This window comes from Suillus discolor (genome assembly GCF_016758755.1).
Source record: "Suillus discolor strain FC423 chromosome Unknown F5147scaffold_53, whole genome shotgun sequence".
NCBI classification, from domain to species: Eukaryota; Fungi; Basidiomycota; class Agaricomycetes; order Boletales; family Suillaceae; genus Suillus; species Suillus discolor.
The window spans coordinates 85,683-209,331 of NW_024541300.1; the positions used below are offsets into that span (position 1 = coordinate 85,683).

The 123,649-nt window shown below is 48.0% G+C and overlaps 38 protein-coding genes across 38 annotated transcripts; 13 read left to right on the forward strand and 25 right to left on the reverse strand.

Moving 5' to 3' along the window:
* Window positions 1–787: 787 nt before the first annotated feature.
* Window positions 788–4,042, reverse strand: F5147DRAFT_616827 (ribosome biogenesis protein tsr1). The gene is made up of 10 exons (XM_041432548.1): window positions 3,908–4,042; window positions 3,792–3,852; window positions 3,436–3,715; window positions 2,866–3,385; window positions 2,349–2,812; window positions 2,037–2,286; window positions 1,814–1,981; window positions 1,550–1,760; window positions 1,355–1,492; window positions 788–1,294 (listed from the first exon to the last, which is right to left on the reverse strand). Exons 1-10 carry the CDS (start codon window positions 3,947–3,949, stop codon window positions 1,065–1,067), a joined length of 2,364 nt encoding a protein of 787 aa, XP_041289611.1. The 5' UTR covers window positions 3,950–4,042; the 3' UTR covers window positions 788–1,064.
* Window positions 4,043–4,330: 288 nt separating this feature from the next.
* F5147DRAFT_709952 (uncharacterized protein) lies at window positions 4,331–6,269 on the reverse strand. Its single transcript, XM_041438241.1, has 2 exons — window positions 6,189–6,269; window positions 4,331–6,124 (listed from the first exon to the last, which is right to left on the reverse strand). The coding sequence occupies exon 2, from the start codon at window positions 5,953–5,955 to the stop codon at window positions 4,516–4,518; it is 1,440 nt and encodes a 479-aa protein (XP_041289612.1). The 5' UTR covers window positions 5,956–6,124; window positions 6,189–6,269; the 3' UTR covers window positions 4,331–4,515.
* A 455-nt stretch (window positions 6,270–6,724) lies between these two features.
* On the forward strand, window positions 6,725–8,100 carry F5147DRAFT_709953 (uncharacterized protein). The gene is made up of 6 exons (XM_041438242.1): window positions 6,725–6,813; window positions 6,869–6,923; window positions 6,976–7,033; window positions 7,083–7,305; window positions 7,359–7,562; window positions 7,616–8,100. The coding sequence occupies exons 1-6, from the start codon at window positions 6,762–6,764 to the stop codon at window positions 7,963–7,965; spliced, it is 942 nt and encodes a 313-aa protein (XP_041289613.1). The 5' UTR covers window positions 6,725–6,761; the 3' UTR covers window positions 7,966–8,100.
* Window positions 8,101–8,434: 334 nt separating this feature from the next.
* Window positions 8,435–10,121, reverse strand: F5147DRAFT_709957 (4-hydroxybenzoate polyprenyl transferase). Its single transcript, XM_041438243.1, has 6 exons — window positions 9,674–10,121; window positions 9,464–9,616; window positions 9,293–9,410; window positions 9,136–9,221; window positions 8,948–9,081; window positions 8,435–8,891 (listed from the first exon to the last, which is right to left on the reverse strand). The coding sequence occupies exons 1-6, from the start codon at window positions 9,825–9,827 to the stop codon at window positions 8,583–8,585; spliced, it is 954 nt and encodes a 317-aa protein (XP_041289614.1). The 5' UTR covers window positions 9,828–10,121; the 3' UTR covers window positions 8,435–8,582.
* A 3,346-nt stretch (window positions 10,122–13,467) lies between these two features.
* Window positions 13,468–14,054, reverse strand: F5147DRAFT_709962 (uncharacterized protein). The gene is made up of 3 exons (XM_041438244.1): window positions 13,940–14,054; window positions 13,701–13,891; window positions 13,468–13,636 (listed from the first exon to the last, which is right to left on the reverse strand). Exons 1-2 carry the CDS (start codon window positions 13,991–13,993, stop codon window positions 13,721–13,723), a joined length of 225 nt encoding a protein of 74 aa, XP_041289615.1. The 5' UTR covers window positions 13,994–14,054; the 3' UTR covers window positions 13,468–13,636; window positions 13,701–13,720.
* Window positions 14,055–15,349: 1,295 nt separating this feature from the next.
* F5147DRAFT_812795 (uncharacterized protein) lies at window positions 15,350–17,820 on the forward strand (the record flags this gene model as incomplete). Its single annotated transcript, XM_041443480.1, has 10 exons — window positions 15,350–15,414; window positions 15,479–15,788; window positions 15,837–15,913; window positions 15,966–16,054; window positions 16,111–16,185; window positions 16,241–16,294; window positions 16,345–16,625; window positions 16,674–17,045; window positions 17,101–17,145; window positions 17,196–17,820. The coding sequence occupies 10 exons, from the start codon at window positions 15,350–15,352 to the stop codon at window positions 17,550–17,552; spliced, it is 1,725 nt and encodes a 574-aa protein (XP_041289616.1). The 3' UTR covers window positions 17,553–17,820.
* On the reverse strand, window positions 17,731–22,918 carry F5147DRAFT_582040 (ABC-2 type transporter-domain-containing protein; the record flags this gene model as incomplete). Its single annotated transcript, XM_041431628.1, has 20 exons — window positions 17,731–17,811; window positions 17,870–18,126; window positions 18,175–18,272; window positions 18,326–18,690; window positions 18,744–19,095; window positions 19,143–19,307; window positions 19,356–19,471; window positions 19,525–19,639; window positions 19,692–19,808; window positions 19,857–19,960; window positions 20,014–20,430; window positions 20,490–20,705; window positions 20,756–20,951; window positions 21,009–21,230; window positions 21,281–21,376; window positions 21,429–21,747; window positions 21,794–22,053; window positions 22,104–22,533; window positions 22,585–22,799; window positions 22,851–22,918. 20 exons carry the CDS (start codon window positions 22,916–22,918, stop codon window positions 17,731–17,733), a joined length of 4,209 nt encoding a protein of 1,402 aa, XP_041289617.1.
* Window positions 22,919–24,971: 2,053 nt separating this feature from the next.
* On the forward strand, window positions 24,972–28,852 carry F5147DRAFT_839151 (CAS/CSE protein). The gene is made up of 15 exons (XM_041444194.1): window positions 24,972–25,231; window positions 25,288–25,458; window positions 25,511–25,891; window positions 25,941–26,003; window positions 26,052–26,168; window positions 26,230–26,643; window positions 26,698–26,844; window positions 26,895–27,028; window positions 27,080–27,195; window positions 27,244–27,400; window positions 27,450–27,541; window positions 27,592–27,895; window positions 27,954–28,133; window positions 28,191–28,334; window positions 28,386–28,852. Exons 1-15 carry the CDS (start codon window positions 25,028–25,030, stop codon window positions 28,708–28,710), a joined length of 2,949 nt encoding a protein of 982 aa, XP_041289618.1. The 5' UTR covers window positions 24,972–25,027; the 3' UTR covers window positions 28,711–28,852.
* A 3,340-nt stretch (window positions 28,853–32,192) lies between these two features.
* On the reverse strand, window positions 32,193–34,676 carry F5147DRAFT_709982 (uncharacterized protein). Its single transcript, XM_041438245.1, has 22 exons — window positions 34,360–34,676; window positions 34,292–34,310; window positions 34,159–34,237; window positions 34,086–34,099; window positions 33,936–34,034; window positions 33,878–33,887; window positions 33,808–33,825; window positions 33,731–33,756; window positions 33,653–33,678; window positions 33,569–33,603; window positions 33,487–33,511; window positions 33,418–33,429; window positions 33,353–33,368; window positions 33,261–33,300; window positions 33,109–33,209; window positions 33,000–33,059; window positions 32,921–32,948; window positions 32,812–32,869; window positions 32,737–32,761; window positions 32,644–32,689; window positions 32,465–32,587; window positions 32,193–32,407 (listed from the first exon to the last, which is right to left on the reverse strand). Exons 1-21 carry the CDS (start codon window positions 34,397–34,399, stop codon window positions 32,543–32,545), a joined length of 822 nt encoding a protein of 273 aa, XP_041289619.1. The 5' UTR covers window positions 34,400–34,676; the 3' UTR covers window positions 32,193–32,407; window positions 32,465–32,542.
* Window positions 34,677–35,040: 364 nt separating this feature from the next.
* On the forward strand, window positions 35,041–35,334 carry F5147DRAFT_559445 (uncharacterized protein; the record flags this gene model as incomplete). The annotated part of the gene is made up of 1 exon (XM_041430563.1): window positions 35,041–35,334. A coding segment is annotated over one exon (294 nt), but the record flags the coding sequence as incomplete, so codon positions are not given.
* Window positions 35,335–36,636: 1,302 nt separating this feature from the next.
* F5147DRAFT_709990 (L-Aspartase-like protein) lies at window positions 36,637–38,325 on the reverse strand. The gene is made up of 2 exons (XM_041438246.1): window positions 37,924–38,325; window positions 36,637–37,879 (listed from the first exon to the last, which is right to left on the reverse strand). The coding sequence occupies exons 1-2, from the start codon at window positions 38,254–38,256 to the stop codon at window positions 36,848–36,850; spliced, it is 1,365 nt and encodes a 454-aa protein (XP_041289621.1). The 5' UTR covers window positions 38,257–38,325; the 3' UTR covers window positions 36,637–36,847.
* An 873-nt stretch (window positions 38,326–39,198) lies between these two features.
* On the forward strand, window positions 39,199–44,229 carry F5147DRAFT_747095 (ABC-2 type transporter-domain-containing protein; the record flags this gene model as incomplete). Its single annotated transcript, XM_041439907.1, has 19 exons — window positions 39,199–39,373; window positions 39,437–39,866; window positions 39,926–40,185; window positions 40,240–40,558; window positions 40,615–40,710; window positions 40,765–40,986; window positions 41,037–41,232; window positions 41,285–41,500; window positions 41,554–41,925; window positions 41,977–42,080; window positions 42,139–42,255; window positions 42,304–42,418; window positions 42,473–42,588; window positions 42,642–42,806; window positions 42,860–43,211; window positions 43,262–43,626; window positions 43,679–43,776; window positions 43,826–44,082; window positions 44,134–44,229. The coding sequence occupies 19 exons, from the start codon at window positions 39,199–39,201 to the stop codon at window positions 44,227–44,229; spliced, it is 4,071 nt and encodes a 1,356-aa protein (XP_041289622.1).
* On the reverse strand, window positions 44,105–45,704 carry F5147DRAFT_321068 (uncharacterized protein). Its single transcript, XM_041429214.1, has one exon. It carries the CDS (start codon window positions 45,425–45,427, stop codon window positions 44,438–44,440), a length of 990 nt encoding a protein of 329 aa, XP_041289623.1. The 5' UTR covers window positions 45,428–45,704; the 3' UTR covers window positions 44,105–44,437.
* A 13-nt stretch (window positions 45,705–45,717) lies between these two features.
* On the forward strand, window positions 45,718–47,599 carry F5147DRAFT_709998 (WD40-repeat-containing domain protein). Its single transcript, XM_041438247.1, has 2 exons — window positions 45,718–47,045; window positions 47,094–47,599. Exons 1-2 carry the CDS (start codon window positions 45,798–45,800, stop codon window positions 47,517–47,519), a joined length of 1,674 nt encoding a protein of 557 aa, XP_041289624.1. The 5' UTR covers window positions 45,718–45,797; the 3' UTR covers window positions 47,520–47,599.
* F5147DRAFT_710028 (ABC-2 type transporter-domain-containing protein) lies at window positions 47,600–53,053 on the reverse strand. The gene is made up of 20 exons (XM_041438248.1): window positions 52,824–53,053; window positions 52,555–52,769; window positions 52,069–52,498; window positions 51,759–52,018; window positions 51,388–51,706; window positions 51,236–51,331; window positions 50,966–51,187; window positions 50,715–50,910; window positions 50,449–50,664; window positions 50,000–50,395; window positions 49,846–49,949; window positions 49,680–49,796; window positions 49,515–49,629; window positions 49,350–49,465; window positions 49,133–49,297; window positions 48,730–49,081; window positions 48,315–48,679; window positions 48,168–48,265; window positions 47,863–48,119; window positions 47,600–47,807 (listed from the first exon to the last, which is right to left on the reverse strand). The coding sequence occupies exons 1-20, from the start codon at window positions 52,916–52,918 to the stop codon at window positions 47,727–47,729; spliced, it is 4,215 nt and encodes a 1,404-aa protein (XP_041289625.1). The 5' UTR covers window positions 52,919–53,053; the 3' UTR covers window positions 47,600–47,726.
* A 5,147-nt stretch (window positions 53,054–58,200) lies between these two features.
* On the reverse strand, window positions 58,201–61,135 carry F5147DRAFT_776890 (uncharacterized protein; the record flags this gene model as incomplete). The annotated part of the gene is made up of 4 exons (XM_041441911.1): window positions 58,201–58,462; window positions 58,531–60,090; window positions 60,322–60,594; window positions 60,645–61,135. The coding sequence occupies 4 exons, from the start codon at window positions 61,133–61,135 to the stop codon at window positions 58,201–58,203; spliced, it is 2,586 nt and encodes an 861-aa protein (XP_041289626.1).
* Window positions 61,136–63,486: 2,351 nt separating this feature from the next.
* Window positions 63,487–65,975, reverse strand: F5147DRAFT_710052 (uncharacterized protein). The gene is made up of 22 exons (XM_041438249.1): window positions 65,897–65,975; window positions 65,663–65,847; window positions 65,526–65,598; window positions 65,449–65,467; window positions 65,312–65,390; window positions 65,241–65,254; window positions 65,076–65,177; window positions 65,017–65,026; window positions 64,945–64,962; window positions 64,869–64,894; window positions 64,788–64,813; window positions 64,704–64,738; window positions 64,618–64,642; window positions 64,555–64,566; window positions 64,479–64,494; window positions 64,387–64,426; window positions 64,234–64,331; window positions 64,118–64,183; window positions 64,039–64,066; window positions 63,914–63,980; window positions 63,832–63,856; window positions 63,487–63,784 (listed from the first exon to the last, which is right to left on the reverse strand). The coding sequence occupies exons 3-22, from the start codon at window positions 65,572–65,574 to the stop codon at window positions 63,700–63,702; spliced, it is 840 nt and encodes a 279-aa protein (XP_041289627.1). The 5' UTR covers window positions 65,575–65,598; window positions 65,663–65,847; window positions 65,897–65,975; the 3' UTR covers window positions 63,487–63,699.
* A 385-nt stretch (window positions 65,976–66,360) lies between these two features.
* Window positions 66,361–70,085, reverse strand: F5147DRAFT_710072 (exocyst complex component Sec10-like protein). The gene is made up of 12 exons (XM_041438250.1): window positions 69,161–70,085; window positions 68,958–69,108; window positions 68,733–68,902; window positions 68,529–68,628; window positions 68,071–68,467; window positions 67,695–68,025; window positions 67,482–67,623; window positions 67,302–67,427; window positions 67,053–67,249; window positions 66,895–66,997; window positions 66,712–66,840; window positions 66,361–66,654 (listed from the first exon to the last, which is right to left on the reverse strand). The coding sequence occupies exons 1-12, from the start codon at window positions 70,024–70,026 to the stop codon at window positions 66,547–66,549; spliced, it is 2,820 nt and encodes a 939-aa protein (XP_041289628.1). The 5' UTR covers window positions 70,027–70,085; the 3' UTR covers window positions 66,361–66,546.
* A 68-nt stretch (window positions 70,086–70,153) lies between these two features.
* Window positions 70,154–71,598, forward strand: F5147DRAFT_710074 (uncharacterized protein). Its single transcript, XM_041438251.1, has 4 exons — window positions 70,154–70,273; window positions 70,338–70,397; window positions 70,453–70,929; window positions 70,981–71,598. Exons 1-4 carry the CDS (start codon window positions 70,190–70,192, stop codon window positions 71,428–71,430), a joined length of 1,071 nt encoding a protein of 356 aa, XP_041289629.1. The 5' UTR covers window positions 70,154–70,189; the 3' UTR covers window positions 71,431–71,598.
* Window positions 71,599–71,629: 31 nt separating this feature from the next.
* F5147DRAFT_616857 (uncharacterized protein) lies at window positions 71,630–73,305 on the reverse strand. The gene is made up of 5 exons (XM_041432549.1): window positions 72,820–73,305; window positions 72,582–72,754; window positions 72,441–72,532; window positions 72,055–72,389; window positions 71,630–72,004 (listed from the first exon to the last, which is right to left on the reverse strand). The coding sequence occupies exons 1-5, from the start codon at window positions 73,217–73,219 to the stop codon at window positions 71,901–71,903; spliced, it is 1,104 nt and encodes a 367-aa protein (XP_041289630.1). The 5' UTR covers window positions 73,220–73,305; the 3' UTR covers window positions 71,630–71,900.
* A 47-nt stretch (window positions 73,306–73,352) lies between these two features.
* F5147DRAFT_710079 (ribosomal protein S8) lies at window positions 73,353–74,454 on the reverse strand. Its single transcript, XM_041438252.1, has 6 exons — window positions 74,410–74,454; window positions 74,199–74,259; window positions 74,134–74,145; window positions 73,983–74,082; window positions 73,555–73,733; window positions 73,353–73,495 (listed from the first exon to the last, which is right to left on the reverse strand). The coding sequence occupies exons 2-6, from the start codon at window positions 74,217–74,219 to the stop codon at window positions 73,415–73,417; spliced, it is 393 nt and encodes a 130-aa protein (XP_041289631.1). The 5' UTR covers window positions 74,220–74,259; window positions 74,410–74,454; the 3' UTR covers window positions 73,353–73,414.
* An 89-nt stretch (window positions 74,455–74,543) lies between these two features.
* On the forward strand, window positions 74,544–75,618 carry F5147DRAFT_710081 (ribosomal protein S17e). Its single transcript, XM_041438253.1, has 5 exons — window positions 74,544–74,602; window positions 74,653–74,708; window positions 74,826–74,880; window positions 74,933–75,133; window positions 75,220–75,618. Exons 1-5 carry the CDS (start codon window positions 74,600–74,602, stop codon window positions 75,334–75,336), a joined length of 432 nt encoding a protein of 143 aa, XP_041289632.1. The 5' UTR covers window positions 74,544–74,599; the 3' UTR covers window positions 75,337–75,618.
* Window positions 75,619–75,852: 234 nt separating this feature from the next.
* Window positions 75,853–78,026, reverse strand: F5147DRAFT_710097 (uncharacterized protein; the record flags this gene model as incomplete). Its single annotated transcript, XM_041438254.1, has 20 exons — window positions 77,840–78,026; window positions 77,768–77,786; window positions 77,633–77,711; window positions 77,557–77,570; window positions 77,387–77,491; window positions 77,325–77,334; window positions 77,255–77,272; window positions 77,181–77,206; window positions 77,092–77,117; window positions 77,007–77,041; window positions 76,932–76,956; window positions 76,869–76,880; window positions 76,793–76,808; window positions 76,700–76,739; window positions 76,549–76,646; window positions 76,429–76,491; window positions 76,349–76,376; window positions 76,228–76,294; window positions 76,153–76,177; window positions 75,853–76,093 (listed from the first exon to the last, which is right to left on the reverse strand). Coding segments are annotated over exons 1-20 (835 nt in total), but the record flags the coding sequence as incomplete, so codon positions are not given.
* Window positions 78,027–78,796: 770 nt separating this feature from the next.
* F5147DRAFT_710101 (uncharacterized protein) lies at window positions 78,797–79,309 on the reverse strand. The gene is made up of 2 exons (XM_041438255.1): window positions 79,071–79,309; window positions 78,797–79,021 (listed from the first exon to the last, which is right to left on the reverse strand). Exons 1-2 carry the CDS (start codon window positions 79,266–79,268, stop codon window positions 78,980–78,982), a joined length of 240 nt encoding a protein of 79 aa, XP_041289634.1. The 5' UTR covers window positions 79,269–79,309; the 3' UTR covers window positions 78,797–78,979.
* An 886-nt stretch (window positions 79,310–80,195) lies between these two features.
* F5147DRAFT_710103 (major facilitator superfamily domain-containing protein) lies at window positions 80,196–82,923 on the reverse strand. Its single transcript, XM_041438256.1, has 12 exons — window positions 82,775–82,923; window positions 82,557–82,723; window positions 82,353–82,496; window positions 82,271–82,299; window positions 82,193–82,221; window positions 81,931–82,138; window positions 81,730–81,884; window positions 81,156–81,681; window positions 81,059–81,106; window positions 80,908–81,005; window positions 80,745–80,856; window positions 80,196–80,691 (listed from the first exon to the last, which is right to left on the reverse strand). The coding sequence occupies exons 2-12, from the start codon at window positions 82,612–82,614 to the stop codon at window positions 80,338–80,340; spliced, it is 1,761 nt and encodes a 586-aa protein (XP_041289635.1). The 5' UTR covers window positions 82,615–82,723; window positions 82,775–82,923; the 3' UTR covers window positions 80,196–80,337.
* A 164-nt stretch (window positions 82,924–83,087) lies between these two features.
* On the reverse strand, window positions 83,088–84,777 carry F5147DRAFT_640084 (eukaryotic translation initiation factor 2 subunit alpha). The gene is made up of 6 exons (XM_041433018.1): window positions 84,576–84,777; window positions 84,383–84,515; window positions 83,967–84,333; window positions 83,650–83,917; window positions 83,511–83,600; window positions 83,088–83,446 (listed from the first exon to the last, which is right to left on the reverse strand). Exons 1-6 carry the CDS (start codon window positions 84,666–84,668, stop codon window positions 83,336–83,338), a joined length of 1,062 nt encoding a protein of 353 aa, XP_041289636.1. The 5' UTR covers window positions 84,669–84,777; the 3' UTR covers window positions 83,088–83,335.
* Window positions 84,778–84,852: 75 nt separating this feature from the next.
* F5147DRAFT_710111 (uncharacterized protein) lies at window positions 84,853–85,736 on the forward strand. Its single transcript, XM_041438257.1, has 3 exons — window positions 84,853–85,040; window positions 85,097–85,209; window positions 85,263–85,736. Exons 2-3 carry the CDS (start codon window positions 85,146–85,148, stop codon window positions 85,421–85,423), a joined length of 225 nt encoding a protein of 74 aa, XP_041289637.1. The 5' UTR covers window positions 84,853–85,040; window positions 85,097–85,145; the 3' UTR covers window positions 85,424–85,736.
* A 2,648-nt stretch (window positions 85,737–88,384) lies between these two features.
* On the reverse strand, window positions 88,385–90,629 carry F5147DRAFT_710133 (uncharacterized protein). The gene is made up of 5 exons (XM_041438258.1): window positions 90,325–90,629; window positions 89,588–90,273; window positions 88,774–89,538; window positions 88,633–88,723; window positions 88,385–88,573 (listed from the first exon to the last, which is right to left on the reverse strand). Exons 1-5 carry the CDS (start codon window positions 90,566–90,568, stop codon window positions 88,563–88,565), a joined length of 1,797 nt encoding a protein of 598 aa, XP_041289638.1. The 5' UTR covers window positions 90,569–90,629; the 3' UTR covers window positions 88,385–88,562.
* A 78-nt stretch (window positions 90,630–90,707) lies between these two features.
* Window positions 90,708–93,596, forward strand: F5147DRAFT_321953 (major facilitator superfamily domain-containing protein). The gene is made up of 13 exons (XM_041429216.1): window positions 90,708–90,940; window positions 90,999–91,097; window positions 91,147–91,292; window positions 91,341–91,407; window positions 91,465–91,579; window positions 91,633–91,776; window positions 91,822–91,903; window positions 91,954–91,970; window positions 92,023–92,355; window positions 92,413–92,500; window positions 92,562–92,909; window positions 92,959–93,191; window positions 93,251–93,596. Exons 1-13 carry the CDS (start codon window positions 90,778–90,780, stop codon window positions 93,321–93,323), a joined length of 1,908 nt encoding a protein of 635 aa, XP_041289639.1. The 5' UTR covers window positions 90,708–90,777; the 3' UTR covers window positions 93,324–93,596.
* F5147DRAFT_839169 (uncharacterized protein) lies at window positions 93,422–95,087 on the reverse strand (the record flags this gene model as incomplete). The annotated part of the gene is made up of 7 exons (XM_041444195.1): window positions 94,875–95,087; window positions 94,780–94,821; window positions 94,427–94,727; window positions 94,200–94,373; window positions 93,832–94,143; window positions 93,647–93,782; window positions 93,422–93,596 (listed from the first exon to the last, which is right to left on the reverse strand). The coding sequence occupies exons 1-7, from the start codon at window positions 95,052–95,054 to the stop codon at window positions 93,422–93,424; spliced, it is 1,320 nt and encodes a 439-aa protein (XP_041289640.1). The 5' UTR covers window positions 95,055–95,087.
* Window positions 95,088–95,470: 383 nt separating this feature from the next.
* F5147DRAFT_710141 (uncharacterized protein) lies at window positions 95,471–96,506 on the reverse strand. Its single transcript, XM_041438259.1, has 4 exons — window positions 96,158–96,506; window positions 96,034–96,107; window positions 95,891–95,973; window positions 95,471–95,830 (listed from the first exon to the last, which is right to left on the reverse strand). Exons 2-4 carry the CDS (start codon window positions 96,100–96,102, stop codon window positions 95,755–95,757), a joined length of 228 nt encoding a protein of 75 aa, XP_041289641.1. The 5' UTR covers window positions 96,103–96,107; window positions 96,158–96,506; the 3' UTR covers window positions 95,471–95,754.
* A 327-nt stretch (window positions 96,507–96,833) lies between these two features.
* Window positions 96,834–98,167, reverse strand: F5147DRAFT_710143 (Polymerase/histidinol phosphatase-like protein). Its single transcript, XM_041438260.1, has 3 exons — window positions 97,991–98,167; window positions 97,378–97,941; window positions 96,834–97,325 (listed from the first exon to the last, which is right to left on the reverse strand). The coding sequence occupies exons 1-3, from the start codon at window positions 98,147–98,149 to the stop codon at window positions 97,074–97,076; spliced, it is 975 nt and encodes a 324-aa protein (XP_041289642.1). The 5' UTR covers window positions 98,150–98,167; the 3' UTR covers window positions 96,834–97,073.
* A 1,229-nt stretch (window positions 98,168–99,396) lies between these two features.
* Window positions 99,397–100,636, reverse strand: F5147DRAFT_616887 (uncharacterized protein). The gene is made up of 3 exons (XM_041432550.1): window positions 100,417–100,636; window positions 100,123–100,366; window positions 99,397–100,068 (listed from the first exon to the last, which is right to left on the reverse strand). The coding sequence occupies exons 1-3, from the start codon at window positions 100,565–100,567 to the stop codon at window positions 99,552–99,554; spliced, it is 912 nt and encodes a 303-aa protein (XP_041289643.1). The 5' UTR covers window positions 100,568–100,636; the 3' UTR covers window positions 99,397–99,551.
* An 86-nt stretch (window positions 100,637–100,722) lies between these two features.
* On the forward strand, window positions 100,723–102,484 carry F5147DRAFT_710154 (uncharacterized protein). Its single transcript, XM_041438261.1, has 2 exons — window positions 100,723–101,056; window positions 101,112–102,484. Exons 1-2 carry the CDS (start codon window positions 100,995–100,997, stop codon window positions 102,070–102,072), a joined length of 1,023 nt encoding a protein of 340 aa, XP_041289644.1. The 5' UTR covers window positions 100,723–100,994; the 3' UTR covers window positions 102,073–102,484.
* Window positions 102,485–102,867: 383 nt separating this feature from the next.
* Window positions 102,868–109,997, forward strand: F5147DRAFT_322076 (uncharacterized protein). Its single transcript, XM_041429217.1, has 27 exons — window positions 102,868–103,055; window positions 103,104–103,191; window positions 103,247–103,398; window positions 103,455–103,527; window positions 103,583–103,627; window positions 103,677–103,727; window positions 103,774–103,817; window positions 103,862–104,162; window positions 104,216–104,550; window positions 104,604–104,701; window positions 104,756–104,780; window positions 104,828–104,916; window positions 104,965–106,140; window positions 106,189–106,448; window positions 106,505–106,725; window positions 106,778–106,973; window positions 107,021–107,309; window positions 107,358–107,632; window positions 107,678–108,035; window positions 108,089–108,204; window positions 108,256–108,688; window positions 108,744–108,778; window positions 108,837–108,983; window positions 109,032–109,067; window positions 109,118–109,315; window positions 109,367–109,415; window positions 109,465–109,997. The coding sequence occupies exons 1-27, from the start codon at window positions 103,032–103,034 to the stop codon at window positions 109,589–109,591; spliced, it is 5,241 nt and encodes a 1,746-aa protein (XP_041289645.1). The 5' UTR covers window positions 102,868–103,031; the 3' UTR covers window positions 109,592–109,997.
* Window positions 109,792–112,128, reverse strand: F5147DRAFT_839174 (cytochrome P450; the record flags this gene model as incomplete). The annotated part of the gene is made up of 14 exons (XM_041444196.1): window positions 109,792–109,972; window positions 110,025–110,231; window positions 110,288–110,551; window positions 110,604–110,643; window positions 110,694–110,928; window positions 110,978–111,120; window positions 111,171–111,276; window positions 111,334–111,399; window positions 111,451–111,462; window positions 111,513–111,532; window positions 111,584–111,601; window positions 111,653–111,767; window positions 111,824–111,895; window positions 111,949–112,128. The coding sequence occupies 14 exons, from the start codon at window positions 112,126–112,128 to the stop codon at window positions 109,792–109,794; spliced, it is 1,659 nt and encodes a 552-aa protein (XP_041289646.1).
* Window positions 112,129–113,113: 985 nt separating this feature from the next.
* On the forward strand, window positions 113,114–115,498 carry F5147DRAFT_640115 (amidase signature domain-containing protein). Its single transcript, XM_041433019.1, has 10 exons — window positions 113,114–113,332; window positions 113,432–113,596; window positions 113,650–113,751; window positions 113,809–113,977; window positions 114,031–114,122; window positions 114,174–114,550; window positions 114,609–114,739; window positions 114,787–114,950; window positions 115,006–115,032; window positions 115,089–115,498. Exons 1-10 carry the CDS (start codon window positions 113,131–113,133, stop codon window positions 115,319–115,321), a joined length of 1,662 nt encoding a protein of 553 aa, XP_041289647.1. The 5' UTR covers window positions 113,114–113,130; the 3' UTR covers window positions 115,322–115,498.
* A 743-nt stretch (window positions 115,499–116,241) lies between these two features.
* On the reverse strand, window positions 116,242–116,956 carry F5147DRAFT_655494 (uncharacterized protein; the record flags this gene model as incomplete). The annotated part of the gene is made up of 3 exons (XM_041433980.1): window positions 116,242–116,270; window positions 116,421–116,702; window positions 116,764–116,956. The coding sequence occupies 3 exons, from the start codon at window positions 116,954–116,956 to the stop codon at window positions 116,242–116,244; spliced, it is 504 nt and encodes a 167-aa protein (XP_041289648.1).
* Between the last annotated feature and the right edge of the window lie 6,693 nt (window positions 116,957–123,649).

Genomic DNA, 123,649 nt, shown 5'->3' on the forward strand with positions numbered 1-123,649 from the left:
GTGGTTGCTACCCGATGTCCGAATATTGAACAAACACGATGTGGGCATGACTGTCTGCCTCTGTGGGATGGTGTTCTGGGCACTTCACTGACTTGCCTGGAATTCTGCGTTCCCGAAACAGGTACAGCAGACACCATGGTGTGCGGCATTCTTTGTAATGAATTCTGTCCCACTGATATTTCCCATCTTCTGTTCCATCAAAGCTTTCCGTCACAAATACAGTCACAAAACATTTCACAGTTCTCGTCCTAGCCTCAAACTCAGGCTGATTTCTTTTCCCTTTCTAGCTTCACACGCAGCGGCACGCCTCGTCGTACTAGGGTTGTTTATATCCTTGAGCTTGCGATCACCTCCTGCTGGCGTTTATGATGCTATTTGCTGGACCAATCTTGTTCCCTATGTGTAGCTTCTTCGCTTTGTTACTTCCTCTCAGACCCGCAAAAATTTTAGGGAGTTGGTCTTCTTTCATGTTTCTTCCGTCCTAAACAATTCGCTAATTTCATTTTGTGCGCAAGTACATCAGCAGGAACATCAGTAGGTGAGATTTTGCAATTGTGGGTTGACTACCTGTGTTGTTCTTGATCACGCGGATGGTGATTACACTTACCCTTCCGATGGGAGGTTTGCATTACTCCATGTATTGGCGACCATAAGCTTCCCAGCATCCTCACAGGTGGTGTGGCAGGCGGATTAAGGGGGAAATGGGGGACAAGGGATGGGTGTGTTTCACGACAGATCACGGCTAGTCATTATTCTCAGCAAGAGCAGATCTCTCATAATGCTTGATGCTACTATGCTTGCAAGTGCATTGGATAGCTACTCTGCCAGTCTGAGAGTAGAGTACATACTTGTGCCAAGTGAATATGATTACCAGTTTAACGCACCTGTCGTCTGAATTATCCATTCGATACAAGTCTGACGAAAAGTGCGCTGGGCAAGGTCCAGTTATCTCGCTGTACACTCGTTGAAATAACTCTCCAGCTGCTGCTACAAATTCCAAAGCATAGGTGCAATTTGACGTCGAAAACGGTCCTACCCATAAAATCAGAACCAAAAGTCGCCACTTACTCCTCCATCTCATCACCCTTCCCGCTGCTCGCACCAAGCGTCGCCCAATTCTCGCTCCACCGTGGGTACACGCGCTTATACAACGACATACACACCGTATCCATTTGATTGATAGGCCCATCGAAATGCGCCTTGAAATACCCATGCGTCCCGAGTGACTCCCTGATATGTCCCGTCCGCCCATGTTTTGTGAACAGCTGAATAGGCTTAAAATACTGGATGTCGTCTGTGCCAGAGTGAATGTGTGAGCACGGGGAAAAGAACAAAGAAGAGGAACAACACAAACCTGGGTTGAAGAACATGTACCGCACCGTAGCGGTTTTTTTGTGCACTTTGAACGGGTGGCCCGTGAGGATGATTCGCTTCGCGATGATACGTGTCGTATCAGGATTCATGAACGTGCCCATCGCCACGAGCTCCGGCGCTGTTCATTTCAGTTAGTCAATCACTTATTGTCTCTCCGCTGGGAGAACTGGCGCACTTTGTGGATTTTGCGTCTCACGTAGGAGCATGCACGGCTGCTTCCCGAACATAATTGGTGCGTAGACGCTCGCGACAGTCGTAGTGCCGTGCCATAAGAACCTCTCGAATTTGTGGACGTTGTTTGCGCCTTTTCCGCCGCCGCGAGTGTGGTGAGAGTACACGGGGTTGACGCGTAGCCTGCGGGGTCCGTAACACAGGATCAGGGGGTCCTTTGGGGAGTTCAGTTGTGACTAAGTAGGAAAAGGCCCAACAGACGACGGACCTTTGATCTAACAGAACCTTCACACTCTGTGTTCCGCTGTACGGTAAAGTGTAGGACTGTCTTCTTGTGCTCGTGTTTCAACAATCCGTATATCACAAACGGTGACTCGGAGGGCACGCTGGCTTCGGGCGAGACACCCTCAATAAAGATTGTTACACGCCTTCCAGGCTGCAGTAATGTTTTTAGCGATTATTTGGATAGTAATGAGCGGGGAATTTCCAACCTCAATCCCGTTATCCTCCAATTCGTGCCATATGTCCCTTTCGGTACGCTTGAAGTCCTCGAACTCGAATATCCGTGCATAATCGCTAGGCAGGTTCTCATACGGGTCCCACGGACTCGTGCGGAGCGATCGAAGCCCACGGAACCGCGCAAACCGTGTGCATGCAGGGATGTCTTGTGGGGTGTCAATTTCATCTGGAAATGCTTGGGCATCTTGTTCTTCTTGGGAGCGCTTGCGCCATGATGTAAGCCTTGGTTGGTTCAACAAATGTCACTCTTGCGAAAGTACAACTTGATAAAGAAGAGGACGTACTGCTTTTGTTCTTCTTCTATGTCAAGTTCTTGGAACGCGATCACACTTTTGCGCTCGCTTTCCATGTCCAGCGCATCGTCGAGTACCATCTCCTCGTCCTCATCTATTCGCCCTCCTCCCTCCTCCGCCCCGCCCTGGTCCTCATCCTGGTCCTCATCCTCGCTCTCATCCACGATCCACGAAGCTTGATACTCAGTCATACCCTTAGGAATGCGCCTGATACGCTTCGGCGTCGTGCCTTTCTTTGCATCTGGTACCTCACCCTCCCCAGTGCCTTGCAGTGCACCCGCCATCTCCTCTTCCGTCGGCCATGTTTGTTCGTTCGCCATATCGTCTGCAACGTTTGTGCTCACCATGGAGTCAGCGGAGGATGGGACGCGTTCAGCGAGGAGCACAGGCTCAGCTTCTACATCCATACCACCAGACTTGGCATGCTTCGTGCGAGGGAGTGGAGCAGACATAATCTACAGCCATTTTAAATCCACCAAACAGATTGATCCACCCGCCGATGACTCACCTTCGAAACTAGATAATCCCCATGGTTAGGGATATGCACGAGCCGATCGGGGCTAAGTCTTCCCCCACGAACGACACCCGTCACCTTCAACACTCCGCCCTCGCCTCGTTCCACACTCTCACCTACCACCCACGGCCGCCCTGCGCGCCACTTGACCTCGCCAGGACACCCCTCTGCGAGGGCTCGCAGGGTGTTGAGTGAGTCTGCTGGCGCACTGAGATCGAACACTCGGCGCTGGGTGGGGTCAAAGTATTGTATGAAGGAGAGGAGGCTTTTGAGTACTGCTGGTTTGGCCTTTGCATCGATGTATTCCGTGGTCGTAGGCGGGATGGCTGCGATGACTGTAGGGAGGCCTTGTGCTTGGAGCATGCGGAGGAGGGTGTCACCTGCGGGGGTAACTTCGATGGTCGGGGAGAGCAGGAGGAGCGTATAGTCTGCGGCGCGGGCTACATCTAGAGCAGCGAATGGGTGAGCGAAGGGTACGGGGAGGAATTGGAGGGACGTTTTGAATCGGGATGTTCTGTATGTGTGGTTCGATCAGTGTGAGATGAAAGAGTTGAACGGACGAACTTCATGGTCCATATGTTTTTTTTCTCGTTTATTCCGTGTATCTCTTCATCTACACATTTTCCGAGGGCTTGGATACATGTTTGGGTGTCGATGTCTTCGGAAAGGGGGATGATGGCGACGATGCGTGGGGCGCCATCGATGCCGTTGAAGATGCGGGTTGCAGCGACGAGGGAGGCGCGTTTAGTGGCCTGAACTTGCTTTTGGGTGTTGCGCCTGTTGAGGCGAGCCTGTGTGACAGTGCTTACTGCCGGTGATTTTGTGCTTTGGCGAGCAGTGCGCCCTGTCCGAGGGAAGAAAAAAAAAAGTGCAGAAAGACTGAGATCAAAATCAGTAAGTGAATGATTGGAGAACCGCACCTTTTGCGATATCTTTAAGAGCAGATTTAGTGGCATGATGAGATTTGAAGGGTTTGTTTTTCTGTAGTAAGATTAGATGAGATGTGATTTTGAAAGAATGAAAAGTTTAGATGAACCTGCTTGAGGGTTGATCTGTGATGGTGCGCTTCTACGACCATCGTGGAGGTGCGCACGTCTCTACGTGCAAAGCTCTTTTTCAGCGAAGAGGAGTCGGTGCCCGATTGTCTAGCTCCTGGTAAACGCGATACTAGTACTACGTGATATCGAGCCTCGAGTCCAAATTTTAGGATCTTGCTATATCCGGGAAGCACCGGGCCGTCCCACTGCAAGTAAACTAAGTACACGATGCAAAATCTTTTCATTCAGTATGACTCTCTTAGCTAGGCTCTTGCTCTGTGCGATAGATAGCCATACAAGTGCGAATGCACCCCCTAAGGTGCAGTTTCATGGAGGATCGGAAGAAAATGGATTGTAAGTGCGACGAGCATGGAGGTTGCAATTGCACAACATCAATATTGTATTCTCCTCTCAGATGCTCATCAGTCTAAAAAGCAATCAATTCAAAGTACTGTTAAAGTGATTAACATGCGTGTATCAAACCAATTGAAAACAACAGTAGGTTGACCGGCATATTCCACAATGATCCTGAAACAACTCAATCAACTATGGGCGATCAACGACACGTCGTATTTACCTCAAAACGACAGTGACTCGCACCGGATTCCTAATACATCCTCGGCGGTAGAGAGAAAGTAGTAGCAGGGTATACAAACGCGGGCTGCACAGGTACATACCCGTTTGGGAACTGTGGATAAACCATCCCCTGGTGCGAGTAAGCCTTTTGCATCTGTGGCGGCAATCCATACAATAGGGACGCGTTGCTCGGTCCAACACCCATCCCTTGCGGGAGGGAATTTTGTCGCTTGTTGTACCACGATGCTACAGGTTTTTGTCCTTCATACACGGGTGATTCTGGGTGGCGGCGGTGGCGGGAGGAACGGCCGGGGAAGTAGGCATCGACGATTTGCTCGTGCTCAACCCAGGGGAGCTGGTCGAGGTTATGTAGGAAGCGCTTGATGGGCGTAGGTCGGGGAGGAGCGAACTGCCGAGGCGAGGGAACAGTAACATAGTCAGTCACGGTGAAAGTTGTGTTGGGGTGGACAGGTTGAACAGTTAAAGAATGAGATTGTGAATGGGAACGGGAATGGGAACGTGAATGCGAATGCGAATTTGAATGTGAACGTGAATGTGAACGTGAATGTGGCTGGGCATGCGTATGAGCACGGGGAGAATGAGTATGCTCAACGGGAAAATGTGGGGGCGGATGTGTCTCGTGTGTTCCAGTTTGCTCACTTGAGCGCTCATCAACTGTTGAGAGGACTTGAGGGACAACATCCGCTCCAGGGGCATACACTGGCGATGACGCTGCTGGGGGAGGTGGTCTATGCACATATGGCTGCTGCTGATATGCATGATGCTGTGGCGATGGTTGCGGGTACGACGCGGGTTGAGGCATGTTCATCAACTCTGCAGTCTGCGCTATTCCAGTGGGTGTGAGTGGGCGCAAACGCAGGCTCGCTATATTTGGAAATTGCACATCATTCTCATGATGAGCACCAAGTGACGGCGGTGCAAAGTCATTCGATGGTGATGGTCTGTGCGGGGACTTGCGCAGTCCAGGGAACTTGCGGAGGCCTTTGACGAAGCCCCCGACCCAGCGCCGTGCACCTTTCAGCCCGTCTGTGGGGTGTTGAGGAGCGTTAGAGAAATCAAAGTCAATCTCCTCGTTGTCCTCCGGTACCTCTTCCTCGTCATACTCAGGGTCCTCCACGGTCATGTATTCTCCGATCATCGGGGAAGGCATTCTCATGCCAGACGATGGAGGACGTCCCATCATGGGGGAGGAATGTGCCATGGGGAGCGGTTGGTCTGGAAATACAGGTGTGGGGAAGTCTACGGGGTCGGATGGAGGCGGGTGCCATCGCGCATACGGGTCATTAGTTGGGGATGGAGGCTGTTGGCTGATCCAGGACACGTCTCGCACTCGCCTGGGACTGTATCTGTTTCTGTGTACGGAGCTAGAGGGGCGCTCCCCGGGATCAGCATAGTAGTGCGTGTCTGGATGACCGTGGTAGTCATGATGGTATGAGCTGGCCTCGGACATGTGCGTTGATCACGAGAAGTCAACGTTGTTACCGTCAAGGTGAGCACCTGGCAGCTGCGGAGGACACGATGTCGTGTTGTGGGACGTATGTACTATGTATAAGAATACGAGTGACTCTTGCTGGCTGGCGCAAGGAACCCAAACACAGCTCTATCTGCGCAGTCACGATCTGCGAAACAGGATTCAGAGGAATGGAATAGGATGAAACACCAAGTTAAACAACAAGGACGTACTATAAGTATATGATAGTCACTGCATCGATCGATAACTTAGTGGTATCGTTCACATCCTGAGCCTAGGCTCGAAGGTCATTTCAACTTTCCATAGTAGGTGAGTCTCCCACCACTTGGATGCCCATGGCCATTAGGTCGACTCCGACAAAAAATCTCAAGTAAGTATTTTTTGAAGTAACAACTATCTTTAAGTGATCCGATCACTCTGGAGGAGACTACGCAACGCTACTAGTAGTGACGACCGGGTTGATTTGGAGCTCAGAATCATTGCAGGGACAATTGTAATATTATGCATGGTGTGCGCACACGAGCATGGTCTCTCCTAGATCATGGTGCATAGGCAGCGAAGGAACACTGTTGACGCGTGACGGTCTAGTGGGCCGCAGCCCTTAGACTACGTACGACGTCCGTTAGTACAAATTTCAAGATAATTCCCTGGAATTTCAATTTTCCTTATATTACATAAATGTGCAGGTTTGTGCGACTTTCTGGTTGGATATTTTTAGTTGAACAGTTTGAAATTCAAATTAAGGTTGCTATTATACTGCACAGTGCAGGACCAGTCTTGACGCTATGTCCGCTATTGCCCAGAAAATTCTTGTCGTAGGTGGTAATGGGTTCGTCGGTGAGCTTCCTCGTCGATTTCGTCCGGTTGTTGGCCTAATCCAGTTCCACCATAGGTTCTGCGGTGTGCAAGGCTGCTCTTGCACGGGGTATGGGGGTCACCAGTATTAGGTATGTCTGGACTCGTTCCTTCTATCTGTCGATACCATGATTTTATATTCAGTTCATCTGGCACGCCTTACCACACCCCAAAAGGCCATACCCCAGACTGGGCGGAGAAGGTGCGTTAACACGTCCTTTTTATCTTGTACACCGCTTAAAGCCCACAAGGTAGAATGGCGAAAAGCTGATGCCATGAATCCCGACACATATGCTGATATTCTACCTGGCGTCAACGCAGTCGTGCACACCATAGGCACGCTGCTCGATAATACACGACGCAATACACTGTTTCACAACAAGGACTACGTGGGCTTGCTCAAGTCCATTACGGGGATCACCCCGGTCGAGGCACGTCATCTAGGAGGCTACGACAAACTTAATCGCGATACTGGTGAGCCTGAGTTACCCTTCACGTCGGCGGCGCATCGTCATATGTTGCACTAGCCATTCGTGTGTGCGAGGCGTTCACCGCCAGTAAACCCAGCCAAGGAATTACTGATGTCCGCCCGTTCGTCTACGTTTCTGCGGAGGACTTCCACAGGCCTGTTATATCGGTGCGATACATGGAGACCAAACTGGAGGCCGAGAGGAAAATCGACGAGATCATGAAAGATCATCCACAGTATCGAGCAGTGCACGTTCGGCCTTGTGAGGATGCATCCCCGAGCGGATACTTCTAGACGCTGACTTATTTTGTCTAGCCATGATATACGACCCCGAGACCAGGCCGATGACCATTCCAGCCAATCTCTTTACGTTCTCGGCGTGGATGCACGCAGCCATGCCGCCCTTTGTACCGATGCCAGCGTCAATCATACGCTGGCTTGGCACAAGTGTGTTCCCGAAAGCGACTGAACAGACACCTTCTGCGTTGGTATCTATTGCCACGCTGCTGAGCGTCCCACCAATTCAGGTCGACCACTTGGGGGAAGCTATCTGCGCTTCGCTGGATCCTGCTAAAAACGTGAGGGGACCTGTCGGCGTGCGCGCTATGAGGGAGCTGATTGGGTGGTCGAAAGGGGGGCCTAATATTACTTCGTCTGACTCTTAGAATGTTGTTCACTTTCCCATCTAAATATAGACTTACGCTGTCGAGAATGCTATCATATCGCTGGTTGAACTGGAGCAGGCTCGAATGACATGATACATCTTGAATTAGCACCATAGGTTATACATTGCATATGCCCATCAGCAGGAATTGCAAGATTGAGCGTGCCATTACCCATCGCCTCGAATGTTAATACTAAATTATCGTTGGCAGTTGGCGAGCTCAAGGTTTTTGACGCCGCTGTTCCCACTACTCGGGTAAGTCAAAGGCAAATTTGCAGCTGACAAGGTTTGCGAGATCTTCGCATTACGTCCTTAATATTTAATTTGACTAGTTATGCTGCATGTACGTACTTTGTTCTTCGGAGCTTTGTAAAGCGGGAGCATTTCAAATTTTGGGAAGGGTAACAAGGCACTACTTAGTTGAATTTTCCGCGTAGAATATCTGAGCTCGGGTGCCTCACAAGATGGTACGATTCTCATTTTTTTTATTTCATGCTTGGCCTCATGGAGAGACATGCCAATGATCATCACCAGAAATATATTTCGTGGTCGCATCATAATGTGTATGGCAAGTAAAAAAATCAGAAGAGAGAAGGAAAGAAGTCATCGCATCTAGAACTACTGAGTTTTGAGAAGAAGGTCGGCGAAAGCTCCAGCCCAAACCCAAAAGCCGAACCAAGCATTGCTGAGGAGGGTAGCATCGCAGCTCTCCTTGTTTTCAAAGTCTGTCCTGGCGAGGAGTCGGGCGAGGTGAAGTGCACCCATGGCAACACCACAGAAGAATGGCCAGCCATGTCCGTTGCAGTATCCGGCGTAGGACACCAGAGAACAAACAACGGCGGAGAACATGGCGAGAATAGGGCGGATTTGATCACCAAAAATGATCGTGGTCGAGCGCACACCATATTTGGCGTCTTCATCTCTGTCCTGAATTAATTTCACTGTATGAGCCGAAGAACCCGGAAGCAAAAGAAGATCCTTACTTGACGAGCGTAAGAAGTGTCGTACACAATGGTCCAGTTGGCAGCGCCGAGGTACAGAGGGATGTACACATGCCAGTCAACTGCACCAACAACCGAAGCCGCGCCCAGTAGTGCTCCCCAATTGAAACACAAGCCTATCAGGTGACTCATCAATCACCGCGGTGGTCCTGGAACTCAGTATAACATACCAAGCACTGCCTGCGGCCAATTGGTCACACGCTTCATGGCAGGATACAACACCACCAGGCCCAGGGACGAAAGTCCAAGTCGCAAGCTTGAAAAAAAAAATAGAAATGATAAATATGCAGACCAACATATTATTTTTTTTACAAAAACCCAACACACCTGTATTCATTCAACTGCATCAACAGCCAGATGCCAAGAGCCAGCTGTGGGATAAGAAAGGCGAATGCCCCGAACATCGAGACATCACCCGAAGCCAAGGGCCGCGTGCTTGTTCGCGCTGGTAGTTAAAGTGTTATTGGGAGCCACCACTTGACTGAATGTAACACTTACGAACGGCAGCGTCAACGTCTTTGTCCCACATGTCATTGATCACGCAGCCGGCAGAGTGGAACACTTGGGCGGCAGCAAGGAACAAACCAACATATGTCCACACCGTCGAGACGGGCGCGTTGTTTGCGTAGCAAGCCATGGTGACCGACCACGCTAATTATTATTGCTCAAGTCAACAACAAATAAACTAACGCCACAAAAACTGCTCACCACATGGATAGAACAGCAAGAGCGTCCCGGCAGGGTTGTGAACTCGTGCCAGATAGAGGTAAGGACGTATGTTGGATGGAAAAAGGTCCACCCAAGTCCTATCCGAAGACAAGTGTTGAGAGTGCTGCTTAACGGCTGTTGATTTGACCTCCATGGCAAATTTGGCGAATGGTTAGATGCAATAGAAGAGAGAAGGATGACGGGCTTTTATACCCTTCCATCTTGTTCGCTTCAAGACAAAAGTGAGAAAATTGAAATATGACATAGCTAGCCCATCGTTCCACACAGTTAATCAAAAAGGGGGTGTCCTTTCCGAACAGGACAGCCGAGGAAGGATAACAGCCCTATCATAGCCGAGTTTGAAAACCGTATAGTGCGGCTCGGCCCCAACAACGAGTCCCTGAACACATGTTAATTACTAATCAGTTCTAGTGGCAAGACCTCAACCACCGCTCAATAAGCATATTTCCTCGCCAAGTATTCTTCGAAGTTCACCGCCTGCAGCTGTTCTGCACTGTTCTGCCATATTCGCCGCTTAAATGTCCCATTGCCCCTCGCCGAGCTAACTGCTCCGAAGGCTCCCCCCCTCGCGCTTTCACTTCCTACAGCCTACAGACTCATCAGCACCGACAAACACCATAACCTCAGTGGGAGTCACCGCATCGACGTTTATGGTCGAGCGCATTCCTTGGGGCACTATTTGACCTCTTCAGCCTGGTGTCATCGTTTCCCTCGTGTTTCTCACCCTCATGCAGAACTTGGGTGTGCACTGTGTAGTGTAGCATCTTAACAGCGTTTGTCCTTTACATATGATGAAATTTTCATCATGAAAAAACTTAGGCTTTCGTGTCTTTGGTTTGCTGGGTGAGATGAGGATGCAACATAAATTTATGACTGCCGACATGACGGGAACATGTATAGCAGGGTGGTGTATCAGGTGGAGCAGCGAGCTAGGCAAAGAAGAAAAATCCAGGATGTAGTGGAATGACTGGAGAAAGAATATGAAGGTCACACCAATATCGATAACAAGGAGGATCGGTGGGGAGAGTTAGTGAGGGAGGGGATGTTGACTGGCGCGACAAGGATCTGGCACTAGACCTTGATGTGTTGTTGCAAAAATGAAATCAACCAGCAGCGACGGCACAGCTAGGCTGCAGTTCCTAGGAATGAGCAAGCGGGATTGGTGTCAAGGGTTACGAGCAGGACGCAGAGAGATGGCGGCATTCGTGGTATTTTTGTTGGCAGAACTTGGGAGTCGTGCCAATCGGTTTGGCAAAACTGGTTGTGCTTGATCTACGGCAGTTAACTCGCGCGAAGGGAGGTGGCAGAACCTGGCAGTATTCCAGACTCGCAGAGATGTAACCGGAAACTTGCTGTTACGCAGGTCGCACTTGACATTGCAAAGTGGACATAGTGGCGAAAAAACCCTCGCATGACCTGCAGGCCTATATCAGTCAGTAGCTCCATTTGCTAGCGGCCAATCGGACGGCCTTTCTTGGTGGAAAAACCTTTCAATCAATTTCGAAATTAACCCACTCAAGGTCTACGATGGCATCTGGGACATGTAGGCGAAGTAGAACGCACATTCTCTGATCTGGGCACGACACGATCCACGCAACGGTATGATCTCTTTACAATTATGAGGATGGACGAGATAAGATTGATGTCATCGATGTTAAGAATGTCGTACACACCTATTTTGCCAGTTCTGCCGAAGCTAAGTTGCGCACGGGGTCCAACCTTTACTAAAGACTTCAGTTCAAAGATAGAGCGAGCCGATCTATTTCGGAATATTAATGGTCACTATGCCATCTCTGAGAGTCTCGAATCTTGCCTGTCTGTCTACCCTTCCTCTGTTTGCTTATTTCCTACCTGCTTGTCAACCACAGCACCATGTCATTTCCAGTCTACAGTCTACAGCTGCAACTTGAATGCCCTCCTTCCAAATGACTAGAACTGTGACGGCAAGCTCAAGAATGACGAGATTGGCATCACGGCTGATACAGTGGCGGCAGGGTGGCTGTGATAGCAGATACACCAGGAACTTTCCGATCACAGATACGCCCAGACGATTTTGTGCGGAGTCTACAAATTTTGTACAGACTGGCCCAACATGAAGCAAGCTCAAGGTTCGGCATTGAGTGTCGTTCAGGCATCGTTTTACGATCCCTGTCCAGTATAGTTTAGGATGAGCTGTATTCACTATCAGTCTGAAGCTGTCATCATAGAACTTCGTATTTCTGTTCGGTATAGTCTCGGACGAGCAATTATATTTACCGATCAGAGTTTTGACCCGTCGAAAATCTACTGTCAGCATCTTTGTTTGGTATAGTCTCGGTTGTATGGTGGACGCAAGCACCCGCGACTTATTTGGAAGCCCGATCGATGTATTACGAGCATACGCCGTAAATTTGTGTCACTCCCAACACGTTTCCTTGCTTGCAGCTCGAAGTATGGGCCAACCTTACTGATGAAAGAGTAAGCAGCAACAGACATGCCTGATCTGCCTCCGGGCTATGATATTAGTATGTCCATTAATCTCATCGTTGTGTCTTTTGTGCAACTAGTGAATGCACCGTGTGTCAGTATTTTAGTCATATCTAATTCCAATTGATCATACCAGATGGCGAATTTCCAGGGTAAGTCTTCGCAGTTTCAGACAAAAATAGCATGATAGCTACATAAAAATTTTCAGCCTGATAGGCTCGATATTGCATGTGGATTTCTTGGAAGATGCGCTTGCTCTCCCGAACAGGTCTACACTATCCACACTTACAACTACACTATCTCTAGTGTCTTGACGGCAGGCTCCAACGTGTAGCTCATAGAAGCCATATCTCTAAACCGCATTAATGTCACGATCCGGCGCGATCCACATGCACCAAGAGGCTATTCAAGGCGAACTATGGCCGCTCAAATACAGTGCTCGCGAGCGAAAATTTTCGGTTTGTGCAGCAGGTGAACCGTGACATGGACCTGTAGTATTTCTACGGTACCGACCTCCATGTGTCGATGGAAGTTATGCTTTTGACTTGTGCAGTGAAGTCATCGTCCAACGTGATCCTGTTGTATTCTCTGACACGTTTCTGCGCTAGCAAAAATGAACCGAAAGGTTGTCCAAGGTGAGCCATCAACCGCAATGCTCGTGAGTGGGGCTCCAATGACTCCTCTGCTACAGGCGAATTGCCAGGTAATTTGTCAGAGTGGTCCATCTGCATCAGGCCTCAGGACTCGGTCCAATCTTATCATCTGCAAAGTCAACCTCCAAGAGATACCGATCCCACGGATGGACAAACAAGAACATTATTTATTGAATAGGATTCGACCGACCAGCAATATTATTCTCGATAATGAAAATCCATATTTGGATGAGGCAGTGAACAATGTTCTATCATATCAGCAAATCAAGAATCCGACCGAGTAGTGCTAGGCCCCCCTTTCGACCATCCAATTAGCTCCCTCATAGCGCGTACGCCCAAGGTCCCCTTACGTTTTGGCAGGTTCCAGCGAAGCGCGTATAGCTTCCTCCAAGTGATCGTCCCGAATTGGCGGCACGCTCAGCAGCTTGGCAATGCAGGTGTCTGCTCGGTCACCTTTGAGAACGCCCTCGTTCCGAGCCAGCCGACGATCGACGCTAGCATCGGTACGAAGTACAGCATGCATGCGTGCATCCACGCCGAGAACGTGAAGAGATTGGCCGGAATGGTCATCAGCCTCGCCTCAGGGGCGTATTTCATGCATCACGACAAGTCAGCGTCTGGAGGTATCGGCGCGACGATGCATCCTCACAAGGCCGAACACTTGATACTGTGGATGATCTTTCATGATCTCGTCGATTTTCCTCTCGGCCTCCAGTTTGGTCTCTGTGTCGCACCGATATAGCAGGCCTGTGGTCCTCCGCAGAAATGTAGACGAACGGGCGAACATCCGTAATTTCTTGGCTGGGTTTACTGGCAGTGAACGCTTCGCACATTCAGACGGCTAGTGCAACTTATGACGACGCGCCGTGAAGGTAACTCGGGCTCACCAGTATCGCGATTAAGTTTTTCATAGCTTCCTAGATGAGCCTACGAAATCCTTGTCGTGGAACTGTTTATTGCATTGTGTATTATCGAGGAGCGTGCCTATGGTGTGCACCATTGCATTGACGCCAGGTAGAATGTTACCATATGTGTCGGGATTCATGGTGTTAGCTTTCGCCATTCTACCTCGTGGGCTCTAATTAAGGCGTTATACGATATGAAAAAGGAGTTATTGCGAATGCACCTTCTCTACCCAGCCTGGTGTATGACTGTGACCTTTTGGGGTGCGATAAGGCATCCCAGATGAACTGAATATGTGATATGTGATATAGTATCCAGGAATTCGCTGCCGAGGCACGTGCTACACGCATGATCATTGATGAGTGTACGGTTTTGTTTGGTGAGCATCTCATTGTCATTGTTCAAGTGGCCGATGTTGCATGGCGTCATACAGGTGCTTGTGTCTTCTCGGCTACTGCTAAGTGTAACTGCCGTATCTGCAGACTTGCAGCAGCGCGGTAGCGCCTCTCTCGCACTGTGAGCTCATTTTGCATCCGTGCTACAGGTCTGTTGCCGAAATCTGTGACAATATCCTTTTCTGGGTGTGTCTTCGAGTTTAGGGATGGCAAGGTGACTTAGGTGAGTTTTTTTGTTTACTGGACCGTTTTTCGATGGATTGTAGCGCTCACTTAAGATATATCTCCGTGTGATGAGGGCCATTGTGCTTGATTTCAAATCGCCTTCGCTGTTTTTAGGTTTGGCCTCCGAAGGCTTCAGGGCTTTTGGGAGCTTTTGTATCCGGGTCTTTTGTTGCCGCAGCGGATGTGGTTCAGATGAAAGACCGCGATATTTGTGTTCTACTCAAATGTTTTTATTAAGGTCGGAGTCTGTAATACAAGAGGCGAAGCCCAGCTGGAGGCGTTCGCCCATGCTTCAGATGTTCATATTTCACACAATTCATCCATTGATGTCGGATCATCTTTTGGAACCAACCGTGTCTTTAAAATCACCAGCTGACTGTCACACTGACTTGTCTGCAAAGGCCTTTTACTGTCCCTACCAATGTGTATTAGCAGCTCTTCCCTCAATAAAGTCAAACTTTCGTGTGACTCCTCATAAACACTGATCGAGACATGACTGGAGAGTGGGCGGCCGTGTAGGGTGATAACGAGGTCCGGCAAGCACGAGGCTTATTGACGGTGGCGCTGTCGGACCAGGCTATAATAGAGGGAATCAAAGGTACGAAAGCAAATTTGGATGTTACCGCACCCGCAGTACTACAGCCAACACACTTTTTCTCAGCATCAACGAGGCAGAAGCATGTCAGAAGAGTGATTTCGCATAATTGCAGGTTCCTTGATCCATTAGGTAATATGAGGTGCGGATATGTAGAAATGTAGCGAACCTCATTGCTGGACCTCGACTATCACCTGAGCGTTCTTGCAAACCAGTCTAACTCGAGCTGTCAATGACCTGGTCGATGATTAATGAGCGCCGAGCGGCTAAATTTGACGGAGATCCGAACCAGTGTGCGACTCGGTACCAGCGCTAGTGTATGAGTATTTTATGCGCGCCAACATTTCGCCCACGGGTACATACACCCCCCTCTAGTCCAGTAGGCACAAACTAAGTAGACCTTTACTACCTGTTCCCTATGTCATACAGCAACGCATCAAGTACGGCAGTAGACAGGCGGACAAGTTCGATTCCAGTGCCAGTGTAAGAGTTTCCATCTTTCTCGCGTTTCAAATATTCAGGAGGATGTGTCCTTGATTTGGTTCAGATATCGTCATGCAGCACCCTCGGGACCATGGCCTTGGGTGGATTTCAACACCGACCTTTCATCCTCTGACTCGTCATTTGAAAAAGGCAAACATGAATGGCGTGGATACCCGCAAGAGCTTTTCGGCAACTGGACTGCAACTCCAGTGGCACGAAGTGAGATGTTAAAACGATGTCCGCGCAGCAACCCATGCATCATATATGGCATTGACGTAATGAACAACGGTCAATTCAAAACACTGGATCGCATTGAGATGTCGGAAGAGAATGAAGACGGACTTTGGTCAAAATTAAAGAAGGAGGAAAGTATTGTGCTTACCCCATCTCACCAAGCTTGTTAATGAGTGACAATTGATCAGGTTCGGGAAAACGTCTGTGTTCGAGCGTTGTTCGTGGACAACTTGTCCGAATCCGTTTTGAAGATGCTGGGGACGAGGTTCGTACTCCTGGGCCGGCTTCAACTTCGGCACTGAAATTTCCTTTTTTAGGTATAACATCGAGCCATTTTTCTTTTCATCCTCCACAAACTGGATACCCTCGCGATACCGGGAAGACGTTCGACATGGAGAGGGGGATCGTACGTTTGATGACTGCCTTTTGGTCCAATGGTTGTTAATATGTTGTTCCGGGTAGATATCACAGTTATCCTTCCTTTTATTCGGACCACGGGGAGGAAAAGCAAGTCACAATCTAATCCTAGCTTATCCGGTATGAGTTTGTCATTTGTTCGATAGTCGACCGTTTCTCATCACAAAATATACAGAACGGAATAGGAAAGATACCATAGATGTCATGCTACCCCTTCAGTTAGACGACGGTAATTCGCACTTACTTTTACCGCACAGTTTTGTCTGAGTCCTTTCATAGGCGAACATCATTTCCATGTCCTTCTCATCGATCTTCTGGCAATTCATATGATTCGAAGCAAGGATTCCGCTACAATCATATCGTATCATCCTGTGCTGCATGATCGCACTACTGCCGAGCTCTTGCATAAGGTCATGGAACGCGCAGGTGGAAGTGTTTACTGGAATAAAATATTCAAGGCATCTGAAGATCCAACCTTTTTCTTTCTGGCAATCTTGTGGTACGCGCTGTATGCGTGGGATGAGGCATTTGAAGTGCTGTATAACCGCATCAAGAATGTGGTATGTACACAATCTGTCCGAATTGTGGGGAATGCTCATCATGTCCAGGAGGTAATCTTGAACGGCCACGACTTCTCCGCCATGTTCAACCTCAACTATACCCTTCACAGCTTTCAGGCGCACCTCCTCCAGTATCAAACCCTCCTTCATGATTTCGAATTATCGGTCACATTTGTTATGGAGTCTCCAAACCCTGCAATGGAACATTCACAAAATAAGGGCACTACGGAAGAGTTGATGCAACGAGAATGCAAGAACCTCCTTTCCGAAATCGACAGGTTACACAAGAGATGTTCGATGTTCATCAATCGGTTAAAAAATGCCACAGATTTGGCATTCGCCACTGTAAACATCGAGGATAGTCGTCAAACGTTCAAGTTAACGAGGGCGACCCTTCGAGACTCTGCAGCGATGAAACAGGTGTGCTGGTAGTCACATGTTACATATGCACTGACAGAGCTCATGCCTTCTGCAGATATCATACCTGACCATGATCTTCTTGCCCGCCAGTTTTACTGCTGTACGTGTTTGGATGTATAATACGAATAGGAGCGCTCACTAATTGAACAGTCGGTCTTTGGGATGAACGTGCGCGAAATCAATCCCGGCTCCCTAGAGTCGATCACACGCTATGTTTGGGTGTCTTTCCTGCTGACTTTTGTCACAACGTGGGTTGTCATCGCTGTACAGCCATACAGTACAATCCACAAGTCTGAAGCCAGCTTGTGGCGGAGGGCTATTTGGCCTGCACTTTACATCCCCCAAAAAGTTATTGAGTACTTCAGGTCCTTCTTGGTCAAGGGCAAGAAGACGTCGCTGCAGGAAAACAATATCTCCTTGGGTTCATATCGCAAGAAAGGTGATTCTTCTGTTTTGAGGTTCGAGGACGCAATGTATGAAGAGGGTGCGATTGGTACTTCGGTATAGTGAGTGTCTGCGGATAGGATTACACTTTAGAAAGCGAGGGCCCAAGTTTCCCATTGCAATCCATTTTTCAATTACAACAAGGTAGAACATAGTGCACGGACTATATACATACGTACATACCGTTAATGTCATGGTATCATTCATATGCCCCAACATTTCATTCTACATGATTCTTGTATTATGACTTGCGCTTGAGCACAGGTAAAATATTACCCTTCCGAATGCGGAATACGTAGGTGAGAGTGAAAATTGCAGCGACCTTGGAAAATAGATTCTTTCGTGAACACCCAGAGTGAGTACCAAGGGACGCGACTCACATTAAACAAAGTGACACCAAGCATGATACCAACGTCACGCCAGCGGTGAGAATACTCGATATTGAATCCAGTATACATGTACTGGTCCGTCGTCTGGAACGGACAGTAGAGGCAGCTCGATGTCGCATTGGGGTTCGTTATATAGCCACCCGCGTAAGACATGAAAGGATCCATGTAATCAGCACACGTGAGTCCTGAGGGAGGAACAATTGGAACAAGTTCCGTCGACGCGCAAACAATCGCCTGTCCGCTGACCGCTAAGAACAAGTTGAGCTCAGTACCGAAGCCAAAACCTAATCACAAACCTTGACCGAAAAGGCCTTCAATGAGATAGGTGAAAGGCGAAACCCTATACATCCACCGCCACCAACCCAACGCACTGAATGGCTGCAGGACACCGTTACTAGACCATAAATCAGTAAGCAGCGATGTTATCAGCTAAGAAATTTGACTTACAATATGACAACAAATGCGAAGAGCGTGCTGAACAACAATGAAGCAATAAATGCAGTTGGAGCCATGGAAGCTATTGCGAGTGCGATCGTCGTGTAATAGAGCGGGAATATGACTCCATACATCAGGTAGGTGTATCCGGCCCGGTCGTTGTAGAATCCAACTGACCAGTACCAGCAAACAAAGAAGATCGACGAGCAGAAAATGTTCCAAGGTATCTCGACGAGGATTTGAGAGGTGACGAGAGCAGTCCATTTGTACATCCTGCTCTGGCGCTCCCGGACTTCGTAAATCGAGCGAATGTCGATGTAGACCGCCTGCATCTGTTGAGAAAGGGGGACACATAAAATCGTGGCCAAGAAAAAGGACTATGAGACCAATTAGCCAACAAAACCACTTCATCGAATGTCGGAAGTCATACAAAGAGTTTGTTTTGTGTACCCTGGAGGGAATTTTTCGTATTGTAGAATGTGAAACCAATCAACAGACCACCAGCGATGTTGAGAACGAGCTTTCCCATCAAGTAGGTTGGATTCCGCCAATATGCTTGGAAGTTGCGCTGTGTAAGAGCAATGGTCTGGTGCTTCCATGAAGTAGCAAACTGTGTGCGTAGTTCTGTCTGAACAACAGGACGAGATCGACCTTCAGTGTGAATGCGTCCAAGCTCATCTTCAAGGGCAGCAGCTTCCGGCGAAATTCGCCAGACATTATGCCAATCAACAGACGTGTTCGCGGTCGCTCCAGCACCAATGACATCAAGCATATATTCCGCACTGTCATAGCTCAATTTCATGAATGCCTGAACCAACAAAGGACTTACGGGTTGGCATCCTCATCACAGGGTGAAGCTCCATTACGCTCAAAATATTTCAACATCGTAGAAGACCTTTCCCCAATTTCACCAAAATAGACGGTTTGGCCGCCCTTGCGAAGGAGGAGAAGTCTGTCAAACAATTGGAAAAGCTCCCCGGAAGGTTGGTGAATGCTAATCAAGTTCAGATTGAGAACACTATCAGACGTATATAAGACTCACGTGCACAATATGGCTTGTCCACTATCGGCGAGCTCACGGAGGAATGTTATGATGGCCCATGCTGATTGAGAATCGAGACCAGATGTAGGTTCATCAAGGAAAAGAAGAAGTTTGGGCTGTTGGCATGCTAAGTTTGAAGAGGATGCTAAACCTTCAAAGACGTAAATACCTTCGCGGCCAGTTCAACAGCTATTGTCGTGCGCTTTTTATGTTCAACGCCCAACGTGCCCACAACTGCGTCCGCATAGGCTTCGAGGCCACACATTTGGATGCACTTGTCAACGCTGAATAATATCAGTCAGAACTGTCAATGGTACGATGTAAAAGAGGACACACTGGGCTCGAATCTCCTCCATAGGGACGAATTCCGATTGTCTAAGATGAGCTGAGGAAAGAATAGCTTCCCTAACAGTGGCTTGGGGCAGATGGGTATCCATCTGTTGACAATATCCCCTGAACTAGTTTTGAGTGTTGCCCACCGACTGTTTGACTTTTACTTACGTTTGTGCTTGGAAATCTGCAGGGAGCGGTTGTCCGTTGATAAAACGATCGCCTAAGACAACACCAACATCGACGCGCTGGGCAAGGACATTGAGCAGAGTAGTCTATCACGGTCTTGTCAGTCTACAGTGAGGTTGTGCAGTAAGATGACGCCAACCTTCCCCGCACCCGATTCACCCATGAGGGCGGTGAGCTTTCCAGGTGCGACATAACCAGAGACATCGTCTAACAACTTCCTCTCTGGTCCCCCTGAAATTGGTACGACGTACTGCACATGGTGCCACGTAAAGATATCTGGCGGCGCATGTTTCTTCTTTCCATCAGATACTCTTCTTTGCTTTTTCGCGTCTTCGTCGGGTGCTGATGGTCCCGCCTTTTCCTCATCTTCATCAGGTCCCGACGGTCCCGCTTTTCCCGCATCTCTTCGTACATTGGCGGGTCCAACAGATTTTGCGCTACTTGACTGTTTGAAGAGAGTGACAGCAGAATCAAATGCAGATCCGGTGTTGAATTCGGTTGCGAAGAGCAACATCAGAAGGAAGCCGACACCGAATGCACAGATAACACCGTAATTCTGATAGAAAATAATTTAAGCTGTCATGACTCACATCAGAAAATAAAATTGGGACCTACGCGCCAAAGATCGCTGTACTTGTAATCATAAGATAGGTAGGTGAAGGCGTTACCGTCGACAGTTGGCATTCCAGGCTGAGCTCCGACTGTGGTGCAAACCTGATTAGCTAGCGATACATTTTCATATCCAGGACCCTGAGGAACTAAGGTGGAGCATGTCCCGTTCAAGGTGTGGAATTCGTTCATCATCAATGATTCAAAACCGTACCCGAGAGGCTGAAAAGATATTTCAGCATGGCACTCGAGAAAAAAATATGACATCCTACATTCAAGTAAGTGATCCAGCGCAGGGCGGCCGGGATGCTGAGCCGAGGAATAGTATAACCAGTGTACAGCGAGAAGACTAAAACACCAATGCCAGCTACTGATGTAGCACTAGACTCTTCTTTGAAAGCAGCAGCGACCAGCCTGAAAAATCCTTTCATCGCAGTCGTCATCGTGAATACTATCAAGAAGAATATGCTGTCAGAAAAGTATATCAGATCTGTACCGTAGACTTGTAGACAGGAAATCACTGACAAGAACTGTGCTGCTGTCCTCTGAAGGTCAACCAAGAAGTACAGAAGTACAGAGAAAATGCCCTGGATGATGAACGTAATTGGTATGTCGACGACCGTGTGAGCCAGACTTTCGATGAAAGGATAATACATCGCTGCTTTGTGGTGACGGAGAACTATGGGGCGTTGAGCATAGAGAGCGGGTATCTCTGCCATAGCGGACAAGGCGCCAAAAAACAATGCACTGTAGACTGATTAGAAACATCGGGGACAGAAGAATGCAGAAGGACAAACAAAAATAAGATGCCCCCACGAGAGAAGTAACCAGAAGTTGCGTCAGGGAGGTGATAGAAGACGGTGCCCATCACGATGGCTTGGAATATTTGTGCACTTAGGGGCCATCAATATGTTATGTCGACATGAGTATATAATTGGTACGCACACAAGTTGCACCACTTGGGATGCGACATCGCCCTTTATTATCTGAACCCGGCGGACCATTACTGCCCTGACTTGCATCGGGATTGATATCGTATAAGAGTTACTCTTGGGCGCATGAGGCGCATGCTCCATCACCGCACTAACTCTGTATGCCTCCCTGCGTTCGGGTTTGCCCACGTGGTGTTCGCGATAATGATCAATCGATTGACGGTTTGCTTGCCCTAGCGGAGATGTGAGGAAGTAGGCTGCCATCTCCTCAGCCGTTCTGGGTATTGGTCCTTCGACACCAGTACGGAAGTTTCTCGCATTTGGATCCGTGACTGAGAAATCTTAGATTATGACAAGGACCATTGTGCCAATACGTACCGGAAACAAGAAAATCAGACGTCGTTTGCCGGTGATATGGCTCATATCCCATATCTACAAAATATTGGCGCGCCTCTTTTGCAGGCCCAAAATAGACCATCCGACCTTCGGATATTACGCATACCTTGTCAAACAAGTTATATAACTGTTCACCGGCTTGGTAAAGAGAGACGACTGTCGTAATCCGACCGATATCGGTACCAATGCGGAGTGCCTGGATGAACTCCAACGCTGTCGACGAATCCAGACCACGGGTGGAGCTACAAGTCATGAGCGCTCATCGTAGACAATGAATCGATATGTAACGAACTTGTCCCAGGCGCTGATCAAGCTTCTGCATGACAGAGCCTCTGCGATAGAAACACGCTTCTTCTCTCCACCTGATACGCCTCGTATAGCGGCATTCCCAACAACGGTATTACGTGCGTGGTGCAGTCCGAAGATTCTGATTAGAATGTCGACGACATCGCGATTGAACTCCTCGCGGGTCTGATCGGTGAAGCGCGTATGGGGCGTGCGGGTTTTGATTGCGAAGGATAATGTCTGCTCAACTGTGAGGGTCGGAAAATGAACATCATCTTCAGGACAGTAGATGACATCGCCCCGATATTGCTTGGCTATTTCCTCAGGGGTGAAGGAGTCATAACACACTTCACCTTCGACAGCGTGATACTCTGAGGTCTGATTGGAGAGTACCTTCAGGAACGTGCTACAGCCTGAACCAGGACGGCCCAGAACAACTGGTGGAAGTCAGCACATGAATGATCAAATAAAACATAACCTGAACTTACGTAACATCTCTCCTGGCATTACCACACCTTCAAAGCCTGACAAAATGTCACGGATTGGGGGTTTGTGCATTGTTGCAATATTTTGAAGCGCAATAAAGGGATTTAACATCGTGCCCATTGTGGGCTGCAGTGATGCACGTGCTCCAAGACCAACTACGCGTAAATCATTGAACAAGACGCCTAACTCACGGGCCTTGATGGACTCTTCACCCCGTCTGCGATACGTTACAACCAGTGGTGGGATGGCAGGGTATCAAATCACATACCGTCGAACGAGGTCCTTCAAAGTCTGCTCAAAATCAAAAGCATCGTGGGCACTACTGCCGCTTTCCATGGCAATAGATATCGTGGATTTACGATTGTCGACCGTTTTAGGTTTGGGCAAAGGTGGAATAGGAAATTTGTCTTGCGGACGATGGTGGGACCGAGTAGACCGTGTTGTCATTGTCCGCTCCAACTCGTGCATGCTGGCTGGATCGAAGAAGGTAAAGGGTAGGTGAGGTTGAAGTTCATGCTTCAAGGCAAGCACCGGCAGACTGATCGTGAGCTGCACCCATTCCCTGCGTTTGACCAGGGAAATCCATGGTGGGTGGATTAAGAACCGTTGAGATTACTCGATGAGTAAACCTTCGCCCTCTATATAGTAGAAGGGCCGGGGTTGATGAGAGCTTCTGCTCTCAGAAGATCAAATTTGTTGGTTCCTATGATAAACAATCAGCGGGAGGTACGTACTCCGCAGGAGACCGACGACATGTTATGGCATGGTGTTCGAACTTTATTTTAGTTGATCACAAGAAAGACTTACAACGTAGCAAGTTGTGATTCAATAGGGTTTTGGCACGTGAGATTTCGGCCACTGTGACCATGCCCGAGTGCGCAGAACGAATCAAAGAATTTGATTTATAGTTTGACGTTGCTAAGATAAGCTGATCCAAACAATTGGGCTTAAACTGCTCCTCGCGATCAGAAGAGTACCTCATGTCAATCCCCTTTGGGCCAATCAGGAAACGACAATGTCCTATATTCACAATACGAATGTTCGGGGAGAACGTCCTTCTACGTATTGCCCGAGGGTTGCCCGTCCCGTGGTGACGCAGCACTGACGCCAGCCCATTGCAATTGAGGAATTCGCTTGCGCAGTCGCCCATTATATCTTCAGCGAAGAAGATTTTAAACAAGATGTCGTTAGCACCAAGATGAATGAATTTGAAACGTAACTCCGTTGTTCATAGGGACGAGCACTCCTGTCTGACATTGAGATGCACACTCAGTGCGTAAGTTCGAATCGCAACCCTGATGCACTAATTCCGGTTGAGGGAACAGTGATGAATCAAACATCAGGAAACTGCAAGAACAGCCTCTTCCTGAGGCTATGATCGGAGTCGGCGAGGCCTCAGCCGATGTATCGATGATGATTCAGCTTGAACAAGCTGACGAACACCATAAGTCATGTTGGCCAGGTCATCCATATGCCAGGCCTGAGGCCTACCACGCTTTGAGAAGGAACTGAGAAGGCCGAGGCTTTTTTTTTTGTTTGTCTAAATCATCACGTGATTTAGGGTGAGCCTGTGAGCGTACGCCGTAGATGGCCAAATATAAAATTCAATATCGTAAGGCGCTCGGCCGCATCAAACCCCAACTACTTACTGCACGGCCAATTGAAAAAGCACAAAATCTTATGTTTTGCACAGCAACCATACGTACACAATGCCGATACTATAATTTCGGTGTATACGCTGTACATGTTCTCAGTATACGAGCACTAGCTTCGTCACGTGCAGCCCACGACTATGTCACGAATCTGTGTGACACGTGACCATGCCTCCATCGGAGTCGGATTCGGAGATGGTGCTTCGCGATTGCACCATTAATTTGTTTCATCTGGAAAAGAACGATGCCTATGCAAGCCTATATGTAGCCTGTGCTTGGCCTGTGCAGGCTGGTTATCCCTGACCCAGATATGTATACAGGCTCCGTCTATTGTAGGTTCCTGATAGGCGTAGCGGACATTTTTTCATGTAGGATTTGGCTTTTGATAGCCTATAAGTAGGGTAGGCTTGGGTGAGGTATTGTATCCAGCCCTCCAGAGTCCAATATATGCAGCCCACATCCAATATACTCAAAGCTTTTCATTTGCATTGCCAATATTATACGTATATGGTACCTAAGATCACAGACAACCTCCTAAAAATGCCAATTGTCTGAATTCAACTAAATATTTATCATTAAATGTCATGAGCAGCTGGGGGGGTTCCTGATAATTAGTTGGTCTCCTCATCGGTACTAGAATTGCTAGGACACACGAGCTATAAATTTAGGGGTTTGCCTAAAGGGGGTTAAGACAAAGGTAAACCAAACAAAGAGCACGCGTCCAGTGAACGATAATCCCCATACTAAACTTCGCGACAAGTCAATTGGCGAGATTGTTCAGGGCAAAGCAGAGATGTCCAATATAGCCTCTCTCCTTCAAGCTTCTCTCCAGCCTGCTTCCAGGAAACAAGCAGAACAGCAACTGCATGCACTTGCATCACAGCAGGGATTCCTGGCACACCTCCTTACGCTGATCCTCGACAGATCCTACGATCACTCAACGCGCCTAGCAGGCGGAATTTATCTCAAAAATATTTCTAAACTACGATGGGAGGAGGTGCGTAATAATCTTTCTTTGATCATGTTCATTCATCTCATCTGTGGTTCAAACAGGACGATGCACCCCTCCCGGAAGCAGACAAAGCAGCACTCCGATCCCAGCTCGTCCCAGCCATGATTGCACTGTCGGATCCTACAGATAAAGCTATTCGTACTCAAATCGCTGAGTCTGTCGCTCTGATCGCCGAACTTGACTTTCCAGCAAAATGGACTGATCTCATTGACGTGCGTTATCCATGTTCAACCACAGGCTCGCTATCTGACGCTTCCACAACAGCAACTCATCTTATCACTTTCAAAAACGGACTACAGTATTAATGTCGGGGTCCTACAGACTGCTCACTCGATCTTCAACCAATGGCGAGCCCAAGTTCGCTCGGACGAGCTATTCACGGAGATCAACTTCGTGTTATCTCGTTTTATGCAACCCTTCCTTGATCTTTCCAATCAAACTGCAACCATCCTACTTTCTTCCCCTGCCCCATCTAACATCGCTATCGTAACACAAGCCCAGATCATTCTCGTTGATATATTCTACGACTTTACGTGTCAAGATCTACCCCCGGGTATTGAAGATGCTCACGACTCCTTTTTTGCTCCACAAACTGGTCTCTTTCAGCGTTTCATGTCATGGGACCCAGCAGAACTTCGATCCGATGTGAGCAATGTCTTTGTCGTCCATTGCCAGTTACTGACGCTTCATTTAGCCTGATGAAACACAGCCATCACTGCCTGCTCAGTTGAAGACCAAGATTTTCGAGATTGGCGAGGTTTGCAGCAGGTCGGAAATGGTGAACAAATGCTAACATATGTAACAGCTTTACATCAAGCTTTTCCCAGACCAACTATCACGCTCGCCTGCTGTCGAGGGATTTGTACAGAGCGTATGGGAGCTCATCGGGTCAAACAAGCTCCCTGGTGTCGCGGATGACTCTGTACGCTTCCAAGTTTGTTTTGTTTTGCTCTCTAACGACCTCATTGGCATCGGCCTCCTAGCTTGTTTCTCAATCTTTGCGTTTCATATCCACCGCAATTCGGTCGGGTTACTATAAGTCGCTTTTCTCTTCGCGCGATACCATTGCCTCTCTCGTACAAGGCGTCATTATCCCCAATATTGGACTACGCGACCATGAGATGGAGCAATTTGAAGATGAGCCGCTCGAGTTCATTCGGCTCGATTTGGCTTTCGGAGGCAGTGCATCAGAAGTGGCAACTCGGCGTCAGGCAGCTGCAGACGTGCTGCAAGCCCTAGTTAGCTCGGGTTACCAAACCGAAGCTACGGAAATTGTGGGGACGTGGATCACTTCAGGATTGCAACAGTACAATTCGAACCCTGCGCAGAACTGGAAGGCGAAGGACAGTGCCATATACTTGCTCACTGCTGTGGCAACAGAGGCGTCGACAACACAGGTGAGTGAGCGTCAGTTTTTGTCGATGAGCACTGCGATCTTACGGCAATAAAAGCATGGTGTCACGTCCACGAATGCATTGGTGGATGTCGTGAAGTTCTTTTCTGAGCATGTGTATCAGGATCTCCAGGCACCGGCTGGCAGTATCCATGAAATCCTCTATGTTGATGCGATTCGATTCCTTCTGACTTTCAGGAACCAGGTATTTGCATTTAATACGAGCTAACGCTTCAGCGCTCATACTTCTACCAGCTGACAAGAGATCAACTTCTGTCGGTGCTCCCTCTGTTGGTCCGGCACTTAAATGCAGACCACTATGTCACGTACACATATGCTGCGATCACGATCGACCGTATACTGTCCATCAAAAAGGGGACACAATTGTTGTGCGTTTGGATTCGTGTGACGGAAACCTTGCGCTCATGCTCTGACCACAGATTCTCTCAAGCCGATATCAACGATTTTGCTGCTGACTTACTCAATGCACTCTTGAACAAGATAGAAGCTGCCGGTCCTCCTGAAAAGGTTGCTGAAAATGACCATTTGATGAAATGTAAGTCAATCACATACTGTGCTGGCGGGTGTTGACTCTCGTATGCAGGCGCCATGCGCATAATCGTCACCGCGCGTCAAACTCTTACCCCTGTCTATCAACAAGTGCTCCAGCGATTGGTCACTATCCTTGGTGTCATTGCAAAGAACCCGAGCAATCCCAATTTCGACCAGTACATATTTGAAAGTATATCGGCGCTGTTGAGGTATGTTTTCGCTTCATACTAGGAACCCTGGCCGACACTCTGTTTACAGGTTTGTTGTGGGCGGTACACCTTCCACTCTGCCTACGTTCGAGCAGACGCTCTTTGGCCCTTTCACGTTTATTCTTCAACAGGACATAGACCGTAAGGAGCTAAAACCTGACTTATCCCTCATTTCTGACTTCACCACCTAGAGTATATCCCTTACGTTTTCCAAATTCTCGCTCAGATGCTAGAAGCTCACAGCTCTGGCGTGCCATCCGAATATCGCTCCCTCCTCCCCTTCCTCCTGACACCCACATGCTGGCAACAAAAGGGCAGTATCCCTGGTCTCGTGAAGCTCCTCAAAGCATTCCTTGCCCGTGACGCTGCTGAGATGGTTAAGACAGGACAGATCACAGCCGTGCTGGCCGTCATCCAGCAACGCCTGATACCCTCCAAAATCAACGATGGTTGGGGCTTTGAACTCCTGCAGGGTGTAGTGCAGCATGTGCCTCCGTGAGTTTTCTGTGTTCTTATTATGGTGAAACGGGAATTTACAGTATTGGCTGGTCAGAGCGCAGCTAAAACAGTACTTCAAGGCAGTCGTCATGACGTTGCTCACAAGGATGCAGACGAGCAAAACGGACAAATATGTATATCTTTTTTCCCACTTCCTTCTCTTCACAATGGCCGTTAATGTTGACGGGCTTGGGCCGGACTACGTCATATCCGCTATCGAAGAGATTCAGACGCAGTAAGGCACATGTTACTCTTCAAGTCTGTCACATCGCTCATCTATTTCATTTTGCAGGCTTTGGTCGCAAGTTCTTGTCAACTTCATCATCCCGCAGGTGCCAAAGATGCCACACAAAGACAGGAAAGTCGCAGCTGTCGGCCTCATCCGCATGCTCACGCAGAGCAGGATCATGCTTACGCCTCCAAGCACGCAGAGCTGGTGAATCGCACCCCTTTCCCTTTTTACTACTAACTCACGTCCCTTTCACAGGCACCCGGCATTTATCTCCGTCATCAAGCTCTTCAGCGAGCCACAGTATCTCGCCAAGTCTAAAGACGAAGAACAAAGTACTGGCATAACGGAGATTGACTTCGAGGAGCAGACTGCGGGGTATCAGGCTGCATATTCCCGACTCGCGGCGGCAGACGGCGCACCTGTGGACCCCGTGGCATATGTGCGCAATCCTCAAGACTTCTTAGGGCAGGCACTGGTGAAAGCGGACCCACGCGTGAGGGGGTTGCTGGCTACAGGTGATGAAAAGGTAGTGCAACCATTTGTGCAGGCGCTTGTGGCGTCTGGGTATGCGATCCAGTAAATTATATAGCTGGGAGTGGCTGCTGCGTCTTTGCGGCATCATTTGTGTGACAGGAAGGACGACACTACACTTATGCTGATGGATATGCGTGTGTAATGTATGTGGATAGCTAGCCAATGCGATACCGATTTGACTTGTGCAATTGCGACGAGGTAAAATGCGCGCACACAATTGAACCACGTCCATAATGCATCTTTTGCAGTGACCGCTCCGGCTCATCATGCATTGCCACGACTGCCACCAATCGCGACTCACCTATGAAATTACTGTACATGGTTGAACGTTGTAAGTCGGCATTTTGGAACAATCGTGCATGTCAAAACACGTCCAAGGAAAGGATGGTTTAAATATTTATGTTGCGTTACCAACAACACGAACTTCATTTATAATACACAAGGCACCGGTCGACAAGATTCAGAGGAGCAAATACATATGTATATATTGGCAACCCTGAAAAGATATCATATAGATCAGACAGATCCCAGTCCCCATTTGTCGCAACAGCTACCCGAGTAATGTCGTCGAACTTTCCATACTTGAGCCCAGGACGGCAAGCAAGTTTACACGAAAAGTCCAGGCACTTTATGTAAGGAAGAAAGAAGGACATCGGACATCTGAGGTGCACGCTAGTACATGTCCATCCTTCGGTCCTTTGAAAGTTCGGTCCGACATGGTCCATAGAGCCAATAAATCCTTTTGAGTATAAGAGCATCATTAGACTACTACGATGCTACAGGTTCCTTGAGCCCAAGCCCTGGCAACCTCGGAAGATCCACGAAGACGATGAAAACATTAACTCTGCGTCACCATCCTGGTAGAACTTCCGAGGCTGCCAGGGACTTGCAAGTCTGAGGAGGTCCGTGCTCGTTGAGTCCAATAGTTTGAACAGACTGCAAGAGGTGAAAATAAGCAAGAGATAGAAGGTAACGACGACGGAGAGCAAATACCAACGTTTTATATACCATGGCCCATGCGCACAATCAGTTGAGGTGGATATGTAAGACCGTTTCAAGAGCTTGATGTAATAGATCCTAGGGCAGATCAGGTCGTCAGGGAAACAAGGTTCCGAGGGACTTTAGGGTGGTATTGGCAGGTGACAACTTCTTTGTGCTCAGAGAAGTTGCTGAATTGAGCGTATGACCGAGTATCAGGGTTGTCAAAGAAAAGCGTCGGATGATACATTAGAATGCCATGGAGATCGACAAGCCTGTAGTGTAGAGGAATGTGGGGTAAAGGGGCCCTGTTCGATCCGAATAAAGTATTTGAATCAGGAGTCAGTACGACTTGAGGGAACCGAGTAGCATAATCGCGCGCATTCGTGACAAATATTCCACTGTGAACCAACCTTCTGACTGTTTTGGAAGAGTGGATGTCAAACTTGGACCATGCGTGGGCTCTGTCCCTCAAGGATTTGTAGACGCGTGGAAGTAGGAGTGAGGTTCGAGCTGTCCGTCACAGTGTGTGGGACAGGGAGCAACTGTTGGCCACCCGGGACTTCAACGATGTACTGAAACTCAGAAGAGGACATGTATGTCTGGGGAAGAGCCTGACATACCTGCAAGAGCACCCTTAGTATAAGAATCCATCTGGGGCAAAAATGACATCCATAAGGTTGTAGATTGTCGCACACTGATGTACAACGAATAATATCTGGAGGCCTGTATTGCGTGTTCAGCTTGCATGCTAGGTAGGAGGGACAATACTTGTACCTGTTCGTGAAAATCGAAAGCTTCGGGAATGCTGGCGTAATGTTCTTTAGTACTGATTCGGATCGGATACTCAGCGCTTAGCTGAGACGTCACGATCATCGTCTGCGGGACGGTCATGTGAACGTCACACACGACGTCAGAGGTAGGCGCAGGTGGAGCAGAATGGTACTCGACGAGTACGGACTCCTGCATGAGGTTAGAGATGAAAAGTGATTGCAGTGGGCATTGTTAGCTGGAGGAGGTCCAATCGTATGCTTACACTGGTCACTGTCTCATTCTCACGTCTTCCAGCCGAGCTCCTCCCATCCTTCAATGGTACTTCCAATATTATTAATCGATAATCCTTTGTTGACATACTCATCCGAGGTTTTGCATATCTTGACAACCAAGTCCGCCTCTCGGATCGAAGAACCATCACAATGTCCCAGCATTCACCTCCACCGTAATGCGTCGCTTTCTTCATGGACGGCGAGCACACCCCTAGCGGAGGTTGTGATAATAAGATTTTACAGAGAGCATGACCTAAGCAGTGTAAGCACGTTAAATCCAAAGCATGTTTGGAGTCATCATCTTTGGCACTCATAACCGAGTTCGAGCATACTTCATGCAAATCCTCGCCATCATCAACACGACAGCCCGCAATGCACTGGCATGCATCGCTGCCCACTCACGCAATATATCGACACCGCTTCCAGCGACTATCAATCCTATCGCAATCGCTCATTCGTTTCTTTTTCAGGATGTGACGAGGTGTGAAATACTGAAACATCACGAGTCCCTTGGTACGAAAGGCTGGCTTCATCATGATATAGTGCGTCAGCACGCCCAGGCCTCTTGGACTGTCCACGTCTCCAAAGTCTAGGATGCAAGGACAGCATCTGACGTTGTATTCACATTCACGAACAAAGGTTTAGAAACTTTCCTTCTCTTCTTTTTGATTGATGTTTGTCTTGCGTACTTATCGCTTCATTCTGTATATCAGGCTATCGCCCTCTCCCATGGAGATCAAAGTAGAGAGGCGATGTTACTCGTTATAGAGCTATCTTCCGCTTGTCCGAACCATGATATATGATATCTTTGCATGTTGTGTCTTGGAAGTGAGCGCTTAAGAGGCTTAAGCATCGGCGCTGACATTTACAACCTCACACATCAAGCATGATATGAGCATGTTCAGCTCGAAATCGATGCCTTGGACCGCATACGTCATGACAAAGTCACTGCTGCTGTCCGCTCCAACGCCTTCCCATCGGGGCCGGACCTTCGCTCTTGGTGATATGTCGGTAATAACGATGCTTGACATGCATACCCGGTACTTTGTCCAGATCTTTGGATGGAACCTCAGGCTTTCAAGTCCTCGTTGCTGACTGCACGCCAGCAACGGTACCAGGCTCTCCTGTTGGCAGATACACTGGACGAAGCCCTCGAATCACACCTGACTACATCATTTCTCGTCTTTCCATGACTCGCATCAAGCTTGGCGTATGCAGTGTAAGCGGCATGTTAAGCGATAAATCGTACAACTCAACTGCAGGTTACTGTGTGCTACTTTCCGATCTTCGACCAAAACTCACAAATCACTTTTGTCAAGGTTCGCTGACAGTGAAAGTACATACATATATACAGTCACCCTCGTCTTCACATCGATTGCTAACGGGTGTGATAGCGAACAACTGCTTGTCCAGGAGACAGAGTAGCCAAGTGGACTAGCGCATCCTAGCACGATCTCGGCGATCGCGCTCTGGAATCTCTGATGGCGAGAACTCGCACTCAGTCATCCGAACTTGTTTTTATTTTTGCGGCTTCCGCCATGACCTCACGAGTCGCTGTACAGGACTATACAGTATACATATGTACTTGTTTTAAGTCGACGTCATCTGCATATGCCAGCAGTATTGAATTTTTTGGCAGTTCAACTGGCGGTGAAATGATGCGTCTGGTCTATCTATCTTGTGCTGGGGTGAAATAATGTACAGTGCAATGTTTATGTCCTACAAAAGGTTTCAACTTAGAATTGTATGTGGGGTAGTCCTCGTAGTACAACTCACAGCTAGTTTCAAAATCTACCTCAGTGGGTATCACACAATGCGGCGCGGGAAGTATGCTAGAGGGACCTGAAGTTTGCATCATGCCAGTTCTGAAGCAATGGTGTAGATGCTGGGACAAGCGTACTGCGATGGCGTCGTGTCAGGTACAGTCAGCACCAGGGAACATCGGGATCACCTACGTCGTCATTATCAACCAGCTCCCGTAGCTCAAGACGAGAGTTAAGACTTGTAGGGGTGAGGCTTTGGTTATCGAGGCGGGGAAATGGACTTACACACTGAGAAAACTATTTAGATAACCTGCAACACGGGTGAATAAGTTTACGATAAAATACAAGCGGGGGACGTACAGTGACTCATGAGGATGTATGGTACAAGAAAGGCACCATTGTGGGGGCAGACGAGAAACTGAAAGAGAGAGTTTGTGAGTGGGATCGCTTCTCCCGTTGAGATGCATACCAGTATGAGAAAGAGTGTGACATCTACACTGAAATGACGAATCAGTCATGAAACAGCGTTGTACGAGAGACACGATTACGTAGTGATCAAGCCCACATTGACAACAAGCACGGTCAATCTAGTGATGAGACCACCGAGTCTTGACAAAAATGAGACGACAAGACTGAAAAACGATGGATGGGACGGACCTTCCTATCCCGGTCCGGGACTTGTGAAAGAAGTACACTTGTGTAGCGGCAATTAGGAAGTCACATGCCATCGAAGATAAGTAAAAACTAGAAGCCGGCAGCTGAGGGTCGCATAAGGTTGTAGAAGCTGATAGATTTGAAGGTGAGCTTACGTTGCTGACGTGAGTGCTATCCCACAGGGGATCACGGACACTTCGAGATATGTGAACGTTAATTAATCCAGTGTTGGACCAAGTGAACTCACGTTTTGACAACCATTGCTGCAATCGATTTGAGTAAGATGTAACATAGAGTGGAATTTAAGCGTACCTCCGCCAGATCCTGTGTGTAAGTTATGTGAATCAGCCATATCGCGCTCAGAGTAGATGATTATTTTACCTAGCGCGGCCAATGCCAAAAGGACCTGCGGCGCCGGCACTATGAGTAAACTGGGATACGAATGCAGACTTCTCCGACTTACTATGAAAAATGTGACTAGAATGTTTCCAAAGCTAACTAGAGGATTTTGAGTGTAGATTCTCGAGATTGTGGGCTTAAACCTCACGTCGCCATATACGGTGAGCATATGTCCTAAAAGGCGGAATGAGTGCTTATCGCCACGAAGTAAAAATAACAGACGTACAATTGCACCAGAAAAGCTATTATTGACTATGACAGAGTAAGGATGCTTCTGATTGAAAGGGACGTTGAACGACTTACAGTAATGCCCATTGATGCCTGTGAATGAGTTGTTACGACACTATGATATGATGAAACGAGAGAAGCCCACCTCAAACGTTCTAGTAAAAAATGAGTATAAGCGGAACGACAAGTGTGAAATGACATACTTTGATACATGTGATGACATTGTAATGTCACCCTGCCAAACTATGGTATAGTGATATATTGATGCGGCGACAAGGGCGAGCTGTGCTGTATCTAACGTCCTAGGGAACGATTTCAGAGTGCAGATCGAGTTTCAGAGTGAAGTGACGAACCACAGAAAGGCTACCTGAAAAAGACGCTTGAGATTTGCAATTGGGGATGGGGTACGTGATATGCTGTGCTTACCAAGGCCTTCATACACCATCTGTCTTTTGGAAAAGTTCGGAAATACCGCCAGGTCTGGGCGAGAGTAAAACCATAGAACCTAATAAAAAGATGATGATGAACGATGTGGGGATATCAACTGGAATAAGCTCACATGCTAGAGATGATGACACCTGGTAGCGATCAGTAGGGTGTCATGGAGGGATTGAATGTGATACTAACCAATGAAATGTGAAGCTAGGACGGCGAGAGTATCGTTCATGGTGGGGGATGTAAGGAGCGTGAAGGGATGGAGGATGAGGGTATAAAATACAAGATGAGGATCAATTGAGATGGATATACATGCCGTGGTCTACGGACGACATGAACGACTAGAGAAGCTAAATTACATAGAAGGGGTACTCCGACCTCCGCCAAAAACAGTACTCTCGAGAATTATCAGGCCCATCATGTATGAAGCCTAATTCAGTTTAGATTTAATATTAATTGTTTTATGATACTCGCTCAGTCCATTCACATATAACGTTGCTCGCTCCATCATACAAGTCGCGCAAAGTTTAACCCGAGGAGATCAATGCAGGATCAGCTTAATTACTAGGCGGAACTTCATTCCGGCTATAGCCGGAGTCTGCGACAGGCGTCTGATCAGACTTACTCGCTTCGCTTCGTACCTCGAACCCCTTTGTCCTCGGTACTCAAAATTTCACACTCAAGTTACACAACGATGTTTGGCTACGCGCCATCGAATAACACCCGAATGACTCTCTCCCTTTACCGTCATAGATTCTAAACGCTTGCACTGCAATTGCGTAGTGTCTCCCGCCAATTCATGTGGAATCATGGATGGCCATTGGCGGGTGAGTAGGTCCCTGACCTCTCAAGGGAATAGGTGATATATGACACTTGACTGACCACTGCCAGACTTACATTCAAGATATCTGGCATGGTCACATCCCCCCTGGTTCCCGCATGATTGTAACACTCCCTGACGATGTCGCCTCAACAGGCAACCCGTGGGACGCATATGCTCTTGTCATATCACCTACGATGCACGCACCAGATGATGACAGTTGGCACCAGGATCTTGTTTACAATATCATGTGGTTGCTTTTAGTGCAACTCGAGCGGTGGAATAAAGCCTCTGATGCGGAGAACCGTCTTAAGATTCAGATGGTTTTGATGACAGGGCTTGGAACAGCATTGAAGTGGCAAATGCGCACAGCAGATGGATGGCACGTGCGGTAAAACATCTTCGTCTGCCCTTGGCTGACCGCGTGTGTTGGAATGACGTAGAACAGCGCGCAAGGGGCGTCCGAGCCACGACAGACTGCCAGAAACGCAAGTTTTTTTTTTTGACAACGCTAGGGCGCTAGGATCGTGTGTACCGCTCACATTATTAGTAGCAGCTCCAATCTTGGTCTTTGCAGGAGCTTCTTCCCTCGCCCTGAATTAAATAGATTACCCTTTGGTGCGACTTCTCATGCATGCCTGGTATGATTCACCTGTCTGATTGATTGTTCCTTCGCTGCATCGCACATCCGGCAAGTGCTTCACTTTTTGATGCGATTGGGCATCTTTCATACAGGATATACATAGTACAGATATATTTCTAGGAACATTCAGCCAGTTTTCTTATCCGCTCTCGCGCCTGCTGGCTTCTGCGTTTGGGCTGTTCCAGACTATGTCGAACTTGTAGCTAATAAAGTGGGAGACAACAATTCATTCTGGACACTTGCACTTCTGCATGGGCGATGAATCCAGTGCAATTTGACCAAAGTCGAAAAGACGCATCGAAGTAGGCACAGTCTGGCCCAAGTCTGGCCTTTAAGTTTGTCGAAAGAAGAACACGATAAATATCAGATAACGTCCCACAGGATACCATTTTCCTTATTTCGACTAAACTTTTCTTTCGTCAATCGGAAAACGGCGCTGCCATAATGTCCTATGCCACGTTTGCCTAGACTCCGCCACTTGACTTGTCCGTGGTTATATAAGCCAGGCTGGTCCCGAGCCTAACTGTAGCGGCGTACCTCGAAAAACTGAACTCACGGTGATCCTAACGTAGCAGCTATATGTCGTCACATGCGCTTATGGTCGGTTTGTTCCACTGTAGAATGAATGCAATCAGATATACCCTTTACGGCGTAGTACAGCATCACAGGTCGAGTACCTCCAGGAAATTATTCAAAGGTGGCTCAGCATGTAACATGATGCATCAAAATAGGTTAGGTTAGCAACAAGATCAGCACTATGTACTACTCAAGCCCATGGTACTGATATCTCCTTTCGTCTGATTGATGTAGGTGTCAAATTAAGAAAAAACTGGCCAAAGTTGCACCAGTGTATGATGTTATCAGATATGGAATCCGCCGTGTGTGTCAACCGTCAGACGATCTCATGAGACTCTGGCAGGTACAAACAAATCTGGGCTGGTGCGGCAAGTGAGACAGGAAGGACTAATGCACATAGTCCGGGTGACAATGCAAGGTGTGCAGCTCTGATGCTTTCGGGGGAAATTACTATCGTGTGTTCAGCACGGACTGGCATCGCCCCGGGCATGTAGGACATCATGGAACCTTGCTGTAACAATAGTCCGTGTACGACCTACTAGTGTGATAATCGGCGAACGTGGAAAGCGATAAGCGACAGCTAATAAACCCCCTTGCGGTCCTACACAGAAATCAACTGATAGCGGGCAAAGTCCTATTTACTAACCGGGATAAGTATCTGCCAAAACACGATCAACCATTTCCACGGACAATCCCGTGTAACTAGCTGGATCACAGAGCCCCTCGAGCTCCTCTTTCGATAGCCCGCTCTCCCGAACTTTATCATCCGCACAAAGCAGTGTCAACAAGGGGAGATCCTCCTGGACGCTCCGCCTACACAGCTCGTAAACCAAATCGTGCGCAAATTGTCGTCCCAATTTTGGAGCGAGGCCCATCATGACAGCCTCACTTACCACGCCACCTCTTGTGATTTCCAGATTTCTCTTCATAGCGTCTGAATGCACTTCCAACCCTGTAATAAGCTCGGACGTATGCAATAACACAGCGTGCGTGAGAGTGCATATCTGCGGGAGAACAATCCACTCTATCTCCCAAGGCCCCGTCGCGCGCTCATGATCCTCAACCATAGCATCATACAGCGCTGCAGAGAGCTGACGGACAGTCGCACCCATGGCAGTGATATACACGCTGGAGATAGGATTACGCTTCTGTGGCATCGTCGAAGACGAACCGCGATGTGGATAGAATGGCTCCGAGACCTCTCCGACTTCCGTTTGCATCATGAGCTTGATGTCCGTGGCGAATTTGGAACAGGTCCCCGTGAGAAGCGCGAAAAAGCCGCCAACCTCCGCGATACGATCACGTTCTGTATGCCATGCAATCTCTGGGACCGACAAACTCAATTTCTGGGCAAGAGCTGCTTGGCATTCGAGACCCCGGCCATCTTTAATAGTGGCGAGTGTCCCTGCAGCGCCACCGAACTCGAGCACAAGCAGACGGGATTTTATTTCGGCAAGACGTTGTTTGTGGCGTTCAAAGGTGGCGAGGAGGCGGGCCATTTTGAAGCCAAAGGTCATGGGTACGGCTTGTTGAAGATTGCTGCGAGCTACCATGAGGGTTGTTTTGTGAGTTTGGCAGAGACGACGAAGATCCGAGGTAATGGCGTTTAACGTCGCTGAGACTAGATCGAGAGTGTCCCGAAGTTGTAGAATTGTTGCGGTGTCGGTGACATCCTGAGACAATAAATACTTGAAACCCAGTATGACATATGATGTACCTGGGTGGTAGCACCCCAGTGAACCCATTCGCCTAAACCAGGTTGGAGACTGTTTACTTTCTGGACTATTTGTTTGACTACCCCAAGGACGGGATAGCCTATTTTTTCTGTTTGTATTCTTAGTTCATCAAAGTCGATGTTGGTGACATGGCAAAAGGCGAGGATGGCATCGGCAGCCTGGCGAGGAATGATCCCGATATCTGCCTGAACAGATGCCAAGGATGCTTCGAAGAGGAGATAATAGGAAGTACGTTGCGTATCTGACCAGACGGAGGAGATGGCTGGAGTAGAGAATATGTTTCTAAAGATGACAGAGTCAGTTACGGACGACATGGCTACTCATCGATGCTTGAATATTTATGCTTGTTATTAATGAGGAAGAGGTTCGCCATTGTTTTGATATTGTCGCTTCCTAATTAAGAAGTGGAAGGTTAAAGAAGGCCCATCTGTACGACATTTTGAGTAGCGCCTACGCCCGTCGGGTTTGTGGTTCACCACTTAGTTCTTGTCGCTCCACATGCCGAGTACGCTCGTCACCGCAGTCTTCGGGCATGACTCGGGGTGCCCACGGTGACGAACGCAAGGCTCGGGCATGATCCCGGGCATGCATTTGGCGCAGTGCTCTGAAGTGCTTGCCTATTCGGATACCGCTAATTTCAAAGTCCGCGAGGTTCTTGTGTTTCATGCTGTACATATGTATTGTGATCTCCGGATCCATGGAAGGTATCGAATTTCGGTCGAATAAGTATGCCCTGACCGAGTAATGTTTTCCTTTGCCGGTAGACTATTTAGTCTCCCAGTTCTCTCTTTGTTGACTTAAACATTTCCCCTTCCCTTCCTTTACGTTCCTCATCATGAGTCTTCCAGACTCTCAGCTGGAAACTAATGTTCCTCAGGATGAGCCACACCAAGATGAGGCCTACGAAGGCGTTCACTCATCTCCCTCTCGCGTTCCAGTCAATTTTTTTGACCCAGTTGGCGTTAGCGAACTTAAACGCACAATGACATCACGTTCTACACGTTCTCAAGTTAATCATCGGGAAAGCTCTCGTCGCGGAAGTTCACCCAAGCCTCCTATGCCTTCCTCAGCAAAGGGCGTCGACACTCCAAGTTCATCCTCTGTGACTTCCGCATACGATGATGATGCTTTCGATTTTGAAGTCACGCTCAAAGACCTCGTCAGACGGTGAGTTCCGCAATAAAAAAATTAGTTGCCTTTGTTGATATATTACTAGTCGTGGCGAAGAGTCCATTAAGGGCCGTGAGCTTGGCGTTATGTTCAAGGATCTCCGTGTTATCGGTGTCGGTGCACGTGCCTCTTTGCAGCCTACCATCGGTTCTATGTTTAATCCTGCCGCCATCTTGAGAAACATTTCGGCGATGCGCAACCCGCCTGTCAGGGATATTCTCTCAGGATTCGAGGGTGTCGTTGCACCTGGTGAAATGCTTCGTTAGTCGTTTTAATAAACTAACGTAAAGTTGAATTTTCGCGCTAATCACGTGTTCGCGACAGTGGTTCTCGGACGACCCGGTTCCGGTTGCAGCACGTTCCTTAAGACTATTGCAAATCAGCGTGCCGAATACCATGCTATACAGGGCGAAGTATGCTATGACTCCTTCACCCCCGAAGATATCGCAAGACAGTATCGTGGAGATGTGATCTACTGTCCTGAGGATGATGTCCACTTTCCGACTTTGACTGTGGAGCAAACCTTGTCTTTCGCCATCAAAACGCGTACTCCACATGCTCGGTTCACAGACCAAACCCGTGAACAGTTTAATCGTGATGTAGTTGACATCCTCGTGCGCATCTTCGGTCTTCGTCATGCCCGACACACTGTTGTCGGTGATGCTGCCATTCGTGGTGTTTCAGGAGGCGAAAAGAAACGTGTCTCCATTGCGGAAGCACTGTCTTGCCGTGCCCTCATTGGCGCGTGGGATAAGTGAGTTTATGTGTGTTTGTTGTCCATTGGCCGTGGTGCTAATAGTAATATCATTTTAGCTCTACTCGTGGTCTCGACGCGTCCACTGCACTTGAGTTTGTTCAGGCCCTACGTATCGGCACGGATATAGGTCGTCTTACCACTATTGTGTCTATTTACCAAGCAGGAGAGCAGCTTTATGACCTCTTCGACAAAGTATGCGTCATTGCAGAGGGCAAGATGGCGTACTTTGGCTCAGCTAAGGAGGCGCGTCAGTACTTCATTGATATGGGATATGAGCCGCAAGACAGGCAGACCACTGCTGACTTCCTTGTGTCTGGTATGTTCCCTATTGGTTTAGAATGGATTTAGTTGCTTATACAGTGGTTTCCAGTGACCAATCCAAGCGGGCGAAAGATTCGTGACGGTTTCGAGGGCAAAGTTCCCAGAACGTCGGAGGAGATGGCTGCTATGTTCCTAGCTTCTTCTCTTGGTCAGACAAACCGCGACTCCATTGAGAATTACCGCTCCCACAATGTCGGGAAGCCCGAGCGCATAGATGCATACAGGCAGAGTGCCATAATGGAGCACGCCGACACGGCTCCCAAGGCACACTCGTATACGATCTCTATTCCTATGCAGGTTAGAGCCGTCATGATGCGCCGCGTGCAAATTATCAAGGGAGATTGGGGCACTGTAGTCGTCAATCTTGCGTATGTGTGCTGCCAATTTTAGTCCATCAATCGCCTGACCATTAAATTTACTCTAGTGTGCAAATCTTCCAGTCCATCATCATGGGTACTGTGTTCTTGAAGCTCCCTGATGCAACCTCTGGCTTCTTTTCTCGGGGTGGTGTCTTGTTCTTGTGCGTATCTTGCTTGCGAAGTTGCTCAAGTGCATGTGTTTAACCTGTCCTCAGTGCTCTCTTCTTCGGTGCTCTATCGTCCATGGCAGAAATCCCGGCTCTCTTCGCTCAGCGTCCAATTGTGCTCCGGCACCATAAGGCAGCGATGTACTACCCGTTCATTGAAAGTTTCGCACATACAATGGTCGATATCCCGTTCACATTCGTTATTCAAGCTGTGTTCGTGGTTATTCTATATCTCCTGGTCGACCTTCAGAGAACAGCATCTCAATTTTTGTGAGTCTTGCCTTTTGATGCAACTGTTGAGTCTCGCTCAATGCATGCAGCATCTTCTTCCTCTTCGTGTTTGCTATGACTACCACTATGAAGGCATTCTTTAGAATGGTTGCTGCGTGCTTTAAGACTGAATCTGCGGCCACGTCTCTTGCTGGTGTCGTGGTGGTAGTAGTGGCGCTCTTTACTGGTTATACGATTCCCAAACCCGACATTCCAGCTGCTCTCCGCTGGATTATGTATATCAACGTACGTTTCTGGATCGCGATCTTTGGTATGCATACTCACCGCTAGTGTACAGCCCGTGCGCTATGGTTTCGAGGCTCTGCTGACGAACGAGTTCCACACTCTGAACGGCACCTGCTCAATGCTTGTTCCCTCAGGCCCAGCTTATCCAAATGTTTCGTTGGCTAACCAAGTGTGCTCTACGGTCGGTGCCCAGCCGGGTCAAAATTATGTCGACGGGAATCTCTTCACGGAATTGTCTTATGATTACTACTACAGCAACCTTTGGAGGGTAAATCTATCAATGTTTCTGTGGCATAGGGATTCACTAATTCGGCTCTTCAGGACTTTGGTGTCGTCTGTGTTTTCTTCGTTGGCTTCCTCGTTATTCTGTTGACTGCGACCGAGTTCAACACCGCTTCTGCATTTGACACCGCTGTGACGCTTTTCAAGCAGGGTACCCGCGCTGCTGAGGCTGTTGATGAGTCTAAGGACGAGGAGAAAGGTGCTCATCCTGAGCCTGCTGGATCTTCGAGCACGGATGCCAGCCCTGCAGAACTCGATAGACCCTCGGCAATGGACATCTTCACTTGGAGGCATTTGCAATACACGGTTCCTATCTCCGGAGGAACACAACGTCGGCTCTTGGACGATATTTCTGGCTTTGTCGCTCCCGGAAAACTGACAGCCCTCATGGGTGAATCGGGAGCTGGAAAGGTGAGGTATTTGGATGTCCCAGTGTAATCACCGTCTAATATATATTTCTAGACTACACTTCTCAACGTCTTGGCACAGCGTGTTGATGTCGGTGTCGTGACTGGTGATCGTTTGGTCAGTGGTCAACCACTCCCTGCGGACTTCCAGGCACAAACGTACGTATACTGTTGAGAATTCGGGTGATCTTGAGTATTAAAGCAAATTATTTGCTAGCGGCTACTGCCAGCAAATGGACACTCACCTTCCACAATCCACCGTTCGAGAGGCTCTGCTGTTTTCAGCCCACCTTCGCCAGCCCCAGACAGTTCCTATGGCCGAGTTGGCAGAATAGTGAGTTGTTATTGTCTCCTTTGCCACTGGTTCATAATATTATCGCAGTGTCGACAAGTGTCTCGTCATGTGCGGCCTCGAGGATTATGCTGATGCCGTTGTCGGGTCTTTGGGCGTCGAGCACCGCAAACGTACGACTATTGGCGTTGAGCTCGCTGCTAAGGTTTGTCGTTGTCACGTTGCCGTCGAGCGATGTGCTGATAGCGTGGTGATATAGCCTAAACTTCTCTTATTCTTGGACGAGCCTACTTCTGGTCTTGACTCTCAGTCCGCCTGGGCCATCATGAAGTTCCTTCGCGAGCTTGCCAACAACGGCCAAGCCATCCTCTGCACGTAAGTCTCGTGTAGCGAGTGCTATAGCATATTGTCTCACAATCTTGATCTAGCATTCATCAACCTTCTGGAGAGCTGTTCCAAGTCTTTGACCGTCTCTTGCTTCTCAAGAAGGGAGGTCAGACTGTGTACTTCGGTGACATCGGCGAAGGGTCTTCTACCATGCTTGATTACTTTGAGCGCAACGGTGCCTCTCGATGCCATCCTGATGCTAACCCGTATGTGCTTCCTGGTTGTATCTTACCCTTCTCAACTTGACAACTTATTCTAGGGCCGAGTACATGCTTGATGTCATTGGCGCAGGTGCAACAGCGTCGACCTCGGTCGACTGGCACTCCATCTGGAAGAATTCACCTGAGGCTGCTACACTCCAAGAGGAGATTGAGAACATCCACAATGAAAGCCGCGCTCGCCCCGTCGTTCAAGCAGCGCGGCCTACCGAGTTTGCGACGTCGTGGTATCACCAGCTCGTAGCCCTGACCCAGCGTAACTTCCAGGCATACTGGCGGGATCCAACCTACATTATAGCCAAGTTCGCGCTTTGCATTGCTGGAGGGTTACTTATTGGCTTCACGTTCTATAAGACCAGCGATTCGCTCCAGGGTACCCAGAACAAGCTCTTTGTATGTGGCGTTTTGTATTACACGACGAAAATCCCTAACCTATTTGATAGGCGATCTTTTTAGCCTCAGTACTCTGTGTTCCCCTCTCGCAACAGCTTCAGGCAATGTTCATCAACATTCGGACTGTCTATGAAATTAGAGAACGCCCAAGCAGGATGTACAACTGGACCGCTCTCATTGTCAGCCAAATTCTGGTCGAGCTCCCATGGAACATTATGTGCTCGTCGGTCTTCTTTGTTTGCTGGTACTGGACTGTTGGGTTCCCCAACGATCGTGCGGGATACACATACCTCATGTATGGTGTCGTATTCCCCATGTACTACACAACTGTCGCACAGGCGGTCGCTTCCATGGCTCCAACCGCTGTGATCGCGTCACTTCTGTTCAGTGCGCTGTTTTCGTTTGTTGTCATCTTGTGAGTCAATGCAGATGCACTTGATATGACCTTGTCTCTTACTGTTTTATAGCAACGGTGTCTTACAACCATTCCGTGCTCTCGGTTGGTGGCAGTGGATGTACCGTGTCTCCCCTTTCACTTACTTCATCGAGGGTCTGCTTGGTCAAGGTGCGTCTTTCGAACGAAGTTGGTACATGATTCTTAACATTTCCTTTAGCTATTGGTGGCAATGATATTAACTGCGCTCAGCATGAGTTCGTCCCTGTCATCCCTCCCAGTGGATCCACTTGCTCCGAATACTTGAATCCATTCATGGAATATGCTGGCGGTTACCTCGCCGACCCCAGCGCCACGTCCACGTGTTTATTCTGCCCTTATCGCACGACCGACGACTATATGTTCGCCGCATTTAACATCGAGGCTTCTCACCACTGGCGCGACTTGGGCATCATGCTTGGTATTACCGTTTTCAACGTAAGTTCTCGCTGTTGTGTACTTTTATTGAGCTAATTGTGTGCATTGCAGGTTTGTGCAATTTTCACGCTCACGTACATCTGCCGCATCCGCAAGGGTAACCCCCTAGCCGGTCTGCAGCAGAAGCTTGCTAGTCTCCGGAAGTAATGCATGGTATTGATCTGAACCCTAATGACTTCATACACCCTCACTTGCATATGAATCCCTATTACATTCCTTTCTCATTCAAATATTCCATAATTTGTGTAATTTGATACCACACGCCTGCTGCACTCAGTGATCCTTTGCGTACTATCGTTTTCTGCCATTCTGACCACAGTAGAAGTAACCTCTGAAATACAATGGATTGACAGGACTACCACGTCGAATCGAGTCTGGACAACCTGCTGCCCCTAGAAGGAAGCAAAGAGCTCGGGACATTGGCGCTCGCCTGCGATACACGATATGACCTTGCAATGTCCCAATCTGATTCTGTAGACTTGGCAGGTTTCACAGTAGCCATGGAGTCATCGTGAGTGATGATGGGCGCGCTCCTGGTACGAGAATGATCTGAATGGCCGGGGACATTGAGAAGGTAGGGTGCGGAGGAAGCAGTGTCTTGGGTGGTGACGCTGTCGTGATCACGGTGCCTGAACGCAGTGTACGCGATTAGGTTGCTGAACCGGGTGCGCATGGTGGGCTTGGATGATGGTTCGTTGGGGTCATACAGACGCACGTCCTTGCGGGTCGGCTGGCCGGGAAACGAGAATGTCTTCAAGCTCTGGTGCTCCGTTTCTGTATCTGGCACAGGCACTTCAGAAGGGAACGGCCTCTCCCTGTGTCCCCAAGACTCCTGCGACAGCCGTAACTTGCGCTTTGCCTTCCGAAGGTACTCGAGAGTGTACTTGCCGATGGTGACGCAGACCACGAGAGCGAGGACAGAACTGACAACAATGGCGAGGACGAGGACATTGCGCTGAGAGGGATTTGATTGTGGCGCAGATTTAATATCAGGTGTGCTTTCGGAGACGTGGAGGCTGGGAGTCGGCGAGGCTGTCGCATGGGTAGTGGGGGAAAGGAATAAAGCAGTGGAAGCCGTAGGGGTGGTGTGCTGCTCGTATGGTGTGGGCATGGTTGCAGGAGCATCATTCCCCTTGAACTGGGCAGCGCCAATGATCATTGCCATTGCAGCTGAGGCGGGGCGGAGACCGTCAGGGCCGTGCGCTAGGGGTGGATCTGTGGGATTAACCCCGGTGAATGGGACGGTCTCTACCTGCTGTGCGTCATCTCTGGGTGAATCGATAGGACTACCGTGGGCTATGCTGATAAGAAGAAAAGATATGAAGATGGTTCTGAGGGACATCATCCGGGCGGGTAATGAACGTGGAATCGTCGTGGAAACGACGCAGAAAAAAATGATCGTGGTTGCAGGAACAAAGGAGGTAGTCTTATTCGCACATAGACTGTTTTCATACTAGTACTGTCCAGTGCAAGCTGGCTGACACCAACTTGGAGGATTTGCAAAGTGGCTGACAGACTCCGGAACGCGTCGAAAAACAAAGCACGTGGACAGAGATCAAACCGAAAAACAAAGCACGTGATATACACGTGCCTACACGTTCAAAATGCCACAAACCATGCTTATTGCTCAAAATCACACAATTGTTGTTTTCTTTTGCTTGCGCCTTCCATTTGCTCTCAGGTCGTTCTGATTGTAGTCCTCGCTGTGTGTCACGATGACCTCGATACCAAAAACACCATCGCGCTATAGATCACGTTCAGATGCAAAGACACCGCTCACCCCGTCTATCATCTCTGCCTTCAATAGTATCTCCATCTCCCCACACAAACGATCTCATCCTGCTGACCTCTCAAATCCGTTTATTACCAAATCGCGACAAGCTTCTCCCGTAAAACGCGCAACTGGAGGTGGCGTTATCGTCTCAGATTCATTTCACCGCCAAGCGGGTGGAGGAGTCATCAGAAAAGGCGGCATCGAGACCCGTTTGGATGTCGTTTCACGCGACTACTTGCCCCCTACATCACAGCCTAGACCAGAGCTCAAGCGCTCAAGGTCAACTCCTGCTACTCGGGAGCGCACGCAATCCACCGGTGACAATCGTGATCGTTTCATTACTACTCGTGAAACCGACGATGTTGCTGCCACGCTCGAACTCATGAGTCTCAACCCAAAAACCGTATCACCAGGACATACAGCTCGTCTTGCAGCTGCCACAGGTGTCCCTCTCAATCGCCGCGTGCTGGCTTACCACGAGGCGCCCCCAGCTTCATCTTCAGACTCTACGCTTTCCCAGCAGCGTGAACTAGCTCGTCCGCTCTACGGACGCCCAGGTGAACTCCCTTCTTCAACTAGCTCTACAACCAACAAGTCCCGCCGCATTCCCACTCAGCCCGAGCGCGTCCTCGATGCTCCAGGCATGGTTGATGACTTTTACCTCAATCTGGTGTCATGGTCTATCCAGAACGTTGTTGCTGTCGCCCTTGCTGAGAGCACGTATGTTTGGCGGGCCGATACAGGGATCGTCTCTCACCTTAGTGAAGCGCCTGAGGGCACATATGTCTCCTCTGTTGATTTTTCGAATGATGGTGCTTACCTTGGTATTGGTCTTGGTACTGGCGAAGTCGAGTTGTGGGATGTAGAAGCCGGACAGAAGCTCCGGACGATGGGTGGACATCAGGGTCAAATTGCTGTGCTATCTTGGAACGCCCATATACTCAGCTCTGGATGTGGGGACGGAAGTATATGGCACCATGATGTCCGTGTCCCTCGGCACAAGGTCATGGAGCTCCTTGGACACACAGGAGAAGTCTGTGGACTGAAGTGGAGAGCAGACGGCGAACTTCTAGCGAGTGGAGGTAACGACAATGTTGTCAATATTTGGGATGGACGCGTGGGCAATGTTACGGAGGGCGCGCGCGGGCAGGCCAAGTGGACGAAGCGGAACCATACCGCAGCTGTAAAGGTGGGCTGTAGTCTCAATTATATGTGGTATATCTAACACACTATGAAGGCAATTGCTTGGTGCCCCTGGCAATCTTCCCTCTTAGCCAGCGGCGGGGGCACAAACGACGCAACTGTTCACGTCTGGAACAGTGGTACCGGTGCCCGTCTACACTCCCTCAAAACGCCATCCCAAGTCACCTCCATCATCTGGTCACCGCATAAAAAAGAGATTCTCACGACACATGGGTACCCTACAAACGCAATTATGGTGCACGCGTACCCGTCGCTCGAGCGTATTGCGGAGATACGGGACGCACACGACTCACGGGTGCTGTATACAGCGGTAGGGCCTGCAGGCGATGTCGTGTGCACTGGTGCCGGGGATGAGAATCTGAAGTTTTGGAGGATATGGGAGGGGGTGGGCGCAAAGAAAAAGAAAGAAGGGAAAGAGAGGTCGAGTTCGACAAGGTCAGGGATTTTGTCGATACGGTGATCTGCAAGTTGTGCTGCGCATTCTCTTATGGAAGATTAACTATATACCCACCGAAGCTGTTACATGGACGTTACTCATGTGAATGAGTGATGAATATTTCACAAACTGCTAATTAAATTTATGCTGAAGCGACTCTAGCTAGTATAGAACATTAGACTGATTACAATTGTGAATGCCACAACCCTCGACATAGCAATGATATAGTTTCTATCTTCGACCCTTGAAAAGACTAAATATGTTGCCCCTCCGGATGCGGAATATATATGTGAAAGCAAATATGGCAAATACCTAAAAGTTAAAGCTCGTGAGCGCGCATGCAGGGCAGTCAAGTAAAGGAACGCACATTAAACACGACGATGCCCAGGACAATGCCCGTGTTTCGCCAGTGATGAGAATACAAGATGTTGAAATTGCTGAACATGAACTCATCGGTGGTGCGGTAAGGGCAGTATAGGCATTCAGTTGTAGCATTGGGGTTCGTGATGTAGCCCCCAGCAAGAGAAATGAAGGGATCCATATACGTCGCGCAACTGGATCCACTGGGTGGATTGACTGTCACTAATTCAGTTGACGCGCAATTGATCAGTTGTCCACCAATAGCTGAAAAACGCCTTAGTGAAGGTCATACGGAAGAGAACGTGCACTAACCTTGACCCAAGATGCCTTCGACGACATATGTGAATGGGGATACCCTGTACATCCATTGCCACCAACCCAACGCACGGAAAGGCTGCAAAACACCGTTACTTCAGAGGCATTAGCGATTGGACCCGTCAAAGAGCGAATTGAACACACAAGATGACGACGAATGAAAATACTGTGCTGAACAATAGCGATGCGATCACTGCGCTGGGTGCCATGGCTCCGACCGCCTCTGCGATAGTAGTGTAATAGAGGGGAAACACGACTCCATACATCAAGTATGTGTAGCCTGCTCGATCGGTGGCGAAACCAACCGTCCAGTACCAACAGAGGAAGAATAGCGATGAGCATAAGATGTTCCAGGGAATCTCGACCAGGATCTGCGACGTAACCAGAGCAGTCCAGCTGTACATTCTACTCGGTCGCTCGCGGATTTCATAGATGGAGCGAATGTTGATATAGACGGATTGTAGTTGCTGAGATATGGGAACAGAGAGAACAGTTGCTAGGAAAATTGACTTCACTGAAATTAGCACGTGACTTAACAGCGAGCATGGAAGAAACGCACAAAAAGCTTGTTCTGTGTTCCTTGCAAGCTATCCTTGGACTTGTAGAAGGTAAACCCTATGAGCAAACCACCCGCGATGTTGAGAATGATCTTCGCGATGAGGTACGTCGGGTTACGCCAGTACGCAAGGAAGTTGCGCTTCGTAAGGCTAACCGCTTGATGAATCCATGAGGTGGCAAATTCAGAGCGACGCTCCGTCTCAACCGATGGCCGTGCGCGACCTTCAGCGTGTATCCGTTCAATCTGCGCTTGAAGTTCAACAGCTTCGGGAGATCGCTTCCAAATGTCATGCCAGTCGACAGAGGTACTCGCGGTTGCGCCGGCCCCAATGGTATCCAGCATGTACTCAGCACTTGAATACCAACTTGAGTGACATTTCAAAGACGTAGACGAAATGACTTACGGATTAGCATTGGCGTCACAGTGAGTGGCCCCGTTACGCTCAAAGTAATCCAGCATAACCGATGATTTATCGCCGATATCACCGAAGTAAACAGTCTGACCACCCTTGCGCAGAAGTAATAGCCTGTCAAACACCTGGAGGAGTTCAGCAGACGGCTGGTGGATTCTGGTTACAACAATTAAGCGTCGCGATAAAATCCCAAATCTAGCACACTCACGTGCAAAGAATGGCCTGTCCATTGTTTGCCAGTTCACGAAGGAACGTCATGATTGCCCAGGCGGACTGGGAATCGAGGCCGGATGTTGGCTCGTCAAGGAATAAAAGCAGTTTGGGCTTTGAAGCTGTCAGCACGGCATCGAAAATGTGGCACTATAGTATGCACCTTTGCTGCGAGCTCAACCCCTATGGTAGTACGCTTGCGGTGCTCAACACCCAGTGATCCAACGACAGCATCAGCATAATTTTCAAGGCCGCACATAGTCAGGCACTTGTCCACGCTATCCACAACTTTCAGTTGTACGCGTACGGTGAATAAATGTGAACATACTATGATTCAAGTTCCGCAGATGGGACAGACTCAGGTTGTCGTAGGCGAGCGGAAAACAGAAGAGCCTCGCGGACAGTCGTTTGCGGCAAGTGAGTGTCCATTTGCTGACAATAGCCACTGCAAGGATTATCAACGAAAGATCTTGACCAGTAGCAAGTTGACTCACGTCTGAGCCTGGAAGTCTGCGGGAACGGGCTGCCCGTTGACGAACCGATTTCCCGTGACGACTCCGACATCGACCCGTTGAGCCAAAACGTTGAGCAACGTCGTCTGTGATAAAAAGTTGAATGAAGAATTCTGAAAATAGATGTGCGACGAACCTTTCCAGCGCCAGATTCACCCATGAGAGCCGTTAATTTTCCAGGTGCAACGTACCCAGAGACATCATCGAGCAAACGCCGTTCTCCGCCGGATACCGATACGACGTATTGGATGTGTTGCCAGGTAAATACATCAAGGGTTTCTGGCTTTTCGAGTGAACTATAGGGTGCAGGTGCGCCGGCGGTCTGCGCGGCACCACCATCCAAAGATGGTGGCCGGGTAGATAACTTGTCAAATTTCTCTTCGTCTTCCGTAGTAGCAGTAACTTCTATTGCACGCGTTCCTTGTTTGAAGAGAGTCACCGCGGTATCAAACGCGGAGTTCGTGTTGTACTCCGCGGCGATGAGCAGGAGCACGAAGAAGCCAATCCCAAAGGTAACGATGATACCATAATTCTGCAGAGTATGAGATCTCAGAAAGGACGATCGTGGTTATATAATCAACTTACTCTCCACAGATCGCTATACGAGTAGCCGTACGACATGTTCACAAACCTATTGCCGTCTACGGTGATCAAGCCAGGCAGTGATCCGACAGTCGTGCAAACTTGGTTCGCTAAAGAAACATTCTCGTAGCCTGGACCTTGGGGAACAAGTGTGCTGCAAGTAGCGTTCAGTGTGTGGAACTCGTTTGTCAGGACGGCCTCGAAGCCGTAACGAAGAGGCTTTACCAAGTGGTTAAACTCAAATGATACAGAGAGGGAAAACATCTCACATTGATATATGTTATCCATCTGAGGGCGCCTGGCATACTTGGACGAGGAATGGTGTAGCCAGTGTACAGGGAAACAAGTAGTACGGAGATACCAGCCATGGACGTTGCACCGGACTCATCCTTGAAACTGGCCGCGAGCATCCTGAAGAATGCCTTCATCGTAATAGTCATGCTGAAGACTACTAAGAAAAATATACTGCAGACCGATATGAGAATGGTGCTTCAGATAGAGACACGCGACATGCACTCACAAGAACTGAGATGGTGTTTTTTGCAGGCCGACCATGAAGTAAAGAATGACGCAGAAAACAGCTTGAATAATGAACGTGATGGGGATGTCTACCACTGTATGAGCAAAAGCCTCGATGAAGGGGTAGTACATCGCTGCTTTATGATGGCGTAATATGATGGGGCGCTGGGCGAACAGAGAGGGAATTTCTGCCATTGCAGATAATGCGCCAAAGAAGAGAGCGCTACATGGTGTCAGATCGTCCCTTGGTACGGCTGAACAACAGACTCACAAAAACAAAACACCTCCCCTGGAGAAAAAGCCCGAGGTTGCATCAGGCAATTTCAAAAAGACAGACCCGATGATGATGGCTTGGAAGATTTGGGCACTGAATGATAAAGTAGTGTCAAAACGGCATATGATAGATATCGTATCTAAATGCACCATAGCTGTACCACCTGCGCGGACAAGTCGCCCTTAATAATTTGCATACGACGAATCATCACAGCCCTAACTTGCATAGGGATAGATATAGTATATGAACTGTTCTTGGGTGCATGGTCGGAATGCTCCATAACTGCACTCTGCCGATATGCAGCTTTGCGGTCGGACTTTCCAACATGAAGTGCCCTATATTCGTCAGTTGCCTGACGATTAAGATGGCCAAGCTGAGACGCGCGGAAATGGGCGGCCATCTCCTCGGCCGTTCTGGGTACTGTGCCTATGAACCCTGACCTAATCTTCCGGCCAATTGGGTCGGTGACTGATGATTGATGATCAGGCACGCGAGCAAGAGACTTGGCAATGGAACGTACCACCAACGAGGAAATCTGCCGTAGTCTGCCTGTTAAGGGGCTCATAGCCCATATCGATGAAATATTGACGGGCGGCTCTAGCCGGCCCAAAATAGACCATTCGACCTTCAGCGATGACACATACTTTGTCGAAGAGCTCATACAATTGCTCCCCGGCTTGGTAAATGGACACGATAGTTGTTAGACGTGCGATGTCGGTACCTAGACGCAAAGCTTGAACAAACTCAAGTGCAGTAGAAGCATCTAGGCCACGAGTGGAGCTAAAAGTGCCGAGTCAACGCCAGAACAGCCTACCACGACAAAAGCTTACTTGTCCCATGCGCCGATCATGCTTCTGCAAGATAGTGCTTCCGCGATGGAAACACGCTTCTTCTCTCCACCCGAAACACCGCGAATCGCGGCATCACCAACGATAGTTTTTCGAGCGTGCCGAAGGCCGAAAATTCTGAGGAGAACGTCCAAGAATTCAGCGTTAAATTGTTTCCTTGACTGATCGGTGAAGCGGGTGTGAGGCGTGCGAGTTTTGATGGCAAAAGATAACGTTTCCTCGACCGTCAAGGTAGGGAAGTGAACATCGTCCTCTGGGCAATAAGTGACGTCTCCGCGGTAATGGTTATGGATGTCTTGAGGGGTAAATGAATCATAGGAAACATCCCCTTCGACAGCATGGTACTCCCCACGCTGGTTGGCAAGGGTCTTGAGGAAGGTGCTGCACCCTGACCCAGGTTTTCCGAGAACGACTAAAAGAATAAGGTTTCATGAGGTATATGCGGTGAGATGAGTTGGAGATGCTCACGTAGCATTTCGCCAGGTGCAACGACGCCTTCAAAGCCTGATAATATATCTCGCACAGGTGGATGACGAGCTTCACTAATTGTGCGCAAGAGGGAGGCAGGGCTGAATAAGGACCCAATGGTCGGTTGCAATGATGCTCTTGCACCAATGCCTACCACACGGAGGTCATTGAACACAACACCAAGCTCGCGCCATTTTATTTCTTCCTCATCGCGTCTACAATGAATTGTCAGTCATAGCTGGGTGTTGATGAGATGGTTCTGAACATACCGCTTTATGATATCCTTGAGATGTTTTTCCAAGTTGAAATCTTCATCCTCGACTATGGTTGCAACAGAATTGCGAGCATGATCCGAATTAGGCATCCTGAATGAAGGGATGGGAGTGGGTACATAGCAGTAAGCTGTGAACGGATGGATTTTATATGTGGTGCTACTACAAGGCAAATGACGCAAATACGCGAGCTATAACAAGCCGGACTAACACGTTAGCATGACTGACTGGGACTGACTAGGCACCCCTATGATTTCCCGAATGCCGGAAATCAAAAAACGTTAACCTGTGCCGCCACCACAAGATAGCCTTATTCGGCTTAGCAATAACCTTCACACGTAGTTTTGATGAGTCATGACCAAACAAGAATTTGTGCTGCTACTATAAAAGTCCTCCCTTCAAGTCGCCCGAGGCTGTCCCATTGCATGAGATGCCGTGAACTAACGTATGCGCTTTCCCGAGCCCGATCGTTATATTCGACTAGTATCGAGTTGATGAGTCACTAAATATACCCTAAATTGTAAGTCAGCGCTCCAGACGCGAGTTCATGATGCAAGCTGCTATTGACAGTCTGCAAGAGTTTGTGGTCGACATTTCGGAAAGCAAACAAGTTGGTGCAGCAGCCGGCGGAAATGGCGGACTGGTGGGGGCACCCCTCACAGCAGAGAGTCCGTGGCTCCAGAGGTGCAAAAAAGGACAGGGGTCCCCGAGCCCGAGACACATGTATTGTTCCACATCAAAAAAAGTTGGTGTTCCGAGTGCCTGGTGTTCTCATATATTCGCACCATAATCTTAGGATAAGCTATTGTACCTGGCTGTGAAATGTCGATGAACTCGTAGCCGTCGCTGCTTTGGGATGTTTCAGACTCTCGTTCCATGCGGCGGTGGTCGACCTCAATCATCGCCAGTTGCCTAGAGATTCGGTCCTCGGTTTCCTTTCGTGACGGAGCACATATGAATTGCGTATATTTTGGTACCTAGAGATGAAGCAACAATTTTTCCATGTTGGATTTACAGGGGCCAAGCCTCCGACGTGATTAATTGATTCATGAACCACAATGTATTCTGGTCCATCGAGAATCATTGAATCTGGCGTGATCCCCCCATTACGCACGCATAGATGTCCCTTCTTGGGCTGTGGTACGATAATGTTACTCTTCGGGAGCTCTTGCCCATATCGTGGAATAACTCAACTAAAGATTGACAGATGATAGCACAGCGTATTAGCAGCGGGAAACACGGAGAAAGAGCACTCACGTGTGTAGAATGACCTTATTATAGTCGGTCAACTCACGAATTAGAACTGGATGATAGATTGCCGCTAGTCAAGACTAGAAGTGAGCTCACTTGAAGAGAGAAAGACTTGAACCTGGCAGCAAGCTCCACTGCGATGGCGGGCGGTGTGTTTGCTCGGAGACCCCGCCCGCACATCTGAAGAAGGTTACGTGGGTGCAGATCATGGGTGGAGACTGTATCCACTATAATTCCTCCTCAATGAGAAGAGCCTCCACGGCCCGTCGCCTGGGGGGAGGTGAGAAATTGTTCCAGCTACCACGTTGTCGTCGGTTCGTTTGCTGAAAACAAGAAAGATGGAACGGCATTGGCGACCACCAGATGACACAACGCAGTGAGAATACAGCCCATCACATACATCGCTTGACTAAAGATTTCACACTGCGAGTGCTGCCACATAAAGAGGTCTGTGAGTATAGCATTCAAGCTATCGAAAGTCGAGTATGCAAGCTGCTTCAGAGCGGCAGTACAGGAGCTTTAGATATCAGCGCAGACCGAACCGAAGTTCTAAAGGTGGGCATCATGAGTTCGTAGATACACAAAATAATAGTATAACTGCCACCTACCCTCTGTTGCGAACATGACGGTACCAAATGCAGAACGTCAACATTGATACCACATCAACGAGAAGTTGCCCAACCTAATTTTCTCGCGAAACATTCGCAGCCAGAAATAACCCTGGGGGATAAAAGTGGAGTAAACTCGCTGTCAAGTACCGAGTAGGGAACTCGTTTACACCAGCGCATCAGATGCCCACTGCAAAGACCATGGCAGCGGTATTAAGAGGAGTAAGTTACCTTATAAGGGACGCCACACGTTCTGTCCCATGATCCACCGCAAACTCTTCGGAGCCGCGGGAAGGTGAGCTGATACCGCTATAGAGTGAGTGTCATCAAGATAACGAAGACGCCAGAAACAGCCACGGCGTGGCGTTAGAACGAGGAACTTCAAGGTATGCACGACGAACGCAAGCTAAGGCAGTATTTTGTAAGGCGACCAATGAGGAAAGCAAGGGAACTCCAAATCGAACAATTGAATTGGGATATCGATTTTGTGCGACTCAGCGGCTCTCAATAAAGGATCCAAAGTTGTTGGTGACGAAGCGTGATCGAACGTCGGAAGAACGGATTTGTGCTTCAGATGCGGCAATCCTTAGAGCGCTCATCCTGAGGTCTGCATGCATGAGATCTGGACCCGAACTATAGTAGGATCGAGATATGGAGATATACTTACAAGAATAGCACAGAAAATAGGCCGAAGCACGTTGGGAAAGATGTTGGCCATCGTTCGCGATTGGATGACCAATTGATGACTTGCGGGCGGCACTTGATGCCTGTTTTGCTGTGACCTCCTTGATGGTCGGCATTTTGAAATTCAACGCTTGCACGAGTATTGCTACCAGGGTATCGTTCCGATTTCGATGACCAAGGTCAGTCACTATGGAACCGCCAGCGACGAACACATCCGCGAATGGAAATTTCATATCCATGTCGGATTGTCCGAGTCCCATTAGTTTCCCTTACTAGTAGGAGACGAAGGAAGACACGTTCCTTCTTGATATACATGTTGTCCGCGAACCGGGCCAGATGAAATGACGCGGCATATGTTAAACATACCATTGAGTTGTGTTTTTGAAATAGCTTCGAACATGCAATACAATACAGCTTGATCTTCATTTATTTCTGGATAAGATGGTCCCTGCCTTCGGACTGGTAGGTATGATGTGTCATATCGTACAAGAACGGTTCAAAATAATCAGTCATATCGTGACGGAGCGATAAATGAAGACATACTCCAAAATTTCAACTACTACACGCAGCGTCATGATAGCTTTCACTCATGGCAACACGAAGTCACCACACATGATTCGATGTTTCTCAGCAGGACCCGACGCGCATCTACCAGGACGCAAGGAAATTTTCGGCCAATTCAGAGTCAGCCTTGTAATACACCGGAAGTTTTGCCGTATTCACGACACAGTTTATATACAGCACTAGCTGAGCAACTGGAGCGCATTTCTGTTCTCCGAGTCGCATTCAGTCAGTGACCGCATCTTGAATATACAAGGAACTGACCATAGTTCACTGCACACCTTCCATGTTTCCCGCTCACTTCACGATGACCTTTTGCTACTTCATAGCCTGAGCACCATTCTGACTGCCGCATGCCAATTTCCTACCGTATAGAACCTGTGTTATGCCGGCCTCACTGCCCCGTCCTAGAAGTCATTCCTCCTTACGTGTCGCATTCCGTACTCCGAGAAGCTGATATTCAATGTTCAAATCCTGCCTCTCACCGGGATCCAAGAGAGATGAATCTATTAATACACCCCTCCGCCACCCGTGTGGTACTGTCCATCGGAATCTTTGGCCTGCTTGCTAACCAGGTGGATTACCCGTGTGCCCGGAGAAAAACAATGACCGTGTCGAATGATAGCCGACATGTTCCGAGTTATCTGGAGGTGCATGCCGAGCACATTTGATCAGCACTCAAACAGAATGACGAGCCGAAGGGACATGCGGGCACCGATGATCGAGTAGCGTCAGCAAGGAAGAGTCAGAACGACTGAGGCCGACAAGGCATGGGCACTAGTCGCTTAGTAAGCCCGATTGAGCTCGGAGTCTCCCCAGGCCCCTGAATCATCCTCATGTCATAGTACACACCACATAGATTGTCTAAGGCGATCCCATGAATAACCTGTTAGTCACCGTCAAACCACTTTCAATCTAGCGATGTCGCCACTATCAATTGCCCATCGGTGGTGAAACTTCGTTTCAGGATACACCGACCATGTTTCAGCAAATCCGTGCCGCACGGGGCTCAAATTGAAAGGCCACTAGCTATTTCAATACCCATTACAGCTAAGCACTTTGGTAAGAGAACGCGCATCTCAGCAGCAAAAGTCTTGGGACTTGGATACACGCATTCGGCAGCGAATGGGAAGGCGTATATCCTCTGGGCGTGACGCGTGACGCGTGACCTGTCAGTAAGTTAGACCCCTGAGTCAATCGATCGACCAACAGAAATAATAAAAAACCTTCAGTATATGGGCACACATGTGTGTATAATTGTGAGTAGTCAAGACTGTCGTCTGTTTAACCGTTACGACAAAAGGCAGTGGTACTGAAGTACTGAAAGCTCAGACAGTATCATATGTAGCTTATGGAAACTCTAGCAACCTGGCAAGCTTACAATAGCATGCAAACCGCACGCAATCATTTGGATAGTGGTAGGTGGCAGCGGTAGGCTCGTTGGACGATCCAGCAACTGAGTCGTACTGAGATTTGAAGATTGGGGCAGCACGCGTCATTCGAAGGGAGATTCTTCTACTTTCACGGGTACTTGGGTAAGAGGCTGTGGTCTCCCTCACTGTTTCTCGTGAAAATCATCTGTCAAAGCAGCAAAAAAGTCTCTTGACAGATGACTTTCATGGGAAACAGTAAGGCACGCCTCAAGTTCGAGACCCAGTCTCGTACGTACACTTTTACTAACTCCCTCCAAGTCAAATCTCCGAAATGTACAATTCAAATTATTCCACAAAGTATACACAACGAAAAAAATCCTCCAAGTGATATGTATATGTATGTACAATATATGCAATACTTTCAGCCGCATCCTAAATATAAAACAAAGAACGAGAACGAGAATGTATCAGGATGAGTATAATATGTGACAGCGGCTGTAGAGCTACCTGTCTGTTGACAGATGTGATGGATGATTGATGGCGTGATCGGTAAGGAGTAGAGGTAAGTAGAGCGCGTGGTGGTGGCGGCGGCGGCGGTAGGGACTCGGATATGGATGTGATGGGAGAAGTAGGTGGGCTCGGGCATGCAGACGGCTTAGATGATGAGCTGCAAAAAGGCACAGTCCTGCAGCAGCATGAGATGAAAGTGCATTAAATCTAAATCCAAATTTTCAGATTCCAAATGCGTGCGTTCCAGGCCCATGATAAAGAGATACAGAGCGATTCTGTTCCATGGCATGATAAGAGAGAGGTAGAGTAGAGATAAGGCCTCGAAAAGGAAATATTTGAAAGCTCCAGGTCCCTTGACAAGTAACTGTCCGAAATATGAATCTTAATTTACGTTGATGCTCGGTGTGTAGATGGTTCGTCGAAGAGGATGTGGTCGGTTCGTTGAGAAGAGTGGTGTGGTAGGAGGGCGTGAACATGTGTAGGAGGAACATAGCACCGCGAGGCAGTAAAATCTTCCCCAGAGCCCCTGAGACATGTCTCAGGCACCAGAACCGTCCATCGGACTTGAATCAGTTTGTTACACACGGTCCACCACCACCAGGACCATGATGCTGATGGTTGCCCATCCACATCGCCTCCGATCACCCTCCTGAAACCAAGGTTAACACTCCGACCTCACAAAAGGAAAAGAAACACCTCTTACCTGTCACCACTCACAACGCAACACCAATCCCACTAGGCCTAACAGTACTCGGGACTCTCATCCTACTCCCCGCAGGACTCGAAGATGAGCGATACGCCATCCCCGTTCCTGTCCGTGACTTTGGCCTATCCCCATTCCCTATCCCCACTATACTCCCAACACTCCCCGAAGAACCAGGCATCACAAGCGTCCGCATCATAGGTGACAAAGGCAGAATCGGCGTGTGCGACTGCATCAAAGGAGACTGTGGCTGCGATTGCGTGCGCTTAAGCTGATCATGCACGTTACGATTATACGTCAGTACTCCCCCCGGCCGCAAGGGCTGTTCGCCTGGTTGGAGGAGCGTGAGGCTGCGCGGAAGGGGGCTTTGAGTGCTGCTTTCTCGTGGGTTTGAGATGCTTGGGATAGTGATGGTGCTGATATCTCTGGGGTTCGTGAAGGCGCTGTCCTTTGGGTTCGCGAAGCTGCTGTCTCGTGTGATTGCGTTTACGTGTGGCACATAGGATACACCCCCACTGTGGCCGCTCTGCCCTGTGAACAGAGACGGATTAGGCGTCGACAACGAGCTGTTGAATGCAGATGGATTGTGACTCATCGAGGGCCGGGGGGTACTTAATGACGGGCGAGGCACACCGCCCAAGGACGGTCGGCGCGGACCACCCAACGAGAGCCTCGGTACACCGCCCAAAGACGGTCGGGGCGTACCCAACGAAGGCCTCGGAACACCACCCAAAGACGATCGGGGTACACCGCCCAATGAAGGCCTCGGCACACCACCCAACGAAGGCTTTGGTGTTCCCGTCCCGGCCTCGCCACCATTAACATTAACCCTAAGCCCCCCACTCAACTCCAGAGACCCAACACTCGACGTGCTCGAATACGTCCTCAACCTCGAAAGTGAAGGCGGGTATTTCCTCGGGGTCAAAGGGAGCGGAGGGAGCGACTTGTCAATGTTGCTCAATGATGGGGTTGACGAGTGAGATATCGGGTGTATTGGATGACTCGAACCCAAGCCTAAAGAGAAGTTAGTACTCGTCTCCGGAAACGCTACGGGGCTCTGGGGCGTCGCAGGGAAGGGAAGGGACAGGGACGAAGTAGAAGCGGTGCTTGAACCATTACCAATCCCACCACCCGTACCCGTCCCGAGTCCACTGGAACTCGATTCTGAGCTGTTGCGAAACTCTGCGCGGGTGGGGGTTATCCCGTCTTCAAGTGAGGTTGGAACTCGGGCGTTGTCGTCTTTGGGTTTGTGAGGGCGGGATTTTGAGCGGAAGGTGAGAGGTTTTTTTTTACTTCTGCTTCTGTTGAGTGGGAGGCTTTTGGAGAATTGCTCGTCAGGCTCGTAATCTGTGGGCGGGAAGTCGCGTACTCGGACGACGCGGCCGAATTCGTCCACATCTTCTTCATTCTCTTCTTCGCGAAGGATAGAATGGGATATGCTGCGTGAGAGGGGGTGTGGCGAGCGGAGGGAGGAGTAAGATTGGGACGTGGATATGGAAGTGGCGGATGAGCGTCGGGAGAGGTTGAGGGCTGAAAGACGACGCGTGAGTGGGGAGGGGGCGTCCTCGTCTTCGCTGTTTGGAGAGTTAGTACTTGGATTTCAATATGGATAACTCGGGGCGTAGCCCGATGAGGTGAGCGGAAATTGTAAAGATGTCGCTTGATTTTTTAACGAGGCAGTGTGTCCGTGCAAAACGCCGTTCTTGGCAGGACGGAACCGACATAAAACAGAGAAGCGAAGATGGGATAGGATAAAAGCGCGACGGAAAGCAAGCCCGCCAATTTCAAAGGACGGAAATACTCACCTATCACTCCAACCCAAACCAGTTGTAAGGCCGATGCCTCCTCTCAACAACCTTCCATCCCGATGCCTGACGCGTCTACTCGGAGTGTCTCTTGAATCCTTTGGATGTTTGCTTCCAGTTGAATTATTCGTGATTAATGAGACGTCTGAGAAGGAGGACTGGAAGGAAGTTTGAGATTTTTGTGAGGCTATGGAGAGACGAGCTTGAGGTAGAGGTGATGATGGGAGGAGTTTTGAGTGGGGAGAGAGGAGGCCGTGTCTGAGCATGAGATGGCTGAAAAGAGAGTCATTACCAAGAGTGGGTACGTAAAGACAGAGACTGACGGCAAAGGGGTGTGGAGATCGATGCTAGAATCCGAGTCGTGAGGATCTTCTTGGTCTGGTTCGAACTCGTGAGGATTTGGTAGGTGTGATGATCTACGTTTACGAGGGCGTGAACGTGAGCGTGATGTTGCTTGTATGATAGCTGGAACGTCTGGACTTGTTGAGCGAGGTCTCTCTAGTTCTGACGGGGGGCCTTCTTCTGATATTGTGTTATGGGTTAGATCATAAGAAGGTTTCCGTTGGAATGAGCGTAAACTTGATAAACTTCCGTTTCTAGTTCTAGTTCGGTGGGAATGATCTGAACTAGAAGATGATAGTCGACGAAGGAAAAGGATTGCATCAGGAGATGGACCTGGGACTGGTGGTAGTGGTGCAGTTGGCGGTAGTGATGGTGGTGGATTAGGTGATGGTGGTATATGTGATGGTGGTATAGGAAATGCTTCAAGTAGTAATGGAACTGGAGTATGTTTACGATGATCAGTAGTCGCCATTACTGTCGTAGTAGTAGTAGTCGTGGCCGTTGTCGTCGCTGTCACCGTCGTCCTGGTCATCGTCGTTTTCAATATAGCTAAAAGACTAAGCGCTAAACGAAGTTCACAACTACTACTTTCTCACGATACAAATAAGGACTAGCCGTTCAATAAGCGAAGAATTCTATTGCATTCAAACCGTAAAGCTTGGGTTACGATAAATTTATTTTTGTACAGATCAACGTTTGTATCCACGCGTTCACCTCGTCCATCAATTACAATCGTCTTAGCAACTCGTTATTCTTTCCGAAAAACAACAACAACACATGTATCATAGGCCCAGGTCCACTCCAGACAATATTTGTCAGTTGTCCTGGTCACTTCAGGCCTGATGACATTTGTAGTTCGTGTGATTGACTCGTGTAGGGATGACATCATGCAAATCCATCAGGTTCTCACCAGACTTCTTATCATCCGGCGTTTCCGTTGACCGACAGTCGCTCTTCCACCACAATAATATTGCACTCTGGGCTCTTTTCATTATCAGAGGCGATAGACGTTTTCATTTCCGCAGAAATGAAATCATTCTGATCACAATGGAACCAACATATCCAATTTCAAGCGCTCCCTTGCGGTCCGATCACAGTTTGATCCTGTCTTCGCTGTGGGTAAACAACTTACCCTGTGCGCTCCAGCCTGCTCCAGCTTTACCACGCCACATAACGCCCTTGCCAAGCGAATCCGAGGCACACCGAGTACGATCTTCACCCTCATAGATAACTTATCACCGCTCTTTCATCCATCGGGGCCTTGGCCCTTGGAATTTAGTCGTATCTAGCGTCTTCCTCATTTGTGAGAGTCGTACCTCGTCTGGCCTTTTTTTTTTCGACGGCTATACACGAAGCCATCCGATATTCATATCGAAGTAACGCGCTGATTGATCGTGTGTGCGCTTCTGGGGAATCCCGCAGTACTTGCTGCATCGGCTTATCGCTAGAGTTCGGGAATTTAATAAATTACCATCGATGAAGTTCTTGAAAAAAAAAACAATTGAGCTGTGGGTATGATAACAATCGTAACGGCTGTTTGATGGCACCGTGCCATCGTTAACACCGTCCCCGCATTCACTCCCGATACCCTCGATCGCTTGCTGGGTATTGGCAATGCAACTCGGAACTTCGAGCTAGTGCGCGCTGGGCGGCGGCCTGAAATGCAAAGTTTCGCACCCCTTGCGATGCGTGCCCCGTGCCATCCACATCCCAGTCAATCAAGTAGAAGAACCAAGACGTTGGCTCCCGGGCTATTATCCGACACGTACTAAGACGTGCTTGGGTTGATTTGAACGCAAGGGATGAATGAATCGATGAAGAAGAGAAGCCGTTGACTCGCGGAGAACGCGCGGCGCTTGAATGTTTGATAGGCGCTCGGTCCTGCACGCAAGGAGGGCAGTCGTCTCGTTTCTTCTACACAGCACAGTGTGGCCCCGCATCAGCGATCAACAAGAACGAGCCTTCAACACGGTTGTGCATGCAGACATTGTCGCTCCTTGAATTCGTTGGCACACAGCTAATTCAAGTGACGACATACTTGGCGCCCACCATACCACACTCATTTTCTCCGTCTGTGACCACTTCAAGGTAGGCCGCTCAATTTGATCATACGTGTGTCTGTGAAATCTGTAACTTCCGCGCTCGATCCACAGTCATCAGTTCACATTCACCTCCTTCCGGCATCCGCGCGTTCGAATACGGGAAAAACCTGTTCCGAGCCCCGTCACGCATTCCTCGGCCAAAAGGCGTTAGCCAACGGAGATCAGTACCTCATCAGCACTTTCATGCTCAGGGAAATCAATTCAATTGTTCCGTCCCAATGGACCGGACGCATGGAACAAGATCGAGGGTCAGGGCTCGGTGCCGACGTCCCTGTTGCGTGGGGTTATACATGCAGCATCCATGCTGTACACTTTTCTGCCAAGGCTTGTCGGGGTGGTTCGAGGATTTCAGATCTGGATGTGTTTGTTGTCCGAATCTCAGGGTACCTTTGGAACTAAGTCAGATGTTAGGGTCGATGGTGGACTTGAATTTGATGGCACCTGAACCTTGTAGTAAGTAGTCCGCTTGGCATTCATGCATGTCGAACCTGTCTCCGAAACCTCGCGCGATTTCTCAAATATGTGACAAACAAGTAGTGCATGACACGACGATGCTGCCGTTGATGCAACATCTTGTGTTATCCGGTGCCGTGATTAATCTTCGACGAGTGGTTGAACTTGTGGAGCAGGTCAACAATTGTGGCCTGAACTCCGCTTGAAGACCTCGAGTCGGCAATTCCGACAATACCCGACAGATTCTCTACGTGGCTGCATCCTCGCGGTCCTGAGATCAAGTTTTGGCATTTATTTAGGAGAAATAGTTCGTGGATATTGGATAATGTAGTTCGTGGATATTAGAGAATGTAGTTCGTGGATTCTATATAATGCAGCGCCAATTGCGATTAACGATTGAAGGTAGGATAGATGGCACGGCCTCATATGACACATGCTCGCCCGCCAAAGAACATATGTTTGGCACCAACAGAATTAGAAATCAATGTATCGTAGGTATCGTAGGAAGCTCCAACGCGTTGCGAGCAGATCGTTCACGTTCGCGGACGGACTTCCTGGCATTGAGCCTGAGCAGCAGTTTAGCGGGCTTCGTACGGAAGACTAGTTGACTCACACGGCCAGCATCGAGTTAATATAGGCTATGAGCGAGAGGGTTAGTATTTCGCAGTGCATAGCGAACATATAGTATCACTGACAGTTTCCTATGACCGCTCCAGGCGCAGCGGTATAGAATCGGCCAACAAGATCCTCCTGGAATTGATACTGAAATAAATAGTTCCGACGGTTGTTTTCAATGATTTGCATGTATGAGAAAGCTTACAAGCACAGCCAGGGTAGTCGCCACAAGGCTGGGGACAACGCATGTGAAACGTTCATCAGGAATGCAATGTTACACATACAAGGAGAACAATCCCATTTGGATAAAAACCCGCAACAATTCATTGAGATAACTCCTCGACCTCGATCTTTACAGCTGCATGAGTGTCAGACCATAGCATAACAGAGAGATGCATACCGAATGTTGTCTGTTCGCGCTGGTCGCAAAAACCACCAAACTGTACCTGTAGTGACAGCATCACACAATGCACTGGCGAAGGACGCTAATTGCGACCACTAAATCCAAGTATGAGTTCCTTGCTCATCAAAACTATGTCAGGGCTGACTGGACCTTCGTATGAAATAGATCTTCAGGTCTTCGCGTATTGAATCTTTGAAAGTATGTGAGAGATTGTATGAGCTCGATGAAAAAGATAATCTTACATTAGACCACTTAGGACTGGAGATGAAGATGCAATATATCAGAATGTTGACAGAGGATATGGAGGATTGACGTAACTCATGCCACATACTGCAGCATTCAAAAATTAGAGGTTATGTGGCTAAGATCGAAAGAGCTGACCGAATGATGCAGTGGCGAGTGCACACTGAACATTTGTGTTGTAGCTCAGCTCTCTGCAACAAGGAATCATGAAAACGGCATCTCACAACAATGCCCATTATGAAGCGATTTTGTCCTGTGACTAAAGGAGCTCTTTGAGACTTCACTCTCGGAGATTCTGAAGTACTCACTGATCCACACCCTGTGTACATAAAAGCTTTCGACAGCTGATGACATCATCTTATGGAAAGCCAGCCACAGGAACCACGTACCACTGTACAGCAAAAATAATCCAATACTTATGATTTGTCAGTTAGTGTTGATGGCAACTGGATAAGGAAAACTTACTGCCATAAGTACAGCGAGCTTTGTAGGCAACATTCAATATGCAGTACACTACATCAATAAAAAGGAACTTGCCAGTACCTGCCTATCCTCTCGATGAGTCAATCTGTGGAGGAGAAAAACTACCGACTTACCACGGAAGTTGAGCGGTGCACTCGATGGACGTACGATGGCACGAAATAAGGATATACCAGTATATTCCTATCAACAAGTATTCGTGTATTGTTTCTAAACAACTACGAGACATCGTTGTTGGTATCAGCACATCATTATGGTCGAGCATGATGGAGAATGCTCACAAGGTCATCGTTATCTATATCAGAGGTATTAATTGACGATGCTTTTGTCGATGTACATAAGTTGGGCTCACAAATAATTTAAGTTTTCTTGAATCTTGCGGAAACCATCGCACGTAGAAGAGATACTGTCCAAAAGCTGTCCCGTAGAGCCTTTGAAATCCTACAGGTCAACACTCAGTAGCAAAGACTGAATGGTACAAGTCCATACACTGTAGCTATGATAAATCCTTTGAAACCTAGAGTCAGCTAGGTGAAATTGAAGACCAGCCGTATCAGAAGGCTCACCAATGAATCCGGGCCCCCACATCAGCTCCGTGGAATTGACTGCCATCATGCTTAATGAACTTGGAGAGACACACTGAGAGGCAAGCCGCAGGGAAGAAGTACTTAGCAGGCCTGGCTGCCGTCTGCAATAGGCTCACTAGTATGCCCTTATATGTTTTTATAATTCTTCACGGCATGGCTCAAGAGTGTTTTCATGACACTAGGCTGTACCGTAAGTGATAAGTGACCGACGCGGAATCCAAACCGAACAGCGCTAGTCCCACACTAGCAGTAGATATACTTATCTCTTTAGCTGCTCTATATATGTTTGGCTGCAGTGGCACTGGTACAACATTAAGACGAATCTCACTGAGCACTTTGATCACACGTACTCTGGCTGGAGGCGGATCGGGAGTACTATAATCCCAGAAAAATTCACCCGCTTAGACGTCCATTCGAACTTACCTAAACTGAAGCGCCGTCCTTGGAGATCAGTGGGTGCTTGTATATAAATGTTATGTCATGTTTACCGGTGGCAGTCGGTACGGTAACACAACAGCCGCCCGCATAGACACTACTATGCATAAAGCACTTCTGCCAAGTCAACTCTATCCATTCGTAGATGTATTCTCCATAAACTCAAATGAATGGATCGAAGAGGCTTCTGACAACAAATTGAATCTTCAAGTGTTGGTAGTAGGCGCAGTAATGTCGTCTGACATCTTTCCGGTAAAGAAAACTTGAACGACACTTGAATAATGCCTTGTGCCAGGGAGCCGATCAAGACCGATGATCCGAGTCACCGTCGCACCACCAGTTTGATAGGCGAGTGGAATCAAAAGCCTTCAAGGGGAGTAGAAGCTTCGAAGGACAACAAACGGGGGAAAACTATTATATCCTCGCATGAAATGACGTATACTGAGGATAGTCTAGTTGCCACCACTATCGTTTCCATCATTTTCTGATCGAGTAATGAGGCATCAGAACACACGGATAATACAGTTGGTACTACATAGCGTCATAATGCACTCCAGCCCCAAGTTCAGCAAACAATACAATCTTCTTTGAAGCTCAAATTATACATCGTCTTGTCTACCGTCTTCTCGATCTTTTTCCAATCAGCGCGTCGTTGAATAAATTCGTAAATATCCTAGCGAAAACATCGTTATTTGGGGTTGTTCCGGGATAGTGCTGGAAAATCGCAAACCTCAGGTCGATATGCCCCACCATATCTTGTCACATCTCTTACGATCTGTGCTAGATCCTTTGCGTCTTCCACGACAAAGACATGTCCCAACATCTTCAAATGTGAGAAATCCGCAGTGATATTAGGTACCTATTCACAAGGCATCAGGCGCCATGTGATTGAAATCAGCAGAGATAGACCAGCCTTGAGAGAAGCTATAAAGGAGTAATAAGCATTGAGGTCGGCAATGACTTGGAAACCGCCATTCAGAGATATGATCTGGCGCTTGATATGCTTCTGCAGTATACTGTACCGCCATATCAGCCTCCCACAACAAGGTGTCTCAACATTTACAGACTCACGCCAATAACCGGATTCCAACCTCTTGGTAGAATACTTCAAGCACCTCTTTGCTCGTGCTACCCTTGAGAAGCTTGCAATGCGTATCCAAGCATCGGATAGCTTCCGTACAGCCCTGAGTGGGACCCAACTCTAGTGGAGCATCTTCTGGGGGATAATATTCCCGTGGTTTTGTCAATGTCAGGATGATGTGTTCAACCTGACACACAAATGAATTTGCCAAGAAGGATTGGGAGAGCACAACTACACACCTGATTCATTAGCACTTGTGTTCCAGCATTGAGCCCTGCAGCAACACAGTCATCGAGTGTATTTTCAAACCGTTTCTTCTCTCTCACGACCACATTCAGAAAGTCCGTTTTGTCGATGTATGGAGCCTGACACAGGTAGCAGAGTCTGGAGAAACGTCCGTGATTTCAAAATACACATACCAGTTCCTTGTCAAAGAATACTTGTACCATGCTTTGAATCGTATCCCCTATATGGACGAGCTCAAAGAATTGCAGCAGCGGCGCTACACTGGCAGTTTCTTCGTGTTCTGCTGGTTTGTATGAATTCATCCGCTCCGTTGCTCTGTCAATGCGGAAGGTTACCTTACGACAAATACACAAGCGAGAGGCGGGCCCGCAAAATGTATCACTTACATTCCAAAACCTTTCTCTAGATGCCTGTTACACAATACCCCCAGCATCTCGCAAAATGCTTCTTCGATTGTCTCTCTTACCCTTATTCCATAATGGCCCGGGTATGACGCAAAGATCTCGAGGCGTTTGAGCGCATCACGGTCTGCATGAATCAACTGCAGAGCAACATCGAGAGATAACAGGAGATCAAGATTTCCTGTTGGCGCCAGCGTCGCTTTTATCGCAGATGTAGAGGAAGCCACATTTGTTTGAGAAGTGTCAAATGTAGATGGCGTAAAGGAGGTTGCAGCTGTGTTTGTACTATCAATTGAAACAGTATCTCGTGTGGATGCTGGAGCTGATGAGTTTCCTACTCTACATCACAATTAATACTTACATTGTGCCATTGAACTTTCATCAACACTGTCATTACCTCCCTCTTCATCAGCACCAATCTCAAAGATAGCGGCCTCTCCTTCGGCGTTCCGGAGGCCGAAGCTGGTATATTCTTTTGCGTTGTTCACCGATCCCGTGCCACCGACCCACCGCTGTGGATTAAGCATTGCAATGCCTTGGACCATACCTGTGCCGACGGCTCCAACAGCTCCCCCTACAGCTCCCCCTACAGCTACCACTCCGGCACCGACAGTACGTGGGACTATGGTCACAGGTAATAGGAGCACGTCAGTGAATGACGCTAGAACGGTACGCTTCATAAGAGCCGGGTTCTGCGCAGTAAGGAAGCGGGTTTGTTGTGCTTGCGTGGGTAAACCATGTGATGCAAGCGCTAATGTCTGCAAGTTGAAGGTGAGGCAAGGAACAAAAATCGTCACGAATAGGAAAGGAGGCGCGTACCGACCGGGCCCACTCTTTGCATATCACCTCGAATGCCTGTTTTAATGATTCTATTTCTTCGTCAAGGTATTCGTCCATGTTTGGCTCAAACATCATGAATCTATGGGTTCGTACAGTTAGCAATACTTCTAACGGTACTCCGAAAGAATGTAGCGACAATGAGGAATATAGAAGAGCGAGCGAGCCAGGAAATTTATCACTCACACAACATCTTCTGCCTTATCTTTATCTTTGTGGCTGAAATTACTAGACAAGGTAGTGAGAACGTCCACAATCCTCCATGATTCCCTGAAGCTGGCAGCCACTGCAGTGAGATAAAGAGCATTCGATATTTCTCTGGCACGTGTCAGCAGTGGAGCTATGTATTCACCAACCTACACGCACCCATAGTTATGAAATGGGGGAGAAATAGACATGACATGAACTTACAACTTCGTTGGCGACACGCTCTGCGAACCCAATGAGGACTCCAGCAGCTGGCGGAAAGACGAACACAGCCCTCGTGCCGTGTTCCTCCAGCGCACGTATGATGCTGGCCATAAATTCATCCATGGGTGTAAAGTCAAGAGTATTTTCCTCCCTGCGCACATCATTTAAATACTCGGAAGATACAGATCATGTAAGTCACTCACGTGAAATTAGCTAGCGGATTCCAACGACCTTGCTCATACAATATCTCTCGCTTCTCAGCCCATACCTTGCCCATTTCCCAATCCCCAATCCCAGGCCACACCTCCCAGCTGGCACGAGCAGCTTCTCTCATCATCACTTCGTCTCCGCGAGAATCGGCAGCATCAAAGGCGGTCAAAAGTGATACGTCAAATCGATCTATAGCAGCCTTCAGAGCGGCGAGAAGGATGTCCCAATTTCTTACGGGTTGAACGCGGGGAGAGAGAAAGAAGCCGAGTAGGCGAAGAGAACGGGCCTGGGACAACAGAGATACGCCTATAAGAGGTGTGAGCGCGGAAAGGACTGCATGGGGTGGCTGCTTCAGAGGAGCCAGGCATTTGTTTAGAATTGAATGAGCGCGTGTATACCGGGTGCGGAAAGTCTGCTTTCCTGGAGATGCGTCTGTGAACGCGAATGAAGTAAATGCAGCAGAGAGAGATGGAACTGATGGCATGCGCGGGGCAGACGTGAAATCTCCGAAATCATCATCTACAGATATCGTAGGAGGCGAACATGGGCTAGCCTTTGGCTTTTGCTTGGATTCAAGATCGTCTAACGTGTCATCCAGGGCGTGCCGAGTAATGGATAAATCATTCCATCTTCGTTCCCATACTTTCTCATCGCGGGATAGACCAGCAGTTGCTCTTGATGCTCGAGCATAGGCAGGGATGTCGGGGATAGGGAGATGGTTCAGGACAAGCAAGTGAATATCAGCAGGTAATTTGCCAATCCATCGAGAAATAGGTTGTGCTCTGCTTGCCCTCTTGTTTGTCGCAGACGCCGATGATGAATAAAGCCGCGTGGGTTCGAGTGCAGCAAACTTGTCCATCAAAGCCTGTTCATCGTCGTCCGCAGTGTACTTGGATGAACTAGGAAAGGATATCCCGGCGGCAATCCAAATGAGGAAACTTTACTATTAAGAGGGATCTTTGTGTCACGTTGAGTTCACTTTGTCAGTTTCTGCAACTTACCTGCAAGTCCTAGGCCTCACCATGGTGACTATAGCATCCCCCCAGTCGAACGAAGCAGAGCAAAAGAAACGAAAGCAGACTTTAGAGCGCGCAAAAGCAAATCACGTACGTTTTCTATGGGCGACATGCTCCTTGCATATATCACATCTCTAACATACGATACTCCCAGCTCTCGAAACAGTTACAGATGCGCCTGCAGTACGCAAAGCTAAAGGTTGAGCATGGATGGGTACGCTCTCCTACTAGCTGATGTGGTGATTGATGGCCCGACCGTTCATTACTAGCAACGCCAAAACTTGAACGAGGTTGAGAACCTGTATTTCCATCATTCGCAGGTACGCGGGCTGCGTCCTGTCGTACCTGCAAAAACTGTTCCTCCACCGTCTATTAATTCACTCCCTCCAACCGTAACCGTCCCAGAACCTCCCGAGCCCGTGGTGGTCGATGAGGTATCACAGCAGGTCATCAATAGCCAAACATCTCCCACAGATACTTCCCGAGAGCCCACGTCCCCACATAATTCCCCTCTTGAATTAATGTCAACTCCTGTGCAAAACTCATTTACCGAAACCACCTCAAAATCTGCATTACATACAATACAAACCCTCCCCGACAAAGCGCCCTCCCAGGAACCGTCTCAACCTGCTCCCACCCCTGTTCACCTCAGCACGCAATCAGCTACTGTCCCTCAGGAACAACCAAACTCAGAGACAGCAACCCCTCCGCACAGTTCCCTCGATTCTAGCGACCCAGCAACTATGGTAAGGTTCACGCAGATGCAAATGCAGCTCCAACCTCAACTTCAATTTCAGGCTTCATCACACAGCCAAACACCAACACAGATTCAAACTCACACACAATCCCAGCCATACAACCCTTACATGCCCCTCAATCGACAGTCTTCTCAACCCCAACCCAACCCCTTCATGCCCCAACCCCTTCCGCAATATTCTTTCACCCAATCATATCACGCAACCTCGCTCCAAAATCAGTCCAACCCACAAATATTTCATTCACAGCCCAGTACCAACTCGCAATCTCCGTTTGCGAATGGGAATGGGAGCAGCCCACTGACATACGACAGTTTCTGGTCTACACATGCCAGTGCAGGATCACTGTACCGCACCCACGGAGGTTTTACAGCGAGCGCCACGCCGACTGGCCACGTCGCGATGATCACCCCTGGCGGGCATGCGGCCGTGATGACAGCCGAGGGAGTGTATGTCGGTACTGCTGGGTATACGGGCCGTGTCAGCGGGTAGAGATCAGACTTTGCTATATTGCTTATTCTTTGGCGTTGCTTGGTTGGGCACGTTTCTAAGAACCATTCTGGATTGCTTCATGATGTTACGGTACATTCATACTTACCTCTTTGTTCTGCTCCTAATGACATCTGCATGTTGGTGGCTGATATTACTGTGCGTCCCTGGACAAAATCTAACTGCTCTAGCGCGTAGCCGCTGACACAACAAAATTGGCTTGAATTCGGTATACGTATGAATGACTATAGTAATCTACTTCTACTAACTAGCGCATTGAAAGTAGCACAGACAAACGCATGAAATTGGTTAATATATCATCCATCATCATCATCATCATAATCGTCTTGTCTCACACTCTCGTCATCACTATCGACATCAGGTAAAATATCCACCATTGAAAGATTGAACACATGAAATTGCAAATATCCGATGATTGACGCTGAAGGTGAAGGAGGAGTTGAAAAGGGGAATCATGAGAATATATCGCCTAGCCAGCCGAGGACTTTGAAGAGTCCCCATAGGCATCCACCAGCGATGATTGGTAGACTGAGGTTATCGTCCACGGAACCCAAATCTACATTCCAGAGTGAGCAACCAGAGCAAAGCGAACAATGAAGCACTCACCGAGTGCTTCGGCAATGCCCGAAACTAAACCCGCACACACAGTTACAACAGCAAGACCCGCCCACCCACTGAAGACCTTCCCACCTTCTGCGCTCCCACCGCTAAACGTACTCGATACACCAGCGTCCCAGGACCACGTCGAGTTGTCTCTCACCGGTCCAAGGTACGTCCAGAATCCGGCAGCGACAGCAGCACCTGTGAGTGAGGCTGCAATGAAGCCCGCCAGACTTTTACGAGGGGCAAGAGGGAGACCAAAGAGTCGTGCAGGGAGCGGGGGTGTGAGCGGGCCCCACAGACGACCGAAAGTGGAGGCGGCTGTATCAGCCCAAGACAGGCTGTTGGAGTACAATGAACAGGGAATAGCAGAACAGGGGAAATACACAAACATAAGAATTGAGACGATTGCGATGTCAAGAGGCAACGTAATTAACGCAGTGTTGGCGCCGAGAATATACCATATAACACCATTAGATGATTTCTAAGGATACGTGAGGTCAGAATCCATGCTTAGTGTTGGTCATGCTTGCCTTTTCGCTATCGCGCATGAAGATGCCAACACATTTCTCAAAGGCACGTTCGAAGAGGGGATACTTTAGGCGGAGAATGTCTATTGGAACAAGAACAGCAAGGGCAGTGCTCAAAGCAATAACGACCGTCTGTGGGTCGCCTTTGGAAGTGTATAGGTAAATTGTAAAAAAACCTACCAAAAACCGCTCGTCAGACCAAAGATACAGGAGCCTTTAGGGGAATCAAGAATTTACATACCAATGGATGAATGTAACGCCTTGCGAGGAATCTCCCAATCAATCTGTTTTTTCAGAGTGTTGCGTTTATCAGGTAAGCTGTTGGGGGACAGCTTGCGCTCGCGTGCTATTCGCGCGTCGACCTCCTCTATAAGTTCCTCTATCGTCGCTTCTCCGTTGTGTTTCAGCTGTTTGGAACCGTTTCTTGCAGATGCCTTGCGCTTATGTCCTCTCTTGGCAGGCATTCCATTTGCTGGCTGTGGCGAGAAGACGATGCTGCTTGACGTGGAAGGTGGAGAAAAATATATTTTTGGGGAAGAGGAGCGACGTGGGAGTGACGGTGTACGGGCGCGCGAGCTCGAACGACGGGGCTGGTCGTGCGCAAGACCTAACGAGAAGGCGTCGTTTGCAGGAAGCGTCATCTCGTTGACGAGAATGAAGGCGCGTAAATATGTAACAAGTATGCCGCGCCCACAACGGAAATGTACTCTGTTTGGCCACGTTGTGCTTCGCTCACGCTCAATACAGTACTTGAATCACACAAAAGGAGTCATCTGAGCTGAGTAAACATGCATAGCATGCATGGCATGGTTTTTAGGGCGACATAGCATACAACTCTAGTAAACATATCCCAGAAGCTTCCCACCAACGTTCTTGCGACGAGCCTCCTCGTGATCAAGAATTCCTGACGAAGTAGTCTGTCATCACGAACGAAGTCAGCCCACGTTCTATCAATCTCAGATTCGGAACAGCCCACCAATATAATTTTCCCGAAACCACGGGCAGGGAGGAGTAAGTTAACCCAGGACTCGATCTGGGTCACCTGAACATTGAAACGTGGTGAGATGACACCCGTCTTGTTGAGCCGGCCGTTGAGTTGGATCACAATTTTGCCAGAGCGGTGATCATCAATGATCTCGAATTCACCAATATAGCCTGCAAGAAATCAAGGTCAGTACCCATGCTCATGTGACTAATAATGAGAAAATAATGTAGACTCTACAGTGAACCCCGATCCGTGAGAGATGGAAGATCAACGTTGTTTGGTATTGAGAGACAAGTTAATATTTCGGAGGATTAAAACGAAGGCCGGGTAGGAAGTTAAACCCCGTCAATCGTAGTTATAACTCCGAGAATCGCACAAAGCAATGAATGATGAATTTCAGTAAAACAAGGCAGACTCACCATGACGCTGCATGACAGAGAGGAACTTCACAATGACCTTCGAGGAAGGTCTGATAAGAACCTGGCGCTTTCCCCGGCGCTCAGCATTGACAATGTTGTTCTAGTAACTCAATAAATCAACACGGCCGCCTCATAGACACAATTGACTTACAAGGCAGTCGTTCTAATACAAAATCACGGTCAGGTTGATCATACTAGAACAAATAAAACACTCACAAGAACGGAGACGCGGACCATTTTGAATTATCGAGGGTAGAGGCAGGATGGAAGGGTAACACTATCGAATGCGATGTGAGTACCTGCTCGTCTGAGTATCGTGCTACGGAAAGCGCGAGTCAAGACGAGCTGCGAGAAACCATGGCATGGGACCGGTCAAGCCAAGAATACAGCACAATCATGTCGCACGTAGACATAAGCGCAGGCTCACCTTGCTGCTGGCCTTGAGGATTTACCGGATAATATGGACTCGAACAAATTGGATTGCAAGCTGCATGTGTGGCTGTGCGACTGTATAGTACCTTTCAGCCACTGCGGAAATTACCGAGAGCTTCGCCTGCATGATCTTAGCCCTAAGGCATCGACATCGTCAACGTCCTCGACACTAAAAATTTAACAAAATGGTGCGTGTTTGTATCAGACAGATGGGTATTATTTCTGAGGCTGTGGTTAGGGTCGTGTTCGTACCAAAACCACCAAGAGGGCTGCCCGTGTGCTCATCGAAAAATAGTAAGTCTAATCTCTAAGAGTTGACCGGGTTTCGGGGATGGAGGACCAGAGGTCTCGAAAGAAAGACGATGAATGACTGCACAGGAACAGTGATTGATTCTAATGTATGACGTACAGCTACCCCCGCCTCACCCTCGACTTCCACACCAACAAGCGCATCATCGATGAAGTTGTCAGTACCCTTCCACCTAGCTTACTGGTGCTATCTCATCCCTTTCCTACAGGCTGTGGTTCCCTCCAAGCGGCTCCGGAACAAGGTCTCCGGCTTCACTACCCACCTGATGAAGCGTATTCAGCGCGGGCCCGTCCGTGGTATTTCGTTCAAGCTCCAGGAGGAGGAGCGCGAGCGAAAAGATAACTACGTACCTGAGGTATCTGCTCTTGACACGAGTGCAACAGGCTTGGAGATCGACAAGGACACCGCAGTAAGTCTCAATTCGGCTTCCCCTCAAGCTACCACTGTATTCTTTTTCTGGCAAGAATTCCATGCTGACATTTGATTTTTCCTTAGGAACTTCTCAAGGCACTCAACTTCGACTCCATTCCTGTGACCATCGTACAGACTGTTATCCAGCAACCAGAGCGTCCTCGGCGGGAGAAGCGCAACGTCCCTGGCGCTGGGCGGTAATTTGTATATTCTAGGTGCTTACACATAGGCTCATATCATGCCACACCATGTATATGCATGCGATCATAACTACTCTGATTCCTTTACTTTTCTCCTATCACAATTTTGCCCAGAAACCAGGCTATCGCGTTTCTCAGCTGAAGGCAAGTCCTGGGTGCCTTCAGGATCGTGTGCCACATCCACCTGAAATGAGTTTGCCTGAAAGCATTTTTCTATGAATAAATGTTTGCGTGGAGAAAATTGCGTTTATAAATCGAGTGCGGGATTCCATGTACTCCAGCTGCAGCTGTAATATGAATCCGCATCGAACCCTCATCCGGAAGCAATGCGTTTTCCTCCTCCCGAATCTAAATGAATGTGATATTTCTCTATCTATGCCCGACAGCTTCAGGTGCCAAGTGCCTTGATGGTCATCCCATCTCAGCTCAAGCTAGAAGAAGTAGTAAAAGAGATGGAATATGAGAACTATAGTAATAAAAGTAAACGGTCAGGAGGTAAATAAGAATAACAACCAACCGGCGGTGTCAACGAGGAATGATAGTGAGTGCGCGGATGTGTCGCTTGTCCTTTCGGCCCACGTAGGCGATGTGGCAGCTTACGACTGCAGGTGAAAGCTTGTAAGCAACTTGTAACAATAATTATATCTCTGCTACCACAAGGGAAAGATCAACCTATGGTCGGTATGGTAGGAAGTTCCATTGAACTGCAGCCAGCTTCAAGTCGTTGTTGTTCGCGTATTGACTTCCTAGCATTGAGCCTGAGCACAAATCCACCAATTTAGTGGGCTTCGTGTAAAGGAATATTTTATCCACTTACACTCCCATCATCGAGTTCAAATAGGCTAAGGCGATTGGTTTCAGTGCTTGCACGGTGAGCATGCAACATACTAACTTTTTGCTAGTAGTGATCCAGGCAACGCGGAATAGAACTGGCCAAGACCACCATCCTGAACCTGGTACTGAAACAGTGCTTGTCGTTATGTCCCGCATGTTGCATGAACGACAGGACTCACGAGCACAGCCATCGCGATTGCCATAATGCTGGAGAACCTCGTGACGGGAGTGTTCGGCATGTTTGTAACATTACACATACCAAGTAAGTAAACCCATGTGAACAAAAATTTGTGTTAGTTTATTGAGATAATCCGGTTTTGACCTTCAACCACAGATTTCAACATGACATAGACAACAAGGGTAGGGAAAAGACTCGTACCGCACATTGTCTGTTCGTGCAGGACGCAAAAACCACCAGACTGTCCCGGTAATGATAATATCACACAAGGCACCAGCAACTGCAGAAATCTGACACCACTGAATCAAAGTATGAGTGCCTTAAGGTTGCTCAAAACTATTTCATGACCAACCTTTTTACCGAATAGATCTACAGGGTTTCTCGATTCGAATCTTTGAAATTTATATGAGTAATTAATTATGCGAACTCCAGGACAAGAACTCACATCACACTGCCTGTTACTAGAGACGAAGACAGCAGCAAGTCAGGACATTGACATCAGGGATGAAAGACGGACACACTCGTGCCAAAAACTACAGTGCTGAAGAGTCAGCCGTTGAGTATCTGAGATCAAAAGAAATGACCTAATGCTGTAGCGGCGAATGCGCACTGAAGATTGGTGTTACGCTGAGAAATAAATTACGTAAATGCGGTCTCACAATTGTGCCTGTAATTAAGCGGTTATGTTCTGTGACTGAATAAAAGCGTTAAAACTCTTGGTCCTGCAGACCCTCGATGACTCACTTATCCACACCCTGTGTGCATAAAAGCTTTCGACAATCAAATCAATTTCTGTATAATGCTGCAGGAAATCAACCATGGCAAGCACATACCACTGGACTGCGAATATAATCCAACACTTTTGATGTTGTTGAAAATTAATAACAGTAATATATAGAAGACTCACTGCCATAAATACCCCTAGCTGCGGCAGCCATTTTTAATAGGTAGTATTACATCAATGTAAATGCACTTGCCACCATCTGCCTATCCTCTCTATGAGACGATTTGGGAGCCAATAAGAGATCTATCGACTTACCATGGGAGTTCAGTCGTGCACTCATGAGACGTGCTACGACGGCACGAAATAAGGATAGACCAATACATCCCTATCAAGGCATATTCGTGTATTGTTCCGAGACAACTGCGAGACATCATCGTCAGTTATCAGTGTACACTTGAGCATGGTCAGATGACAGAAGCACATACAAGACCATGAATACCTAGCGATCAAATACGTTATTAAGTCAAGGCTTTCATGGATGGGGAGAAGTCTCTCACTCACAAATAATTTGAGTCTTTTCGAATCTTGCGGAAATGATCTGAGGTAGAAGATATACTGCCCAAAAGCTGCCCCATAAAACCTTCATAATTCTGCATGTCAACTTTGGGTAGAGACCGTTGAATCCCAAATCCATACGCTGTAGCTACCATGAATCCTTGGTTTTAAAGTCAATTCGAGGTACATAGAATGGACTATCGGAAGACTCACCAATGGCCCCAGGGCCCCACATAACTTGAACGGAATTGACCATCGTGTCGAGATACTATGATCATTGCCAGTGGTGCATAATGACAGCAGTCTTCAACAACCAGGCACCGTATTGTGATTTTCAATTTTGTAAATTTCAACTCCGCATTTCAGCCGCGTCAACGACGTGTGTCGCTTTGGACAGTAGCTTCACCTATGACCGGTCTGCCTAACTTTGTGCGGTCCATGGCTCTACGCGTCTCGCATTTAAATCAATCTGATCCGTATCCCAGTTTAGTCTCCGACCTTAGCGCTTAGCTTTAAGCTTTAAGCTTTACTACTTGCAGCCTCATGGAAAATAGTCATCATGAGCCAGGGGTCAAGCTTTCAAGCCTAAGGTCTAGACTCTAGACCATTCGATACTGCCCCGCCACATCTTTACACACACATCGAATTGTACTAAGTCCAAGGTAGTCAAAAAGAAAGTTACCCTCAGAGTCTTATGCTGCGAAGTGTTGTTTTCGATTGGGAATACCTGCCTGAGATTACTGTGCTTTCGTGTGACGCTGCGGATAAAATAACACGAGACGATCATACGCAATGCGATCCAAATTTCAGGCTAAGTATTACTGCGGTTTGACTGCGGTACTACGTAGTGGGATATCGTGATTGTTATGACAACTCCGCAGGCTTACTTCGGGCCGGGTGCCGAACTAGCTGGACATTCCACCAAGTATCTTCGTCCTCCCTAACATAGTACCTAATAAGGGCCAGCCCACCTAGAGAGATATTTGCGACTGCTGTCCTTGGAGAAAGATGATGTGGAGCAAGAGTCGATGTGGAAAAGTACGCAGTGACCTTAAGTGCCGTCGGACAGGGGGTTGTGGGTGATGCTCCTGCAACAGCACTGGAAAAAGTCGATGCGTGGCACTATTATTACGCCTGTAAATGGAGTTGAACATGCTAGCTTTGACGACATCTGAAATAAAGCGCAGGAGCAACAACCAATATAAAGTATTTCTTGGAAGAAGATAGTATACATAACTGAGGAGCGTACGAGATGTGCTACTTAATGCTGACGTTACTCTGATGTGACACCGACGACCACAAATACCCATCCATTTAAATGGGCAGACTTCGTGTCAAGGTAATTGATCCATCTCAACAACAACATGGACACGGAATGATGCAACATATTCCGCCCTGGCACTCGAACTTTAGCTCATCTTTATTGCAACTTGAGACAACTTACGGGACAAGGAATGCAACCACCTCTCAAGCGCAACGGCGAGTGCGTTTGCTCATCTTTCTGTGGGGGTCTGTCCTGGGGGGAGGAATGTAACAACATGGACGATGAGGAAGGTTGAGAGGAGACAATTTCCTTTTCTACAGCACGAACTGCGGGTGGGTATGTAACAGAGTCTGTATGAGGTCCTGAGCTGGAATTCATTGGTTTTGGTAAGGTGAAGGTTGAGTAAAGCAAGACCTACTTAGCAATTCGATATTCATTCCACATAAACCAATGACGTTGTAAATCTTACGCAGTTGGTTACATAAGGAGTTTATTAGTCAGGGCCTGGCAAAAGCACCCTAATTGCAATCCTAATACCAAACGTAGGTTTCATAGCCAAGATGGCAGCGGACCTTATCATCAGACCGTCATCACCTCTCCTACTTGAAATCAAAGTAGTACGCAATGGCAACCGAAGATCGAATCATTTTCCGTCAGGGTGGGTATATGTTGTGCTGGATCCAATGACACTCTATTGACTGTATCCAGGGATCAGCAGCGGCTTTGCTGGACTCGAAGTCGCCAATTTTGAACACACATTTTCCAGATTGGTATCAAACACACAGAATCTTTCTGTTTCTTCTCAAACACGTCAACAATATGAACCACTGCTGTCCGCTGCCGCTGCACCCCTGATCATCTCTGACGGTGCTGAAGAGATCGACCGGGCTATCAACATACTTCAGAAGATCTGGAACCCGGTTAAGCAAGATCCTGCGGTAAAGCAAGGCGCCCCGCCACTCAACTACTATAAGACATCTTATGGCATATCGTTCATACACGGTGGAGAATTGGTGTGGTCAAACTACCTACCTGAAAGGGGGGCGCGTCCACCAATTTCCGAGGATACAGCGAGCGCTGAGGAGGAGAGTCAGTTTGGCGACGTGGTGAACATTCTTCAGAGCTTGGTGCAAAGGTCGCAGGCAGCTTGAATAGCGATTTCCATAAGTGACAGAAAGTCGTCAGCATGCAACCAGGAGGTAGATTAGATGAAAGGTCACTGTAAACATACAATGCCATAACCTGTATGATGAACATAGGATCGGAGGAATGAATCGGGCTGCATGCCAAGATCGCAAGAGGAATAATGTGAATTGTTTGACAACATCTACTAGGCCGATCATCTTCGCACAGTTATAAAAGTGTTTTAACGGTTCTGTTGCTGATTGGGCATGTCAAGATATTTGACACCCTCTAGTTCATCGAAAGGCATTCGCGTCTCGTTATATTATGGTAGCTTGATTTCCTCGTCATGATTGGTCCTCTGAGCACCAGGATCAGGTATCTTAGAAAGGAACAAGGACAGGATGACTGCCAAGGCAGTCCAAGGAATGAGGGAGATGAAGCTCCAGCGGACACCGTTCCTGAAAGCATCACGGATGATTTGCTGCACAACGGGCGGCAGACCTTCGAGCGACTGGATAGAGTCGAGGCCACCACTGTTGTAGAGCGCTTCAAGGGCACTGAGGTCAGAGCCTGAGATAGCACCACTTCGCATCTGCCCTACGATGTAGGGATTAACTTTAGCGTTCATGACAGTGAAACACTGTGCTAGACCGACGGTTCCACCGAGGGCACGGAACTACGAGATATCATTTGAGTATGTGCACCATACGGCATGTCGACATAACTCACGAAAAGCGACAGAGCGCTAGTTGCGGCGACATGGTCTGACATCAAAAAGCGAGCTTGGATGGAATTAGGGCCAGCTGTAAGACCAACTCCGAAACCTGTCAGGCACATGAAACTAAGTTCGGATGTAAGAAATCCGCTTCTGATCAGTACATAAACGTCGCACCCATTGATAAGCCCTTGCACATTCTTCTGCATACCCATCTGAATGAGACCCAAACCAATGGTCATGACAATTGATCCAGCAACGATTGAATATATCGGCTGGAAGGATCGTTAGATATGCGTATTTACAAGGAGAGACTGTAGTTGTCTACCTGTCTGAAGTGCTTGACCAACCAAATGGAAACCAATGAACCTCCTCCCTATTATAACAGTGAGACATCGGTGATTTGATGTAGTGCGGAAACATACTAGGCCAGGAGAAAAATAAAGGAGTTGTATACCGGCTTGATCAGGTGGCAATCCAGAGACGACGGTCATAAATATTGCGACGAAGTAGAACATCACAAAAATGACGATGCCGGTCGCGGAGCAACCATAATACAAGACACAGATGTCGTAGGACCGAAAGAGTCTGAGAGGCAGCATGGGCTGCGCATGATAAAGTGCCGAAATTGGTACGGTAAAAGCTCTGTGCTTCCGCTCCAAGACGACCTCCCAAAGAATGCAGGTCACAAAGACAATGACACCAATAACCAGGCAGACTATGACGCGAACACTCTTCCAGTCCTCATCGGGACCCCAATTCAGCGCAAGCAGAATGAGTATGCCTCCTATAACGAAGAGGAACGTTCCAATCCAGTCGATAAGGGCTAGCTTCATTATCCATGTCATAGATTTGGTGGAACCTAGACGTTCCTCAAATGATTTGGCACCTTCGACACGTTTGCGAAGCAAAAAGAAACACAAAACCATGGCAAGAACAACACACGGAATGCTATATTTCCGTTAACATCGTTCGTTAAGTGTACTGAGAGACCCATACTTGATTGCAAACACCCAGCGGAAGCTGGCCGTGACTAGGAAACCACCGATGACGGGGCCTATACAAAAACCGAGAGCATACAAGCAGAACGCAGCGGATTGCTGGATATTATTCGTATCCAGTGAGGATGAATCCAACATTATTATTCGCACAGCCTTACTAATAATCAGAATGTTGTTCTTCACAAGAAGTAATACATACTGTCAACAAACCTGCGGCTCCAATACCAGCTATTCCTCTGCCAACCAAAAGCATTGTCATGTTGACAGCTCCTGTACTGAAGGTACTACCGACAAGGAAGAATAGAAGAGACAATTGAAGTCCAAAGTGACGACCATAGATATCGGCAATGGATGCAAAGAAGGGCAAGAAAACTGTTGATGCTAACAAGTATGACGTGCCAATATAGCTAATAGCGGAAATCAGTAGAACTCCCATGTCGCAATTCAAAATGTATAAGTACCTTTGCAGGTTGAAGGCGTTGAATACAGACTGAAAGTAATGTCAAGAACTGTCAGATTGGAGGCAACATGACACTCACTGCAATCCGAGGTTGCGCAGTGGCGACAACTGGATGTTCCAATAAGGTGAGACGAGAGGCAGAAAAAACGAAAATGACTTGCCCGTATAGTCTAAAGTTTCAAGTATCACTGGGATGGCTAAAGCGCACATCAACCACCAATCAAAGTTCTTCCAGAAACCGCCCTCCTTGACCTTGGACTTAGAGGCTTGGACCGATGGCTGATCATTGGAAGATTGTAAAGTAGCTGCAGAAGAAACGAGTTGAAGGACCGAAATAATGCAAAACAAAAGATAGAAAGACAGACCTCGTTGCTCTGCGTTCTTGCCCTTCAAGCGACGGAAGATGGACTTTACAAATGACATACTTATAGTTGAGGCCTACGAACAAGGTCGCCCGATGATATGCAACCAGTCCCATACATAAACAGAAAGGAAAGATAGTTCCGGAGTTTTTTCATGATAGAACCCAACACTGCCTAACACATTCAGTGCCAGCAAGGCCATCGAAACGGTAAGTGTGTACCGGGGTAACTTGTTCTGAAAACGCGTGGATGATAATTGATTTGCATAGTTACCTCACGGTGTGCGAATTGTTCGCTTCCGACCGTCTACGAAGATTCAAGAAGCGGATCAAGAGACCTGGGAATATGATGCAAAGTTGTGCCCGGAGGGTTGTTGTATTCATTAACATCATTTTCATATGGCTGATTTGCGACAGGCTATACCGGTACGGGTTTCTGTGCATCTCATTCATGTGCATGAACGTTCGAGGAGTGCTGCAAGCGGCCTTGCACATTATTCATAGTTGTAAAATTTTATTCACTTGTAATAATACAACGCACTTTGATTTGCATCGGCTTATTACATAAGTTATTTACTTTTCGGCGCTTGTCACAGGGCACTTGTGAATCACGCATTTACTTGTGAGTGCTTGTGAAAAAAAATGACAAGTGAATAAGCAATAATAAGCGGCAACATTTTGAAGATTTTCGTGACAAGTGGCGAAAAAGGATGTTAAGGAATTTGAAGTACTTAAGTCGTGATCATCGAGAAATGTATACGAGGCGTTTAGGCTGAGAATGAACTAGGACCCCTCCTCGTCATCCTCATCACCAGAAACTTCTGCATTCTCTTGACCTGCTTTGGCCATGAGCTGTGCGAGATCCTGCTCTTCCGTCTCAGAAACAGCTTTTGGCTGAGAGAAGAATAGTAAACGGAGTCAGGATATGGATGAAGTGTAGTAGATAATTGCACTTTACCTTCATCTTTACAACTAGGTTTCCACCTTGACCCTCGATGGTGCCCAGAATCGACTCGATCGCGCGTTCCAACCGATCAACAGCAGCGTACTACAAATTCCCTCAGACAGCTTCGTAATCGAGAATGATAGAGGCAAACCTTATCTGTTGCGTTTGTACTGAGAACGTATAGTGGAGGGGCTACAAGCTTGGCTTTAATCGGCACCGTCTCGTTGCTTTGTGCTTCACCTGCCCGCAGAGCCTTTTTGATGGCATCGATACCGGCAGGGGTATAGCATGTGAGCTCGATATCAGCGCGCAGCTTGATAGGCTGGGGCGTCAACCGCCGTGCGATGGTGCCCATAAGGATGGAGATAGCTGCTGGTGAGACAGGGTTTGGAATGGAGGAAAATACAGTTTCTTGCTCGCTGGTCTCGTCAGTCACCGCAGTAAGTACAAAAGGACACCGGGACGTACGTCAATGCAAGCTTAAACGCATCGTATGTGTGACCATATTTATGACCAAGTGGCCACGCCACCTGTTCGTACAGTTTTTCCAATCTTTCTTCTTCGTTTGATCCGTCGTGCGGCACAGCGGCCTCTTCAGCAGCCATGGCAGCCGCAGCCTCCTCAGGATTGTCCTTCTTCGCCGCGCGCCTAGACTTCTTCGTCTCCTTCTCCACCGCCTCGTCCTCTGGGGAGATAGCAGCGTCTGCATCCATCGATGGCAGCTTCGAGGCGACATGCCGCATGATCGATGCAACGGCTTTTGACTTCATGTACCGTTCCTCGCACTTGATGATATCCTCGGGAGAGACACGACGTTTTGATAGATCTATGTAACCTGTGCGCAGGTATTATAGAAGATGATTAGGCTGGAAGATGGGGCATACCTTTTTCCCTATCCACACGAAGTACCACTACGACTTCATTACGGCCAACACGAATAAGCTTCTGTATGGATCGGATACGTCTTCGAGAAAGTTCTGAAAGGAGAATCATTCCCTCGATGTTGTCGTATTCGAGCTTGTTTTACATGGATAGATCAGCATGACAATTAATAGGGTACGAGTGAATGGTGCAAACCAGTTTGACATATGCACCCATTTCCGCAATCTGGCGGACTTGGACCATGACGAGCTCGTCGACTTCTGGATATCTCTGTTCATAATATCGCATGGCAAGTGTGGGCAGTGGAGGAAACTTTCGAGAAACGCAAGGAAGTATGCAACTGGGGATGCTCAGCCGATAAGTCTCAGATTATCCAAAAACGGCTGAAGTAATCTCGATGGAGCGTGATACCCAGTGAAAACCCAAATTTGTCAAAGCACTAGTGCACTGACTAAGCGTGCTCTGTGGCGGTCTCCGTCTTTGAAAGCTTGACTCCCGATACCGGGCCATTCTGTATTGCTACAGTCTCATTAGTTCTTCTCTCCCAGATATCGGCTTGGGAAATCTCCTGCTTAAGCTCTCAAGCTATAGCCTGGAAGTACTTCTGGGCAATCTACTCGCAAGTGTATGTCCAAGGCCCACCCACCCAATGCTTTCGAGGTCAGTATTCAGTGAAAACGTCCAAGGCTTGGGTCTCACCATAACATTGGTCTCAGATAACCTTTGCAACGACACGAAGTACATTACATCGTGGACTTCGGCAGGATGGAGCACGTCAACTCCAACCAAACACCACGACGAATTCCCTCCCTGAACCTGCTCAAACTCGGTGAGACAACTTCGAACATCCCTCTTCGGTGATTAAACGCGTGGCCATCACAGATGTCTCATGGACACGAACCCCAGCTTGGGTCGAGCTGACATATCCTAGCGTACACCACAATCATGCATCCTTTTCGTCTCTCGCATCACTCGGGTTTCTAGAAACTCGCTCGAAAAGCCTGGAATTATCATTAACGAATCGTCCTTCTCCTCAGCACTAGGTTTCCCTTCCTCCGGACGATCACCTATTATCCTTCGATTTCCTTTACTACATAAGCGCCCATCATACAGGCCAACTCCTCCCGTGAGTGAAAGTTTTGGGCATAGAGATCTAACTTTAGTATATATCGATCCACATACGGTACGGTGACTTCAGCCAGCAATGCGAGGAGTTCCCAGTGGATCAGTGCTTTGCCCCGTTGTCTGTCATTGCACGCAGGGTGTCTAAGGTGCAAGAAGAGCTTCGCACACGAAAAGGGATTGAGGCTACCATGACGAGCGACGAAAGGGACCAGGAGTGATGGTCAGATGTTAAGGCGTTGGGGTGGATGTGGGTAGATTATGCAGCGGAGCAGACGGGGGTGATCTATGGAAAATGGTGAGCCGATTAGATGTGATATTTTCATTCTGACGCTAAAAGTTGTGGCTGTTACCAGGCATCCGGTGCTCCTCGACGCTATCATTCAGTCGAATGGAACCTTCGTTGGCACTCGTGGTTCTACTACGTCCACACTAGCTAGCCGCAGAGTACGGTCGTGGCATGACGGAGCGACTCGGCTCATTAGATGGGGGTGGCCGGGCGCGGATGACCACTGATGCTGATCGGAATGCTAGGATCGAGACTGACAAATCATTGGCTACAATGTTCTTGTATTTCTTATTTATGATGTGCATAATGGTCGCTCTCGGGCTCGAATTCACAGGCAAAAGCAACAAAAGCTTAATCTTCTTCTCAGTGCACATCGGCATGCTTCGTTGAATTTATCGGCATCTCAGCCGTCGCAATAGCAAAGAGTGATGGCACCTGTTCTACTAGTACTATGCTAATAAACAGCAAACACTCTCGCTTGGAGGCATTAAGCCTTGCGCTATCACCAAGTTGAGTTCGAAGAACCATGTGAGTGTGGTGACCAAGCTCATGATAACCTTGCCGTATGGTCTCGAGAGGTAGTGGAATTTGCTCTAGGACTTCAGGTTCGTCCATGTCCAACAACTTGAATATTTGGTTGAAGTTGTACATGCGTGCGCACTGCCACTGCGCAGCGACTTATGTGTACGGTCATCCGTTTCCCAATGCAGCCAAATGTAAACAAGAGACTTCGAAATCAGAAAATCGACAACTAATTTTGTTCGATTTGTTATTTTGAAACAAGAGAAACTCGGAATCTTTCTCACTGGTTTTGTGAAAATCGATTTTCGTCAAGCTTCATAGTTAGATCGTTACATCACAATTCTCGTTTTGCATCGTTTCTTCCGATCTTTCGAAGCTTCGCTCACTGCATTGCATCATAGCACTCTCGCGCAACGTGTGACGGTGTGACATGATATCATCATTGTATCTGAGTCCTACAATTTATCTTCTTACTACTACAATCATGTTGTCTTCTCTCTTTTTCATCATCGCAATCTCAGTTTTTACAGGACCTCTCCGCCGATTTTTCGTCTCCCACTGAGGCCATAGCTAGGTGTAAGTGGTATTGTTATTATTCATAAACAGACTTGATTTTTAACACAAGTCGAAAGGGTGGGTATATGCGTTCTAAAAGTGCACATGGGTGCCCGCCAGTCCCATGTGAGCCATTAGAAGACTCTCTGTTCTCGTCTTTCGGCCTGCTTACCCCACACTGATGGTGTTCTGCCCGCATCCTGCTCTCAAAAACTGCGTGTTCTCGTCTTTTGGCCTGTTTACCCGACGTTGATGGTGCACTGGTTGCGTCCCGCTCTCAGCAAGTGTGTGATTTCGTCTTTTACTACGTTGCATACTCGACGCTGATGGTGCTATGGCCGTGTCCTGCTCGCAGTTTGTGTGTATTCTCGTCCTTTGACCTGCTTACCTTACGCTGATGGTGCTCTGGCCGCATCCCGCTCTCAACAAGTGCGTGCTCTCGTCCTTTGACCTGCTTACCCCACGCTGATGGTGCTCTGGCTGCGTCCTGCTCTCAGTATGTGCGTGTTCTCGTCTTTTGACCTGCTTACCCTACGCTGATCTTGTTTTCGTCTCTTTCATTAGATCATTCAAACGATTTCTTGCAGCATTCAAAAGATTACCCGCAACATAAGAATGATGTAAGTATCATATTTTGTGCTTAATAGGCTCAGAATATCTTGATAGGGTGGATATATGCGCACAAAGGGTGGGTATATGCGCAAGTGCCAGCACTCCCTCCGAAACTCGAATTCAGCAACTTCAGGAACGGCTCGCAGCATACGAATCGCAACGCATCAAGTTCGAAGACCACGATGACACACTGGTGATTCGGAACTCTCTCTGTTCTCGTCCTTTGACTTGCTTACCCCACGCTGATGGTGCTCTGGCTGCATCCCGCTCTCAGCAAGTGCGTGATCTCATATTTTACTACGTTGCATACTCGACGCTGATGGTGCTATGGCCGCGTCCTGCTCTCAGCTTGTGCGTGATCTCATTTTTTTGACCTGCTTACCTGACGCTGATTGTGCTGCAGTCGTGTCCCGTTCTCAGGAAGTGCGTGTCCTTGTCCTTTGACCTGCTTACCCGATGTTGATAGTGCTCTGACCATGTCATGCTCTCAGGTGGTGTGTGATCTCGTCTTCCGAGCTTCTTAGTGGACGCTGACGGCGCCACGGCCATCACTTTCTGACTCTCTGCTTAGTTGTTCCCCCATCTTTCGTGCTCCACCATCCATGTCACTCAGCACCGAGCTTCCACCATCTATTGTCGACGGATTCACGCGCGTGTTGTTTCCTATTTTCCACACAGTGACCCATAGGTATGCCCGTCGGGGGTAATACTCTAGGTCCAATGTGTTGATACCCGCAGTAAAACCCGTACCCGCACTGCCAGTGCGGGTACGGGTGCGGGTACGACTGCCCACACCCGCGGGTTTACTCATGCAGTTCCCTAAGCTACTGCTGCGCGCCCCGCACCTGCTTTTACGCTGCCGCGATACCTACTACTAGTAATATCACACTGTCGTAGCACGTCGTTTCTCGTCATATGAATCAATTCATTCTACTGTACTACATCATATAGTGGGATAAGATTTTATCTGAAGATTGAAGAAAAAACTTATGTCGTCAGAGGAGAGCGTGCCCCGGCATGCAATATATGTGATGCGCCCCGACGACATACGTTGTGTAGAGCTACTCTGCACTATTTTACAGTCAGGTAATAGCTTAATGATGAGAATAAGATAAGCCATCGCAATGAAAATAGTCGGCAAAGGACACTCACTGTATTTTGGACCTCCACCCCCCTCGGGAACAGTCCATGTGATATCCTGTGTGGGGACCTTAATATCACATAACTTGCAGTGGATACAGTTCTGCGACGATCGATGTCAGACGTAGTAGATGGTTCAAGAGTGAGATGCACCTGTGAGTTTATCACTAGTTTATGTCCATTCCACCCATCTACTGCGGTCTCATCTTCAACATATTCATAAACACCAGCAGGGCAAGCCCGTTGCAATAACCCAGCATACTCGCTCACGTTGCGCTGTACGTGCGACTTTCGAAGGGCCGTGTTCTCATTGTCGCCCTGGCGTACACGGAGATGCACAGGTTGGTCTTCTGCATGGTTCGTGCCGGTTAAAGTCAACGAAGTCAGCAAATCTGTCGACAACGGGGGCTGCGGAGGAGGGTAGTTGATAGGGTGGAATCGATACGCGGGTTGAGTATGCTGTGCATCCGTCAATCTTGCTCGATTGCGGAAAGTCCAAGGAGTGCGTCCCTTGAGGAGGAGAGAATCGACGCCAGAGTACATGATACCTCCCCAAATACCCAAGGGGGTGTGAAAACTTTCACGTAAGTTACGAACCTCGTTAAGGTCTGACCAAACCCAACTATTCTTCAGTGCAGTTTCATACGGTGACATATCTGCAGGTCCACTGCTAGACTCCTGAGATAGAGCAGCTGCAGCTGCTTCGGCAGCCAACATACCGCTCTTCATCGCATTGTGGGTGCCTTTAATTTTTGCGATGTTGACGAAACCAGCCGAGCAACCAACCAGGGCACCGCCGGGGAAGTAAAGCTGAGGCACAGATTGAAGGCCGCCTTCGTTGAGCGAACGTCCACCATATGCTATCCTTGTGGAGTTCCCAGACAGGAGCTCTGCGAAATATGGATGGTGTTTCATGCGCTTGAATGGGACATCAGAGGAACGTATGCAACAACTAAAAAGAACACACCTGAAATTCTTTATAAGGACTCAGATATGGGTTGGCATAGTCGAGTCCGATTACAAGGCCTAGGCTGACGAGCCCATCAGCCATGTGATAAACCCACCCACCGCCGTATGTCCTGAAGTCAAGGGGCCAGCCCATGGTATGAACAACTTCACCAGGTCGATATTGGGTTGGATCCACGCGCCAAACTTCTTTGAGGCCGATGCCATATGTTTGTGGATCGGAATTTCGGCGAAGATCAAATTTTTGAATGAGTTCCTTGGCGATGGAGCCGTGCGCGCCTTCCGCGATAAGGGTGACCTTTGCACGAAACTCCATTCCAGGCTCAAAGGACTCCTTCATGCACCCTAGTCTGTCCAGACCCACTTCATTCGTCCTGACACCAGCAACGCTCCCATCATCTGTGTAAACCACGCCGGCGCCGGCGAACCCAGGGTAAACCTCGACACCCATTTCTTCCGCGATGTTCCCGAGCCACGCAGTGAAACGAGAGAGCGAAACGATGTAATTTCCTTGGTTGGCCATTTGAGGGGGATGGGGTATAGGTATCGAGAGCGACTTTGTGAGGAACCGCATGTGAGAGGACGTTGCTGACTGCGTGAGTGGGTGATCATCGCGGAGGGCCCAATCTGGCAAGAGTTCGTCGAGGGCTCGAGGCTCGATGACAGCTCCGGAGAGTGTATGGGAGCCTGGGGCGAGTTGCATTTACACAGGAAAGATTCACTGTTTGGAGTACGCACCTACTTCAGCACCCTTTTCCAGTACAACGACCCTTAATTCTTTTCCTAATTTCTGTTCCAACTGCTTTAGTCGAATCGCAGTACTAAGACCAGCAGGGCCAGCTCCGACGATGCAAACGTCCACATCCTCCGAGACACGTTCAACAGTAGATGGGTCAAACAACTGCCTGCTGATACGGGAGGATGAATGGAGAAGGCGATTGAGATTAGGTATCCTTGAACGAAGGAGTGTGCGGGTCAGCATTCAGCACTATAGATTAACTCCTGCAAATTGATGTCCTGCGGTGACCACTAGTGATGGCAACAATTTGAAGTCTTCGATCTCGAAAAGGCAATCCCAGCTGGCAGTGCTCGGTGGCTATAAGTTGAAAACCATAGTTGGACTTCCAAGTACTATTTACAAGCTAATCGAAATCCTGCAGACAGTTTACTGGCTAGGCACACTCGGCAAGAATGACCGGGTTTTCTGCTTTATCCTTCGCTGAAGATTCCCTCAATGATGAATCCCGGTGGATAGGAAGAGCCAGGATTTTGGGACCCCCGTTGACACGTCTCCCTGCTCTTACCGTCGGGCTTTTGGGAGTGCAGGTCTTGTGGTCGGTTGAGATGTCATATGGTAAATGGTTAGCCTACACCTCACTAGATGGTTATTTAATGCTACTGCGCGCTGCAAGCTTCCCCCTACCTGTTGTCCCTCGGTCTGTCAAAACAACTAATGGCAGTCGTCTTCCTTGCTGGGCCCCTCTCTGGCCTCATTGTTCAGCCCTTGATAGGTACCTATCCTGTACTTCCTACTTTTCAGTCCACTCAACATGACTTCAGGCGTGCTAGCAGATAATTCAAAGTCACGCTTTGGTAGACGGCGACCTTTAATCGGTGTTAGTGCAGCATTGTGTTGTGTTGCGACCCTTCTGTTCGGATACGCCCGTCCACTTGCTGGTTTGTTTACAACGCCAGGATCGCCCTCAGTGCGTGCACTCTTCAACACAACTGACAGACCATACTGAATTTGTCAGCATGATTCACTTGCCATATGGCTTGCTGTCCTATCGATATATTGCATAGATTTTTCCATCAACGCAGGTTTGTCTTCACAAACCCCGAGTATTGCATGTGATGAAACTCAGAATCTATTCGCAGTGGGGGCTCTGGATCGCGCTCTTTTGGTTGACACCCTACCCCCATCAGATCAGCCCAGTGGTAATGCATGGGCCGCTCGAATGCTGGCCATTGGCAGTGTAGTTGGATTCTTTGTGTGAGCTTAGATTAGGCAGATTAATGGCTATGAACACTCATATCTTGTCATAGGGGAGAAATAGACCTTCCTCAATGGTTACCTTTCCTTGGCCGAGCTCAACTACAAGATCTAGTAGTCATCGCGTCTCTGTTACTCATGTTCACACATTTGTTGACCTCCGTTTGCGTCAAAGAGAGGATACTTGTTGCAACCGAGTGCGTCATCTCTATTTACTTAGTTTTTGTCTCACTCGGCCATAGCTCCCGCGCCAAGGGCCTAAAGAATGAAATATACAATCTATGGAATACTCTAACAAGATTACCCCGAGTGATAAGACAGATCGTATGCAGCATATATTTTTATTGGTCCATGTCTATTGACCTACTTTACAGTGTTATATCCAATTTTTGTGCGTTTGTCTCGAATAACGCTTCATTTATCTGACAGCCATGATCTGGTAGTTCATCGCTAGCATGGTTCCCTGTTTTATTCTATACCACTGTGTATATCGGCGAACTGCACAAACAGGTTTCCCCTCCCCCAGAAGACGATCTCTCAGCTGTCATATTAGACGAGGAGGCTACACGTCTTGGCGCGCGCGCACTATTCTACAGCGCGCTGGTGTCTCTCGCGGCAAACATCATTATGCCTTTCTTCGTCGTCCGTGCTAAAGAAGTCGCTGTATTGACTCCTCTTCAACCGAGGAAGCCGTGGTTGGAACGTGTTCAGGTTCACCTGGCTACACTATGGGCATTCTCTCTCTTCGTATTCTCATTATGCATGGCTGCCACATTGTAAGTCCCTACACGTCAAAGCAAGTGATGATTTTGATGACGATTTGACCTGTGAAGGGTTGTATCAAGCGTTGGCGGTGCTACTTTCATCATGTCAGTGACCGGATTTTGTTTCGCCATAGTACAGTGGGCCCCATTTACGCTGGTACGTCATCATTCAAACCCTGAATGTTGCCCTACTGTTCCCTGATTCCATACATTCTCAGCTCGCGGAGGCAATATTGTCCCATCCTGCAACCGATGAAGAAATGACTTCGATATATCTAGAGGACACGCGCTCAAATCTAAGATCTAGGACAGATGATGATGGGCAAGATGCTGATGAAACTCAGCATCTCGTCGGCTCCGACCTGGAAGACCCGACATACTCGAGATCTGGGTCACTGGAACAAGAAGAGGATGACGGCTATCCGAGGATCATGATAAACCACGAAGCACGAGTCAGCCAGACCGATATAAATGTCTCATCGGCTCAAATGTCTCATGATGCACCGCCTCCTCATAGGCTGAAAAAGAATCCCAACAGCTTGAGCTCACAGGCCGGTGCTATTCTCGTCAGTGCTTCAGATTCTTGTCCCTGTCAGATCTAATCAACGTCACCAGGGCATTCATAATATATTTATCGTAGTACCCCAATTTTTCGTCACTGGCCTGTCATCAATCATCTTCGCAATATTTGATCCTCAGAAATCCGTCTTACACAGTCATCATCCGGGCAATGCCATACCTGTCGACGGTACGATCACTACGTCAGGAGATGTGATGCGACAAATTTTAGATCGAGACGAAGATCCCTCTGTAAATACAGGTCCCAATTCAATTGCAATAATCTTTCGGTGGGTGCTCAATGGCGTCATACATGCTAGTGAAGCAGCTGATCACAAAACTAAATCAGGTTGGGAGGCGTGGCCGCGGCCGTAGCTTTCGTCTTGTGTTGGCGCCTAGCTAGGGAATTGAAACGTACATGAATTTTGATCACTTTCCTGGTCACCAGGGTACTTCCAATGTTGAACTACAGTTATACATACATGCTTTGATACCTTCCGGAAGAATGTTTGTTACAACCTCAAAAAACAGTTCCGTCACTTTCTATCTCGATGGGCGGTCCTCCGGTTAAAGGGCGGAGTCGCTTGGCAATTTCTCTCCCTCCTTTCCATGTTGCGCTTTCTAGTACTTGGGCAAGGGTCAGATCGTAGGAGTTCACACCAACTTGACGACGGATGCCGTCGGCGATGCGATCGCTGCCCAAGAATTTCAGTATAATCTTAAGACAGTTTCACTGATGACTCACAGTTCAATCACCGTCATTGCTCGCCATTCAACTACAGCACCATGTGATGGTGGAAGACATGGAACACCGCCAGTGTTTGCGAGCGCTTTAAGACCGGGTTTGAGAGTAAGAACACCAAAGTCGACCAGCAAACCTCCTAGATCAAACGTCAACAGCAGTGTCACACTAAGGTACATCATATGCACCGTTTCTATACTCTGGAAGACCAGTCATGTCCTCGATACCGTCAAATCTCCACTTGAGAATCTTCTCCATGGGCTCAATCAGGCTATATGTGATCCATCCCGTTAGTTTGTGGAACGGTACGAAGTTGTCTCCCTCGGCTTGCCCATCCGTGGCGAGCGCAGAACACGGCCACACATCTCCGAGTTGCACTCCGCCGATAGAATACCTTGCAGGCCAAATCGGAGCTAAGCCCTCGAGCAAAACTCCCCACAGTGATGAGATATGGACACGCAGGGACGAACCATCAAGCTTCGATTCGGATTCCAGGAAGTCTGTGAACATCAGAAGTGATCAACCACTTAATCAAACAGTGGACAACGATCAATACCAATGATATTTCCGGGTCTAGCGTCAGAACCGAAGAAGCGGGGATTAGACTCCAACGCGGTTTTGAGATTGACCAAGAGGGAAGTTCGGCCCGACAAACCAACCATCGGATTGGTATCACTGACTTGCATAGCAGAGGCGATTCTCGATTCATTAATCTGAGACAATCCCTGCGCTTTAGGTAAGAAAATCAGATGAGAACCTAGACACAGAGGATGTTCCCCTTACCATCGACGCGATGAGGCTGAGCTACAGGAGATCCCGAAAAAAGACCTTGGTCAAACATATGTACAGTTGCAACTGCAAGCCCTTCCGACCGACTGTAGCTTTCCCCGTCTGACTCGTTGTACACCCATTGGTTGCCAGCTCCAGCATCCAGTAGGACAGAAACAAGGAACAAATCAATCAACCTCTTGCATTTCTCTTTCTCGCTGACTGGCGACCCTTGTTCTTCATCCCATTTCGTCATCAAAGGCGCTATGCGTGATTTTCCTGCATCTAGATGCCTCCATCTTCCATGCGGTGGGATCTATGGATGTGATTCTAACACTGGCTGTCCGATTAGAAATATAAATCCTCACAGACGCAAAGTCAACACCGCCATCAGCTGCGGGAAAGTCTCTCTAAAATATGTGTCAGCCATGAGTAACGCCTGAGAGTCAACTCGAGGTGGAACCTTCATGATTTCGAGGCAGTAATTCACAACGGACGATTCACGATCTGGGCTATAATCAAAATACTCCAGCTTTCCCTGTTGCGCCATGGCATGTACATTTGAGCATCGTTCTCTAATGGCAGGAAGGGTGCGAAGATATGCTGCCTGAGATGGACCAGAAAATGCGGCTACTAGGTTCATGGTTTGGATTAACCTTCTAGTGATTAAAGTTCCTTATTGGAACCGGGCCATACACATACTTATGGAAAGTCCGAAGCTACACAACATATAACACCGCCTGGCAGCCACATCCTTTTGCTATGATCCGAAGCTACTAGTACTTCAGTACTTAAGCCCTTCGTGTACAATTTGATCAAGAATGAATGACTGGCTTCCTTCTATTGTCCTTCTATACGTATAAAGCCTTTCTAGGGGACTATAGGCGGGCCGCCTATGCACTCAGTGATCGATCCCAAATTTGCGCCTTAAGAGGTGACAATGTTCAATCAACAGCCGGCGAAGGCGTAACTCTGTCAGATTGCATGCCGATTCAGGTTCTCACGAAGCTGGTATTATACACTGCTCTACGACTCGGTATCCTCGTGGGTAGATAATTCGGGAAGTGAAAGAAGACATCTCAATTTGAGTATTGATGACCACACGGCTGGCTGGTCCTCAGTAACTGGAAGACTAAGTATAAGTAAGTACAAGTACGAGAAATGCCCTTGACCTAAGTGGATGGGCCTAATGCTTATAACTCAATCAACAATAATGGTAGTTGCGAATATCAATCCAAGATCGGACTGCGAGTACAAAGTGATTGGACAGCAAGCTGTGATCGGCATGCATGGCGGGGTCAAGGCCCATTTGGTAGCTGTGACAGCACAGCAGGTCCGATCTTTTATGCGTTCTGTCTAGCACAATGGGAACACATCGGATTTCCATTTCGGACGACAATAGTTTGGGCTCTACCCATGCTGGTGTGAGACAAAATTACAGTCAGTCATTAGTTCTCTACATATTGTGGTGCAACAAACCATTGAGTACATGTGCTAGAGCAAATTGGACAGCCTCGTGGATGTGCAGCGCTGTATCGACATTGAGAGGATTGACAATCCACCTTTCAGTTTTTGTCAGTGACTTCAAAGTGCAAATGCAGTATCACTGCATTGGGGCTAACCTTCGCGTCCCCGATGGGCTCTTCGTGGCCACAACCGTGTCTGGCGCACTGAACCTGACGGTGACACATGTTTACTGTAACATAAGTCAGTCGTGCGAGGAGAAAGCGCCTGAATCTCCCTCACATGAGATTTCTAGTGGAAGGGTGGGATCGTTAAGCTGAAGACACTCTGTTCACGACTCTTTAAATACTGCCACTGCATGTCCCCCATCATGCACATGCAATAAGAGACCACCAGAAAAAATTATTCTCCTGAGAGGCTAGAGTGACAACTGCGGGGTTAAGTGATGTCAAAGCCAATGCGGGGTAGGGATTGCGAAGTTGGGGCATTAAACTTTGACACGCCGAGCACCTTGCATGGAGAAGCACGTCAAAGGCAAGCACATGATGGGAAGACATATGAATCTTATCTTGAGCAGCATGGCTGACCCACATCTGAGATTGAACTGATGACACACGCAATGAGGATCGCGGGTTCAAGGGAAAAATCGAGATCTTGATTCAGAGTACTTGGGCGTTAAGTCAGTAGCAGTGAAAGGTAACCGGCATAAGTTTGAATGCTTCTGCGATGAGCTCTCCAGCTGTCAAATATGGCACCGTGGAAATGCTCGTGGTCGTGCGCCATCCTAAATCGTGTTAAGTGTTTGTCCATGATGCAAACTTTTTACGTATGCGAGCTCACCGCGCCTGATTTGCACCTGATTTGAAGGTACAAGCGAATTAATTGGCACCGGAGGACAAGACTGATCGCTTCCTCACAGCAAAACACCGCACTCCGTAATAGGATTCAAAAGCATTGTCCTCCCATTCAGGCATGTTCTGTCAAGCGACCTGCAGTCTGGAATGCGCGTTACGGATGATGATTTAATGCCAGACAGAAACGTAGCAGCACCCATAAAACAAAGCATAGTCAATCAGAAAATGACAAATCGCTGGCTTTGGCTGGAGTGCATCTTGGGGCAGAAGACATCAAAGATAATATCGAAGTACTTCAAGCCGCCGCAAAACGTACTTCCATCGCCAAAAACATCTCGTATTTATTAAGAGACGATTTTGCGCCTTTCACCTTCCCTATGTTTCCAGAAAGTATGGAGCCGCCAATCGCCTTCAATTCGCCTGGGAGATATGTACCTCCCATTGTGATTTGGCTTTGATGAACAGTCCAAATACCAAAGTTCAGTAATTCCTACATGAACCAGATAGTCCGCCACATCCAAATAATACTGTCCGACAGTCCGCGGTCCGTGACTGTCATCAGACAAAGCAAACCGACCAGTTTTCTCCTGAATAAGCTAGGCACAGTAAGGAGGTAACGATTGACACAGCATGACGTTTGTTACTGACCCCTACTACATCTTTCCCAGGGTATGGCGAAGTCCACCCCTCCTTCTTGAACGCGGCAGCATTGATTTCAAAAAGTGCGCCGTACCGCGTAGCTTCCTCGATGTTCCTGATTAGCTTGCCCCAGGCGATGGGGTACTGCTTGAGATCGAGGGAAGGGGTGTAGAGCCTGCACAAATCGAGATGGCCAATGATCTCTGGCTGAAACTGCCGTATCAATTGATGCTGTGCATCGAAGTATGCAGATAGAAAGCGTTCCATTTGATCGTTTCCGAGAATATAAACGCCCTCTTCATTCGAAAAGTTGGCCAAAGCCTTTTCATATGTGACACGATCAAAGTCGATGGGAATAGTGCTGACATGATGGACGGATCCAACGATATAATCGATGCGCCTCTCATTATCCTTCAGGAGCTTTTGAAGATGACTGAGGTCATCATCGGTAATGTACTCTGTCTCGAGTCCAACCAATAAGGTGATCTGGGAGGCGTAAACCTCCTTCAATCGATGAGCTTCGTTAAGAAAACTCAGGAACTGCTTCGACAGGCCATCAAGAGACAGTTCCCTCTAACAGATATATTTAGATGTAAAACCTGGTTCAAGGAGGAGAAACTACCTCCTCTGGATACAGATCCTCTGGCCTGTAGCGGGGTACATGTTCTGTCAAACCATACACCTCGAAACGTTGTTTGATGGCTTCCAATACGACTTCTTCTAAGGATCCGAAAGCATGCCTGCAGAACTGTCCGGAGTGAGAGTGATGACTGTGAGGCATAGCTATTTAATATTTAGCACAGAGATGCACTCTGAAAGCGAACTGCCAATCTGCGCATCAATCGTGTCTTACATAATACATGTTGAAAAGGTAATGCAGAACCCATCGCGGGAGGCGTCACGAATCACCACGACCCCGCGTGCGTATGACGTTGATTTGATAGTTCGCCTGCATGCTACCCCAGATGTTGGATGACGTGTTGAATCTGCATGTTTGACAGCGCAAAAATGGGGCATCTAATGAATAATATACGCAACGTAAGTGCCGCACTTCAAGGCACTTGCCTCCCGCGACGCTTGCTGTTTAAGTTAATGAGTACTTCTTCCATTGGGCCATCGAGGCGCAACAACACCGCAAGTGATGTATCTTCAGAAGCTTTCCCATTCATGCTAACTACTTGATAGGCAGTTTTCTCCGTCATGTAACTGAAACACTTGTAATTGCAACACGGGCTTCTCATGGTAAGTACTGCGTTTACCTGAGTAACCCTTACCCACCTCAGATCCGGATAAGAGCCTTCGTCCGAGTCATGTTATCATCCATCAGTCGGACACGACGGAGATGGAGTCTTTGGAAATTCCGTAGCCTAACCGCATGTAGCGCCACCACGCCATTGCCAGTGCTTCCCATGACATATCCCTGAAGTGCATGTAATGCACTCCGACTCAACCGAGAATCATCGTGGAATTTCGAACTCAGTAATGAACGAAGTTCATGAATAAGAGAACTTGAATGTACAAGCAGAGCTCTAAGTAAGTCTTGGCAAACTATAAACAGACTGAACGTATGAGGATATCTGGGACCCATAAGTACTTACCCACTGTGCACTCACATGGTTTCCATCATGATGCATGATGGGCCTATGTTGAGAGAAACACGATTACCGACATTACTACCACATCAGTTGGCCCGCGGCAGCATTGCAGGCAATGAAATTAATTATGTAAGTTATATCTGGTGTGGATGTAAGTACATACTACTTTGAAAATCGCGTATCGTACATGTTTCGCCTTCCCAAACCTACATAACACGGGGTGCTTTCAAGTCCGCCACATCTGAGAACGCACTGCTGTACGGTGTTCATTAATATTTGAGATAAACACGTGGTACTGTTACCTTTGAATGTCGTGCTAGAATTCAACGGGGTTTCGCGGGACCGCGACTCGTAGTTGACTAGCGGCCACTGCATTTGGGAGCTCCTTATGCAATCGAATTTCGAGTAGAAGGGCAATCTCTGTGTACGGAACCGTTCATCTTCAATATTGTTACAAATTCACTAGGCACCGACAACTTCTCTGCTACCTAGTCGACTTGGGGAACACACACCTCACAAAAGTATGAATGGACATTATTTTTCAGACGAATGTGAATGACAATATTGATTAGATCTGCTTAATCAATATTAATCAATAGTCCTCACAGCAGGAGAATCTCTTGTCCCTGGCCTAGGCATAGGACTTGATCTCCTGGACCCTAATGGAGTGCCGACAGCGCTCCCCCGCCCGCGACCAGACGCGGTCCGTGAAAGTGCGACTAAAGCAGACGGCGCATCCGGCGGTTGATTCCACGGCATCTTGTTCGCAATTCGTCCTGTCCACGTCTTGTCTCTTTCATCCCTCTCTCTTCGATCTCGCTTCCTTTCAAATGCAGCTCGATATCTCTCGTAGCTCTCCCTAAAGCCCCGGTCAACGCGTGACGAAAAAATGAGTTCACCACGTGGATTGTTTGCTGGTGGTATAGGAGCCATGGGAGCTGGTGCATTGGATGGGCGCGGTGTTGGGGACGGTCCTCGTGACTGGGTAGGTCGATGGAAAATAAAAGGAAAGGGGCTGATAGAGAATGCTGAGCGAAGGGGGGGACGTCGGACATTCAGGTACATGTTAAAATTTCGAAGAGCTTTATTCGCATGAGGAACATATCTGCAGCACCGTCGCTAAATCTCTGAGCGGTGAATACATTGTATGAAAGCTGACCTATTTGCATATGCAATTTTCTCAGCATACATGCCGCTGGCAAAGAAGAGAAGGAGGGCAGTTACAAGTACGAAGAGGAGCCCCGATGCAAAGTACGGGTGGGGCTTTGAGCTCTCAACACCCCCGTACACATCCGGAAGTACTTTGCGGAGGAGGTTCGTGTAGGGTATGTCTAGAAAGGACGTCTGAAGAAGGACTTCGGAAAGAAGGAATGCAATAGCTATCAGAAGATGAAATAGGAACACTAGGAATAAACATAAGCGTTTAAGCAATATAGATATTGTGAAAACATACGCTGATACCTGGACTTTCTGCGTTGGAGCTGAGCGGCATTGGTTTTGAGGCGCTCTTCAAAGAGTAGTAGATCACGGTAAGTTGCAGGATCATTGGATGGATGAAAGGATGCTCTTGACTGTTGGCGCTGGTTTCTTGAAGTTGGTGCCATTCAATATTTAATATAACGGGTACTCGGACTTGAGTTGGCCCTGAGTTAGCTCTGGGTGGTGACAGTGTGCACCAACTCATTGAAGGGAATTATAACTGCACGTGACAACAACTAAATGGAGACGCGACTTGCGTGTCGGCAGCCGGCCGCATGCCGACCTATTCCGACTTTGCATCGTGTTTTCGGGATCGCGAGGCGAGGTAGAAACGAGGTGGGTCTTGTTCCTCCGCTTCCTTTGCGTAACCGCCGCCAGAACTGGATAGCAAACGTTCTGTCATTGTTGGTGTTGACATGATGTTTACTACACTTATTTCTGTCCCTCTGCTCGCGCTGGCCGTTTCGAGTCTTCCAATTTTGCCGGACTCTAAGCAGTCACGGTAAGTTTATCCATGTGCTCTGATGAGCACCAGTAAGTGACTGTCGTAGGATGTCAGCAGAAATACAAGATTCTATGCAAGTGGTTTTTCGTTTGCGTTCATCACATCCAGAGTAAGTCAAGCTGGCATTTATTTTCTGAACACTTTTCTGATGCGGGCTGCTATAGTGACTTTTATCGCGACGCTGGAATGGTTGTCGGGCCCCCATCCGCTGCTGCAGATGATGGCTACCTTTTACCTGATGCAGTACACGGGTCGACCAACACAGAAGGTCTCGTGCCTTTTGGTCAACGAATCATGACTGTGATCAGCTCAGGAGATGAAGTGCCAACTACGCACAACCTCCCAGTCGTCATTGACTATGGGAAAGCAGATTTCTCGACTTCTGTTTTTACCCTCTTCCTCGTCTTCTCATGCACTATTGCGCTGCTTGCACTGGCCTGTGTAGGCCTGAGATTGTATGCCATCAAAGACTTACATACCCAAATTCTTTGGTCTTACAAGGCTTGGCAAAGTCTACTCCATGCTGAGAATTATACAGTGTTATCCTCCTGCAGGAGAAATTCAAACACTGGAACAGTTATAGCGGTAACGCAGGGTATACTGAATGAGAAGTCCGAGGAACCCCCGTATTTCAGTTCTCGCGCGTCTGCACTGTTGTCCTATGTCTCCATCACTACCTCCGATGACTCACAAGAAGACTCAGAGGACGAGAAGTTTCACGATGCTTTGGACATTCTGCCGTCTCTCGGTGTGCAAGATCCGTCACCTGATTCACCTTTGCGGGATCTTTCTTCACCACCCATCCCAACGGCACTCGACCCTACCCCAGATGATCGACCCACACTTCCACAAGCATGTGTACACCCAGCAATAAATTCTGAAGCTCGCGAACTACCTGCACGTCCTTCCTGGTCCGTGCGGGTCGCTAGTTCTACTCCTGCACCTCCTTCGTCACCCCTTATCCATCCTCGCAGTCGCGCATACCGTGCTGTGCCTGAGTTTGACATTGCTCTGGCGATGCAGCTCAGGCCAGGTCGCGGCGTTGGCGCTGACCCAGCGTGGATGGTGCGCTTTTTAATGGCTATTTTCGGATGGTTTGCTGTTGCGCTCGCAGGGAACAAATAATTTCAGTGCAGGTTGGAATTCTATTTACATGCCCGCCGACCCTGACTTGCCACGAGGTTCCAATTTATGACTGCCCTTGCAGGGCGTAGGGTGCTGGTGTGCTCCCTGGCACTTCGGCATTTTTGTGAAGGAATCTATTACATGGAAGGAACACTGCATCGCATCCATCATATCCCGAAAAAATATTCGTCTCTATGCCATCAATTGTCTCGCAATTTTGATGCCTTTCATGACACCCTACGACACCTTAGTTTGTTATAGCAACGATTCAAAGTTTACTCTGATCAACTTTCTTGACCACATCTTTCCGACCGCATTTTAACCGAACTCGACAGCATGCAGTATGTACATACGTAATTGCGATCTGATATGTAAGTTTAGTCATTTGAAATGAGTTTTCTTCTCCGAGTCCTTACATCATGATGATATATGAGAGCAGGAATCGTTAACTTGTCAGGCCCATCATACGTGCTACTGGCGTGCTTACACCCAACTTGGGCCATGAAATCTATACTTGAATTCCCGGAATCGCCAAAGAATCAAGATTCAGAGTGAACACGCGGTATGCCATGGCAATTTGCGAGTCTTCCAGGCCGCATTTACTTGCGTTTTCACGGAGCGCTGTCGGACAGACCATGTGACTGTAGGCGGATTGTTGTTCCTTCTATGAATTTCTACTATGACTAGTGACTAGTCTCTGGTGCCATTAATGTTTAGGCCAAAATATTAATAATTACTAATCTCAAGTAATTAAAGTACTACTAGTAGTACTGTACTTAGAGCTTAGCGCTTAAAGGCTCCGTGCATAAACTTCTCCGTTTGCTTGATTAGACTCAACGACTCCCTTCCTTACGGTCATCGAACACCTGCAAAGGTGTAAGACGCCAGCCCAATTCCATTCAGCTACCCGCCAGCAACACGTTACACACGGGGAAGGCGCGTGGCATTGAAACCAATCTATGGCTCATGATCGAGACGCCCTTGTAAGCCTGCTTCATTCCTTATGAGATGCTGATGTCCGACCAAGGCAGTGGGCGAGTGGTTATGATGAGACAGTAGAAGTTAATCAGCGTGCATTGATCGACAAGGTGTTGGCACGATATTCGGGCGAATTCACAGGTGCACTATACCTGCTGGTTTCTTCTTTGATCCCGCAGCCCTGACGAACATGTAGTATTCCGTGAACTTCTTCAGAACTCCGATGATGCACAGTCTTCCGCGGTTGAAATATATTTTGAGACAGAGGAGTATCTCCGACGAAAGAACAGCAAGGATGCGATGCAGCCGGAGGGCGGTATGGGTTTCCCGGACCTCAAAGGCGCTCCAGTCTGTACCATATCAACGTTACTTCAATTTCTGTGTTTGTTGATCGATCATTGTAGGTTTCGCAGTGGACCTTTCGGAATAACGGAATTGTGTTTCGCGACGAGGACTGGAATCGGCTTAGGAAAATTGGTGTGTAGTGCACCTGAAGCTTGAATAATAGAAATAATATACTCACTTTGTATAGCTGAGGGAAATCCAGACGAGGAGAAGATTGGCGCCTTCGGTGTCGGTATGCTCCTCCACACCATTGATGAATTCATTTCTTACCATTCTTGCAGGTTTTTATAGTCTGTTTTCTGTGACTGAAGAACCATTCGTCATTTCAGGAGGTAGGAATGCCTCTGGGTATTGTTTTATCTTTCTAACGGAATCAAGGTCACGGAATGCAATTCTACTGGAAGGACAAAACTGGAGACCAAGTATGCATGTCGATTGACACTTGATATCAACTGACCTCTTGAAGCTTCTCGTACGGCGTGGTGATCTTCCATCTAAAGATGCTCTCCAACCTAATCCGTGGACAACTTTTGAGATGACGCTCCGTGAACAGGGACCTGTTCCACAACCTTTCGATCTAACGCGATTCCTTGCAAGCAGCATCACATTCATGGTCCACCTTCGCTCAGTTAGCGTCTTTATTGACTCTCATCGCCTGGCCCATCTCACCAAGTCTCCGGGTGTTCCAAGGGAGCTTGAATTACCCAAAGTGCTGAAAAAGTCTAGCGGTTCAGGTTTGATGAGTGTGAAGAGTGTGCAGTCTGCTGGCGAGCACTTCCCCTTGCTACTGGTCGTCTGTATGGCTGATGCACTATTCTAGCTACTCGTATCCAGGCACAGGTTATGCATGCTGTATATGCTCTTGGCACTGAGAAGCCTCTCATCCTTACAGTCGAAGAACCACCCAAAGTCTCTCAAGGCGGTTTTTTCTCGTCTCTTCTCAGCACTTTTACGTCACACCACCAGCCTGTACTCGCAAAGCCTCTACCGCAACCCCAAGTTAACAAAGACCCCACGGGGGTATACACCTCAAGCGTCACACTTACCATGTTCAATGCGGACGTAGACGTGAAGCTGGATAAGAAACTTCAGAGCGAACTACACCGATCTACAAAGAAAAACCCACCCAATCACTTGAATTACAGCCTGATTTATGTGGGTCTTTGATCCACGACCTTGATTTTGGCTTGCGACTGATTCCTTTACAGACAGGAAAAGACGAGTACAATGTGAGTCTAGATGAGGAGAAGAGCCAGCCCGTATCTTCTGGAAGTGTTTTCCAGGGTCTTAGAGCTGATTTGAGTGGGTCAGTACCTTGTTTTTGGGAACGAGGCTGTGGTTGTAACTCATACATGTATAGTGCTGGTCAAGCACATGTGTTTATCGTAAGAGCGATCTCAAGGAAGTAATTCAAGTTGGCTAAGGAACGCAGGGGCACGCAACTGGACAGACAACAGGTATCGGCGGTCATATGGCATCTAGGTTTATTCCAACGGTTGAACGCGAATCAATAGATCTAGTGTGAGTTAATTTGCACTACTCCATGTACGCATCTGACCATATTTCCAGCGACCGTAACGTCGCAAGTGAGATCTGCATGTTCGCCGCTGAGTCGATAACTGATAGTGATATAGTATGGAACAGGGAGCTGTTGTACGTTGGCGGCTATCTGTGTCGAGCGGCATACGAGATGGAGCTCGAAAATATTCGGATGCTCTGGAACGAAGCCTCAAATTCAACCATCACGAACGATTTTCATCCGGATCCACAACTCCGCGACTGGCTGCGCGATCGGTTCTTGCACGTCCTCAAATTTTTCACTTTCCATGTCTCAACGCCTTCTTCCGATGTTGCACGATTCCTCGAGGCAGCCTTCTTTGGTTGCTCCACTTTACCCCTCAAAGTCCTTTCGACAACGGGTGTGCGTGATGCCTCTGATGTACGCGCTCCCGATCCGATGTTTTCGCTGTTCCTTAAACACCTGCCTGTCCTTCCCGCTCCTGTTCTGTCGTCTGCTTCTCTTGCCATCAGAACTCTACAAAGCAAAGGACTGATCACGAATATCACATTCTCGGATGTTCTGGCTCAACTTCGCCAGCATCCGCTTAACGAAGAAGAGCTCATCGCTTGTCTCAAGTGGCTTGTGGGACAGCAAGATCCGACGCACGATGCCACGCGCGCTCGCACCGAGCTTCTTAATGCTACTATCCTCAGTCTAGGCTCAGGAAAGGATGCCAAGCCGATTCCCCTTTCGATGGTGCAGTACTTCATTCATCAGCGTATGATTCCGCTGGATGGGCCCTTACCCGATTCTCTCATGCCTCTGAGCGTCACGAAACACTTCACGCAGGAACAGTTGAGATCTTTTGGGTGGCGGGAATTTTTGATTCTCGATTGGATACAGCACATCTTTAGACCAGATGTTATGAATGCTAATCCGGCACAAGACGTAACCAGGTCTTCGGAATGGGCCGAGCGAGTTTTGACCGTTTTAGCCCGCACATGGCCATCGTTGTCCAAGGAGTCGCATGAAAAGATCAAGGCTATGTTCATCCAAAAATCATGTATCCCGACATCTTCAGGTCTACACAAGCCACAGTTGGCGTACTTTCCCAGCGCCAATATATTTAACGATCTTCCCGTCGTTACTTTTACATCCGGTGGTGCTCTCAAAGGCAACATGGAGAAGCTGCTCTCTTTTGTTGGCGTCCGGAAGCATGTAGACCTTCAGGTTGTTTTTGATCGGTAAGCCACTATGCATAATATCACAGCAAGCTACTCATGTTCCGGCAGAATGGTTAAAACTGGGGACTGGACAATCTCAGATCTGATTACGCATCTAGTCACTATTCAAAGCACGTTAACCCCAGATGAGATTACGAAACTCCAAATGACGTCTGCTTTCTCAAAGGAAGGCGAGAACGCTCTTCCGGGAAAGAAGTCGCGATATAGGGCTAGTGATCTCTACGAACCATCTGTCACAAACCGTCAGCTTGGTTTGCCGATTATCGATTGGGGTGAGAAGACTAAATGGCGAAGCAGCTCCGAAGAAGGTCCGTCTCTTCCTTCGCGTGTCGCCCCCTCATTTGAGACCATGTTTTCTTGTTAGCAAAGCTTCTTCATCGACTGGGCCTGCGAAAAAGTCCTCCTTTGGACTTGACTGTCAAACTCTGCGTTTCATCGGAGCCAGACATCCGATCTGCAGCATTCAAATACCTTATAGACAGCATTCCTTCTAGATATCCGGACTATAGATGTGAAAATTTTGGCCATGTTGCCTTCATACCGGCGGTGGATAACTTTGGGCCTTGTATGGGAACTCCGGATGAGGTCAGCGGGAACGTATACATCATAAATCTAAATTAATGTGACGCGCTTGAAGGTATTTGCATCACATCAGTGGAAGGTCCTCGGGTTCTCAGTTATTGAAGATGCCGTTCGGGATATTGCAGTAAGCAAACTAGGCTTAAAGGAACACCCACCCGCTACCAGGATCGTGGCATTGCTTGAGAAAACATCTCCTCAAGATCAGAACGTCGCTCGTCGATGGTTTGAGATTCTAGCAGGCCATGTTGCAGGTTTGCTTCGCTTAGCACACGTGGGGGCCTTACTGATGGTCATACAGACTTCAGTTCATCTCAATTGTCAATAATTTCGGGGCTGCCAATCGTTCCTACCCAGGTAGAATCTGGGTCCCAAGCACTGCGTTGGCTTTCCCCTAGTCAATGTTATCTTGGAGGGGCATCGAAAGGGCCGTTTCACTCGAAGTTGTTCGTCTTTGTGGATTTTGGCCCTTCTGCCAACAGCTTTTTGAGTGCATGTGGCTCGAAGCAAGAACCCTCTGTAGAAGAGGTAGCTAGCATTTTGGTCGCCGATCCTCGAAAATTCTACGACTTGGCGGGTGGTTATGAGAAGTATGTGGCCCAACTTTCCACTACCATGTACACTCATTTTCTCTTCAGTTACCTCGTGGAATTGCGTAACTTGGCTGTCAACGCTCGTCTGCTATCTACAGGCGCGCTCGCCCGAATGAAAGTTTCTCCCATTTTGCTCAGTTTTCGACGGCAAAGAAAGTCTCGAAAGGAATCAAACAAAGCCCTAGATATCGACGAGGATGACTGGGAGCTGCTTTACGATCTTCGGAAGCCCCTGGATGTTGTAATTGCGGACGATACTAATGCTTATCAGATGTTTGGAGAGTCTATCTATACTGCACCGCAAGAGGATCTCGTTGAAAGTGTGTTTTTAGCTCTCCACTAAAGTTGATCTAACTCTCCCACAGACTTCTATGCAATTCTGGGTTCCAAACGCCTCAGCGCTGTCGTGAAGGAAGACTACAGGGTCACCTCGGAGATGAAGCATAACAAGTTTGCAGCTGACACACGTGCGCTGCTGTTAGAGAGGCTGCCATTGTTCCTGCACGAACACACACATACACGCACCAAAGTTTCTCTCAGCTGGCTCTCTAACCAGGACAATTTCAAAGTCAGAGTTTTCGGCAAATTGACCGTTGTGAAATCGCTTTCCCTTGGAGATAATACTTTGAAAAGGGAGCAGGATACCTCAGCAGTTGCTAAACGTTCGGGCCATGGGCCTATTGAGCTATGGCTTTCAGGAAGCACGCAAGTGGACATGTATGAGTAAGTGTCTTGAGTTATGATGAATCAGCTGCAGGTTAACGTGGCGCATGTAGGGTCGCGACATCATTGTGTCGCCTGCTGTTCGAGACGGTAAAAGTGAACGATGCGCTCTTGTTCATGACAATCCTTTCGACCGACTTGAAGGCTCTGAAACGGAGAGGTTATAACGGTGCGTTTCCTAGTTCCCTCATTTTACTGAAATCCCGATGTACTGTTTCAGTGGATAAGATTTTGAGACAACAGAATGACCGAAAGTCGGTGGAGGCAGCCAGAGGAAGCTTTACATCGATACCAATACCTGACCCACGCATGAGTCAGAGTTTGAAGTCTGAAACGCGTTCATTGTCTCCCTCGCATCGCACTGAAGTCCCAGGGGGTTGGGATACTTCACCTCCCAAGGCAGTAGTATCAAAACCCGTTTTGCCACCCGCTCCAGCTCCACCCCTTATTACAGCTCCGCCAGTGCCACCACCAAAGCCATCTACTCCCGATGCGCCCCCTCAACATACGGTCGGCAATGAAGACGTCGGACGACATCCCGTTATTCCAAATATTGTGAATAACACACTGCAGAACATCAGGCGCAAGATACCTGGTTTCAACAGTTCATCGGAAGACGCTCTTACTCTCTCACAGGGGTCTCAAAATCCGAGGTAAGAGAGTCAATTGTTGAGGCGAGACAATATTTTTGAACTAGAGATCTCCTAGGACACCTCCAACTGTGACTCCGCAGAGCAACATTCGTGAGCTTGGAGAAATCCATTTTATGCTTGTCAAAATGCTTGCCTAACATGTTGCTAGGATCCAATGTTGCGATGGCGATCAAAGGTTGCAGACCAGAGGAAGGGAAGCTAGTACACAACAGGCGCGAGATGCAAACAATCAAGGAATCTCTAGATGAGGGGTATTGTGATATCTCCGGCCATGTCGCTGAGCTTGATCACATTGGTAAGTAGTGAATTAGGTCCTGAGCTTAATGACGCTAATTATGTGCAGGTGTTATGGGTACAATGAAAATCTTCATCGCTCGAGGTGAGTGTCCCACTGTCCTGCACGACGCAGCATTCACATCTATTGTATAGATGTTCCTGAACCCCGTACCTTCGTTACGAGGAAGCATGATTCTCTCGCGCGCTTTATTCACATTGTCACGCCTCTTGCAAACGTCTATAGTCTTCCGATGACCGCACTTCACATCTTTTACGACCTAGAAGGCGGCTTGATCGCTTTTAATCGGAACGGCAGTCTCTTTCTTAATTACCGCTTCTTCGAGGCATGGCGTGCGTGTGCATACTTGGAGCTCCTTGCTTTCCTAATACTGTCAACTGTAGATGATCAAGACGTAAAGAATGGGAATATCAATCAGGCTTATATTTCCTGGTAAGGCATCATCTCAGCTTAAAGTTATTGAAACAATAATCTTCCCCAGGTACTTCACGCTGGCCCACGAGATCGCTCACAACCTCGTGCAGCCCCATAACTCTGAACACGAGTTTTACTTCTCTGCGCTTTGTGAAGCTCACATTGAGAAATTCACTCAACTCTTATCTCAGTAATCCGTGAAACTGATAGGTAGTTGGATAGTAATCAGTTCGCATACCGGAATCAAATTCGAATAGACGGGATCATCTATAATCTTGAGTGATCCAAGTGATTTGTCCATACAGAAAACTGCTGCTACACTTTGGTAATTATTCTTTCATCAGAAAACATTTCATCATTTCCAAGGCACCTGATATATAATTAAAGAATATGATTACGAGAGTCCTGAGGTCTTGCAATACGGCTTCACCAGCAAGGGAAGCTGGTCTTTGTTCTCTGGGTCACTGCGTAAGAACGGCCTCTGTACGATCGACGACCTCTTTCCGATATCCGAAGCAGGAACAGCAAGCTCGAACTCGAAAGCTCGAATCAGGGTAAAGAGGAGAGCTTTCATCCTATAAAGGGTCGTTATTGTTGGAAATGAAATGAAGGTTGCAGCACACATACTCCACTAGTGAAAAGCGATACCCAATACACGCGCGCGGACCACCGAGGAACGTCATGAGGTGTCCCCAGACCCCAGGAACTTGCGATGCCACCTCTGGAAGTGATGCCCAGCGGTCAGGATTGAACTCTTTTGCATCGGCGCCCCAAATCGCCTCCGATCTGTTGATTGCCAAGATGGGGATGAAAATCGGGTCGCCCTTGCTAACCCTGATGCAACTGTGATGAGATATTGATGATCATTGAAAGGGATGCTGGCAACATACTTGATCTCATTATGAACCACTCCATACTTGTCCGTAAAAGGCGTGTCCACTGGGAGGATATCATCTTTCATTGCGATGCGAACTGTGCTAGGGACGGGAGCGTGCAAACGAAGTGTCTCGCGCACAACCGCGTCAAGATACGAGAGCGCCATGAGTTCGTCCATGGACGGAGTATCGGTCTCCACTGTCAAGAGTTCCTCCCGGAGCTTGGTTTGAATGTCCGGGCGTAGGCAGAGCGCATAGAGTGCCCAAGTTGTTGACGTGCTATTCGACTGTGTGAGTGTGGATTATCTTCTACAACAAGTGACATCCGCACCTCGTGGTCTCATGTCCTGCGACCAAAAAGGTCGGAACCTCTAAGTACGCCATAAGCGCTCTGCACGCATAATTCCAAATGACAACATACGCGCAAGTACATCCTCGTCCGATATCCTCTGGTTTTCGGGGATATCGGTTGCCATATTGGCACGAACAAGTAAACTAAGTAAATCGCGCCCTTGAAGACTGCTCTTCTCAATGGAACCACCTTTTTCAGCGCTGTGAGAGGATATGACGGCGGCTTTAGCATCATGCAGGAGCTGGCTGCCGATGCGACCCATCGTTTTTTGGGCTGCATCTATCTTGCGATCGCGATCAGAGGGCTGAAGGGAGTTAGCAGCAATTTATGTCAGGTAGCAATGGTAAACTTACAATCCATCGGAGCAAAGGGATCCATGCCTTAAGTATGGGGATGATGCTAATCTGCTGACTGGCAGAAAACATAACCGAGAAGGCTTGATTCAGTTCATTAGGTTTATCGGTCGCATTCAGGGCGTCAAACTCATAGTTGAAACCTACGACACTCATTAGGTATTGCTAGGAAAATTCTTCGGAAAGGACATACCTGCAAGCCCGATGACGTCCAGCGTCATTTTGCTCAGCCAGGGCATGATATCTATCCGAGCCGCGTGTTCACTGGCAACGGTCATGGTAGACCAGATGTCTCGAAGCTGAAAAACAGCAGCGTCGACATTATCCATATCTAGTAAGAAACAAACCAAGCTTACTTTGATCGATTTGCTAAGAAAGATGTCCGTTAGTGCGCGAATCTGGGCGGGTCCAAAGGCGGGGTTCTTCGGAAGACATGGTTAATGGGTCCAAGGAAAACAAAGGCGAAATCATACCATGATCCTTCTCTGAGTCATGGCGTCAGTATCATAACACTGAGATGTGTGTCAAAACAGACCTGCTGACGATGTTGAGCCCCTTGAGACCGCCATTAATGGAAGTGTGAATATTATGCAGCCGAGATCGCACCTTCAACAAACAGGACACCTGAGATGATGTCAGATACTCTGGGATAACAGTAGACACACTGGCACGCACCTTCGCCCAAGATTCTAGAGAGATTATACCGGACTTGTGACGGTTTCTGGTAATCGCTACTATGGGTGAGAACATGGTTCAGTGCGCGGGTGTCCATCGTGAACAATCGGTCTGACTGAGAAAGAATTTTAGATGTGGTAAGTTTTGTAATGCAGGAGGAATTGAACATACAAAGAAGAACCCTTTATATTTCAGGGTCGTCCCATATTGCCCCACCCATTGCTCATGAAGGACTGAATTTTCCTGCAAGTCTTCAATGAGGACGGCGCGATGGTGAGTTCGATGAATAACTATACCGCCTTGAAAATGTCCTTCAAGTTTCCATATAGCCAGCTTGTTCCTTTTGGGCCTTGTAGTACGCGCAGTGGGGACCTAAGATTGTGCCATACTCGCTCTCCTAACTTCCAACATCCGAACGCAACAAGTGCAGAGCTTGCTGAAAGAACAAGTTTCCAAAGGATATGGGTAACTGGCATGCTGGGGTAGATGAAGCTGCTCTTCACAAATGTTGAATCTGCTTATAATGTGTGTATAGCGATGACTTCGGGCCTGCCGCGTTAATCAAATGTCTATGTGCGAAACTAGGATTTGGGCTGACGTGCGTGTCTCGCCGAAGGCACTGAGTGCACAGCCGTACGCAGGTATTTGTCATGCTGATTCCGCCAGGCAGCCAGCTGCTGCGGCCCACGGGTGACCTGTGTAACGAAGTGAGAATGATACTGAATGATATTTTAGATAGTCTAATAATGTATGGAGGCAACCAACCTCGGGCTTCTGCCATTCAACGCCGGGTCCTGTAGTAAGTAGGCCCATCTGCAAGGCAGTCATGCGTGTACCCCCATGATATAATAGAAAGAGTCTATGTTCCTGTATTTTAAATTACGTAAATAAATCCGCGGGACGACATATTCATCCGCAATATTTACATAATTTATATTTAGTCCGCCTGCGTGCGTCTCGCGCGTGCCAGGGCGCAAATTTCAAATTTCAAACTTGAAGCTGTACACCGCTCCGCTGCTGGAGGCCGATTATGTACTATATAATTTCCTTTTTGAACTCATCTCTGCAGCATCATGCTGTCGAGTTCCCCGCTCCCGACAATCAATGCCGAACAATTTATCAGCTTCTCCTATGACGGACAGAGTGTGCGGGCGTGATCTAGTGATGGCACAAAAACTCGACCTCGACCTAAGCAAATAAGCCTTTCATTGGCACCAAGCTAGAAAATGATATCCTTCCCCTGGTACGCATGATCAATAGTTGCTATCTCTGCTAAATTTGAATGTCTAACAAGGACCACATGCAGGTCTGCTCAGTCGTGGGAGAAGTCAACCTTGTCTCAACGTCTTGCTTGTCACCGTTATCGCTCAAGTGACCTCTGAGAAATGCTCCGCTCGGGGGTACTTGAACCAAGCTCATTTCGTCGCTCACTTACGTGCTGACCTTCTGCTTTCTCATATTCTCCTTTGCACGCAAAAATGGGTGCAAAACTACTTACTCTCTTCTGGGCATGGCTAGCGCTTGGCCAGTCCTTATACATCTCCCGACCGGTGGTTTCCGCGTCAATCACAACGCCTCTACCCGATCTTTACGAGGCATCTGTGATTGAACTTCAAGCGGGCCTTACTTCGGGGCAGTTCACGAGTGTTGACCTGATCAAGGTTTGTAAGCATGCTAGCAGTCTTGCATATCATAAATCGCCTGCAGTAATACTAATGGAGTTATGGACATGGTTGTGCAATTTGATTTGACAGGCATATTTCGCCCGCATCGAAGAAGTTAATTTGCAAGGGCCGGTGCTTCGTGCTGTGATTGAAACAAATCCGTCTGCGCTCCAGGAAGCTGCAGTGCTGGATTTTGAGCGCCTTACCTACGGACCACGGAGTGCGCTCCATGGGATCCCTGTACTTGTGAAAGATAATATTGCGACTGTAGCATTTGAAGGTGTGTTTCAATGTTGTGGAGTGGAAAGTCGATGGTTATAGCGACACACGAAGGAATGAACACGACTGCGGGGTCATATAGCTTGTTGAACTCTGTGGTTCCGGATGATGCAGGTGTAGTGAAGCGATTACGCGAGGCAGGGGCCATTATTCTCGGTATGTTTCCTGAAGGCGCAGTATGATATCAGAATTCAACACAGTACGCCACTGCAGGTAAGGCAAACCTGTCCGAGTGGGCACACTTCCGTGGAAACATCGCCTCTGGATGGTCAGGACGTGGAGGGCAATGCACGAATGCATATTACCCAAACGCCGACCCATGTGGTTCGTCGGCTGGTTCTGGTGTCTCTGCATCTATTGGCCTGACTGCCGTCGCTCTTGGGTTCGGTCCAGTTCACTCTCTTACACTTGCACTTCAACTGATATGAGAGACAGGACAGAGACAGATGGAAGTATCACATGTCCGGCGAATCAAAACAATGTGGTAGGCATCAAGCCCACCGTGGGATTAACATCCCGTGCTGGGGGTAAGTTTTGTCTTGCCCCATCTCTTATCAGGTTCACAAACCTATCTTCAGTCATACCGATCTCCGAGCACCAAGACACAGTGGGTCCGCTCACTCGCTCCGTCACAGATGCCGCCATTGTCCTTTCCATCATCGCTGGCCCAGACCCTAATGACAACTTTACGCTGGCACAGCCAATGCCCGTCCCTGACTACATCATGGCACTCAGTAACACATCGCTTGTTGGCAAGCGCATTGGAGTGCCTCGCACAGTCTTCTTGAATGACAGCTTGACCGGCAATGATCCATACGTGAACCAAATATTCGAGCAGGCACTGGAGACGCTACAGATTCTGGGCGCGACAATTGTAGACCCCACTGATTTGCCTTCGGCGTATGAGATCTATGAGTCTAATAATGAGACCGTTGTGCTGGATGTTGACTTCAAGGTATTTGAGCACATTTAAAGCATTCAAAAAATTTGGTGCTAACACTTTAATTTGGCAGGTCCAACTTAATGCCTGGTTTGACAGTCTTGTCGCAAACCCATCAGGGGTGGCTTCGCTTGAGGACTTGATCATGTTCGACAATAACAACCCAACGCTTGAGGAGCCCGCCGGATACACGGACCAGTCTATGTGGGTACCCTTCAAGGACACCGTTATACTCACTGAAATTGCTGCAGTTTGATCGAATCACAAGCAACTACTGGTTTCAATGCATCTTATTACCAATCTCTCGCGTTTGACAAGGAACTTGGCGCCACTAATGGTATTGATGCTGCCCTGAAGATGTATGCTCTCGACGCTCTGGTGCTCCCTGCACCAGGTTATACGACTGTCCCTGCAGGTTCGTGTTGAACATATGTTTCTCATACATGGACTCAGACGCGGTACTCTCGCAGCCATCGCGGGATATCCGATTGTCACGGGTAAATAATCTCTTCAATATCTGACTATCTGACTGGCTAATGCTCCCGGCGCTAAGTACCTTTGGGTTTCTATCCAGAGAATGTTACAATTGGTAGTGCTGGGCCTGAGACTGTGTATCCGGCTCCAGGCGTCCCCATTGGACTTTCGTTCCTTGGAACAGCATGGAGCGAGTATAGCCTTATCAGTTTTGCATATGCCTACGAACAGAAGACACAAACAAGGCTTCAAAGGAAAGCCTACGCTGCGGCAATTCCGACAACACAGTTGGCGAATGTGATAGGGCAGTAGTTGCCATAACTGTGCCTTGAGATGGGTTCACTGTTTACCAAACTTCTCCATTAATTGTATAGATGTGGAATACAAATCACAAGTTCTTGGTTTGCCCTGTTCGAAGGCGGGTGCCAGTTCCAACAACACCGAAGACGCCGTGTGAAAATGTCAAGACATTGTACCATTCCAACAGCTGCCTTGGCGTAATATGTTGGGCATTTCAAAATTGTACAAAGGGTTTATAATGGTGCCGGGTCATGCAGCCTGCCGGAATGTCCCGGCACCACGAATCCAGCTGAGCGTCTGCGCCGATTCTCGAGGGCATGTAGGAAATGGCCGGTCTGTGTTAAGTCTGCGCAGACTCCGCCCCAAAGTCTGGGGGACACGGGCAGACAAACATAGGCTTCCCGGCACTTTCCGGACAACCGCTGGCAGACCTGTCCCCCAGACTTTAACACGGAGTCTGTGACTTGTCTGTATAGACCTGATGCAGACTGGCCAAATCCCGCACTTTCTGCAATTCTCACATCGGGGTTATCAATATTTAGGATAGGTTTATATGTTGTACGAAATGTGAAGAAAATATTTGGAGTTTGAACTGACATAAAGATGGGCATATAACTTCAAATTTAGTCAGTGTTATATGCGAAATCCAAAATATGAAATATCTGCCACCATTTTTTCACCGACTGTATGTCAACACAAATAAGAAATATAGTCAGCTTCTCAGTGTCTGCTTGAATTTTGAATTTAATTATCACATAAAACTTCGGACGAAACTTGAAGTTTAATCTGCAGCTATATGCTTGACAATATTTCAAGTTTTGTCCAACAATTAGAGGCTACCAAAAATATGAAGTTTATGCTGGTGACAAAATATGATGACAAAACTTCAAGTTTCACACTTGGACAAAATAAATTGCCTGATCATTGCCCACTCATTGTTCAATCGTAGCCCACTCACCACCTGCAACAAGCACAAAACAGCGATCAGACTGAATCAGCAAAAAATGTTTTCATTATCATACAACTGTAGTAGCAATGTAAAACTATGTCTCAGCCCAAACTATGTAAAACTTGTGAGCATAAATGAGAAAGGGAGCAAGGGAACTCTTACCTGATGCTTTTGCCATGAAATCATAACATGCTGCTGAAATGTTGCGCATGATTTTATTGGTTGCAGGTTGAAATTTTAGGGAGCACTTCCATTGTGTGGAGGTCATTGGACCATTGGCATCCTTAGTGAGTGAATGTCGCATGCAGGAAACTTCCTCTTGAAGGTTGCCAAGACGTCCTTGGAACCAATCTTCACAGCAAGCAGACCAAAAACCAACATTCAAGCCCGATGCATTCCAAGTGTTGGGGCGAGGCCACCATGAAACTACCTCTGGGCCATCACCTAGAAAGTGTGATTATTAATATTGATGGGACTGAACTGTTATAATGTTTTATAAGCTTACGGAGATCTATGTAGTACATTCTGCACATGAAATCGATTTCCTCCTCCAACAACCCATCATTGTAGTAAGTCTGACCACCATGCCCAACCAATAGCTCACCAAATGGAACAGCTTCAGTTGAAATACCGTCGAGGACAGATGGAAGATGGTCGAAACCAAGGCTGTGCAAAGCCAATTGCCATGAGTCCCCCATGCAGGAACACAGCCCTCACCTGGGGACAATTCATAAATTCATGGTGTAGCTGCTCGTACATGATGTAATTGGCATATAGGGGACTAAAGGGAGGCTGCTGATGTCCCAATGTGTAAGTATGAAGTTCAGAGATTGGGCAGCACCGGTTGGGCGAGACAGTCATTTGCTGTAAGGTCCTGAATGCAATGCCTCTTTTAAGCAAAGCTAACACAATCTGCTTCATGTCTAAGCCCCAATTACAGCACAGACACATCACAGCAGTAGTGGGGCTGAGGACAGCCAGAGTCCAAACGACAAGATTTGGTGACTCGTGGGGCTCGATGATATAATATCAACATTGCGATAGCTGCATGACAGAGATATGAATATAAGCATGTGAAATTTGTAGAGACGAGAGGGGCCCAAGATCCCAGAGGTCAGGCAGGATTGCATTCATGTCACACTTCTTAAAGTTGATGAGACATGCAATGAACTTCATGATGCATTGGCATTGTGGCTCTGTGATCAAACCTGTTTCTGCTGTTGAATCACCAAGGAGCTTGTGAAGTTGATCCCATTTTGCCGCTTTAATCCAGTTGCTCACTGGTAGGTTAGTTATGACCAAGGGAGAAGAGGTAGGGCGGTGTGAAGAAGTAATAGTGACTGGCCAGCAAGAAAGCTAGAGCACTAGTAAATCCAACTGAGTGCAGGTGTGCTGTCTCGACCCAAGAGGATTGCTATAAAGCACTTCCTTCAAGTAAAATGCGAAGGGAGCAAACACAGAACGGAAAAGAAATAAGTCGACCTTGGAAAGGTAAGTCCACCGATAAGAGCAAAAGCGAGACCACGGGTCCAGTGAGTGCGCAATGCGAAATGGACGAAAGCGAGAGGATCCTAGGTAAAGAGTGGCAGACTTCTAGGTAAAGTGCGGTTCTGCAAGTAGCGGCTAGGTATAGGCGAGGTTTATGGCCGAGGTATAACTAGGTATGGAAATGCTAAGTTGGAAACCGAGAGCGGTTCGGGTCTGCGCAGAGCCTAGGTAAGGAAACTTAGAGGCGCATTCTCGGAGCGGTCAAGAACACGCAGGTTTAAAGTGAGGATGAACAAAGCTTGTCAATTGATCAAAAGTACTAAGAACATCTAAGGTGACTCTGCAAAACAAAGGTAGCGTCTGAGGGAAGGGAAGTATCATACTGTATGTAGCGCACGAGGTTTTATCTTACTGCGTGAGCAACTGGAACCCATAGGCGAGAACTGTAGCGATGAAACGAGGCAGATAAGTAATATGTAATGAGAATGCGTGCGGAATGGAATACACAGTTACATGTAATAAGCCTTGATATCATTTAGTCAAACCGAGAGAAAATGAACATGCACCAGGGGAGATAGGTGGACACAGAAAGGACATGGATGGACAGTGCGGAATGGAAATGCGAAGTGCGGAGTGGACATGCCTGTGGGAGTATGTCAGACAGTGTCGACCAAGGTATCCTTGCCATCGGAACACTAGAAGATGAGACAGAACCTATATCTTTCCATACTCCTTGACAGCAATATCAAAAGACACACTTTGCAGCCCAGGGAGGATGTGAGTATCACAGCGGTGATTTGATATACGAAGTAGTAATGCAAGATGGGGATGGATCCTTCAATATCTGTATGTCTGGATGAAAGTGAAATGTTGCTGCCGAAGTAAGTGTATATATCATTGGCAAAACTGGAAGGGGCTGGAGGTGGAACTTGTGAAGGAGAAGTTGTGGGGAGGGGAGGCATGATATTGTCGTCATCTTCCCGATCATCACCGTCAGGGATGCTAGTGGGGTCAAGTGTGAGACACAAGTCCCACTGATTGGAGAAGGAGTTGAAGATTCTGGTGGACTTGCTGTAGTTTCTCCAGACTTCTTCAACCTCAGCCTTCGTGACATGTGTGCACAACATGAAATCATTGTATTCATCTTGAGGTTGCCATTCAAAGACCCAAATCCTACTGGACCAGCCAGGAAGGCTGTGATTCTCAGCTGAACGTTGATGACTCAGACAAGCCTGTCATTGACTTGGGGTCTCCTTTTCCTCCTTCTTTGCGTTCTGAATGGCTCGGCGCGCAAAAAAGCCTGCCAATCTTCGCCATGCCTCTGCCCATTATGTTTATGGGGAAGCGGGAAATGGGAGAGGTCTTGTTGAGGTCAAGTGGTCAATGGTGCTGGCTGGCTTGACTCAGGATCCCACGTATCATTTGACTGGGTGACCCAAGAATGGGAATCAGACTGAACGCCCCATGGATCAGTGTTCTGCAATTCGCTTGAGGTGGTACAAGTCACTGCAGCAAGATCTTCTGCCAAGGGCAGGTAGCGTTTCCATATCTTGTTACCAGGAATGTCATGAGGCCAATGCACCCAGATCAGAACTTTAAAGTGTTCAAACATCATCACATCCGTGTCCCAGGCCAGGCTATAGGCACCATTGATAATCGTACCATTGCATGGTACAGCATCTGTAAGATCCCTGACAAATGTGCGGGAAAGTTCCATTATCCATGCAGATAGGATAGGACATTGGGGTCGTTTATCAAGAGAGAAGTCCAGGTAGAGGAATCATTGTGGAGTCGATATCGACGAGCCATAATGAAGTATGTACACAGAGCTGATATCCCTGAGAACAAACACAATCAGCCATGATCAGTGCATAGAGATGAGCACCATACCTAAAAATGTGTCACAAGATCTCAGAGCAACCTTCTTTACAAGCCTCACATCAGCATGGGACCTCAGGTACCTGTAGTCTTTCGGAGGTCTTGGGGCTTGGCCGTACCAAGGGAAATGCATGTTCACTGCTAACTGTTGCTGACACCAGAGTAACTTCTGCTCTAGACTCGCCCATTCTCGCCAAATGTCCCCACGCAAGATATAGCAGCCGTTGGGCATAGACTCTATGGGCAAGGAGTAGAGCAAGTGGTTGAGGCAGGAAAAGATGGTGTAGGACTTGGAGTCCTTGTGGCCTCATAGAGGTCTATTTTCCGATGCATGTTGAAATGCTAATCATTACCCGAATCATTACCTATCATATCCGACTCAATACGCACCAAACCCAAAAACATCGGACATCAGACATCGGACTATCGGACATCGCATTGGGTTTCGCATCGGCCTATCGCATATCACACACACTTGTCTTACCTATGTCCAGTCTCATTGCGCTAGCCCCACTAGGTGCGTAGTTACTTGTTTTCATATCCCTAACATTGTCAACCACATTATTACATGTATTCCCATAGTCTGCAGTACATCATGTCTTATTACATAGGACATTGGACCCAAAATATTGCGTACTACTTTTGCCTATAGGGTTCTGGATTTCTATGTATCTACATAAATATTGGACTCCCCATAGCATCATCATCATCTGAGTAGAGGAGAGTCATTCTCCGATGCTTAGGGGTCAAACCCAATATTTCGTAGTTCTTAGTCGACATTGTGAATATCATCATTCCTTCACCATCCACATCTGTCATTGTTATTATTGTGCATACCACTTGCTTCCCTGACACTCACTATCACGTCACTATTAGTTTCTGATACACTGAAACCGAACCTGAAAACCTGAAAACATCGGACCTGACACTTTTGCATCAGACATCATAATTATACCTTCGGACATTGTTTCCCACACTCGGATTATTGACCCCACATCACTCACTGACCCCCAAAACTATTCCCAGACTGCAGACCCCTGGGTCAAACACACTTGTCTCACCAAGTATAGCAGACTAGGCAGTGCAAGACCACAACATAAAGATATCAGTTTGGAGCCATCTTTGTATAGCCCCACTCTGTGTTGTATACCTACAATGGCCCCATCAAAATGATGGTTTGCCATGACAAGGGGAAACCATGGGCATGTCTTGTAAGCCCACTGCATGGTCAAGGCATCCTTGCTATTGTTGGAGGAAGAATCCAACTCGAGGTTGGGATTCCAGGGTCAGGGAATAGGAGGGATCGTGGCAGGAAGTGAGGAGGCATTGAAGGATGTGAAAGTACATCCTTCATGTATGAATACATGGAGCTTGGGAGTTACTGTGGACGCCATAGTGCTTAACCAGAGGAGTGGGCGACCAAAGAAATGTGCAACAGTACAAACTGTTGCACACGACAAGCTGAGCACAGGATCATGAGGGATACAATGAGCAACAGTATAGACTGTTACCCATGACAGACCAAGAACAGGATTGAGAGAATATTGAGAGAATACAACAGTACAGACCATTGCACACAGCTTACTGGTACTAACAATAGCACAAGACTTGGATCAAGTCCATCATGTTTGCTTTGCATGTGACTTTATTTGCGGGTGTTTGTACCTCCCGACGAATTGTCTTTCTTACCTTCTATTCTTGCATACTTGCACAACCTCTATCATATGGTGCAACGGTCTGTACTGTTGCATCAATCCTCTGTGCTCTCCTCCTCTGACATGACGTTCTGTACTGTCGTATCTGGTGGACTTCAACTGGTTGATACGATGGTCTGTACTGTTGTATCTGCTAGACTTCATCGTCCTGAATTCCTGGCACTCTGACTTCAATTGATCACTAGTGCAAATTCGAGGCATTATTTCTGTGCATACTCACTTTAATCATGTTGCTATCCTGACCTCAGTCTTGTCTGAAAGACTTGGAACAACACAGATGACGGTACATACCATCGTCACCATCAAGCTCCTTATTCACTTGATGCTCGGAGCCCATTGAAAAGGGCACTAAAAGGGGTGCTGTTGGCAGAATGTCCTCGTCCTGGAGTCCTGACACAGCAGTATGTACTGCCATGTCAGCTTTCATCACCCAACTCCAAGCGATCCCTAATGCGAATTCAAGGGATGAGTTCAAGACACAGGCTGGTATGTACTCACTTTAATTCCATCGCCATCCTGACTTTAATTCCCTCATACAGTGCTGTCATCCACCCACTCTTGTGCTGCATGCTCAATATCTCCAGGAGTACAAATAATGCCATCTCCTACACTACACTATCAGCTACATTACACTATTCAAAGCTACACTGCTGCGACTCTCAGCCACTTACATATTTCATCCAAGATTGATAAACTCTCGACCTGACATTTTGTCAAACCTGCAAGCCATTCCTCATTGTACAATGCTTTAGGTAATTGTTAAGAACGTGCTCAAGGGTCGTATCTGAAGGGCTTGGCTCCAGCTCATGCGCTGCGCCTCTTACCTGAGTACGTGCCCCTAACTTCCGAGGGCTAACGGACGACATCCGGAGTTCGGAGTCCGATGCGCAGGAATTCCGGCGGATGTTCGGGAACAAGTGATAAGACTAATCCAGATGATGTCCGAACTAGAAAGGAAACAGCAGAGGACTACCTAAGGTAGAGGGGGAGGTGGTAAGTCAATAGGAGTCGATCCTAAGACTGTCGGAGACGACGAGAAGAGACTTCAAGTCGGACGGAGGAGGGAATGAGCAGATTCTAAGATAATATTTGAACTGAGGAAATGCAGAGACTTTACAGGGTTTGTATACTATGAAGGACATAATGGAGAATCAGTTAGCGCAGTACGAGGCTATGTGAGGCTATGGACGGAGCATGTGGAACACCTAACACTAGTCTATTGGAACTTTATAAAATGAAGACGGAAATGAATAAGGGATGGAAAATAAAGCATACTAACTGATAAGGGAAATACTAAAGGGAAAAGGCACAGAAGATAGGAGCTAACCAGATATGGAAGTCTGGAAGTCCAGAGATGATTGCGTGATTGGTCCGGGTCTGGAACACGGGATATGACAGTAATCCATCCACTTCCATTCTGGATGTTGCTGGATTTCCAGCTGAGCGTTGTAGGACTTGGAGTCCTTGTAGCCTCGTAGAGGCTATTTTTGCAGTGTCCCTTAGGTCCTAGCGCAGTGCGCGCTATCACTACCGTGGCGCGCATCTTTTACATTGTCGGCCAATGGCCGCGGCTCACGTGCGTGCTTTGGTTCACATCCGCTTTTCTTCGGCTCCATTGCGCATCCTTCCTCCGTCCTATCCATGTCCTCTGCTTGTCCATTGGTGCATACCTTATCTCATTTATGTTAGACTGACCATATCTCCGAAGTGATATCACTTATGTTTCCATTACTTGCATTATGGACCCTTGATATGTATTACCACTACCTACTCGGCTCTGAACTGTGCTTAGCGCGCTATCATATATACTAAGGACTTGTGATTTTTCATGTAACTACTTTTCCCGCTATTGAAATTATCATCTGTTTGCACGCAACACTCAGACTCAAAATCTAAAACCTTCGGCTGACTACATCATGCGCTGTATTAATGGTCACGCTAAATGTTCGTACTTCGCTCATCGTGCATATCGTCAGACTCTCCTCCCATTTTGCCGTCGCATCGCATCACCTTCGCGTCGCCACTAAAGGCTCGCTCATATATCCTTCGGCTTTTCTCTGCACCTTCGCACTCTGTCAAACTTTCGGCCGCTCAGTCACGTATCATATTGCACCTTCAGCAGTTCGCTCACACTCACATCGCATCAGCACAATGTCGCGCGCTTCTTCCGTTCTCAGTTACTCTTACTAGTTTCCAAGTTTCCCCTCATATTTTACTTAGAGGAATCGTTCTCAGTAGCAATCCCCTTGGGCCGATTAATATCCTCGCGTCCAGAGGTCTATTTGAGTTTTACCCCACTTCACCCTTTCA

What these genes read in the sequence shown, in the direction of transcription:
- F5147DRAFT_616827 (XM_041432548.1), bottom strand. Translation starts at nt 3,949, where the DNA reads ATGGTCGTAGAAGCGCACCATCACAGATCAACCCTCAAGCAG. An exon ending in ATAGAAGAAGAACAAAAGCA is followed by an intron (nt 2,287 to 2,348) that starts GTACGTCCTCTT and finishes GAACCAACCAAG; the next exon opens with GCTTACATCATGGCGCAAGC. An exon ending in GTACATGTTCTTCAACCCAG is followed by an intron (nt 1,295 to 1,354) that starts GTTTGTGTTGTT and finishes ACTCTGGCACAG; the next exon opens with ACGACATCCAGTATTTTAAG.
- F5147DRAFT_616887 (XM_041432550.1), bottom strand. Translation starts at nt 100,567, where the DNA reads ATGGCACCAACTTCAAGAAACCAGCGCCAACAGTCAAGAGCATCCTTT. An exon ending in CAGAAAGTCCAGGTATCAGC is followed by an intron (nt 100,367 to 100,416) that starts GTATGTTTTCAC and finishes GTTTATTCCTAG; the next exon opens with TGTTCCTATTTCATCTTCTG. An exon ending in AAAATTGCATATGCAAATAG is followed by an intron (nt 100,069 to 100,122) that starts GTCAGCTTTCAT and finishes ACGGTGCTGCAG; the next exon opens with ATATGTTCCTCATGCGAATA.
- F5147DRAFT_710081 (XM_041438253.1), top strand. An exon ending in AGCGCATCATCGATGAAGTT is followed by an intron (nt 74,881 to 74,932) that starts GTCAGTACCCTT and finishes CCTTTCCTACAG; the next exon opens with GCTGTGGTTCCCTCCAAGCG. An exon ending in AGATCGACAAGGACACCGCA is followed by an intron (nt 75,134 to 75,219) that starts GTAAGTCTCAAT and finishes ATTTTTCCTTAG; the next exon opens with GAACTTCTCAAGGCACTCAA.
- F5147DRAFT_709953 (XM_041438242.1), top strand. Translation starts at nt 6,762, where the DNA reads ATGTCCGCTATTGCCCAGAAAATTCTTGTCGTAGGTGGTAATGGGTTC. An exon ending in CCCCAGACTGGGCGGAGAAG is followed by an intron (nt 7,034 to 7,082) that starts GTGCGTTAACAC and finishes AAAGCCCACAAG; the next exon opens with GTAGAATGGCGAAAAGCTGA. An exon ending in AGCAGTGCACGTTCGGCCTT is followed by an intron (nt 7,563 to 7,615) that starts GTGAGGATGCAT and finishes TATTTTGTCTAG; the next exon opens with CCATGATATACGACCCCGAG.
- F5147DRAFT_640115 (XM_041433019.1), top strand. Translation starts at nt 113,131, where the DNA reads ATGGGTGCAAAACTACTTACTCTCTTCTGGGCATGGCTAGCGCTTGGC. An exon ending in ATTAACATCCCGTGCTGGGG is followed by an intron (nt 114,123 to 114,173) that starts GTAAGTTTTGTC and finishes ACCTATCTTCAG; the next exon opens with TCATACCGATCTCCGAGCAC. An exon ending in TTATACGACTGTCCCTGCAG is followed by an intron (nt 114,951 to 115,005) that starts GTTCGTGTTGAA and finishes GTACTCTCGCAG; the next exon opens with CCATCGCGGGATATCCGATT.
- F5147DRAFT_710072 (XM_041438250.1), bottom strand. Translation starts at nt 70,026, where the DNA reads ATGGACAAGTTTGCTGCACTCGAACCCACGCGGCTTTATTCATCATCG. An exon ending in GATAAGGCAGAAGATGTTGT is followed by an intron (nt 68,629 to 68,732) that starts GTGAGTGATAAA and finishes ACGAACCCATAG; the next exon opens with ATTCATGATGTTTGAGCCAA. An exon ending in TGAAAGTTCAATGGCACAAT is followed by an intron (nt 68,026 to 68,070) that starts GTAAGTATTAAT and finishes CATCAGCTCCAG; the next exon opens with CATCCACACGAGATACTGTT.
- F5147DRAFT_839151 (XM_041444194.1), top strand. Translation starts at nt 25,028, where the DNA reads ATGTCCAATATAGCCTCTCTCCTTCAAGCTTCTCTCCAGCCTGCTTCC. An exon ending in TTCTGACTTTCAGGAACCAG is followed by an intron (nt 26,845 to 26,894) that starts GTATTTGCATTT and finishes TACTTCTACCAG; the next exon opens with CTGACAAGAGATCAACTTCT. An exon ending in AAATGACCATTTGATGAAAT is followed by an intron (nt 27,196 to 27,243) that starts GTAAGTCAATCA and finishes TCTCGTATGCAG; the next exon opens with GCGCCATGCGCATAATCGTC.
- F5147DRAFT_710103 (XM_041438256.1), bottom strand. Translation starts at nt 82,614, where the DNA reads ATGTCATTTGTAAAGTCCATCTTCCGTCGCTTGAAGGGCAAGAACGCA. An exon ending in CGCTGGGTGTTTGCAATCAA is followed by an intron (nt 81,682 to 81,729) that starts GTATGGGTCTCT and finishes ACGGAAATATAG; the next exon opens with CATTCCGTGTGTTGTTCTTG. An exon ending in GTGCAAGGGCTTATCAATGG is followed by an intron (nt 80,857 to 80,907) that starts GTGCGACGTTTA and finishes ATCCGAACTTAG; the next exon opens with TTTCATGTGCCTGACAGGTT.
- F5147DRAFT_710141 (XM_041438259.1), bottom strand. Translation starts at nt 96,102, where the DNA reads ATGTGTCACCGTCAGGTTCAGTGCGCCAGACACGGTTGTGGCCACGAA. An exon ending in AGCCCATCGGGGACGCGAAG is followed by an intron (nt 95,974 to 96,033) that starts GTTAGCCCCAAT and finishes AAAAACTGAAAG; the next exon opens with GTGGATTGTCAATCCTCTCA. An exon ending in TCTAGCACATGTACTCAATG is followed by an intron (nt 95,831 to 95,890) that starts GTTTGTTGCACC and finishes GTCTCACACCAG; the next exon opens with CATGGGTAGAGCCCAAACTA.
- F5147DRAFT_710143 (XM_041438260.1), bottom strand. Translation starts at nt 98,149, where the DNA reads ATGCCTCACAGTCATCACTCTCACTCCGGACAGTTCTGCAGGCATGCT. An exon ending in AGGATCTGTATCCAGAGGAG is followed by an intron (nt 97,942 to 97,990) that starts GTAGTTTCTCCT and finishes TATATCTGTTAG; the next exon opens with AGGGAACTGTCTCTTGATGG. An exon ending in CTGGGAAAGATGTAGTAGGG is followed by an intron (nt 97,326 to 97,377) that starts GTCAGTAACAAA and finishes TACTGTGCCTAG; the next exon opens with CTTATTCAGGAGAAAACTGG.
- F5147DRAFT_709957 (XM_041438243.1), bottom strand. Translation starts at nt 9,827, where the DNA reads ATGGAGGTCAAATCAACAGCCGTTAAGCAGCACTCTCAACACTTGTCT. An exon ending in CTTGCTGTTCTATCCATGTG is followed by an intron (nt 9,617 to 9,673) that starts GTGAGCAGTTTT and finishes AATAATAATTAG; the next exon opens with CGTGGTCGGTCACCATGGCT. An exon ending in ACACTTCTTACGCTCGTCAA is followed by an intron (nt 8,892 to 8,947) that starts GTAAGGATCTTC and finishes AAATTAATTCAG; the next exon opens with GACAGAGATGAAGACGCCAA.
- F5147DRAFT_640084 (XM_041433018.1), bottom strand. Translation starts at nt 84,668, where the DNA reads ATGCGATATTATGAACAGAGATATCCAGAAGTCGACGAGCTCGTCATG. An exon ending in GTACAAACGCAACAGATAAG is followed by an intron (nt 83,601 to 83,649) that starts GTTTGCCTCTAT and finishes GGGAATTTGTAG; the next exon opens with TACGCTGCTGTTGATCGGTT. An exon ending in ACCTAGTTGTAAAGATGAAG is followed by an intron (nt 83,447 to 83,510) that starts GTAAAGTGCAAT and finishes TTCTTCTCTCAG; the next exon opens with CCAAAAGCTGTTTCTGAGAC.
- F5147DRAFT_710101 (XM_041438255.1), bottom strand. Translation starts at nt 79,268, where the DNA reads ATGAATTCCAGCTCAGGACCTCATACAGACTCTGTTACATACCCACCC. An exon ending in GTGGTTGCATTCCTTGTCCC is followed by an intron (nt 79,022 to 79,070) that starts GTAAGTTGTCTC and finishes TTCGAGTGCCAG; the next exon opens with GGCGGAATATGTTGCATCAT.
- F5147DRAFT_710079 (XM_041438252.1), bottom strand. Translation starts at nt 74,219, where the DNA reads ATGGTCCGCGTCTCCGTTCTT. An exon ending in CTCTGTCATGCAGCGTCATG is followed by an intron (nt 73,734 to 73,982) that starts GTGAGTCTGCCT and finishes GATTTCTTGCAG; the next exon opens with GCTATATTGGTGAATTCGAG. An exon ending in GTTTCGGGAAAATTATATTG is followed by an intron (nt 73,496 to 73,554) that starts GTGGGCTGTTCC and finishes TCGTGATGACAG; the next exon opens with ACTACTTCGTCAGGAATTCT.
- F5147DRAFT_709962 (XM_041438244.1), bottom strand. Translation starts at nt 13,993, where the DNA reads ATGCCTTATCGCACCCCAAAAGGTCACAGTCATACACCAGGCTGGGTA. An exon ending in CACCAGGCTGGGTAGAGAAG is followed by an intron (nt 13,892 to 13,939) that starts GTGCATTCGCAA and finishes CGCCTTAATTAG; the next exon opens with AGCCCACGAGGTAGAATGGC.
- F5147DRAFT_322076 (XM_041429217.1), top strand. Translation starts at nt 103,032, where the DNA reads ATGGCTCATGATCGAGACGCCCTT. An exon ending in CTCATGATCGAGACGCCCTT is followed by an intron (nt 103,056 to 103,103) that starts GTAAGCCTGCTT and finishes CGACCAAGGCAG; the next exon opens with TGGGCGAGTGGTTATGATGA. An exon ending in GAATCGGCTTAGGAAAATTG is followed by an intron (nt 103,528 to 103,582) that starts GTGTGTAGTGCA and finishes CACTTTGTATAG; the next exon opens with CTGAGGGAAATCCAGACGAG.
- F5147DRAFT_710028 (XM_041438248.1), bottom strand. Translation starts at nt 52,918, where the DNA reads ATGCCTAATTCGGATCATGCTCGCAATTCTGTTGCAACCATAGTCGAG. An exon ending in GAACACAGAACAAGCTTTTT is followed by an intron (nt 48,680 to 48,729) that starts GTGCGTTTCTTC and finishes ATTTCAGTGAAG; the next exon opens with TCAATTTTCCTAGCAACTGT. An exon ending in TGGGCATCGTCGTGTTTAAT is followed by an intron (nt 47,808 to 47,862) that starts GTGCGTTCCTTT and finishes TTTAACTTTTAG; the next exon opens with GTATTTGCCATATTTGCTTT.
- F5147DRAFT_321953 (XM_041429216.1), top strand. Translation starts at nt 90,778, where the DNA reads ATGACCGGGTTTTCTGCTTTATCCTTCGCTGAAGATTCCCTCAATGAT. An exon ending in AGATTTTTCCATCAACGCAG is followed by an intron (nt 91,408 to 91,464) that starts GTTTGTCTTCAC and finishes ATCTATTCGCAG; the next exon opens with TGGGGGCTCTGGATCGCGCT. An exon ending in AGTGGGCCCCATTTACGCTG is followed by an intron (nt 92,501 to 92,561) that starts GTACGTCATCAT and finishes ATACATTCTCAG; the next exon opens with CTCGCGGAGGCAATATTGTC.
- F5147DRAFT_709982 (XM_041438245.1), bottom strand. Translation starts at nt 34,399, where the DNA reads ATGAACGATACTCTCGCCGTCCTAGCTTCACATTTCATTG. An exon ending in TTCTAGTCACATTTTTCATA is followed by an intron (nt 33,512 to 33,568) that starts GTAAGTCGGAGA and finishes CCGGCGCCGCAG; the next exon opens with GTCCTTTTGGCATTGGCCGC. An exon ending in ATAGCACTCACGTCAGCAAC is followed by an intron (nt 33,210 to 33,260) that starts GTAAGCTCACCT and finishes TGCGACCCTCAG; the next exon opens with CTGCCGGCTTCTAGTTTTTA.
- F5147DRAFT_710074 (XM_041438251.1), top strand. Translation starts at nt 70,190, where the DNA reads ATGGTGACTATAGCATCCCCCCAGTCGAACGAAGCAGAGCAAAAGAAA. An exon ending in TAAAGGTTGAGCATGGATGG is followed by an intron (nt 70,398 to 70,452) that starts GTACGCTCTCCT and finishes GTTCATTACTAG; the next exon opens with CAACGCCAAAACTTGAACGA. An exon ending in CTAGCGACCCAGCAACTATG is followed by an intron (nt 70,930 to 70,980) that starts GTAAGGTTCACG and finishes CTTCAATTTCAG; the next exon opens with GCTTCATCACACAGCCAAAC.
- F5147DRAFT_709952 (XM_041438241.1), bottom strand. Translation starts at nt 5,955, where the DNA reads ATGTCCGAGGCCAGCTCATACCATCATGACTACCACGGTCATCCAGAC.
- F5147DRAFT_710154 (XM_041438261.1), top strand. Translation starts at nt 100,995, where the DNA reads ATGTCAGCAGAAATACAAGATTCTATGCAAGTGGTTTTTCGTTTGCGT. An exon ending in TTGCGTTCATCACATCCAGA is followed by an intron (nt 101,057 to 101,111) that starts GTAAGTCAAGCT and finishes GGGCTGCTATAG; the next exon opens with TGACTTTTATCGCGACGCTG.
- F5147DRAFT_710111 (XM_041438257.1), top strand. Translation starts at nt 85,146, where the DNA reads ATGGAGCACGTCAACTCCAACCAAACACCACGACGAATTCCCTCCCTG. An exon ending in CCTGAACCTGCTCAAACTCG is followed by an intron (nt 85,210 to 85,262) that starts GTGAGACAACTT and finishes TGGCCATCACAG; the next exon opens with ATGTCTCATGGACACGAACC.
- F5147DRAFT_709998 (XM_041438247.1), top strand. Translation starts at nt 45,798, where the DNA reads ATGACCTCGATACCAAAAACACCATCGCGCTATAGATCACGTTCAGAT. An exon ending in ACCATACCGCAGCTGTAAAG is followed by an intron (nt 47,046 to 47,093) that starts GTGGGCTGTAGT and finishes CACACTATGAAG; the next exon opens with GCAATTGCTTGGTGCCCCTG.
- F5147DRAFT_709990 (XM_041438246.1), bottom strand. Translation starts at nt 38,256, where the DNA reads ATGTCGTCCGTAACTGACTCTGTCATCTTTAGAAACATATTCTCTACT. An exon ending in ACTGGGGTGCTACCACCCAG is followed by an intron (nt 37,880 to 37,923) that starts GTACATCATATG and finishes TTATTGTCTCAG; the next exon opens with GATGTCACCGACACCGCAAC.
- F5147DRAFT_616857 (XM_041432549.1), bottom strand. Translation starts at nt 73,219, where the DNA reads ATGACGCTTCCTGCAAACGACGCCTTCTCGTTAGGTCTTGCGCACGAC. An exon ending in GGCGTTACATTCATCCATTG is followed by an intron (nt 72,755 to 72,819) that starts GTATGTAAATTC and finishes GGTTTTTGGTAG; the next exon opens with GTTTTTTTACAATTTACCTA. An exon ending in GCAATCGTCTCAATTCTTAT is followed by an intron (nt 72,390 to 72,440) that starts GTTTGTGTATTT and finishes GTACTCCAACAG; the next exon opens with CCTGTCTTGGGCTGATACAG.
- F5147DRAFT_710052 (XM_041438249.1), bottom strand. Translation starts at nt 65,574, where the DNA reads ATGATGGCAGTCAATTCCACGGAGCTGATGTGGGGGCCCGGATTCATT. An exon ending in GCTTCATAATGGGCATTGTT is followed by an intron (nt 64,643 to 64,703) that starts GTGAGATGCCGT and finishes ACAAATGTTCAG; the next exon opens with TGTGCACTCGCCACTGCATC. An exon ending in GCGCGAACAGACAACATTCG is followed by an intron (nt 64,184 to 64,233) that starts GTATGCATCTCT and finishes GCAGCTGTAAAG; the next exon opens with ATCGAGGTCGAGGAGTTATC.
- F5147DRAFT_710133 (XM_041438258.1), bottom strand. Translation starts at nt 90,568, where the DNA reads ATGCTGACCCGCACACTCCTTCGTTCAAGGATACCTAATCTCAATCGC. An exon ending in GGAAAAGGGTGCTGAAGTAG is followed by an intron (nt 90,274 to 90,324) that starts GTGCGTACTCCA and finishes AACTCGCCCCAG; the next exon opens with GCTCCCATACACTCTCCGGA. An exon ending in GTCCTTATAAAGAATTTCAG is followed by an intron (nt 89,539 to 89,587) that starts GTGTGTTCTTTT and finishes GTCCCATTCAAG; the next exon opens with CGCATGAAACACCATCCATA.
- F5147DRAFT_321068 (XM_041429214.1), bottom strand. Translation starts at nt 45,427, where the DNA reads ATGATGTCCCTCAGAACCATCTTCATATCTTTTCTTCTTATCAGCATA.